The 144,179-nt window shown below is 40.6% G+C and overlaps 1 protein-coding gene and 2 non-coding genes across 3 annotated transcripts; all 3 read right to left on the bottom strand.

Moving 5' to 3' along the window:
* Positions 1-133,659: 133,659 nt before the first annotated feature.
* On the bottom strand, positions 133,660-136,073 carry LOC107832403 (large ribosomal subunit protein uL22z). Its single transcript, XM_016660242.2, has 7 exons — positions 135,939-136,073; positions 135,796-135,832; positions 135,447-135,487; positions 134,330-134,560; positions 134,142-134,244; positions 133,987-134,054; positions 133,660-133,902 (listed from the first exon to the last, which is right to left on the bottom strand). The coding sequence occupies exons 1-7, from the start codon at positions 135,939-135,941 to the stop codon at positions 133,861-133,863; spliced, it is 525 nt and encodes a 174-aa protein (XP_016515728.1). The 5' UTR covers positions 135,942-136,073; the 3' UTR covers positions 133,660-133,860.
* LOC142170069 (small nucleolar RNA snoR135) lies at positions 134,666-134,812 on the bottom strand. The gene has a single exon (XR_012699680.1). It is a non-coding gene; the product is annotated as a small nucleolar RNA snoR135 (small nucleolar RNA).
* Positions 135,106-135,237, bottom strand: LOC142170061 (small nucleolar RNA snoR74). Its single transcript, XR_012699674.1, has one exon. It is a non-coding gene; the product is annotated as a small nucleolar RNA snoR74 (small nucleolar RNA).
* Positions 136,074-144,179: the final 8,106 nt, after the last annotated feature.

Here is a 144,179-nt window from a genome sequence, read left to right as displayed (position 1 = left end):
GATCGAGGGTCAGGATCGAGGCCCAGGATCGAGGACCACGATCGAAGGCCAAGATCGAAGCAGGACCGAGGGCTGCCTGGGCAGAATTATAAAGCAGGAGACTTCGTCCTATTCACCATTTTTGACAAATTGGAGCTTGAGGAGAGGCGATTTTTGATAGATTTTCAAGAAAAACTTGAGGTAAGTCCCTTGTGATCAATTCTACTCCATAATATTGAATTATCATCGAATAATCCGACTAGATTACATGTTTTTGAGGTGTAAATCGGAGATTTGAACTTAGAAATTTAGAAATAAGATTTGATGATTTGGAGGTCGAGTTGAGGTCGGATTTTGGTAAAATTAGTATGGGTAGACTCATGGTGGAATGGGCTTTTGGATATTGTATCTTTTGTTGGGTTCCGAGACGTGGGTCCCACGGACGATTTTTTAGTTAAATTTTGGATTTTTGTGGAAAAATTGTATTTTCATATGGAATTAATTCCAATAAATTTTATTGACTGAATTGAATTATTTATGGATAGATTCGAGGCGTTTGTAGGCCAATTCGCGAGGCAAAGGCTTATTGGAATAAAGAATTGCTCGGATTAAGGTAAGTAACAGTTATAAATCTGGTCCTGAGGGAATTAAACCCTGGGTTTTGTATCATGTGATTATTTTGGAGGTGACGCACATGCTAGGTGACAGGCGTGTGGGTGTGTACCGAGGGAATTTTGACTTGGTCCGTCCCGCAAAACTGTAAAGTTGAATAACTTTTTGTTAGCTATATGCTCTCTATGTGTTGAAGGAATTTGACTTTAAATCATGTTAGAAAACATGCTTAGGCTATGTGATAGTATTTTTGGGACCCACAGAGGTTACGTACTTGTTGAATTATTTGCTAATTGTTGTCTTGTACTCGGTCATAATTTTACTTGCATATCATACCTCAGTCTTTCTTGATTTTGTTGATACACTATGTTATCTTTGTTTGGATTGATCTTTGTGATTTCCGAGAGCCGAGAGACTAGAGAGGTTGAGGACTGGGTAAGGCCGAGGGACTGTCGGTGAGGTAAGGATACTATAGCACGTGAGTTGTCCGTGCAGGATATTATAGCACGTGAGTTTTCCATGCATCACGTGAGTTGTCCGTGCGGATTATGGCGCTTGGGCTATAGGAGCCCCTCCGAAGTCTGTACACCGCCAGTGAGCGCGGGTACCCATTGAGAGTGAGTGTTGAGGGCTGGGAGCCCAGTGAGTGATTGTTGTCGTGAGAGGCTGTACTTGCTTTTCATTTGTTGTTGCACTTAGTTGCTATCTGTCATTGTTGTGATGTATAAAACTGATTTGATTTAAACTACTGGAATTGATAGCATGTCTACTCTCTGCTGGAATTACTAAAAATGAACTATAACTGTGTAGCTCGTCATTATCTTCAGTTCCTTATTTATTATTGTTACTTGCTGAGTTGGTTGTACTTATACTACACCCTGCACTTCGTGTGCAGATTCAGGTGTTCCCGGACATAGCGGGTGTTGATTCTTTCACGCAACTGATTATTCTAGAGATTCTGAGGTAGCTGTCGTGTTTCGCAGACCTTGCCTCTCCTTCCCTATCTCCTCATTTACTGTATTTGATCTCAGACTATTATAGATCGTATTTTCCAGACTTGTATTCATATTAGATGCTCATGTACTCAGTGACACCGGATTTTGGGAGTGTTCGTATTGGTATTTGCGAGATTTTTGCATTATATTTAAATATTATATTTTTTGACTTAAAAGAAATTATGGTTTATTGAGATTGTCGGCTTGCCTAGTTTCGAGATAGGCGCCATCACGATAGGTTAGAATTTTGGGTCGTGACAATATCTTATGTAAATATTCTGATATTAGTTATATAGAGACATATTCTCCTGTGTTGGATGAAATGGTTTTCAGGTTTTAATCAGGCAATACATGAAAAACTTGATATGCGTAAAATAAAAATTCATGAAGGATTTATATTATTCTGAAGCACATAAAGGTTCCCAAAAAGTTTGTTAAATAAAGCTTCATCAATTCTTGTATGACATATATGATTTATTTTGTGTCTTAGTGAAATGGGTGTACTTATGTTTCTTGCTAGATTGAGTATAACGTTATACCAGCAAGGTTTAATTTTACTGCAATATGGATACACTAGAAGCAATAAGTATTATATTTCAAGAGAATCATTGATATAGATTTGTTTATTCTAACAAATATTGTCAAAGATTTGTTGGGTGCAAATACATGGCATTACCTAAAGTTCGTTTTTCATACCAACATACAAACAACTTATAAATTAAGTGACTCAACACAAATGAGACGTGTGACTTTTCTTTGACGAGTGTATTCCAATAATATTAAAGACAATCCGTCTTGCATAGCTCAATTGAAGGAAAGATATATTAAAGGAGATAAAATAAAGCATATTTTACCAAAATTCTTTATCAGACACAATCTTCAATAGAATGGTGAAATAGATTTTCAAAAAATTTGTTCAAGTGATAATTTGGCTGATTTGTTTACTAAGGTATTACCAACCTCAATGTTTGAGAAGTTGAATTAAATGATTGAGATGCATCATCTCCGAGAAACAGTGATGTTTTTTCCTTAGCTAAGATTTTTCTCACTGGATTTTCCTGACAAGGGTTTTAATGAGGCAACAAGCGATGTGTATTACTACATATATGTACTTCTTTTCCTTCACTATGATTTTGTTTCCCACAGGGTTTTTTTTCTATTAAGATTTTAATGAAGCACATTATCTTTAGACATCCAAGGAGGAGTACTATGAAATATTATATTATGATAGATGACTGTAAATCCTAAAGGAGTAATACCCACTACTCTTCTTCATTATCTCCATAACTCCCAGACCTCCATAACCTTCCCCATGATCTTCCCACATGATCCCAATAGTTAATACCATGTTTAAAGTAACTTTATTGTAAGCTTCTATGAAACCCTATAAATAAAGGTATTGGGGATCATATAACATACACACGGGAAACATGTGATGAAATAAGAAGGTTCTCTCTTTCCATCTACATCCCTTGTCTATTTTTTTATTTTATATTGTGACTTTAAGCTTAGGTTCTTAACATAGCTTTCTAAAAGGTTCTTTATCTCTCTCTCTATATATTAATAAATAAATATTGTGAAGAAGTTTTGAAAGGATTTTTTTAAATTTGAACAAAGTCAACCATTTATTAGTCAAGGGTAATTTTGGGAGAAAGAAATTAATACCTTCTTGATTTCTTAAAAAATTACTTACTTTGGAATAAATCAAAAAGACTAGATGATTTGACTTTCTTTCCCATTTATTTGGCATTGTTGTTTTTTACGAAGTAACAATTCTTTCTTTGTTTGGATGTCTTTAAACATTTAAAAATGTTTTACCTATAGAGTGTGAGATTTATATATTCTTATGTCTTTTATAAATATGTAATTTTATTCAAAAAGAAAATTAAGAAAATTAACATTAAAAATCAAATATGTTTGTTTTTATATTTCTATGTGCTTTGGTTTTCGGTTCGTGATTTTATATGTTATTCGAGCGAGTTCGTATGTTGTTTATGTATTTGTGTAAATGTTTGGTGTGGAGCCCTGTGGGCTCGGGTGAGTTTCGAACTCGTTTCGGAGTGTTTCAAGTTGTTCAGTGATTTCTGATTTTTGGGCTGGTGATGTAGGTCTTGCAAATGCGAGGAACATATCGCAAATGTGAAGGAGGGCCAAGGGGTAGCTGGGCAAGTAGCTGACCGCATTTGCGATCCATCAGTCGCTTTTGCGAAGAATCAGAGTTCGCATTTGCAAACATTTTGTCGCTTTTGGAACATTTTTAGTGTTGTTCAGGGGTCGCATTTTCGTACCCCAGGTCGCAAATGCGACATCTCCAGCTTATTTATAGCTGGTTATTTTGGGACTTAGCCTTATTTATCACTTTTTTGAGCCATAGACTCGGTGGGAGGCGATTTTAGGATGATATTTTCATACAAAGTAATTGGGTAAGTGATTTGGACTCAATCTTGATTGTATAACATTATTATTTATGAGATTTAACATCTAAATTATGCTATTTGAGGAGAATTTTTGGGGATATTTGACTATGTTTTGAAAAAAGTAAAATTTGTGATTTGAGAGTCGAATTGGACTCGGATTGGAAAACCATATACAAATTTGGACTCGTGGGGATATCAGTAGTTGAGAATTACCCTTTGGCTCAGTTTTGACCGGGCAGGCCCGGAGTTGACTTTTATTAACTTTTGAAGAATTGTGTAAATATACTAACTATATTAATAGAAATTGGTTTCTCTTGCATTGTTTGATATTATTAAGTTATTTTTTGTTAGATTTGGGCCAAACGAAGGTGAATTTTAAAGGAAAAGCCATTTTTGAGTGTTGGTTTGAGCAATTTGAGGTAAGTATCTTGCCTAACTTTGTGTGGATGAATTAATTCTTAGGATTTGGCTTATTCGCTTAATTGTGATGTGTGTGAAATAATGTGTACACGAGGTGACGAGTGTGCACACGGTCGTATGTGTGATTTTAACCGGATATGACCCGAGGATACCCTTATTGCCTTGTTTTGATTGTGAGATCTCTACACTACATGGATGATTACTTGTGTTCATGTTCCATGTTTGAGATCATGTTTTAGGATTCTATTTCATTAATTGGCGAAGTTGGGCGTTTGTGAAATTGTTGCTATTTGGGTAAGCTGAATTCATGTTATATGTTGAAAACCCATCCATTTGTCCTTATTGATTGTCCTTGTGCACTGCGTTGGCAGATTTGTGAGTTTATGTCTTGATGACAATTGTTGGTATGTTGTGTTATAATTTTAGCACACGTGGACTTGCTGAGCGGATTGTTGGGGCACTTGCACGAGGTTTTTGTCGTGATATTATTATTGCTGTGTGTGTATATATATATATATATATATATATATATATATATATATATATATATATATATATATATATATATATATATATATATATATATATATATATATATATATATATATATATATATATATATATAGTTGGGAATGTGGCGAGACAAGATGGGATGATTATTAAAATGCGTGTGGCGAGACAAGGCGGGCATTTACTTTATTGTTGCGCACGCACTAAGATAAGGGTGGCATTTTTGGAATGATATGTGATGGCCTGGGGCATTTTGTTGATGATGTTTGTGTGGTGTTACAAAGGGGTATTCTTGTTTGTGCCATGACTTCTTTATGTGTGTCGTGCATTTCTACATGTTTTATTGTATTGTCCCCAAAATGCTAATCTATGCTTCTATCAATACTCGATGATTTGGTTGCCAAGATGGATTCACTTACGTGAAATTGTTGACATAAATTACTATACTTGATTCTTGAAAAGTTCACTTTATCGTGTTATTTTGCAATTGATACGGAATCAGATTACCTTTTGGAACCAGGTTTTTGCCGTGCGGTGTGATTTATATTGTGGCACGAGGTCTTTGCCGTGAGGATGTGATTTATATTGTGGCATGAGCCTTTTTCGTGTGGTGTGATTTATATTGTGGCACGAGGTCTTTTTCGTACGGTGTAATTTATATTGTGGCGCGAGGTCTTTGCCATGCGGTATGGTTTATATTATGGTACAAGGTCTTTGTCGAGCGGATGTGATCTATATTGTTGTACGAGTTCTTTGTCATGCAAGGATGATCGGTAATGTGGGCACAAGGTGCCATGAAAATATGATTCTACTTGATGACTTGTTGTTGAAGTTGAGCCTTTATCTGTATTAAATTGTTGCTTTATGTTCTGATGAGATTTGCAGTTATTGCTTCCTGTTATTTTCCTAATGCTAGTCTTGATATTGTTTGCAAAAGCTATTTGACTAGTGAGTATCTTGACTTGAATCTCGTCACTACTCCACCGAGGTTAGCCTTAATACTTACTGGGTACCGACTGTGGTGTACTCATATTATGCTTATGCACATTTTTTGTGCAGATCCAGGTACCTCAGAGTGTGCCGATCGTGAGTAAGTTAATTCTAAGTTGTTGTGGAGACTTCAAGGTATACCTGTTGTACCGCTCACAGGACTCAAAGTCAACTTCTATTGTTTTCCTTTCTACTATTTATTGTACTTCAAATAGTTCTGTATTTTGAAACTCATTATGTACCATTGGTAGAGCTTATAACTCGGTATTACCGAGTTTTGGGATTGTGATTGTTGTATTATCATATTGGCTAAGTTTTGGGCCTTTTTCTCAGTTTCATTTGATATTGAGTTATTTTATTATGTCCGGAGTTGTTATGTGATAGGCTTACCTAGTCTTAGAGAATAGGTTCCATCATGATCCTTAATGTGGAATTTTTGGGTTGTTACAAGTTGGTGTCAGAGCTCCAGGTTCATGGGTTCTACGAGTCATAAGCAAGTTTAGTAGAGTCTTGCGGATCGATACAGAGTCGTCTGTATTATCTTCGAGAGGCTACAAAACTATTAGGAAATCTCACTTCTTTTATTCCTATCTTGCGGATTTATTAATCTTAGAGTTTATGCCTTTGTCTTTCCATTCCCTCATAGATTGTGAGAATACGAGTTGTATTTACTGATGATGCTATCCACATAGACGGTGTTTCTAGGGGCCGGAATAGAGGTAGAGGCCGAGGAGGAGCACGTGCTACAACTACAGCACCCGCCAGAGCAACAGCTGAGGAACCACCAGTAGCTCCGGATGGGGAGAAGGCACTCGAGGCACCTATTGCTACTTCTGGACTTCAGGAGACTTTAGCACACTTCTTGAGCATGTTTGGTACATTGGATCATGAAGGATTGATCCTAGTTGCACCAGCTACTTCACAGGTTGGGGAAGGAGCTAAGACCCCCGCCGCCCGTACTCCAGAGCAGTGGGCTCATGTTGATCAGACTTTCGGCGTTATGCTGGTGTAACCCGTGATCGCGGTTCAATCGAAGGTTTGTCCAGTGGCGTCAGAGGAGGAGAAGAAGAGGTTAGAGAGGTTCAAGAAGTATTTCCATCCTACTTTCAGTGGCACAGCTTCTGAGGATGCATAGGGTTTTCTAGAGTAGTGTCACTATATTCTGCACACCATGGGCATAGTGGAGTTGAGCGGGGTCGCTCTTACTACTTTCCAACTGATGTGGTTGGCCTATAAATGGTGGCAGGCTTATGAGGAGAGTAGGCCAGCTGATGTAGCGCCACTTACTTGGGTTCAATTCACTAACCTATTTTGGAGGGTGTTCGTTCCTCAGACCTCAGGGATGCATTGCACGCCGAGTTCGAGCAGTTGAGCCAGGGGACTATGACTATGTCCGAGTATGCTATAAGGTTTGCAGAGTTATCTCATCATGCATCTGCTTTGGTTTCTACTATAAGAGAGAGAGAGTCCGTAGATTTGTTGAGGGACTCAGTTACGGTCCCAGATTTAGGATGGTGCGGGAGTTGGAGACTAATACTTTATTTTCGCAAGTTATAGAGATTGCTAAAAGGTTGGATCGTATCCGTGGTCAGGAGATGGAGGGTAGGGATGCTAAGAAGCCTCGTGGAGTTAGAGGATCTATTGATCCATATTTTGGGGTGGGGCGCATTATGGTAGATGTTTTGTTGATCAGCCAGTTCAGTCTGCACTTCTGGCTTCACGTGGTGCTCTAGTTACCCATGGGTCCCAGAGCACTTGTTCCGGATAGTTTCAACAACCACGTCAGTACAAAGGTTGCTTTGAATGTGGGGATATCATGCACATGGTGAGAGTTGTCTGTAAGGCCCGTAAAAGTTTGCCAAGGAATTTAAGATTTCGTTGTGCTGAAGTAGGCTTACATGTTTGAGGATTGTAGAAATTCTTCGCAGCGAGCTTGCACGTCACGGTACAGACCTTTTGGGTTGAAGAATGCACTGAGTAGTTGATGGAAATTTTTTGCTAAAGAAGGCGATTATGTGGTCAGTTTCGCGACCACAGAACTATTTCGCGGGATGCATAATCATCGCGGAGTTAAGCAGTGAATTTGTTGAATTTTGAAGGTTGTTCTACGGTCACTTCTACGATCGAATATCCATTTCACGGTCCGCATTTTCAATCGAAGATTTGGCATGAAGAATTTTGTTGGGCGATTTTGCGGTCCACTCTGCGGCCGCATAAGTGGGCTACGGACCGCAGACCTATCGCAGACAGGTCTAGACCAGCCCAGTTCTTGGCATCATTTTTGCGGCCCATTTTGCGGGCCACATATCTGTTGTGCGGTCCATTCTGCGACCGCAAACCTGAGTTCGGAGGGTCCATTTTCCTATTTTTATAACCCGACCCTATTTTAATAAATAGCCTTTGAGGCTTATTTTGGAACGATTGTCTGATAATTTTAGAGAGAGGTAAGAGCATTTTAGAGAGAGAAGGGGGAAACCTAGCATTCTAATTATCCAATATTTCACCAACCTTCAAGAATCAATGAAGTCAATCACTAGACCACCATCTATCTGGGTATACCACCCATACAAGTTATTTTAGGGTCTAAGTATATTGTGGGATTGGAATTAGGCCATGCATGTGTCAATAGGTTGTAGTATGTGGGATTAATAAACTAGTTTGGGTAGTTTATTATTGAAATCGGTTGAGGGAGGAAGGGATTACCATTTTAGAGCTTTATAGTCTATCTTGCATACTAGGTGTTTGACAAAATTCCTAAGAGAGTTACACCATGAGAATCCTTCTAATTAGTATCCAATTTTCGCTATCTTCCTATAGATTGTTATTGCTAGAAGTGTTGGGACATTGTAGTAGCTTAAGTAAAGCTCAAACAAGGTAAGTTGGCTAAACTACTCTCTTAGTATTGAATTCCATGATGTTCCCATAAGTTTCGAGTATGGTTAGCCCAAGTTCCTTATTCTCATGTTCCGAGTTGTTCACAATAAATTCAATTGTCCCGAGTAAGCAAAGTGTGGAGAACTATGTATCCAAAATGTGTTATGAATGTTCCTATCACATTATGTTATCCTTCGTAAATGTGTTCAAGAATGATATGTATATTAAAATGTTATGGCTTGAGTCTTATTTCGAATGAAAGTCCAGTATGCTTAACTTGGAAAGAATAATCCATGCGTCTAAAACTCCAATTGCTTATATGTGTACCTAAAGTCTTGATTTGAAATTCCTTATGGTTGATAATCTATAAAGATGCTTGAAAGTGAAAGAAGTGGGTTGGAGATATAAAGTGTGGCCAACATGCCAAGAATGAAACTTACACTTGTGGTCAATGGTGCCGAGGAAATGAAATGATGTGAGAAAGGTTATGAAATAGGCCTTGATTCAGTTGTTCCAAACTGACTTCGAAAATAGATTTGCCTAAAAGCTTATGTACTCAAGTCATGCCTAAATGTGGCTGTGTTAACTAATGCTATGCTTTGTAAGTATTTCCAATGTGTTTTGAGCTTTTATGTCTTCATGAGTTGAAATTGTGTATTGCCCTTTTCGGGAAAAAGTATCTCAAGAAAAAATGATGTGTTACACGTTTATGATTTTAACTTGTGCTTCAATTGCCAATCAATTTACTCCCTTTCTTAGAAATAAATCCATTGTGTTTAAAGTTTGCATTATTAATAAACCTAACGTAGTGATTTCCAGAATATTCTATTTATTGATATTTACGATGATGATCCATGAAAGTAAAGAAATGAAAATGTAGGATGAGATTAAAGTATTGATGTGATTGTGATTATTCCCCTTAATTGGGATGAGATTGATATTAGCTATGGATTGGAAAGGAAACCCACACGGCATATGTGGGAAGGCGGCCTGGCCGATCGGGTGGAGATCGGACGCCATGTTACGCACATGGTGGTACTATTCTTGGTAACACCTTTTCTTTGCATCACATGTCAAACCACATTGTTCTTGGGGAGATGGCCTAGCCGATCGGGCGTGATCAGACTCCATGCTAAACCCACGGTCGTATATCAGTGCTAATGATCTCCCAACATAAAATATATATTATTTTCGTATTTTGAAAATTGTTATGTTTTAAATTGGCATTTGGATATTGTGGATTATGACTTGTTGTTTCTATGGTTTTCCCATTCTTATATTGGCATTCTATTTAGAAAGAGGACATTTAGCTTTACATACTAGTACTATTCCATATGTACTAACATCCCTTTTGTCGGGGGCGTTGCATCTTCAATGGATGCAGGTGGTTCGTCAGCGGGTAGTTTTAATCCTCGTTAGCAGTTACTCTCTATTCAGCAGATTTTGGTGAGCCCTACTCTGTTCCGTGCTTCATGTCATTTGACGTTGTACTTTATGTTTTGAGGTATAGCCGGGGCTTTGTCGCCGGCACTTCCATTCTTCTATTTTATTGTACTTAGTGGCTCCGTAGATAGGTTGTGGGTGGTGTTTGATGTTGAGAATTAAAGTAGTAAGTGTTGATATTTGGGCAAAGATGTTTTTCATCATATCTATAAACTAGTAATATTTTGGAAATCATAAATGAATATCCTTTAGTAATGGAAAATAATGTGGAACACTTGACTCTTCTCATGCCTATCACTTGTACTGGTTCTTATATTGTTAATGGGCAAGGTTGGGTAGAAGGCATCTAGTAGGCTTGCTTAACCAGGGTATCTCGGTTGAGCGCCGGTCCAGCTCCACGAGGTCGGGGCGTGACATTATCCCAGACTCCGGGCGGGTGTTCCTCAACAGAGTACTCAAGCTATGGGTTATGCTCCAGTTGCTACTCCACCTGCACAACCAGCTAGAGGTGGGGGACAGGCGGGTAGAGGGCGTCCGAGAGGATGAGGCCAGGCCCATTGTTATGCTTTCCCTGGTAGGACTGAGGTTGTTGTACTAGATAGTGTCATTACAGGTACTGTTTCGATTTGTCACAGAGATGCATCAATTTTATTTGATGTGAATCCTATTTTGTGGTATGAGTCATACTATCTTGCTTCATATATGGTTATGTTTTGTGATTCTTGTACTATGTTTATGTGTCTACACCTGTTAAGGGTTCTATTGTGGTGGACCCTGTTATTCGTCCTCGTAGGGTCGCTATTAGGGGATTATGAGACTAGGGATGACCTTTTGTTATGTAATAGGGTGGATTTTCGGATGTGAGTTCGAGATGGTTTGGCCACGACTTGCGATTGAGGTGCCCTACAAGCATGGGAAGTTTGTTGCACGTTGTGGTTTTGTTCTACATGATTGAGTTAGTGAAAGGTTTTTGGTTGATGGGATGTTTATCCTACTTGAGATTCCGAGTTGAGGATGCAATCCTCATGTTTTTAGGCATATCGGTATGTTTGGACCGGGCTACGTGCTGTGGTGGGGTTATGTTAGGATGAGATTCTTTGAGATTATTATGTGTATTTTGCTTCTCCTTGTGGAATGGATTCATGGTATGGTATTGATGGGGGTTGTACCTGTTGTATTTGTTAGATAATTCACTCATGCGTTTCTCTTTCCATCTTCAATTATACTTGAGTTGTGTTTGATGGGTACGAACTGCGTTGTATGTGACTACATGGCGTTGGGTGAGTAGTATGGATTTCCATATGTTTCTTACATCATTTGCAGTGTTGTCATGGTTTGGAACAAGGTTCTAGTCGATATGAGGTTATTTACCGGTGCAAGGTTTGGTAATGGGCGGCTATTGAGGTCGGAGGGCTTGCTATGCGCATATGATTGATATGTTATGTGGTGTGATTATACCTTGTTAAGGTATTTATGATTTGTTACAGCCATTTGAGGTTGATACAGTGTGTATATGTGAGAGTCGCGTCTTGGGAGAAAGCTTGGATGCTGAAATTTAGTTCTAAGATTTATCGATAAGAGTAGGAGGAGTGATCCTCAGTTGAGATGGTGTTAACGGGCTTATGTGGATTTAGGTGGCATGTAATCACCCATGTCTATGTTTATGGTAAGTGTTTACAGTGATTTGATGGCTCTGTAACGACTCTTGGCAGTTCAAGGACGAACGTTAGTTTAAGAGAGGGAGAATGTAATGACCTGACCGGTTGTTTTGTGTATTTGAGATTTGTTTCCCATTTTGAGGTTGTCTGTGTGTGTATTTGTGCTCATGTGACTTTTGGGGATGGTTGGTTTGGTTCCGGAAATGTTTTGGATTGATTTGCATCACTTGGTTCTTAGTTTGGAAGCTTAAGTTGGAAGTGTTGACCGAGGTTTGACTTTTATGAAAATGATCTCGGAAATATGTTTTGATGGCTTCAATAGGTTTGTATAGTTATTTTGGACTTCGACGTGTGCTCAGAATTGTATTCGGAGGTTCCTAGGTAGATTTGTCTAGTTATGCCGAAAGTTGGCAATTTGAAGGTTTAGAAATTTTCCAATGTAACGACTCGAATGGTCGTTTTGAGCGTACTGTTCAGCTGTTTGAGACCTTGAGTAGCTTCAATTCATGTATTATGACTTGCGCGTGTAGTCGGTTTTGTTTTTCGGGAAGTCCGGAGTTGATTTTGGAAGAATAATTCTCAATTCGGTAGCCTTAAGTTGAAAGAGATGAACAAGGTATAACTTTTGAGTAAATGACCTCGGAATCGGGATTTGAAGGTTCCCACAGGTTCGTAAGGTGATTTTTTTGAACTTGAGCGTATGTTCGGGTTTAATATTGGATGGTCCAGGAGCGTTTCAGTGCTTAATATCGGAAGTTTGCATTTTGAAGGATTTGAAATTTGCTAAGTTTGACTTAGAGTGGGCTTTGGTGTTATCGGACTCTGGATGTTGTTTCAGGACTTTGGATAGGTTCATTTAGTTGGTTGGAACTTGTGCATGGAGTTTCGTCATGTTTCGGGTTGTCTAAGTGTGATTCAAACGCGTTAGCAAAGTTTGAAGGTTTAAAAGTTAAAAGGAGGATTGTGATTGTTTATTCATGGTTTTGATGTTATTCGCAGCATTTTGATCCTTTGTATAAGTTTTGATAGTATTAGGACTGTTTGGTATGATTGGATAGGGGTACCGAGAGCATCGTAATGGTTTCGGGCCATTTCCCTTTGTTTTGGGATTGCTGGTTTCTGGTATCAGTGGTGATCTTCGCGATGGCAGAGTGTTGTTTAGGAGCTGGGAAGAATTTTTCATCGCAATAGCGACTAGGAGCTCGCAATTACAGTGCTTGGTCTTGTTCTTCATCGCGTTTGTATGGTAAGGGTCAAAAATGCGAATTGTTATCGAGGTGGCCTGGTTTGGAGGGTTACTCTTCGTGATCGCGGGGAGCTATTCGCGATCGCAGAAAGTATTTATGTGAAGCTAAAAGGTTTGGCCTTCGTGTTCGCAGAGCTGCACTCGCATTCGCGTAGGCTGTTTAGCCAGAGGGGCGTGATCGTGTGTGGTATCTCGCGTTCGCGTAGAAGGTTTACTTGGGCGAGGCTGGTTGGACTTCGCGATCGCGAGGGATATTTCGCGATCGCGAAGAGGAAGGACATGGGCAGTGTATAAGAATTGAAATTGGGTCTTAGCTCATTTTATCTCATTTCTTCCATTGGTGCCAATTTTGGGGCGATTTTGAAGAGCCATTTTCGTCATCTATCATGAGGTAAGTGAATCCTACTCATAGTGAATTAAATACATGGTTTATATATGGATTTTAACATGAATATTGGTAGAAATTGTGAGATTTTAGAAGAAAACCTAGAAATGATATTTTTGGATTTTGACCATGAAATTGAATAAATTATATATTTGAGTTCTTGGTGCTATGGGTAATATTTCTGTTCGAGAATTTTTGGAATCCAGGCGCGTAAGCCCGGGGGTTGGCTTTGTTGACATTTCGGGAAGAGTTGGGAATTTTTTCTAGTTGTTAAATTTCGAGTCTTGGAGTATATTTTGACTAGTTTGCATGTTTTTTGACTAGTTTCGGATCGGTTGGCATTGACTTGAGGTGTTAGAGAGGCGTTGGAGCCGAATATCGAATATCGAATATCGGAGCGAGGTAAGTCTCCTATCTAACCTTGTGAGGGGGGGAAATTTACGTCGTAGGCGTTATTTTTGTTATGTGCTGCATGTTGTGGGAGATATGCACGTATGAGATGACGAGTGTCCATGCGTATGCTAGAATTCCTGATTAGGTTCAGGTAGACTTAGACTTACGCCACGATTTAATTGTGTTATTTGAGTTATTCTTGCTGTTTACATGCCTTAATTATCATATAGCCTAAGACTAGGCTTGTATAGTATATCGAACCTTGTTATTTTAAATAGGACGAGCTACTTGATTAGTAGTGAAAATTTATACTTTCCTTTACGGATTTCTCCCGTGTTGTACGAATATGACCGAAAGTCTCTTGAATTTCATAACTCACACACATATTTGTGAGTGGGACCAGTGACCCGTCAATGTTTACACTATTCCTATGGGATCGGGCTGAACGCTTCAGAAGTATCATTATGGGATCAGGTCATTCACCTTGGCAGTATTATGAGATGCATCTAGATCGGGCCATATGACCTTGGTAGTGTACACTTTTATTATGGGATCGATCTGTATGCCACGATAAGAAATTATTCCATTACTTTGAGACGTGACATTTTATTTGGTGTTGACCTTCATGTATTCCATTTGAGGAAGTATCCGGTTTGAGAACTTCGTGTTTACCTTTCAGTTGGGGATCGTATTATGTACCTATATCTGCTTTCATTGTTTTACTTGTCATGCTTTATACTTGTCTACTTTTATTGTACTTGATTTATTGGTCCACTAGTAAGTGTCGATGTCGACCCCTCGTCACTACTTCTTTGGGGTTAGGCTAGATACTTATTGGGTACGCATTGATTGATTTACGTACTCATACTACACTTTTGCACTAATTGTGCAGATACTGAGACAAGTACTTTTGGTGGTCTTCTGGGCGCGTAGGCATAGATGCTAAGGAGACTTTGTTGTGAGTTGCTCTCTACTTTACGATCTACAACACACGAAATCCCCGTTCCTATCCATTTATTATATTCTATCTATTTTCTATTTTAGAGAGTTCTAGTAGTATTGTATATTCTAGTAGATGCTCATGCACATATGCGATGTCGGGCATTCAATATCAGCTGGGAACCGATGAGTTGTGGAGATGCTACGGATATGGTGCATGATGTTTTTTTTCTGCGTATACGGGCGTACTATTATCGTCACCGTGTGGAGGAGTGTTCAGTCATTTTAGTCCAGTATTGGTGTTTCCCTTAGGTTCAGGGCTATACACGGTGTATTGTGATGTTTCTCGCATTGTTATCGCGTAGTGCTTGTGTAAATGGTAGGGTGCTTACTTATGTGCCATGGTAGTGAATGATTTTGGAGAGGATTATTCGGTTCTTGATTGGGATATTCGACATTTTATTCCAGCGGAGGAGAGGCAAGTGGACTATGGATGTTCATGTTTCGGTTGATGGATCATCAAGATTTGATATTTTCGAACTTGATGGAATTCTTGTTTGTGTTGTGGTGTCGTTGACCTTATTTTAGTGCATTAAGGCTCGTCAGTATGAGGGTCTTCATTTGTCTACCTTTGGGGCACGGTGTTGCGGAGTGGTACCTAAGAAGCGGTTATCTGAGATGATTGTTTATTATGACATTAGGGTCATATTGATGCTTTCAGTGTTAATGGCTCGAGGAAGATGATCTTTAAGGATGCATAGATTTTATGGCAGTCTATTTGTTTGGGTGCTATGATAATGGATCGTGATGTGGGGCAGCATTATTGGTGGTAGAGGATGAAAAAATGACATTATTAGATATGCCTTGCACTGGTTGCATTGTTAGCAGGTCAAGTACGAGCAACTGAGACTGAGTAATTCGCTTCGGAAGATGGATAAATTAGAGTGGGAGTGGTAGCGTATCATATGGATTTTGTGATAGGATAGCCACAGGCTTTAAGAAAGCTTAGAGCGATTTGGGTCATGGTGGAAAAATGACTAAATCTGTGTATTTCGTTTGAGGTGGTGGTTGCTGTACTTAGGAAGCTTGAATGTGACTAAAAGAGTTTGCTTGGAATGTAGAGGGATGCGAATGCTTGACTATCATTTTGGGATGCTATATGGCTTTGAATTTTAAATGTATTGTTGGACCTTCAATTGATGTTAGTGGAATGAACGGATTCTTACGGATGGTGGATGAGTGTGAACCCAGAAGAATTGACTAATTTCATGGTGGATGTACCTATGGCAATGTCATTGTGGGATGTCGTATGAGGTTACACATATGGGGCTATCTTCTGTGAGACGGTTAGGGGTTTCATGATTTCTGATGAAATTCCTATGAAGAATTCTACTTTATATCCAATAGGAGGTATGTACTACAATGTGAGTCTGGATTGCCTGAGGAAAGTGGCGCGACCGTCATGCAGTTGAGTGTGCATTGGGGCTAATAATTCGGGATGTGCTATGATATGTACAACAAGCGCATGTGAGAAATTTGACTGAGTAACGTGTGAGATCATGGTAGCTTGGAGGAGAAGTCATTATGGGTCCTTGGATTTTGCGATTATTTCTTAAATCCAAGTGGGGGAGCCTATCATCGATGATTGGGTCACGTGGTTATGTGCCTTTGCAGTCTTTTGTTAGAGGTACGTTAGTGGATTAGTTATGACCGAGGAAGAGAAAATTAGGGGTAATTCGAGCAAGGAATTTGATGGGTGTGTGCTACATTCCACCTTATTGGTGAGTGAAGGTTGTAGAGTGAATCAGATTAGCTATTTACTTGAGAATGTGCTTTCCACGGGGAAGGATTCGTTCTGATGCTTCCTTAGAGTATCCGTGAGCTAGTGGAGCACTAGTTGGGAAAAGGATTCATTCGGATGCTTCCTTGGAGTAATCGTATGCTAGTGGAGCACTACTTGTCTGGTTAATAAGCGGGACTGTTTTAGAGTGGGTGGCTCTCAGTAATGGTTCTAGTGTGTTCAGGAATTTAAAGTGTGGTACCTAAGGATTTTCGGGTTCATCGCATAGCTAAGGATTGAGTATTGCAACGGGTTGTAAAAGAGACATGGAGTATTTCTATGAATGTCACCAGGTCTGCGGTTCGGTGTTAGAAAGATGGAAGATACAGCTTCGGATTCGCATAAGATCTTTTAGAATGGGTATATCAGTGGAAGATACTATTAAGTGCATGAGGAGAGTATAAGGTGGCTTATGGGTATTGACGCAATGTGGTCTTGCGATTTGGGGTCACTCAGGAGGAGTATCGATTGAGGTCCATTATGTGCTGGATAAGAGAGGTATTAATTTTGAGGATAAGTCAAGATAAAACTGAGGAGTTGCATTAGTTTTAGTAGTGGTTTGGAGCGGCATGGTAAAGGAAATGATCAATTCCTTTGGTGCGATAAGGCTATACAGGTGTTCCGTGGCTATGCTTATGGGTTTAGCAATCTACATGACTCGGTTGGTTGAGAAGACTCAGTTTTGATGGCTCGATTAAGTGCAGATGGGTCCTTAAAGGAGTTATGACAGTTTTGACCATAACTTGAGGTTTGTGTCTTCTACGGTTATGGAAAGTTGGTTGCATAACCTGAAATGAGTTAACTTGAGGTAAGTATCTTGCCTAACTTTGTGTGGATGAATTAATTCTTAGGATTTGGCTTATTCGCTTAATTGTGATGTGTGTGAAATAATGTGTACACGAGGTGACGAGTGTGCACACGGTCGTATGTGTGATTTTAACCGGATATGACCCGAGGATACCCTTATTGCCTTGTTTTGATTGTGAGATCTCTACACTACATGGATGATTACTTGTGTTCATGTTCCATGTTTGAGATCATGTTTTAGGATTCTATTTCTTTAATTGGCGAAGTTGGGCGTTTGTGAAATTGTTGCTATTTGGGTAAGCTGAATTCATGTTATATGTTGAAAACCCATCCATTTTTCCTTATTGATTGTCCTTGTGCACTGCGTTGGCAGATTTGTGAGTTTATGTCTTGATGACAATTGTTGGTATGTTGTGTTATAATTTTGGCACACGTGGACTTGCTGAGTGGATTGTTGGGGCACTTGCACGAGGTTTTTGTCGTGATATTGTTATTGCTGATATTGCGCATGCGGCGATACAAGGCAGGCTAGATATATATATATATATATATATATATATATATATATATATATATATATATATATATATATATATATATATATATATATCGTGTTTGGGAATGTGGCGAGACAAGATGGGATGATTATTAAAATGCGTGTGGCAAGACAAGGCGGGCATTTACTTTATTGTTGCGCACGCACTGAGATAAGGGTGGCATTTTTGGAATGATATGTGATGGCCTGGGGCATTTTGTTGATTATGTTTGTGTGGTGTTGCAAAGGGGTATTCTTGTTTGTGCCATGACTTCTTTATGTGTGTCGTGCATTTCTACATGTTTTATTGTATTGTCCCCAACATGCTAATCTATGCTTCTATCAATACTCGATGATTTGGTTGCCAAGATGGATTCACTTACGTGAAATTGTTGACATAAATTACTATACTTGATTCTTGAAAAGTTCACTTTATCGTGTTATTTTGCAATTGATACGGAATCAGATTACCTTTTGGAACCAGGTTTTTGCCGTGCGGTGTGATTTATATTGTGGCACAAGGTCTTTGCCGTGAGGATGTGATTTATATTGTGGCATGAGCCTTTTTCGTGTGGTGTGATTTATATTGTGGCATGAGGCCTTTTTCGTACGGTGTAATTTATATTGTGGCGCGAGGTCTTTGCCATGCGGTGTGGTTTATATTATGGTACGAGGTCTTTGTCGAGCGGATGTGATCTATATTGTTGTACGAGTTCTTTGTCATGCAAGGATGATCGGTAATGTGGGCACAAGGTGCCATGAAAATATGATTCTACTTGATGACTTGTTGTTGAAGTTGAGCCTTTATCTGTATTAAATTGTTACTTCATGTTCTGATGAGATTTGCAGTTATTGCTTCCTGTTATTTTCCTAATGCTAGTCTTGATATTGTTTGCAAAAGCTATTTGACTAGTGAGTATCTTGACTTGAACCTCATCGCTACTCCACCGAGGTTAGCCTTAATACTTACTGGGTACCGACTGTGGTGTACTCATATTATGCTTATACACATTTTTTGTGCAGATCCAGGTACCTCAGAGTGTGCCGATCGTGAGTAAGTTGATTCTAAGTTGTTGTGGAGACTTCAAGGTATACCTGTTGTACCGCTCACAGGACTCAAAGTCACCTTCTATTGTTTTCCTTTCTACTATTTATTGTACTTCAAATAGTTCTGTATTTTGAAACTCATTATGTACCATTGGTAGAGCTTATGACTCGGTATTACCGAGTTTTGGGATTGTGATTGTTGTATTATCATATTGGCTAAGTTTTGGGCCTATTTCTCAGTTTCATTTGATATTGAGTTATTTTATTATGTCCGGAGTTGTTATGTGATAGGCTTACCTAGTCTTAGAGAATAGGTTCCTTCATGATCCTTAAGGTGGAATTTTTGGGTTGTTACAAGTTGGTGTCAGAGCTCCAGGTTCATGGGTTTTACGAGTCATAAGCAAGTTTAGTAGAGTCTTGCGGATCGGTACAGAGTCGTCTGTATTATCTTCGAGAGGCTACAAAACTATTAGGAAATTTCACTTCTTTTATTCCTATCTTGCGGATTTATTAATCTTAGAGTTTATGCCTTTGTCTTTCCATTCCCTCATAGTTGGTGAGAATACGAGTTGTATTTACTGATGATGCTATCCACATAGACAGTGTTTCTAGGGGCCGGAGTAGAGGTAGAGGCCGAGGAGGAGCACGTGCTACAACTAGAGCACCCGCCAGAGCAACAGCTGAGGAACCACCAGTAGCTCCGGATGGGGAGAAGGCACTCGAGGCACCTATTGCTACTCCTGGACTTCAGGAGACTTTAGCACACTTCTTGAGCATGTTTGGTACATTGGATCATGAAGGATTGATCCTAGTTGCACCAGCTACTTCACAGGTTGGGAAGGAGCTAATACCCCCGCCGCCCGTACTCCAGAGCAGTGGGCTCATGTTGATCAGACTTTCGGCGTTATGCTAGTGCAACCCGTGATCGCGGTTCAATCGAAGGTTTGTCCATTGGCGTCGGAGGAGGAGAAGAAGAGGTTAGAGAGGTTCAAGAAGTATTTCCATCCTACTTTCAGTGGCGCAGCTTCTGAGGATGCATAGGGTTTTCTAGACTAGTGTCACTATATTCTGCACACCATGGGCATAGTGGAGTTGAGCGGGGTCGCTCTTACTACTTTCCAACTGATGTGGTTGGCCTATAAATGGTGGCACAGCTGATGTAGCGCCACTTACTTGGGTTCAATTCACTAACCTATTTTGGAGGGTGTTCGTTCCTCAGACCTCAGGGATGCATTGCACGCCGAGTTCGAGCAGTTGAGCCAGGGGACTATGACTATGTCCGAGTATGCTATAAGGTTTGCAGAGTTATCTCATCATGCATCTGCTTTGGTTTCTACTATAAGAGAGAGAGAGTCCGTAGATTTGTTGAGGGACTCAGTTACGGTCCCAGATTTACGATGGTGCGGGAGTTGGAGACTAATACTTTATTTTCGCAAGTTGTAGAGATTGCTAAAAGGTTGGATCGTATCCATGGTCAGGAGAGGGAGGGTAGGGATGCTAAGAAGCCTCGTGGAGTTAGAGGATCTATTGATCCATATTTTGGGGTGGGGCGCGTTATGGTAGAGGTTTTGTTGATCAGCTAGTTCAGTCTGCACTTCAGGCTTCATGTGGTGCTGTAGTTACCCATGGGTCCCAGAGCACTCGTTCCGGATAGTTTCAACAACCACGTCAGTACAAAGGTTGCTTTGAATGTGGGGATATCATTCACATGGTGAGAGTTGTCTGTAAGGCCCCGTAAAAGTTTGCCAAGGAATTTAAGATTTCGTTGTGCTGAAGTAGGCTTACATGTTTGAGGATTGTAGAAATTCTTCGCAGCGAGCTTGCACATCGCGGTATAGACCTTTTGGGTTGAAGAATGCACTGAGTAGTTGATGGAAATTTTTTGCTAAAGAAGGCGATTATGTGGTCAGTTTCGCGACCACAAAACTATTTCGCGGGACGCATAATTATCGCGGAGTTAAGCAGTGAATTTGTTGAATTTTGAAGGTTGTTCTACGGTCACTTCTACGATCGAATATCCATTTCACGGTCCGCATTTTCAATCGAAGATTTGGCATGAAGAATTTTGTTGGGCGATTTTGCGGTCCACTCTGCGGCCGCATAAGTGGGCTGCGGACCGCAGACCTATCGCATACAGGTCTAGACCAGCCCAGTTCTTGGCATCATTTTTGCGGCCCATTTTGCGGGCCACATATCTGTTGTGCGGTCCATTATGTGACCGCAAACCTGAGTTCGGAGGGTCCATTTTCCTATTTTTATAACCCGACCCTATTTTAATAAATAGCCTTTGAGGCTTATTTTGGAACGATTGTCTGATAATTTTAGAGAGAGGTAAGAGCATTTTAGAGAGAGAAGGGGGAAACCTAGCATTCTAATCATCCAATATTTTACCAACCTTCAAGAATCAATGAAGTCAATCACTAGACCACCATCTATCTGGGTATACCACCCATACAAGTTATTTTAGGGTCTAAGTATATTGTGGGATTGGAATTAGGCCACGCATGTGTCAATAGGTTGTAGTATGTGGGATTAATAAACTAGTTTGGGTAGTTTATTATTGAAATCGTTTGAGGGAGGAAGGGATTACCATTTTAGAGCTTTATAGTCTATCTTGCATACTAGGTGTTTGACAAAATTCCTAAGAGAGTTACACCATGAGAATCCTTCTAATTAGTATCTGATTTTCGCTATCTTCCTATAGATTGTTATTGCTAGAAGTGTTGGGACGTTGTAGTAACTTAAGGAAAGCTCAAACAAGGTAAGTTGGCTAAACTACTCTCTTAGTATTGAAATCCATGATGTTCCCATAAGTTTCGAGTATGGTTAGCCCAAGTTCCTTATTCTCATGTTCCGAGTTGTTCCCAATAAATTCAATTGTCCCGAGTAAGCAAAGTGTGGAGAACTATGTATTCAAAATGTGTTATGAATGTTCCTATCACATTATGTTATCCTTCGTGAATGTGTTCAAGAATGATATGTATATTAAAATGTTATGGCTTGAGTCTTATTTCGAATGAAAGTCCAGTATGCTTAACTTGGAAAGAATAATCCATGCGTCTAAAACTCCAATTGCTTATATGTGTACCTAAAGTCTTGATTTGAAATTCCTTGTGGTTGATAATCTATAAGGATGCTTGAAAGTAAAGTGGGTTGGAGATATAAAGTGTGGCCAACATGCCAAGAATGAAACTTACACTTGTGGTCAATGGTGCCGAGGAAATTAAATGATGTGAGAAAGGTTATGAAATAGGCCTTGATTCAGTTGTTCCAAACTGACTTCGAAAATAGATTTGCCTAAAAGCTTATGTACCCAAGTCATGCCCAAATGTGGCTGTGTTAACTAATGCTATGCTTTGTAAGTATTTCCAATGTGTTTTGAGCTTTTATGTCTTCATGAGTTGAAATTGTGTATTGCCCTTTTCGGGGAAAAGTATCTCAAGAAAAAATGATGTGTTACACGTTTATGATTTTAACTTGTGCTTCAATTGCCAATCAATTTACTCCCTTTCTTAGAAATAAATCCATTGTGTTTAAAGTTTGCATTATTAATAAACCTAACATAGTGATTTCCAGAATATTCTATTTATTGATATTTACGATGATGATCCATGAAAGTAAAGAAATGAAAATGTAGGATGAGATTAAAGTATTGATGTGATTGTGATTATTCCCCTTAATTGGGATGAGATTGATATTAGCTATGGATTGGAAAGGAAACCCACACGGCATATGTGGGAAGGCGGCCTAGCCGATCGGGTGGAGATCGGACGCCATGTTGCGCACATGGTGGTACTATTCTTGGTAACACCTTTTCTTTGCATCACCTGTCAAATCACATTGTTCTTTGGGAGATGGCCTAGCCGATCGGGCGTGATCAGACTCCATGCTAAACCCACGGTCGTATATCAGTGCTAATGATCTCCCAACATAAAATATATATTATTTTCGTATTTTGAAAATTGTTATGTTTTAAATTGGCATTTGGATATTGTGGATTATGACTTGTTGTTTCTATGGTTTTCCCATTCTTATATTGGCATTCTATTTAGAAAGAGGACATTTAGCTTTACATACTAGTACTATTCCATATGTACTAACATCCCTTTTGTCGGGGGCGTTGCATCTTCAATGGATGCAGGTGGTTCGTCAGCGGGTAGTTTTAATCCTCGTTAGCAGTTACTCTCTATTCAGCAGATTTTGGTGAGCCCTACTCTGTTCCGTGCTTCATGTCATTTGACGTTGTACTTTATGTTTTGAGGTATAGCCGGGGCTTTGTCGCCGGCACTTCCATTCTTCTATTTTATTGTACTTAGTGGCTCCGTAGATAGGTTGTGGGTGGTGTTTGATGTTGAGAATTAAAGTAGTAAGTGTTGATATTTGGGCAAAGATGTTTTTCATCATATCTATAAACTAGTAATATTTTGGAAATCATAAATGAATATCCTTTAGTAATGGAAAATAATGTGGAACACTTGACTCTTCTCATGCCTATCACTTGTACTGGTTCTTATATTGTTAATGGGCAAGGTTGGGTAGAAGGCATCTAGTAGGCTTGCTTAACCAGGGTATCTCGGTTGAGCGCCGGTCCAGCTCCACGAGGTCGGGGCGTGACATTATCCCAGACTCCGGGCGGGTATTCCTCAACAGAGTACTCAAGCTATGGGTTATGCTCCATTTGCTACTCAACCTGCACAACCAGCTAGAGGTGGGGGACAGGCGGGTAGAGGGCGTCCGAGAGGATGAGGCCAGGCCCATTGTTATGCTTTCCCTGGTAGGACTGAGGTTGCTGTACTAGATAGTGTCATTACAGGTACTGTTTCGATTTTTCACAGAGATGCATCAATTTTATTTGATGTGAATCCTATTTTGTGGTATGAGTCATACTATCTTGCTTCATATATGGTTATGTTTTGTGATTCTTGTACTATGTTTATGTGTCTACACCTGTTAAGGGTTCTATTGTGGTGGACCCTGTTATTCGTCCTCGTAGGGTCGCTATTAGGGGATTATGAGACTAGGGATGACCTTTTGTTATGTAATAGGGTGGATTTTCGGATGTGAGTTCGAGATGGTTTGGCCACGACTTGCGATTGAGGTGCCCTACAAGCATGGGAAGTCTGTTTCACGTTGTGGTTTTATTCTACATGATTGAGTTAGTGAAAGATTTTTGGTTGATGCGATGTTTATCCTACTTGAGAGTCCGAGTTGAGGATGCAATCCTCATGTTTTTAGGCATATCGGTATGTTTGGACCGGGCTACGTGCTGTGGTGGGGTTATGTTAGGATGAGATTCTTTGAGATTATTATGTGTATTTTGCTTCTCCTTGTGGAATGGATTCATGGTATGGTATTGATGGGGGTTGTACCTGTTGTATTTGTTGGATAATTCACTCATGCGTTTCTCTTTCCATCTTCAATTATACTTGAGTTGTGTTTGATGGGTACGAACTGCGTTGTATGTGACTACATGGCATTGGGTGAGTAGTATGGATTTCCATATGTTTCTTACATCATTTGCAGTGTTGTCATGGTTTGGAACAAGGTTCTAGTCGATATGAGGTTATTTACCGGTGCAAGGTTTGGTAATGGGCGGCTATTGAGGTCGGAGGGCTTGCTATGCGCATATGATTGATATGTTATGTGGTGTGATTATAACTTGTTAAGGTATTTATGATTTGTTACAGGCATTTGAGGTTGATACAGTGTGTATATGTGAGAGTCGGGTCTTGGGAGAAAGCTTGGATGCTGAAATTTAGTTCTATGATTTATCGATAAGAATAGGAGGAGTGATCCTCGGTTGAGATGGTGTTGACAGGCTTAAGTGGATTTAGGTGGCATGTAATCACCCATGTCTATGTTTATGGTAAGTGTTTACAGTGATTTGATGGCTCTGTAACGACTCTTGGCAGTTCAAGGACAAACGTTAGTTTAAGAGAGGGAGAATGTAATGACCTGACCGGTTGTTTTGTGTATTTGAGATTTGTTTCCCATTTTGAGGTTGTCTGTGTGTGTATTTGTGCTCATGTGACTTTTGGGGATGGTTGGTTTGGTTCCGGAAATGTTTTGGATTGATTTGCATCACTTGGTTCTTAGTTTGGAAGTTTAAGTTGGAAGTGTTGACCGAGGTTTGACTTTTATGAAAATGATCTCGGAAATATGTTTTGATGGCTTCAATAGGTTTGTATAGTGATTTTGGACTTCGACGTGTGCTCAGAATTGTATTCGGAGGTTCCTAGGTTGATTTGTCTAGTTATGCCGAAAGTTGGCAATTTGAAGGTTTAGAAATTTTCCAATGTAACGACTCGAATGGTCGTTTTGAGCATACTGTTCAGCTGTTTGAGACCTTGAGTAGCTTTAATTCATGTATTATGACTTGCGCGTGTAGTCGGTTTTGTTTTTCGGGAAGTTCGGAGTTGATTTGGAAGAATAATTCTCAATTCGGTAGCCTTAAGTTGAAAGAGATAAACAAGGTATAACTTTTGAGTAAATGACATCGGAATCGGGATTTGAAGGTTCCCACAGGTTCGTAAGGTGATTTTTTTGAACTTGGGCGTATGTTCGGGTTTAATATTGGATGGTCCAGGAGCATTTCAGTGCTTAATATCGGAAGTTTGCATTTTGAAGGATTTGAAATTTGCTAAGTTTGACTTAGAGTGGGCTTGGGTGTTATCGGACTCTGGATGTTGTTTCAGGACTTTGGATAGGTTCATTTAGTTGGTTGGAACTTGTGCATGGAGTTTCGTCATGTTTCGGGTTGTCTAAGTGTGATTCAAACGCATTAGCAAAGTTTGAAGGTTTAAAAGTTAAAAGGAGGATTGTGATTGTTTATTCATGGTTTTGATGTTATTCGCAGCATTTTGATCCTTTGTATAAGTTTTGATAGTATTAGGACTGTTTGGTATGATTGGATAGGGGTACCGAGAGCATCGGAATGGTTTCGGGCCATTTCCCTTTGTTTTGGGATTGCTGGTTTCTGGTATCAGTGGTGATCTTCGCGATGGCAGAGTGTTGTTTAGGAGCTGGGAAGAATTTTTTATCGCAATAGCGACTAGGAGCTCATAATTACAGTGCTTGGTCTTGTTGTTCATCGCGTTCGTATGGTAAGGGTCAAAAATGCGAATTGTTAGCGAGGTGGCCTGGTTTGGAGGGTTACTCTTCGTGATCGCGGGGAGCTATTCGCGATCGCAGAAAGTATTTATGTGAAGCTAAAAGGTTTGGCCTTCGCATTCGCAGAGCTGCACTCGCCATAACTTGAGGTTTGTGTCTTCTACGGTTATGGAAAGTTGGTTGCATAACCTGAAATAAGTTAAGTGAAAGGTTTCTAGCCGATGAAGTGTTATTCCTACTTGTGGCTCTGAATTATGATGAGATTCTTGCACTCTCGCGTAATAACATCATACGTGCAGTAAGTAGTGTAGAATTAGAATTGAAGGATTAAGGTTGCAATTCCGTTTTGACAGGGATGTCACGAGATCGAAGGAGCATGGAGGATCTCAGATGTTTAGAGTATGTTAGCGATATTGTAGTGTCGCTTGAGAATAGTGTTCTATGGAAGAGGCATTGTGTATTTATTTATGGATTCTTGACTTACATTATAAAAATATTAATTGTTGGTATCTATGGATGTGCATAATAAACTACCTGGTATGGAAGGTTGTGTGAGTATCTCCCATAGGATGATTGTGTAAGCGTGACATGTCAGTACTTTTAAGTGGTAGAGATTATAATCAGGTATGAAGATTCTGGTACAGTTGCTGATTGGAGAGTTTATGTATGAGAGACGCTTTATTCCTTTGGTTGCGGACTGTGGAAGTTTGTTCCAAATTTGACTGTTGATCATATTTGTCATGGATAGGGTCATTGTGGATCTTTGGAAGGTTATTGACCGATTTTGGGATGATCAGAATTGGCTTTGAGGTCCGTTGGTAGACCAAATGTGAAAGCATATTCTACACCAGATAAGATATGCTTATTCTGCATAGCATTATTTATGGATGAGTCTTCGGGTGTGGTGGATGTTATTCCTGTCGTCGTCTATTTTGCATGTTACTCTTTTATGCCATGTGGCTTGTGGGGCGACTTGATTTTTGACACGTGTTTGGTGATCATGTGTAGTCTTGTGGTGTTATGTGAGCAGGATGGCTCTCGAGATGTTGATTTGTTTATGGCACCCTAGTCGTGCTTCGGCCTTTGTAGTCCATGGTGCTATCTATCTCCCCAAAGTTATGTTTATGCACTTGGCGTGCTTATGGTTGATATACATGTCTCTAGTGAGTAAGAGCATCTTGGCTTGATGGGTGTTGCAATACAGACAATTATGTGTGAATCGGGTAGCACGCCGCCATGGGTATGATGGTTGGATCGGGTTGCATGCCGCAATGGTATCATGTGTGGATCGGGTTGCACGCCGCAACGGTGAGATGTTGTGTACTGTTTGTTAAACTTATTTTTTCTGTTTGTTTCTCATCTCTGAGATAGGTTCATAGCATTTGTTTGGTTGTTTTATTCGTTACATCGGCTTGATAGTTCTATACAGGGGTTCACTTTTCCTTATTGGTCATATTTGAGTTGTGTCTTGTTGGCACAATAATGATGTCATATGAGATTTTTGACAGTGTTTGATGTGGCTTATTGCCCGAGCAGCTTGTACTGGGTGAGACGTGGTTGTTGCACATGAAATCAATGCCATCAGACTTGCTTAATGTATGACTAGAGGGGGAATGTCACAAATCAGTTCAGAATGCGGTAATGGTTCTTGTTAAATGGAGGAAATCCATGATTTATTGATTTGATGGGTGGTTATGAGATTTTGTATGTTTCTTTCATTGTTATAGTATTGCGAGGTTTGACACAGGATTGTTATGTTTCATGAGGTGCATTGCCGATGCTGGGTTCAAACATTTACTTACAGAGTGGTTGGAAGATATTACTATGGGCATTTAAATTATATGGTGGGTAGTGTGGTTACGACTTGAATGTATATGTATGTTTTGGTACAGCTTGTGGAAATTGATACAGTGTATGTATTCAAGAAATTTGATTTTATAGAAATTTCGGATGTTGGTTAGCTTCTAAGGCTTGTGGGCTAAGGCAGCGAGAAGGATCTTCCGCCTGGGTTAAGCTAATGTGCTCATTTGGATAGTGATGGCATGGGTAGGTGGACGAGGTGTTATACAATGATTTTTGGAAACTTGGAATGGTTCTTGGCACATTTGAGGACGAACGTATGTTTAAGTGGGGGAGAATGTAATTACCCGACTATTCGTTTTGAGCTCTAGCAGGCCGTTCGACGGTTTGAGACCTTGAGTAGCTTCACTTCATGTATTATAACTTGAGACCTTGGAGTAGCTCTAGATGGTCCGGGAGTATTTCGGCGCTTATTGTCAGAAGTTTTCATTTTAAAGGTTTTTAAATTTACTACGTTTGACATAGAGTGGGCTTTGGTGTTATTAGACTTCGGGCAGTGTTCCGGGACCTTGGATAGGTTCATTTAGTTGGTTAGAACTTGTGCTTGGAGTTTGGTCGTGTTCCGGAATGTCTAAGTGTGATTCAGACTCGTTCAGCAAAGTTTGAAGGTTTAGAAGTTAAAAGGAGGATTTTGATCGTCGTTTTGTGATTTTGACATTATTCGTGGATTTTCGAGCCTTTGGATATGCTTGGATAAGGTATTCGGACTGGTTGGTATGATTGGACGGCGTCTCGGGGACCTCGGGTGTGTTTCGGGATGGTTTTGGTCCATTTCCCTTTGTTTGGGGATTGCTGGTTTCTAGTGTCAGGGGTGTTCTTCGCGATAGCGAAGAAAGGCTCGCGATCGCGGACTGTTGTTTGGGAGATGGGAAGAATTGCTCTTCGTGATCACGACTGTAGGCTTGCAATCGTGGTGCTTGGTCTTGTTGTTCATCACGTTCGTGTGGTAAGGGTTGCGAACGCAAAGTGGTAGCGAGGTAGCCTGGTTTGGAGGGTTGCTATTCACGATCGCGGGGAGCTATTCGCAATTGCGAAAGGTATTTGTCTGAGGCTAGAAGATTTATCCTTTGCGTTCGCGGAGCTGGGCTCGCATTCCGGTAGGCTGTAGAGGCAGAGGTCCGCAATCGTGGGTGGTGTCTAGCGTTCGCGTAGAAGGCTTTCCTGGGCGAGGTTGGTTGGCCTTCGCAATCACCAGGGATCTTCTGCGATCGCAAAGTGGAAGGACATGGGCAGTGTATAAGAATTGAAATCAGATCTTGACTCATTATATCTCATTTCTTCCATTAGAGCCGATACTAGGGCTATTTGGAAAAGACATTTTTGTCATCTATCATGAGGTAAGTGATTCCTACTCATTGTGAGTTAAATATATGGATTATATTTGGATTTTAACATGAAAATTAGTAGAAATAATGAGATTTTGGAGGAAAACCTAAAATGGTATTTTTGGATTTTGACCACGAAACTAGACATTCGAATTGGGAATAATTTTATATTTGGGATTGTGACCACGAAATTGGTTTGCACATTGTTTGACTGGTTTCCGATCAAAGCGCTATAGCTGATTATTAGATTTCAGATCAAGGTATGTCCCTTGTCTTACCTTGTGAGGGGAAATTTACACCGTAGGTATTATATTTCCTATGTTCTACATGTTTTGGGAGCTACGCACGTATGAAGTGACGAGCGTCCGTGCATATGCTAGAATTCCTTATTAGGTTCAGGCAGACATAGACTCACGCCATGCTTTAATTATATTATTTGAGTTATTCTTGCTTGTGTACATGCCTTAATTATCATATTTAGCCTTAGACTTGACTTGTGTAGAGTATCGAACCTTGCTATCTTAAATACTGGATGAGCTACTTGATTGGGAGTTGAAATTTATACTTCCCTTTATGGATTCCTCCCGTGTTGTATGAGTTTGACCGAAAGTCTCTTGAATATCATAACTCACACATATATTCGTGAGTGGGGCAGTGACCCGTCAAAATTTTAACAATTCCTGTAGGATCGGGCTGAACGCCTCAGCAATATTATTTTGGGATCGGGTCGTTCTCCTCGGTAGTATTATGAGATGCATCTGGATCAGGTCATACAACCTCGGCAGTGTACACTATTATTATGGGATCAGGTCGTACGTCGTGACAAGAAAATCGTGCCATTACTCTTATGGGATCGGGCCGCTCGCCTCCGCAAAATCGTGCGAAATAATTGATATGGAGTCAACGTACTTATGAGTCTTCATGACTTGAGACGTGATATTTTATTTGGTGTTGACCGTCATGTATTCAATTTGAGGAAGAATCTGGTATTTGAGGACTTCGTGTTTACCTTTCAGCTGTGGATCGTATTAAGCACCTATATCTGCCTTCACTATTTTACTTGCCATGATTCATACCTATCTACTTTTACTGTACTTGATTTATTGGACCACTAGTAAGTGTCGAGGTCGACTCCTCATCACTACTTCTTCGGGGTTAGAAAAGATACTTACTGGGTAATCGTTGATTTACGTACTCATACTACACTTCTGCACTGATGTACAGGTACAGAGACATGTGCTTTTGGTGGTCATCTAGGTGCATAGGCGCGGTTGCTAAGGAGACTTTGTGGGGAGCATGACTAGTACTCAACTGAGATATCCCAGTCAAGCAAGCCTACTTGATGCCTTCTACCCAACCATACCCTTTAATAATGTGATGACGAATTCCATGAGTTAGACAAACCAAGGAATAACATATACAACACTAATTTCATTACTTGTAAAAACTTCATTTACGATTTCTAAAATACTACAAGTTCATGGTTTAAAACATGAAACATGTCCAACAACTACAAAACATTTTGTTTGTTATCCCAATCAAAATACAACCCACAACATGTCTATAGAGCCTCTAGGAGAACATGAGTACAATATGGAAATGGCGCTGACAATCAGCGGCTATACCTCAAAAGTAATGTATATGAAGACAATACAGCATATGGGTCCCGATATAGAATAGGGCACACCAAAATCCGCTGTGAAGAGGCTATGATGCTATCAACGATCAATGCTATATGCTAAGGAACCACCTACATCCATTAAAGATGCAGCGCACCGGGCAAAAGGGACATTAGTACATATGGAATAGTACTAGTATATAAAGCTAAATACCCTCTCAAAGAATAGAATACCGACATAAAGGAAAGAAACGTAGTAGGAGTAAGTAAATGAATAATATTTAAATGTAGAGTTAAAATCAAAGCAAACCTTTCAAATAAGCAAAAGTAATTTTAAGATCGGAGATCCTTGGTACCGGCACACCACCATGCCTATGGCATGGAGTCTGATCCCTACCCAATCGGCTCAGCCGTCATACCCCGATCCATGAGGGTTGGCATAACAATACAATACCACCATATGCGCAGCATAGCATCTGATCCTCGCCCGATCGGCTATGCCGTCTCACTACAATTCCGTGTGGATCAACATGGTCTTTGATGGCTATCATCTCATTCCAATCAAGGGGAATAATCATATCATAATATAATGGAGACTCGCCCCTCAATCAACTCCTACATCGACACGTGTAATTTCGGGCTCGGGCATTTGTGAACCAGCCTTCCTCAGTGACCTAACGATACTCCAAAAAACATTTGCCATATAAAAGAATTACATACATTTCATAGCCTTTCATAATTTCTTTAATTTCAATGGAACTCTTTGCCTCGCATGTAAATAACCATTTCTTGGCAGAATGGCCGCATTTTCATATTTCATACTCTCGTTCTTTCACTTTCAAGGATCAACATAAGTCATCAACATAAAGAACAATTGTAAATCATGACTTTAAATACATGAGTAATAAGGGTCTTAAACATATTAGGTTTTCTTTCCAAAAGAGGGCATAAAGATTTGTAATTGAAACATGAATTCAAGTCACAGGCATTAGATACAATAACCATATTTCAAATATTTTCCCAAAAGAGAGTAACATGATAGGAGAATTGAAACTTGAGTTCGTAAGCCTTTGGACAAGCTAACCATAGAAGTAGACTGTAATGACAGAAATAAGAACTTGATCAAACCATAATCGAAATTTATGAGAAATTCATGGAATCCGATCCTACGGAAAGTGTTTAGCCAACATACCTCGATTAAGCTTTTCCTTAGCATTACTACAAAGTTCCTCCTACTCTTAGCAGCTTCTATGGTAACATCACCAAATTTAACATTGATTAGGGAGGTGCTCATAGGTTTAGCTCATTTATGCATTTCTTCAAACATCAATATACGTAATCAATTACAAATTTCAATGATGGAAATCCTTCTTCCCACAACCAACCCCAACCCAATAATTCACCCACATTAGTTCAACAACTTCTAAACCACCATCACTAGAACATGCATACCCAAATGCTTACTCCTAACCCAAGAATCATGTCTCGCATTCCTCACATTCAACCCCAAATTTGAAATTGAGCTTTGGGGGAAAGACCTTACCTCTTTTGTAGGAGACCTTCCAAGCTTTCCTTATTGAATTTCCAAGGCTTTGAACAAGAAAATGAAGTATGGAGATGTTAGTGCTTCTCCTTCTCTCTTTAGCTCCCTTCCCCTCCCTCTAAAATATCATATTTTTGCTTTAAAACGACCCCTGATGTCTTTTTAGTAGAATTGGGATGGGTAAAATTTCTCAAATTTTCAACCTTCGTGTCGGGTCTGCAGTCATAGATAGGACGACAGGTATGCGGTCTACGAAATAGTCTCCAAAATATGGGCTGACCTGTTCAAGTCTGCGGCCGATTTTGTGGCCCGTAGATCGATTTTGTGGCCGTATATTGGACCGTAGAATCTCCTTCCCAAAATCTTGTCATGCCCCAACCTCGGGGAGCACGACCGGTGCTCAACCGAGATAACCCGGGTAATCAATCCTGCTAGATTGCCTTCTACCCGACTTACTCATAAATAAAGAGAAGAAAATTTTCATTAATTAACACCAAGAGGATTCATGAACAACACTAATTCCATTACCATTAGTTGTTTCATTTTAAAGTCTCAAAATACATACACTTTCATAATTGAAGTGAAATAAGTGATTCCAATACACCAAGACTAGTTTGATTTTTCCTAACGCCCATATATATACAACCCACACTGTGTCTACAGAGCCTCTAATAGATACAAAAGAATTCTATGATAATGACGGCAATAAGGCCTCGGCTATACCTCAAACACAATACACGGGGAACAAAAGATAGAAGACCCTGAGATGAAGTGGAGCTCACCAAATCTGATGGGAAGAGGGTGTGTTGCTATCACTGATGAATACCACCTGCTACGGATGCACCTGCATCCATTAAAGATGCAGCGCCCCCGGCAAAATGGGCGTTAGTACATATGGAATAGCACTGGTATATATGACTAAACACCCTCTCATTAGATCAGGTAACAATACAAGAAGAACAGTCATAAGATCAATGGAAGCCTCAACCAATACTAAAACATCAAGTTAGGAGTAAGATAAGTTTTCAAGTAAATTTCCATTATTTTAGGTTGGGAGATCTTAGAACCGATATACCACCGTGATTTTAGCACGGAGTCTGATCACGGCACGATCGTCTAGGCCATCTCATCCGAAGACATCACCCACATTCACAATCACTGTTACAGTTTCAATCATTATCTCAATTACAATTTCATGCACAATCACCACCATGTGTGCGGCATGGAATCCGATCACGACCCGACCGGCTAGGCCGTCTCACCACAATGTCATGTGGATCGACGTTACCTTTTTCTAGCAATCATCTCATCCCAATAAAGGGTAATAATTATAATCCACTCCTACACCGGCATATGTAGTTTCGGGGTTAGGCTATTTCAACCTACCCTTCCTCGGTGACTAACGATACTCCCAAAGTGTTCATTATTAAAGTGGTTTACAACTCATTTCAACATCCTTTACACATTTCTTAGTTTCATTGACACTAGTGTCCCCAAACATAATATCATACTTGGCATGTTTGTCGTGTTTCACATTTCATGCTCACCTCTTTCACTTTCAACATCATCACGGATTATCGACAACAAAACATTATTATTCAAGACTTTAAGTACACGTGTGAGCAAGTAAGAGTCTTAAGCACATTCAGATTTCATACACAATTCAGCATAATAGCTTTCATTTTAATCATGACTTGAAGTTATAATATTTAGATATGCAACCCACACTTTGAACACATTCTCAAATGGTAACACACAATGCAACAAAGAACATTTGAAATACATATTGAACACATATATCTTTTGACACAAGGTTTATTCGGAATAATCAATTTATAATGAGTAACTCGGGACATAAAAGGACATTGTGGGGTTCAATTCTAAAAGAGGAGTTTAGTCAACATACCTCGCCTTGAGCTTCCTTTATATTACTACAATATTCTAGAAAGCTTATCTACTTTGATCTATTTAGAGATATAGCAAAATTGAATACAAATTAGGAAGGAGTTCATAGTTCCAGCTCATTTGAGAATTTTATTAAACACTATATGTGTATTAAGGTTTCAAGGTCCTCCTATGGTAGACTCCTTCATCCCAACCTAATATCTACCCCTTTTTAGCTCAACAACCTTCCTACAACATTGTTGGTACATTCATGCATAGATAACACCCCCACACCTAAGAATTACACTCCCCATTATTCATCTTCTACCCCAACTCGAAATTGAAGACTAGTGTATGGAACCTTACCTCTTGGATGAAGACCTTGTGACTTTTTCTTGTGAATTCTTCAACACTTGAGCAAGGATTGGTAAACAATTAGTTTAAGAACCCCCTTTCACTCTAGAGCACTTCCACACTCTCAAAATATCATATTTTTACCTTACAAATGGCCTTCAACGACTATATATCCAAATAGGATCGGGTCACAAAATTAGAAAAAATGAAGCCCCCATGCAATTCTGCAGTCGCATATGCGACCGCATAACACTTCTGTGGTCCGCAAAATGGATCGCATAATGGTCCTCCAGAATTGGGCATTTTTGACTCACTCTGCAACAGGTTTGTGGTCCGCAGACCAATTCGGCGGTCGCATAAAGGACCGCAGAACCTCCTTTCAAAATTTCTTATGCTGACTCTGTAATGAATGTGCGGCCTGCAAAACGATTATGTAGCCGCATAATGGTCCTAAAATTAGCTCAAGTTTCTGCTTTATTCTGTGGTAGATCTGCGGTCCGCAGATCAGTTCTCCGATTGCAGAATGGACCGTAGAAATGCCCTGCTCTGCCAAATTTTTTCTTCATCTCCCCAATGCTCTGTTCAACCCAAAAAGTCCATAGCGCAGAGAGCTTGCTCGCCGCGAAGAATCTCTACAATCATCAATATATAAGTTCACCTAGGCACCATGAAACCCCCGATTTAGGTAAAATTTCACGGGGCCTTACAATTCTCCCATGTTGATACGTGATGGATATGCAGTCCACGAAACTTTTATGCGGTCACATATTGTACCCCGAAGTGGCCTTCAAAGTTGAGCTTCTTCTGTTCAAATCCACGGTGGTTCTGAAGTCAGCAAAAATGTTCTGCGATCGCATAATTGACCGCATAAATTCCATATTCTGCAAAAATTTCCACCAACTCTACAATGCATTGCACAACCCAAAAAGTTTGTATCATCTACAATCTTTCAAAACACACTAGCATACCTTAGCACCATAAACCTCAAATCCTTGGCATGATTTTATGGGACCTTACATCCTTCCCCACTTAGGATCATTCATCTTCGAATGAGAGACAACGTCCTCCATAGACACCCAATGTGACTAAACTCTTCATTCACACAGCAAAAGTTGCAAATTTGACTACCTCTCCAAATTTCCAAAAATGTCGATAGAGTCTCCCCTATATTTGAGCCTATCCACCTATCAGAGAGCCTCAGAAACCAGTCCTAACAGCATATTGATAACACAACTATGTATCATAGCATGAAAACAACACCTACCATAACATCATAGGCATTATATTACCAAAAGAGGCTTTTAGCATAAATGGTACAAGTTGAACATAATTCATAGAAAGTAAGCTCCTAACATTCGTTTAAAACACAACAATATGGTTATACAAACAAGTGAGGGTATTTCTTCTTCACCTCTTCCTCGGCCTCCCAGGTGGCCTCTTCAACTTGCTGGTTTCGGTATAGCACTTCAACAAAGGCAATCTCTTTATTCTTCAACTTTCAAACTTGTCGATAAAGAATGTAAATCGGAATCTCCTCATAAGTCAATTCTTCATTGACTTCAATAGTCTCTACCAGAACAATGAGTGACGGGTCTCCAACTACCTTCTTTAATATGGAAACATGAAACACCGAGTGCACTAAGGACAACTCTTGAGGTAACTCGAGCCTATAATCCACTTGACCAACCCTCCGTAATATTCTCTATGGTCTGATATACCTCAGAATCGCCCCAGACTCAGGACAGGTGCACCTCCACATACTACTCAGGCCCCACATATTCCACAGGGCCCTCAGGCTTCTCAGGTCATGGTTACCGCACCTGTTTCCACTCCACCTGCACAGCCAGCTAGAGGTGGAGGTCGGGTTGGTAGAGGTCACCCCAGAGTGGGGAGGCCATGCCAGATATTATGCTTTTCCTACTAGGATGGAGGCGGTTGCATCCGACTTAAATATCACAGGCATTGTTCCGGTTTGTCATAGAGATGCATAATTCTTATTTGATCCAGGCTCCACTTATTCCTATGTATCATTTTTTTATTTTCTCCATATTTGGGTGTCTCCCATAATTGCTTGAGTTGTACTGTCTATGTGTCCATGCTAGTGGGGGATTCCATTGTTATTGACCATGTGTATCGATCATGTTTAGTTGTTCTGGGTGGTTTTGAAACCAGAGCCGACCTACTATTGCTCAGTATGGTAGATTTCGATGTTATATTAGTTATGGACTGGTTGTCGCCCTATCATGCTATTCTTTATTGGCTCGCGAAGACGGTGATATTGACCAAATTTGCCGCAGTTGGAGTGGAAGGGTACTTTTCATTATGTTCCTAGTAGGGTGGTGTCTTTCCTTATGGCACAGAGGATGGTTGGGAAGTGATGTGATGTGTATCTAGCTTATGTGAGGGATGTGAGTATTGATACTCCTACCGTTGAGTCAGTTCCGGTAGTGAGAGACTATCCAGATGTTTTTTCAGAGGATCTTCCGGGCATGCCGCCCAACAGGGATATCGATTTTGGTATTGATTTGTTATCGGAAACTCAGCCCATTTCTATTCCACCATATCGTATGGCCTCAATAGAGTTGAAGGAATTAAAGGAACAGTTGCAAGAGTTTCTTGATAAGGGCTTCATTCGGCCTAATGTGCCATCTTGGGGTGCTCCGATCATGTTTGAAAAGAAGAAGGATGGTTCTATGCGCATGTGTATTTATTATCGACAGTTGAACAAGGTTACAGTGAAGAACAGGTATAGGGTGCCACACACTGATGACCTATTTGATCAGCTATAGGGTGCCAGAATGATCTCAAAGATTGATTTGCGGTCAGGCTATCATCAGTTGAAGATTCGGGATTCGGATATTTTGAAGACTGCCTTCAGGACTCGGTATGGTCATTACGAGTTCCTTATGATATCATTTGGGCTGGCCAACGCCCTAGCGGTATTCATGCACTTGATGAACAGTGTATTCTAGCCCTATCTTAACTCATTCATCATTGTGTTTATTGACGACATATTGACTTACTTCCGGAGCAGGGAGGATCATGAGAAGCACCTAAGGATCGTTCTCCAGACCTTGAGAGAAAAGAAGTTGTATGTAAAATTTTCAAAGTGTGAATTATAGCTTGATTCTGTGGCATTTTTGGGGCATGTACTGTCGAGTGAGGGGATAAATATAGATTTGAAGAATATTGAAGCAGTGCAGAGTTTGCCCAAACCGTCTTCAGCTACTAAGATACAGAGTTTTCTTGGTTTGGTAGGGTATTACCGTCAATTCGTAGAGTGTTTCTCAACTATTGTTACACCTATGACCAGATTGACCTAGAAGGGTGCTCCGTTTAGATGGACCAAAGAGTGTGAGGAGAGATTTCAAAAGCTCAAGACTGCTTTGACTACAGCCCCAATGTTAGTATTGCCTACTGGTTCGGGGTCCTATACGGTATATTATGATGTGTCGCGCATTAGTCTCGGTGCGGTGTTGATGCAGGACGGTAGGGTGATTGCTTACGCGTCTAGACAGTTGAAGGTACATGAGAAGAACTATCATATCCACAACCTTGAGCTAGCAGCTATTGTTCATGCATTGAATATTTGGTGGCACTATTTGTACGGTGTCCCTTGTGAGGTCTATACCGACCACCGGAGTCTACAACATCTGTTCAAACAGAAAGATCTTAACTTGCATCAGCGGAGGTGGTTAGAGAGTCTTAAGGACTATGATATCACCATTATGTATCATCCCGGGAAGGCCAATGTGGTGGTCGATGCCTTGAGTCATAAAGCGGAGAGCTTGGGCAGTTTAGCATATCTACGGCAACAGAGAGGTCATTAGCATTGGATGTTCAGGCCTTGGCCAACCAGTATATTAGATTGGATGTTTCGGAGCCGAGTTGAGTTTTGGCTTATGTGGTTTCTCAGTCTTCTCTTTATGATCGTATCAGACAGTGTCAGTATGATGACCCCCATATGCTTTTCCTCAAGGACATGGTTCAGCACGGCGATGCCAAGGATTGGGGATGACACTATTGGGGATGACAGTTTGTTACGGATGTAGGGCAGGCTATATGTGCCCAATGTATATGGTTTGCGTGAGTTGATCCTTCAAGAGACTCACAGTTCATGGTACTTCATTCATCCGGGTGCCGCCAAGATGTACCAGGACTTGAGGCAGCACTATTTGTTGAGGAGAATGAAGAAAGACATAGTGGAGTATGCAGCTTGGTGTCTAAATTGTCAGCAAGTGAAGTATGAGCATTAGCGGCCAGGTGGATTACTTCAGAGGCTAGGTATTCCAGAATGGAAATGGGAGCGGGTTACTATGGATTTTGTTGTAGGGCTCCCATAAACTCAGAGGAAGTTCGATACAGTATGGGTGATTGTGGATAGGTTGACCAAGTCGGCCCATTTAATTCCAGTAGTGACTACTTATTATTCAGAGCAGCTGGCTCAGGTTAATATTTGTGAGATTGTCCGATATTATGGCGTGCCGGTATCCATCATCTCTGACCGCGGTACATAGTTTACATCATAATTCTGGAGGGTTGTATAGTGTGAGTTAGGAATGCAGGTTGAGTTTAGTACAGCATTTAACCCTCAGATGGACAGACAATCCCAGCACACTGTTTAGATATTGGAGGATATGATACGTGCGTGTGTAATGGAGTTTGGGGGTTCTTGGGATCAGTTCTTGCCTCTTGCAGAGTTTGCCTACTACAATAACTACCGGTCGAGCATTCAAATGGCTATGTATGAGGCTTTGTATGGGAGGCAGTGTCGGTCTCCTGTGGGTTAGTTTGAGCCGGTTGAGTCTAGGCTATTGGGTACAGACATGGTTGAGGATGCTTTGGAAAAGGTTAATTTGATTAAAGATCGACTTCGTACAGCCCAATCTAGTATGAAGAGTTATGTGGATCGGAAGGTTCGCGATGTTGCATTCATGGTTGGGGAGCGGGTCTTGCTCTGGGTTTCGAACATAAAGAGTGTTATGAGGTTCAGGAAGAAGGGCAAGTTGAGCCCTAGGTATATCTGACCTTTTGAAATTCTCGAGAGGATTGGAGAGGTGGCCTACAAGCTTGCACTTCTACCTAGTCTAGTTGCAGTTCATCCAGTATTCCATGTTTCTATGCTCCGGAAGTATCACGGCGATCCGTCTCTTGTCTTAGACTTCAGCTCAGTCCAGTTGGACAAGAATTTGTCTTATGTTGAGGAGCCGGTGGCCATTTTGGAAAGGCAGGTGCAAAAGTTGAGATCGAAGAACATTGCTTCATTGAAGATCCAGTGGAGGGGTCAGTCAGTCGAGGAGGCAACTTGGGAGACCGAGCATGATATGCATAGCCGTTATCCTCGTATTTTCACCACTTCAGGTATGTCTCTATACCCGTTTGAAGGCGAACATTTTCTTTAAGATGGGGAGGATGTAATGACCCGGTCGGTCATTTTGAGTATTTCATCCCCGATCCCCTATTTACTACCTCCTCTATGTTATATTGTGGTTATATAACTTGTTGGGGTGTTTGGTTTTGGTTTCGGGCGTGTTTCAAAGTGAAATAGGACACATAGTCACTAAGTTGGAGTCTTAAGTTGATGGTGTTGACCGTAGTTTGACTCTGTATGGTAATTTTGGGACTTAGGAGTGTGTCCGGATGTCGATTTGGAGGTTCGTAGGTCGTTTCGGTGTGAATTGGTGAAAGTTAGAAAATTGAAGGTTTGGAAGATTGGAAAGTTTGACCATTAGTTGACTTTATTGATATCGGGGTTGGATTTCGATTCTGGAAGTTCAAATAGGTCTATCATTTCATGCATGACTTATGTGCAAAATTTGAGGTCAATCAGAGTTGTTTGGTATGAATCGGCATTAGTTTTGAAATTCGGAAGTTCATAAGTTCATTAGGCTTGAATCGATGCGCGATTCATGGTTCTAATGTTGTTTGATGTGATTTGATTCTTTGAGCTTATTCATATAATGTTTTAGGACTAGTTGGTATGTTTTGTTGAGGTCCCGGGGGCCTGGGTTGTGATTCGGACCATGTTCGGTGCATTTCAGAACATGAAGACTGTTGATTTTTGCTGGTGCTGGTTTCCTTGTAAGCGTTCGAGAGAGAGGTCTCGCATTCGCGAAGAGTATTATGGGCAAGGGAGGATTTGTTCTTCGCGTTCGCAAAGAGAGCAACGCATCGGCAAAGGTCTAGGGAAATTGTGCATCGCGGTCACGATGGGTAACTCGCGTTCGCGTAGAAGGTAGAGGCAGGCTTGGGCTCAAGGCCCTAAGCCTTCGCGTTCGTGATCAGGGGGATGCGTTCGCGTAGGCAAAGTTCTGCAAAGCATCGCGTTAGTGAGGGAGACTCTGCGTTCGCATAAGATGATTTCTGGGCAGCTGAGTTTTATGCTTCACGAACGCGAGGCACATTCCGCGTTCGCGAAGGAGGACGTCTTGGAAGAATATGAAATATCAAAAATGAGGGTTAGATTTATTTTTCATAATTTGACTTTGGGAGCTTGTATTGAGGCAATTCTTGGAGGGATGTTCAAGGAAGTGATTGGGGCAACTGATTCTAACACGGATTTGGTTAAGTTACATGAATATATCATTATTTCCATCATTTAATTAGTGTGTTGGGTTAAAATATTGGAGAAAATTGTAGAAATGTCATAAACTTTAATTTGAGGATTTGAAGGTCGATTTGTGATCATATTTGAGTAATTTTGGTATGGTTGGACTCATGGTCTAATGGGTGTTCAGATATTGTAATTTTGGTTGAGTTTCGAGACGCGAGTCTGGGTTGACTTTTTGAGTTGACTTTTTATTTCTTTGCAAAAATCATAACTTTATGATTTGAAATAGTTTCTTATAGCTTATATTTATGGTATGAAGTTGTTTTGGCTAGATTTGAGTCGTTCTGAGTTGGATAATCGAGAAAAAGGCCTACTAGTAGATTGAGTAACGTGTTTTGAGGTAAGTGTCTTGTCTAACATTGTATGGGGGAATTTCCCCTTAGGATTGGTGTTGTTCTGTGATAATTGTGATGCGTGGAAGCCATGTACGCGAGGTGACGAGTGTGTACAGGGTCTAAATATAAAATTTACCGATTTTAGCTATGTAGATTCTTTTCATGCCTTAATTGAGTTGTCTTAAAATGTTATCTTCATCACCTTTAGTCTACTTTCACATGCTCTACTTGTCTTATCTCTTACTTGTTAATTGCTCTACATGTTTAGTTGAAGCTCTTGTTTCCTTTATTCAATATTCATCATTTAACTGTTGAATTCTTTACTTGAAATTGTTATTCTTGAAATATCTTGTTGTTGAAAGTGGCATTGAGTTATAAAGTCTGTGATTCATATTGAGGCAAAGTGTTAAGTTGTGAAATACTATTCTTGTTGAGTTATTCACTTCCGGCCGTCTTTGTTGATACTCTTGTGCACATTGTGGTTGAGCCACGGGCTACTTGTTATGAAAATATTATTGTTGTTGGTTTCTTGGCAAGTTGTGATATTGGGCACTAGAGGTGCGATTTGTGATACCTTGTGATATTGATACGCATGCGGTGGTATAAGGTTTTGGGGTTGAAACGCATGTCCTGAGATAAGGCGGGCTTGATATGTGTGGCTAGTATGGGAACTACTAGAAGTCACGTGGTATGATAAGGTGGGCTAAAACGCGGGATGTTATTTCAGGAAAATGATTTTCAAAACTAAATGCAAGGCTCCCACGGTGATATAAGAAAATATTTTGAATTATTCTTGTGATTTGAGACTACGAGGTGGTGCCTCGGTAGTGACTCTGCTGGTATTTCTTTATTGCTGCACTTGTCTTTGGTTGTTTTGTTTCCTTAGCATATCCTTTCTTGTTTTCTCTGTGTTGCATTATTTGCTTTAGTTCCGTGTAGCTAACCTTGATATGTTATTTGTTGTTTCAATTTCATTGCTTTCATTACTACATTGCCATACACTTGTACAGTTTTTCTTATTTATTGCAGTAGGGCCTTGACCTGACCTCGTCACTACTCTATCGAGGTTATGCTTGGACCTTATTGGGTACCGTTGTGGTGTATTCATGCTACGCTTATGCACATCATTTTGTGCAGAACCACGTACCTTCTACCAGCCCAGGTACTAGCGAGAGCTCTGCCTCGGAGACTTCAAGATATAATTGTCGGCTTCTGCAGACCTCAGAGTCCCCCTCTACCTAGACTATTCTATTTTCCTTATCCTTTTTATAGACATTGATGTATAGGATTATTCATTACTACTATTTAGAGCTTTTGATTTGTACTTGCCGGGTTTTGGGATATTGTATATACTGAGTTGCAGAGTTTCTTTATGTTTAATTGTTGAGTATTTGATAGTTATTTGTCATTCCTATTATATTCTGCATGCTTTGTTAGGCTTACCTAGTCTTAGAGACTAGGTACCATCACGACATCCTACGGACGAAAATTGTGATCGTGACAAGTTGGTATCAGAGCTCTAGGTTCATAGGTGTTATGAGTAACAAGCAAATTTATTATAGTCTCACAGATCAGTACGGAGACGTCTGTACTTATCTTCGGGAGGCTATGGAACTGCTAGGAAAAGTTTCACTTCTTTGATTCCTTATCGTGCGAATTTGTTGACTTCCGAATTTTAAATCTTTGTCCTTCTATTCTCTCGTATATGGTTAGGACACACACAGTTGGATATTATGATCAGACATTCGCGCCCCCTACCAGAGCCTCGAGAGGCCGGGGCCGGGGAGAGGCTGAGGATGGGCATATGATGCAGCCAGAGAACCTACCCGAGCTTTTACAGAGGAGCTACCAGTAGCTCTAGTTGGAGAGCAGGCACATGAGATGCCTGTTACTACCCCTGCACTTCAGGAGACTCTCGCCCAGATTTTGAGCATGTTTGGCACTCTAGCTCAGGCGGGGTTGATTCCACTTGCTCCCGCCACATCTCAGGCTCGGGGGGAGAATAGACTCCTGCAGCCCATATCCTAGAGCAGCGAGTCCATGTTGACCAGGTCCCAGAGGTCATACCAGTGCAGCCAGCTTTCCCAGTGCAGCTCGAGGTTAGGTCTGTAGCTTCTGAGGGGGAGCAGCTCAAGCTCGAGAGGTACAAAAAGTACCATCCTCCTACTTTCAGCAGTTTGTCTTCAGAGGATGCCCCAGATTTTCTAGAGGAGCACCACCAAATCCTCCATACTATGGGTATTGTGGGGTTCCTTTCACTACATTCCAACTTAAGGGATCGGCTTATCAGTGGTGGCAAGCGTATGAGTTGGGTAGCCTGCCGAGGCAGCTTCACTCACCTGGGCTCAGTTCTTAGAGATGTTCAAGAGGGAGTTTTTTCCCCACAGCCTTTGTGATGCTTGGCACTCAGAGATTGATTTGTTGCGCCAGGGTACTATGTCATATCAGAGTATGCTGTCAGGTTCAGTGAGTTGTCCTAACATGCACCAGCTTTAGTCTCCACAGTCAGAGAGCGGGTTCGTCAATTTATCGAGGGACTCAACCAAAGTATTAGATTCAGCATGGCTCGAGAGTTGGAGATTGACATCCCATATGAGCAGGTAGTGGAGATCGCTAGGAGATTGGGGGTATGTGGGCCCGGTAGAGAGAGCATATGGAGGACAAGAGGCCTCGAGATTCTAGAATATATAGTGGTACCCGTGCCACAATTGTAGCCCGTCATGGTAGAGGCTATGTGAGTCGTCTTGTTTGTTCAGCACTTCCAGCTTCCAATGGTATTATGGCTACTCCTAGTCCTCGGGTTGCCCATTATGAACCGCCACTGTCTAGTGCACCTCCTACACGGGGTGCTTTCAGCGGTCAGTCCAGCCAATCGGGCCCGAGCCAGTTCCAGCAGCCACATCCTCTGAGAGCTTGTTTTGAGTGTGGTGTTACTCGTTATATGGTGAGGGACTTCCCCAGACTCAGGAGGGGTGCACCTCCACAGACTACTCAGGCCCCACATATTCCACAGGGCCCTCAGGCTTCTTAGGTCATGGTTACCGCACCTGTTTCCATGCCACCTGCACAACCAGCTAGAGGTGGAGGTCGGGTAGGTAGAGGTCACCCTAGAGTGGGGAGGCCAGGCCATATGTTATGCTTTTCCTACTAGGATGAAGGTGGTTGCATCCGACTCAGATATCACAGGCAGTGTTCCGATTTGTCATAGAGATGCATCATTTTTATTTGATCTAGGATCCACTTATTCCTATGTATCATCTTATTTTGCTCCACGTTTAGGTGTCTCCCATAATTCCTTGAGTTGTCCTGTCTCTGTGTCCATACTAGTGGGGGATTCCATTGTTGTTGACTGTGTGTATCGGTCGTGTTTAGTTGTTCTAGGTAGTTTTGAGACCAGAGCTGACCTACTATTGCTCAATATGGTAGATTTTGATGTTATCTTGGGTATGGACTGGTTGTCGCCCTATCATGCTACTCTGGATTGTCATGTGAAGATGGTGATGTTAGCCAGGTTTGCCGCGGTTGGAGTGGAAGGATACTTTGGATTATGTTCCTAGTAGGGTGGTGTCCTTCCTTAAGGCACATGGGATGGTTGGGATGGGATGTGATGTATATCTAGCTTATGTGAGGGATGTGAGTGTTGATACTCCTACTGTTGAGTCAGTTTCGGTAGTGAGACACTATCTAGATGTATTTTCGGCAGATCTTCCGGGCATGCCGCCCGATAGGGATATCGATTTTGGTATTGATTTGTTACCGAGCACTCAGCCCATTTCTATTCCATCATATCGTATGGCCTCAGCAGTGTTGAAGGAGTTAAAGGAGCAGTTGCAAGAGTTTCTTGATAAGGGCTTTATTCGGCCCAATGTGTCACCTTGGGGTGCTCCGGTCATGTTTGAAAAGAAGAAGAATGGTTCTATGCGCATTTGTATTGATTATCGACAGTTGAACAAGGTTACAGTGAAGAACATGTATCTATTGCCATGCATTGATAACCTATTTGATCAGCTAGAGGGTGCCAGAGTGATCTCAAAGATTGATTTGCGGTCAAGCTATCATCAGTTGAATATCCGGGAGCTGGATATTTCGAAGACTGCCTTCAGGACTCGGTATGGTCATTACGAGTTCCTTATGATATCATTTGGGCTGGCCAACGCCCTAGCGGTATTCATGCACTTGATGAACAGTGTATTCCAGCCCTATCTTAACTCATTCATCATTGTGTTTATTGACGACATATTGACTTACTTTCGGAGCAGGGAGGATCATGAGAAGCACCTAAGGATCGTTCTCCAGACCTTGAGAGAAAAGTAGTTGTATGCAAAATTTTCAAAGTGTGAATTATGGCTTGATTCGGTGGCATATTTGGGGCATGTACTGTCGAGTGAGGGGATCAAGATAGATCCAAAGAAGATTGAAGAAGTGCAGAGTTGGCCCAAGTCATCTTCAGCTACTAAGATACAAAGTTTTCTTGGTTTGGTAGGGTATTACCGTCGATTCGTAGAGGGTTTTCCATTTATTGTTGCACTTATGACAAGATTGACCAAAAATAGTGCTCCGTTCAGGTGGACAAAGAGTGTGAAGAGAGCTTTCAAAAGCTCAAGACTACTTTGACTACAGCCCTAGTGTTGGTGTTGCATATGGGCTTGGGGCCTTACACTATGTATTGTGATGCGTCGCATATTGGCATCGGCGCGGTGTTGATGCAGGATGGTAGGGTGATTGTCTACGCGTCTAGACAGCTGAAGGTACATAAGAAGAACTATCATGTCCACGACCTTGAGTTAGCAGCTATTGTTCATGCATTGAATATTTGGTGGCACTATTTGTATGGTGTCCCTTGTGAGGTCTATACCGACCACCGGAGTCTACAGCATCTGTTCAAACAGAAAGATCTTAACTTGCATCAGCGGAGGTGGTTAGAGAGTCTTAAGGACTATGATATCACTATTATATATCATCCCGGGAAGGCCAATGTGGTGGCCGGGGCCTTGAGTTGTAAGGTGGAGAGCTTGGGCAGTTTAGCATATCTACGGGCAACTGAGAGGTCATTAGCATTGGATGTTCAGTCCTTGGCCAACCAGTATATTAGTTTGGATGTTTCGGAGCCGAGTCGAGTTTTGTCTTGTGTGGTTTCTCAGTCTTCTCTTTATGATCGTATCAGATAGTGTCAGTATGATGACCCTCATCTGCTTTTCCTCATGGGCACGGTTCAGCATAGCGATGCCAAGGAGGTCACTATTGGGGATGAAAGTGTGTTACGGATGCAGAACATGCTATGTGTGCCCAATGTAGATGGTTTGCATGAGTTGATCCTTTAGGAGGCTCACAGTTCATGGTACTCCATTCATCTGAGTGCCGCCAAGATGTACCAGGACTTGAGGCAGCACTATTGGTGGAGGAGAATGAAGAAAGACATAGTGGAGTATGTAGCTTGGTGTCTAAATTGTCAGCAGGTGAAGTATGAGCATTAGCGGCCAAGTGGATTACTTCAGAGGCTAGAGATTCCAGAATGGAAATGGGAGCGGGTTACTATGGATTTTGTTGTTGGGCTCCCACAAACTCAGAGGAAGTTCAATGTAGTATGGGTGATTGTGGATAGGTTGACCAAGTCAGCCCATTTAATTCCAGTGGTGACTACTTATTCTTCAGAGCAGCTGGCTCAGGTTTATATTTGTGAGATTGTCCGACTTTATGGCGTGCCGGTATCCATCATCTCTTACCGGGGTACATAGTATACATAGTAATTCTGGAGGGTTGTATAGTGTGAGTTAGGCACGCGGGTTGAGTTTAGTATAGCATTTCACCATCATATTGACAGACAGTCCGAGCGCTCTATTTAGATATTGAAGGATATGATACGTGCGTGTGTGATGGAGTTTGGGGGTTCTTGGGATCAGTTCTTGCCTCTTGCAGAGTTTTCCTACAACAATAACTATCGATCGAGCATTCAAATGGCTACGTATGAGGCTTTGTATGGGAGGTGGTGTCGGTCTCCGATGGGTTGGTTTGAGCTGGTTGAGTTTAGGCTATTGGGTATAGACTTGGTTGAGAATGCTTTGGATAAGGTTAAATTGATTCAAGATCGATTTCGTACAGCCCAATCTAGTATGAAGGGTTATGCAGATCGAAAGGTTCGTGATGTTGCATTCATGGTTGGGGAGCGGGTCTTGCTCCGGGTTTCGAACATAAAGGGTGTTATGAGGTTCAAGAAGAAGGGCAAGTTGAGCCCTAGGTATATCAGACCTTTTGAGATTCTCGAGAGGATTGGAGAGGTGGCTTACAAGCTTGCACTTCCACCTAGTCTAGTTGCAGTTCATCCAGTATTCTATGTTTGCACTTCCACAAGGATTTGTCTTATGTTGAGGAGCCGGTGGCCATTTTGGATAGGCAGGTGCGAAAGTTGAGATCGAAGAACATTGCTTCAGTGAAGAATTAGTGGAGGGTCAGTCTGTCGAGGAGGAAACTTGGGAGACCGATCATTATATGCGTAGCCGTTATCCTCGTCTTTTCACCACTTCAGGTATGTCTCTATTCTCGTTCGAAGATGAATATTTGTTTTAAGATGGGGAGGATGTAACGACTCGGCCGGTCGTTTTGAGTATTTCAGCCCCGATCCCCCATTTATTGCCTCCTCTATGTTATATTGCGGTTATGTAACTTGTTGGGGTGTTTGGTTTTGGTTTCGGGCGAGTTTCAAAGTGAAATGGGACACATAGTCCCTAAGTTGGAGTCTTAATTTGATATGGATGATTGTAGTTTGACTTTTGTGTAGACGACTCCAAAATGGAGTTTTGTTGGTTCCAATAGCTCTGTATGGTAATTTTGGAACTTAGGAGTGTGTCCGGATGTCGATTTGGAGGTTCGTAGGTCGTTTCGGCGTGAATTGGTGAAAGTTAGAAAATTGAAGGTTTGGAAGATTAGAATGTTTGACCAGGAGTTGACTTTATTGATATCGGGGCTGGATTTCGATTTTGGAAGTTGGAATAGGTATGTCATGTCATTTATGACTTATGTGCAAAATTTGAAGTCAATCGGAGTTGTTTTGGTATGAACGGGCATTAGTTTTGAAATTCGAAAGTTCATAAGTTCATTAGGCTTGAATTGATGCGCGATTCATGGTTCTAATGTTGTTTGATGTGATTTGATGCTTTGAGCGAATTCATATGATATTTTAGGACTAGTTGGTATGTTTTGTCGAGGTCGAGTGGGGCCTGGGTTGTGATTCGGACCATGTTCGGTGCATTTCGAAACTTGAAGAACTGCTGATATTTGTTGGTGTTGGTTTCCTTGTACGCATTCGCGAGAGAGGTCTCGCATTCGCGAAGAGTATTTTGGGCAAGTGAGGATTTGTTCTTCGCGTTCGCAAAGGTCTAAGGATCGCGATCGCGATGGGTAACTCGCGTTCGCGTAGAAGGTAGAGGCAGGCTTGGACACAAGGCCCTAAACCTTCGCGTTCGCGATCAGGGGGACGTGTTCGCGTAGGCAAAGTTCTGCGAAGCATCGCGTTAGCGAGAGATACTTTGTGTTCGCATAAGAGGATTTCTGGGCAGCTGAGTTTTATGCTTCACGAACGCGAGGCACTTTCCGCGTTCGCGAAGGAGGACGTCTGGGCAGAATATGACATATCAAAAACGAGGATTAGAGTTATTTTTCATAATTTGACTTTGGGAGCATGTATTGAGGCAATTCTTGGAGGGATTTTCAAGAAAGTGATTGGGGTAAGTGATTCTTACTCGGATTTGGTTAAGTTATAGAATATATCATTATTTCCATCATTTAATTAGTGTGTTGGGTTGAAATATTGGGGAAAATTGTAGAAATGTTATAAGCTATAATTTGAGGATTTGAAGGTCGAGTTGTGATCGGATTTGAGTAATTTTGGTATGGTTGGACTCGTGGTCGAATGAGTGTTCAGATATTGTAATTTTTGTCGGGTTCCGAGACGCGAGCCTGGGTTGATGTTTTGAGTTGACTTTTTATTTCTTTGCAAACATCGTAACTTTATGACTAAAATAGTTTCCTATAGCTTATATTTATGGTATGAATTTTTTTTTGGCTAGATTCGAGCCGTTCGGAGTTGGATAATCGAGGAAAAGGCCTACTAGTGGATTGAGTAGCGTGTTTTATGGTAAGTGTCTTGTCTAACTTTCTGGGGGTGGGGGGGGGAGAATTTCCCCTTAGGATTGGTGTTGTTCTGTGATATTTGTGACGTGTGGAAGCTGTGTACGCGAGGTGACGAGTGTGTACACGGGCTAAATATGGAAATTTACCGATTTTAGCTATGTAGATTCTTTTCATGCCTTAATTGAGTTGTCTTAAAATGTTATCTTCATCATCTTTAGTCTATTTTCAGATGCTCTACATGTCTTATCTCTTACTTGTTAATTGCTCTACATGTTTAGTTGAAGCTCTTGTTTCCTTTATTCAATATTCATTATTTAACTGTTGAATTCTTTACTTGAAATTGCTATTCTTAAAATATCTTGTTGTTGAAAGTGGCATTGAGTTATAAAGGCCGTGATTCATATTGAGGCAAAGTGTTAAGTTGTGAAATACTATTCTTGTTGAGTTATTCACTTCCGGCTGTCTTTGTTGATACTCTTGTGCACATTGTTGTTGAGCCATGGGCTACTTGTTGTGAAAATATTATTGTTATTGGTTTCTTAGCAAGTTGTGATATTGGGCACTAGAGGTGCGATTTGCGATACGTTGTGATATTGATATACATGCGGTGGTATAAAGTTTTGGGATTGAAACGCATGTTGTGAGATAATGTGGTCTTGATATGCGTGGCTAGTATGGGAACTACTAGAAGTGACGTGGTATGATAAGGTGGGCTAAAATGCGGGATGTTATTTCAGGAAAATGATTTTCAAAAGTAAATGCAAGGCTCCCGCGGTGATATAAGGAAATATTGTGAATTATTCTTGTGATTTGAGACTGAGAGGTGGTGCCTCGGTAGTGACTCTTGCTGGTATTTCTTTATTGCTGCACTTGTCTTTGGTTGTTTTGTTTCCTTAGCATATCCTTTCTTGTTTTCTCCGTGTTGCATTATTTGCTTTAGTTCCGTGTAGCTAACCTTGATATGTTATTTGTTGTTTCAATTTCATTGCTTTCATTACTACACTGCCATACACTTGTACAGTTTTTCTTATTTATTCCAGTAGGGCCTTGACCTGACCTCGTCACTACTCTATCGAGGTTATGCTTGGCCCTTATTGGGTACCGTTGTGGTGTACTCATGCTACGCTTCTGCATATCCTTTTGTGCAGATCCTGGTACCTTCTACTAGCCCAGGTACTAGCGAGAGCTCAGCTTCGGAGACTTCAAGGCATAATTGTCGGCGTCTGCAGACCTTAGAGTCCCCCTATACCTAGACTATTCTATTTTCCTTATCCTTATATAGACATTGATATATAGGATTATTCATTACTACTATTTAGAGCTTTTGATTTGTATTTGCCAGGTTTTGGGATATTGTATATACTGAGTTGCAGAGTTTCTTTGTGTTAAATTGTTAAGTATTTCTGGAAACTGGCTCCTCCTCATATCCGAAGTTCTCTTCTAGCTGAATTGTGATGTAGCCAGAGCACTTTCCCGAGAAGAAACTGAGGAGCCACCAATAGCTCTTGTTGCTACCTATGGACTCCAGGAGACCTTAGCATATTTTCTGAGTATGTTCGGCACTTTATCTTAGGGGGATTGTTCCCGGTTGTGCCAGCTACATCTCGGGATAGGGGAGGAGCTCAGACTCCCACGACCCGTATTCCAGAGCAACGAGTCCATGTTGATTAGGTTCCAGGAGTTATGCCTACACAGCCCGTTATTCTGGTTCAAGCTGAGGTCAAGCTAGAGGTATTAGAGGAAGAGCAGAGGAGACTTGAGAGGTTCAAGAAGTATGATCCTCCTACTTGCAGTAGAGTAGTTACTGAGGATGCACTAGGTTTTCTAGACAAGTGCCACTGTATTCTCCGCAACATGGATATTGTGGAGGTTTGCAGAGTCACCTTTTCTATATTTCAGCTATCAAGGGCAGCATATAGGTGGCGGCAGGCTTATGAGGAGGGTAGTCTAGTTGATGCAACACCACTCACTTGGGCTCAGTTTTTAGATATATTTTTTAGGAAATTTGTTCCCCAGACCCTCCGGGATGCATGACGCATAGAGTTTGAGTAGTTGCGTCAGGGGAGTATAATGGTGTTGGAGTATGCCATAATGTTCAGTGAGTTGTTCCATCATGCATATGCTTTGATTTTTACAATTAGAGAGCAAGTCCGCAGATTATCGAGGGGCTCAGTTATGGTCTTAGATTCAACATGGCTCGGGAGTTAGAGACAGATAGTCTGTTTTAGCAAGTTGTGGAGATTGCTCAGAGGATGGAGCGTATGCGTGGTCAAGAGACGGAGGATAGGGAGGCCAAGAGGCCCTGAGATTCTGGAGGATTTAGTGGCGCCCACGCTGCAGTTTCAGTTCGTCTTGGCAGAGGTTATGTGAGTGTACCAATTCATTCTGCACTTCCAGCTACTCGTAGTGCTCCAGCTATTCCGAGGTTTCAGATCGCCCATTATGCACAAACACTTTCCAATGCACCTCCTACTAGTCTACCTTCAGCGTCTATTTAGTCGACCGAGTAAGACTCAGTTTCAGCAGCCACGCCAACAGAGAGGCTGTTTCGAGAGTGGTGATCCAGGCATATAGTGAGAGACTATCCCAGACTTAGGAGGGGTGGACCTCCGTAGGCTACACAGGCTCCACGGATTCCACAGGGTCCATAGGGTTCACATGTTGTAGTTGCTGCTCCAGTGGCCGCTCCACCTGCACTTCTAGCTAGGGGTGGAGGTCAGGTGGGTAGAGGTCATCCGAGAGGGGGAGGCCAGACCCGTTGCTATGCTTTTTCGGGAAGGACTGATGATGTTGCATCTGATGCTGTCATCACAGGTATTGTTCCGGTATGTCATAATAGTTTTATTTAATCTAGGTTCCACTTATTCGTATGTGTCATCTTACTTTGCACCATATTTGGATATATCTTATTATTCTTTGAGTGCCCTGTATATGTGTTGACGCCTATGGAAGATTCTATTATTGTAGATCGTGCTTATCGGATATGTTTGGTCACTATCTGTGGTTATGAGACCAGAGTTGACCTTCTGCTACCCAGTATGGTGGAGTTTGACATGATCTTGGGCATGGATTGGTTGTTTCCCTATCACACTATTTTGGACTGTCACGCCAAGACCGTGACATTGGCTATGCCAGGGTTGTCGTGGTTGGAGTGGAGGGGTACATTGGATTATATTCCTAGCAGGGTGGTGTCCTTGATAAAGGCACAACGAATGGATAAGAAAGGGTATGAGGCATATCTAAACTTTGTGAGGGATGTCAGTGCCGATACTCCTACCGTCGAGTTAGTTTCGGTAATGAGAGATTGCCCAGATGTGTTCCCAGCAAATCTACTGGGCATGCTGCGTGATAGGGATATCAATTTTGGTATTGACCTGGTGTTGGGAACTTAGCCCATTTCTATTCCACCATACCGTATGGCATAAGTGGAGTTAAAGGAATTAAAGGAACAACTTCAGGAGTTGCTTGATAAGGGTTTCATCAGACCGAGTATCTCACATTGGGGTTTTCTAGTTCTATTTGTAAAGAAGAAAGACGGCTCTATGAGGATGTGTATTGATTACAGGCAGCTGAACAAGGTTACAGTCAAGAAAAGGTATCCACTACCGCGTATTGATGATCTGTTTGACCAGCTTCAGGGTGATCAGGAATTCTCAAAGATTGATTTGAGATCGGGGTACCATCAGGTGAAGATTTGGGATTCAAATATTCTGAAGACTGCTTTCAGGACTTGATATGGTCACTATGAGCTTTTGATGATGTCATTCAGGGTGATCAATGCCCCAGCAGCATTTCTGCACATGATAAACTTCGTGTTCCAGGCATATCTTGATTCTTTCATCATCGTGATCATTGACGACATATTGGTGTACTCTCGCAGCCGTGAGGATCATGATCAACATTTGAGGACCGTGCTCCAGACCTTAAGGGAGAAGAAGCTATATGCTAAATTCTCTGGGTGTGAGTTTTGGCTTGATTTGATGGATTTTTTGGGCTATGTGGTGTCTAGGGAGGGGATTAAGGTGGATCGGATAAGGGTGGAGGCAGTTTAGAGTTGGCCCAGACCATCGTCTTCTACTAAGATCCGGAGTTTCCTAGGCTTGGCTAGGTATTATCGTCATTTGACCAGATTGACTTAGAAGGGTGTCCCATTCAGGTGGTCCAGAGTGTGAGGAGAGCATTCAGAAGCTCAAGACTGCCTTGACCACAACTCCAGTTCAGGTTTTGCCTTCAGCATCAGGTTCTTATATAGTTTATTATGATGCTTCACAAATTGGCGTTAGATGTGTCTTGATGCATAAAGGTAGAGTGATTGCTTATGCTTCACGTCAGTTGAAGCCCCATGAGAAAAACTACATAGTACATGATTTAGAGTTGGCTGCCATTGTTCACGCATTAAATTTGGAGGTACTATCTCTACGGCGTGTCTTGTGAAGTATTCACAGATCGTTGGAGTCTACAATACTTGTTTAAGCAAAAGGATTTGAACTTGAGGCAGCGGAGGTGGTTAGATTTATTAAATGATTATGATATCACCATTCTATATCATCCCAGGAAGGCCAATGTGGTGGTCGATTCCTTGAGTAGGAAGGCTGAGAGCATGGGGAGTCTTGCTTATACTCTTGTTGGAGAGAGACCGTTAGCATTGGATGTTCAGGCTTATGCCAATCGGTTCGTGAGGTTGGATGTTTCAAAGTCTAGCCGGGTTCTCGCTTGTGTTGTGGCACAGGCATCGTTGCTGGAGCATATAGAGGCTCGCCAGTTTAATGATCCTCACTTGTTGATTGGAGATGATGGTGTTATGCAGCTTCAAAGCAGGATTTGTGTTCTGAACACTGATGGGTTGAGATAGTTGATCCTCGAGGAGGCTCACAGTTTTCGCTATTCCATTCACCCAGGTGACACGAAAATGTACTGTGGCTTGAAACAACACTATCAGTGGCAGAAGATGAAGAAAGATATCGTTGGTCATGTCTCTTGGTGTTTGAATTATCAATAGGTGAAGTATGATCATCAGAAATCGGGTGGGAGAGATTGGAGATACCAGAGTGGAAGTGGAGCGCATCACTATTGATTTTATGGTAGGCTTACCATGAAATAGACTGAGTCCCGGACCCAAGTCGATATCCTTGTCGGGTGGAATACCCGGCAAATCTGTAAGAAACACCTCTGAGAACTCACTCACCACCGATACAGAATCCTTAGAAGGCACCTCGGCACTAGAATCATGGATATAGGCCAAATACGCCAAACACCCCTTCTCAACCATATGTCTAGCCTTCACATATAAAACCACCCTGCTAGTGGAGTGATCAAGAGTACTTCTCCACTCCAATCGAGGCAATATCAGCATGGCTAACATCACAGTGTTGGCATGGCAATTCAAGATAGCGTGATACGGGGAAAACCAATCCATACAAAGGATAACCTCAAAATCCATCATATCCAATAACAGAAGATCAACTACGGTATTGTAGCCCCCAATAGTGACCAAACAAGAGCGATAGACACGGTCCACCAAAATAGAATCCCCAACGGGTGTAGACACATAGACATGAGTATCCAAAGAATCACGAGACATGACCAAATATGAAGCAAAATAGGCTGACACATACGGATAAGTAGAACCCGGATCAAATAGAACTGATGCATCTATATGATAGACCGGAACAATACTTGTGATAACCGCATCAGATGACTCCGCCTCAGGTCTAGTTGGAAATACATAGCAACGGGGTTGAGCCACACCAATCTGGCCTCCACCTCTTGGATGGCCTCTCCCCGATTGGCCTCTACCTCTAGATGTCTTCCCTCCACCTCGGGCTATTTGATCCCCGATTCTAGCTAGCTGAGCGGGCGGTGGAGTAATCGGTGCCTAAATCATGGCATGAGTACCCTGTTGTGGCATACTGCTCTGAAGTCTGGGATAGTACCTCCTGATATGACCCATACTTCCACACTCAAAGCACTCTCTCGGCTGGCATGACTGTTGAATTTGAGACTACCCTGACGGCCCAAATAACCACTATGATAGCTCTGAATCGATGGTGCACCGATGGGAGCTGAAGGTGCACTGAATGTTAACTGTTCTGGATGAGACCCATAAGAAGCATGACTTCCCGAAGCACCATGTGATACATGAAGCGCTGACTGAACTGACCTGATAGGGTGGCCTCTACCAAATGAGGCACCACTGAAACCACCAAAATGATGAGGCCTCTTCTCAAAGGCCACCTCTACATTCTGGCCACGAATCCTCTCGATCCACCTAGGAATCTCCAAAACCTGAGTAAAAATAAATCATCCTCGGTCTCTCTGCCATTTGTAACCTAATATTATATGTAAGGCCATCTATAAACCTACGCACTCTCTCCCTCTAGGTAGTGATCAAGATAGTTGCATGGTGTGATAAATCCACGAATCTGGTCTCATATTGAGTAACGGTCATGCTACCCTTGTAAAAGTGCTCAAACTGACTGTGGAAGTCCTCTCTTTGAGTGGAGGGAATGAACTTCTCTAAGAATAATTGTGAGAACTGAGTCCAAGTGAGAGGAGGTGAACCTGCTGGTCGGCCCTGAACATACACCTTCCACCACCTCTTGACAGAGCCATGCATCTAAAACACTGTGAAGTCAACTCAGTTGGACTCCACTATACCCATGTTGTGCAATATCTCATGGAATCAGTCTAAGAATTCCTAGGGATCCTCAAAAGGTGTACCAACAAAGTGAAGAGGAAATAACTAGGTGAACTTGTCGAACATCTTCAGCCCCTCAGCTAACATTGTAGGTCTCTCCCGGCTATGTAGCAGCAATAGACTGAGCCTCCCCAACTGGTAGAAATGCTGGGGTCTAATACCCATGAGCCATCTGCTCTGGAGTGTGAGTGGCAGGAGTCTAGGCTCCTCCCTCGGCCTGAGAAACGACAGGTGCTACAGGAAATACACCAGCCTGGGCCACACTCTCCAAAAGACCAACCAGGAAGACTAGGGCGTCGTGAAGCACTAGGGTGGTGATGAAACCCTTTAGGACTTGAGTTGGTCCTACTGGCACGGTCAAAATAGGGATCTCCTCATCTTGCTCGATCTGAGGCTCGACAACAGGTGTTGCTGCGCCTGCTCTAGGCTGAGCTCTAACTCTGCCTCTGGCTCTACCTTGGGCCCGACTCCTATCCATTGTAGTGGCTGGAACCTGGAGCTCATGCTCCTGATCAGCTATGGATACCGTACATTTCCTCCCTATATGCGATATTTTAAGAAAAGAATGATTCAAACTCAGCGATAGAATAAAGTCGCACGATAGAGAAAGAAAGAAAGTGAAATTTCATAAAGCCTTATATCCTCTAGAAGATAAGTACAGAGATCTCTGTACCGATCCTCAAGACTCTACTAAGGTTGCTTATGACTTGTGAGACTTAGAAAATCCAGTGCTCTGATACCAACTTGTCACGACCCAAAATCCCAACCATGGGGCCGTGATGGCACCTAAAATTCGTTTGCTAGGCAAGCCAACATTTTCTAAATGATTAATCACTTTAAAAATTTTAAAATCAGATTATTGAGGAGATAAAGCTGTAAAACATGAAATACATAATAAAATCCATACACGCCATCTAGTCTAATCCCAGAAACTAGTGTCACAAGTGCATGAGCGGCTAACGGTACTACAAACAGTGTCTAAAATAATAATACAATTGTCCGAAATGAAATAAATTGTATAGTAGATAAGAAGGGGACTTCAGGGTCTGCAAATGCTGTGAAGCTCTACCTCAAGTCTCCTGATGAAATATGTCCGGGAAAATCTCTACTAAGCGCCGCTGGAACCACCACCAGAATCTGCATAAGAAGCGCAAAATTGTAGTATGAGTACAACCGACCCCATGTACTATGTAAGTGCCGAGTCTAACCTCGACGAAGTAGTGGTGAGGCTATGACAAGGCACTCACTATAAACCTGTACGAGCATAAGTAGAAAACTATAACGGAATAGAGTAACAACAATTAACATGGAAACTGGAATAAGAAATACACAACAGAGGGCCCCAGAATATCACCTATGCTCAGTTTCACCACACAACATGGAAACGGAACCAACAACCAAGAACTATCATAATATAGCTAATATGTTGTAGCGTGCATCTCGATCCCATATAACATCAATACCATTGCAGCGTGCAATTGATTCCATATATAATCTCAGTACCGTTGCGACGTGCAACCTGATCCTAATATCATATCAATATCACTGCGGTGTGCAACCTGATCCCATATATACATATTATAAAACTACATCTAGCTACGGTATATCTTACAACGTAACGCAAAAGGGAAATACACGAATAAAGCCTCAAGTTAATTCATAATACATAGTGAAGTGAAGTAAGAACAAGTAAGACTAACGAACAAGTGAAGACATAAGACAAGTACAAACGTCTATCAAATAACATGTAAAGACATAGAGCAAGTAAAGGCTGATAACAAATGACGGTGTGTATACATAGAAGCATATAACAAATAGAGGCACGTAACAAACGAAGGCATATATTGAACAAGAAAAGGCATGTAGCAAATAAAGCATGTAACAAGTGATAACATAGGAAGAATAAAGCATGGTAAAATTAAAGATGTAAAACAAAGTAATACGCCCTTGCATGCTTAGACCCATGAAAACGTATATACATTCGTCACCTCACATATATGTCATCCACACACATAGATCACGTAGAAAATAGACCAATCAAGCCCTAATTCTCTCAAGTCAAGGTTACCACGATACTTACCGCTTTTCGAAATCAAAAAAATAATCAACCACGAGTTTTTCTTTAGAATAATCCTCCAAACTAACTGAATCTATCCAAATATCATTCAAACAATACAAAACGAGTTTTACAAACTACCAGCGAATGAAAAAGGTTCAATCTTTAAGTAAATTGAAAAAGTCAATAAAAGACAACCCCGGGCCCACATGATCAAAATTCAAGATGTTGACCAAATTTCATTTACCCATTCACCCCGAGCCCAGATACGTCATTTGTTTCCAAATCCGACCTCAATTCGAGGTCTATATTTTAATTTTATAAAATTCCTAAATTCTACCCAAAACCCCCCAATTTCTACCTTGAAATTTCTAGATTTGATGATAAAATTCATGAAAGAGTAATTGAAATTGATTGAAAACAAGTAAAAGTTTCTTACCAATGAATTTGGGAAGAAAATCTCCTTCAAATATTGCCTATATGGAGTTTAGGGTTGAAAAATAGTGCAAAATGAGCTAAGTCCCGATTTTTTCAACTTTTACCCAGCTGAAGATGTTGCAATTGCAAATTCTTGTTCGCAATTGCGACCATCACAAAAGCGAACCACTGATCGCAAATGTGATCAGGGTCCTAACCAAATAGTGGTCGCAAAAAATGACATAACCTTCGCATTTGCGGACATGCCCTATCGCAAATGTGTGTCCACCTTTGCATTTGTGAAGACTACCTAGCCCAGGCCCCCGATCGTATTTGCGACAAATCCATTGCAAAAGCGATGCCCAGAAGTTTGCAATTTTATCATCTACTTAGCATTTGCGAAGATCATAGTCCCTCTCCTGTCATCGCATCTGCGAGGCCGACTTTGCAAAAGCGGGACCCGTAATTGTGAACAGGTCATCATAATTGCGAGACTTGTAGACCTGATGCACCAGATCCCTAATAGCAGACTTTCCTAAAATGCATCTGAAACACATCTAAGCACCTTAGACTTCAATCCGAACATTCACATAAGTGTATCAGTATCAAACAAACTCGCTCGCTCACTCAAATCCTGAAAACAACCTCAAATATCAAGAATCAGTTATCAAAATTCTAGATTTTCAACTTGAAACTCAACTTTTGCCAATTTTCACATATTGTGTCGAAACTTCCTAGGGTCACTTGTGATACAAACATGTGTACAAGTCCAAAAAAACATATGAACCTACCAAAATTGTCCAAATACCGATACGAGATCATTTACCAAGAACGTTGACCGTGGTCAACTTAAGTTATTTTTAAAGCTAAAAATCATATATTTTTAAAACAAATTCACATATAAACTTTCCAAAAAATGACATAGACCATGCACGTATGTCATAAATTATCAAATAAAGCAACAAGAGGTCTCAGTACATAGAAAAGGGAGCTATTATTCAAAACGGCTTATCGGGTTGTCACAGCATATGACCTCTTTACGTGCGTTATGCATTTTTATATGGTTTGATGCATTGCATTTAACATGATAATATATGACTCTTTTGTTATTTGATGATTTGGTTGTGAGCGGGTTTGGTGCAAGTTATATTATTTGAATATGTCTAATTGGTAGAGTTTGTTTATTACCCTATCTCAGTTGTGCACCTTTACTGTTGATAATCTTTATTCTGTAGTTGTCTTTCTGGAATATTTTTTCTTATTATACATGTTATTGAGCTGCACAGGTTCTTTAAAGTAAGTATCTTTTGACTTAAAAATCTCGTCACTACTTCTCTGAGATTAGTCAAGATACTTATTGATTACATGAGGTAGGTTGTACTCAAACTATACTTCTGCACCTTGCATGCAAATTCTTGGAGTTGAGCTGTTGCGGATGATGAAGGTAGGCATTGATGTTGTAGCTGCATCCCAGCTTCGAGCTACCATTTGTTCATGGTAGAATAGCATCTCGTCTTTGTTTATGTAACCTTCAAAGATATGTTGTATATACTTCTTTTACCAGCTTTGTAAATCTATTTTTTCGAGACTCGTGACTTGTACTACCAACCTTTTGGGTAGTTGTATTGAATTCTATTATAAATTTATTAATATACTGATGATTTCTCATTATACTAGTAATTTATACTCTTTGACTAACCTAGCGGGTTGGATTAAGTGCTATTACGAATTGGTGGGGGGTTTTGGGTCATGACATCTATAGCTAGAGGATTGTTGCTCATACCTATTAGCTATCTATTTAATCCTTGATAGTGAAGGCTCAAAGATAATGCATGAGGAGAGAAGCGAATGTAGCTTCACCTATCAATATTTCGATCAATGAAATAATTTTGGACGAATTGCACGGGATAATCGTAACATCGGTTGACCACTTAGTTATATTTTCAAGTGTAAACTACTATAATAGTCAGAAGATGAATCTCAATATAAGAAATATGATATTTCTTATTATCGAAAGGTTTCATAGTGACAAGATTAATCTTTTAAATTTCAAGTAATCAAGAGATTTGAATGCAATTTTGTGAAATTCATGATAAAATATCTCTTTAAACAGTGATATATTGATATAAATGTCATCTTGCTTCATACTCTCCCCGGTCTCTTTAAGTGATTTTAAGGGTATGGCACTCTTCACTTAATAACATTAATAAAGTGAGCTTGTTATAAAATATTAAATTATGGTAGATGTCTATAACTCCTAAAGGAGTAATACCCACTACTCTTCTCCATTACTCCATAAATTCCACTATATCACTACTTATGGTTATAACTCCCACACCTCCATAACCATCCCCATGATCTGCCCCGTGATCCCAATGATTAATACCATGTTCAAAATAACCTTATTGTAAGCCTCTCTATATCTCTTGTCTATTTTCTTGTTTTATATTGTCACTTTAAGTGTAATGCTCTGGCCGATTATTTTACTTTCTAAATCCATGTTCCCCTATTAAGACTCCCAGTATGCGAGTTTACTATTTTATGACTTGCGAGGATGGTTGGTTTGGTTTTGGAAGGGTTCGGATAGAATTCGAAACACTTGATTCCTTAACAGTGACCTAAGGTGTCCAAGTTTGACTTTAGTCAATATTTTGAATAAACCACCTCGGAATCGGAATTTGATTATTCCAATAGGTTTGCTTGTTTATTATAGATTTCGGCGCGTGTTCGGATTGATTTTTGGGTGATCCGGGAGTGTTTCAGCGCTTAATGTTGAAAGTTGGCACCATAAAGGTTTTAGAGTTTCTTAAATTTGGTTTGAAGTAGACTTTGGTGCTATCAATGTCCGTTTGTGATTATGAGCTTGAGAATAGGTTTGTATGGTGATTTATGACTTGTGCACAAAATTTAGCGTCATTCCGAGTTGTCTAAGTATGATTCATCGTGCTCGGAGCTAGTTGAAGAAGTTTGAAGCTCATAAGCTGATTAATTTGGTTTTAGGGTGTGATTCTTGGTTTTGATGTTGTTTTATGTGTTTCGGGGCTTTGAGCAGGTCCATATTATGTTTGTGAACTTGTTGGTGCATTTGGACGGGGTCCCTGGTGACTCAGGTGTATTTCGGACCACCCGGAGTTAAGTAAAAAATTGCAAAAATTCTGCTGCTGGTTTCCTTCTTCGCATACACGGAGGAAGCCTTGAATTCGCAATGAAGGAATTGGGCAGGGAGACATTTGTTCTACGCATTCGCGAAAATGGGGTCGCGATCGCGATGCTCTAGGGCGACTAGCCTTCACGTTCGTGGTCATTGGGTCGCGTTCGGATAGTGGAAGGCCAGCTGGGGAGGGGCCAAGCTAATAGCTTTCGCGTTTGCAAAGTGGAGCTCGCATTCGCGAAGGGTAGGGATGGTTAGCCTTCGCGATCGTGAGGTTCCTATCGCGTTCGCGAAGAATGTTTTCTGGGCCTTGTCAATCTTGCCTTCATGATCGCGAAGATGGGATGTCTGGGCAGTAACTTGTTTTAAAAACGGGACTTAGGCCATTTTCTTCATTTCTCACATCTCTTGGCCAATTTTAGAGCTCTTGGAGAGGGATTTATCATCTAGCATCCTGAGGTAAGTAATTTCTACATAATGTGAGTTTAATACATAGTTGGGTAGATTTTAAAATAGAGAAATTGTGAAATTTTGGGACTTTGTTAGAAAACCTAGGGTTTTAGTAAAAAAGGATTTGACCACGAAATTGATGTTAGAATTGAGTAAAACTTATATATTTGAGTTCATAAGGTCTTGAGTAACATTTATCTACAAAAATTTTCGGAATCCAGGTACGTGGGCCCGGAGGTGACGTTTAGGAATTTTCTAAATTGGCTTGGGAAATTACTCTAATAGTTAAATTATGAACTTTTGAGCATATATTGACTAGTTTGTATGACCTTTGGCTAGTTTCGGATTGCTCAGAATCGATTTGAGGTAATTAGTCGGTGGAAGAGCCGAGTAGTGAACTTGAAAGCAAGGTAAGTCTCTTGCCAAACATTATAATAGGGAATAAAGCCCGTAGGTGTTTAAATCATTATTTGTTAATAATTATGGGTGCTACATACGCGCGAAGTGATGAGAGTCCGTACGTAGCTAAAATCATGTTTATGTCCGGGCAGACTTAGGACTTTATCATACAATACTTGTATTATTTGAACTCAACTTGCTAGTTTAATTACTTGAATTTATAATTGAAATTCGATTAGGGATTATGTTAGACCGAGCTTTGTTACTTTGAGTTTTGGCGGAGTATTCGATTGTTGATAGAAAATCGGTCTCCTTTATGTTCCTATCATGGTGTTTTAAATTTATGTCCCGTAGTCCGAAGAGTTTCCCTATTCATGTGGATCGGGTCGAATACCTCAGAAATATATATATATATATATATATATATATATATATATATATATATATATATATATATATATATATATAATGAGAGAAATCTTGAAGTCGTACGACCTCGGTAGTGTATGTACATGATTATTATGGATCGGGCCGTACGAACTCGGCATAACTCGTGTGTAATATCGCTAGAAGTCCGATTATACTTGATATTTCCTTCATGACTTGAGAATTGATAATTACTAGATGGATCTTATTTGTTGATATTGACATGTGATAATTGGAGATTTTAAATTGATATTTTGTTAAAGAATCACATTAATTGTCGCTTATTCCATTGTTACTGTTGTATTTCATGCCTATTTATTATTCCTGCACTTTATTTATTGACCACTAGTAATTGTCGATATCGACCCCTCGTCACTACTTCTTCGAGGTTAGACTAGATACTTACCGGGTACACGTTGATTTACGCACGCACACTACATTTATGCATAAATTGTGCAGGTATTGAGGTAGGTACATCTGGTATCCGCTCGGGGGCGCATCCACATTATCCGGAGACCTAGTGGTGAGCTGCTTCCCATGCTCCGTTCTGCAGCGCCCGGAGTCTCCTCCTTGTTGTATTTACTATTTATGTCTATTTTATCTAACACAATAGTTATAGGAGTTTTGTATATTCTACTAGATTACTCGTGCACTTGTGACACCGGGTTTTGGGAATTACTAGTAGATGTTTATGGTTTTTCCTAACATTATTATTATTTAATTTTATGTCTTATTTATACGTTGTACCATCATGATCTTTTATACTTAGTTTCTTTATTAAATAAAATTCATGATTTTAAAAGTAATAAAATGAATAATTAAATTGATAGTTCAGGTTGGCTTACCAAGCGGCGACATTGGGCACTATTACGGCCTATAGTCCAGGCCTAGTAGAGTCTTGCGGATTGGTGTGGAGACATCTGTACTTATATTCGAGAGGCTATAGGGTGTTAGGAAAACTTCTCTTTATTCATCTCCTATCGTGCAGTCGATGTTATGCTAAGTATCTTCTCTTATTCTCTCACAAATGGTGAGAACGCATGCTACGGTTGTACCCGGCGGTAGACGAGCTGCTCCCCCAGTTGTTAGAGGCCAAGGCAGAGGTCGAGGGAGGACCACAACTCCTGCTAAAGGACGAGGGCGTCCTAGAGTTGTTGTTGTAGTACCACCAATAGATGCAGTTGGGACCCTATTATTGAGGAGCAGGAAGAGGCGCGTGCAGTTAAGCTGACCCCGGCGGATTTGATAACTACACAGGGATTTCAGGAGTTCATGGGCCGTATGCTACGTTCATGGATTCTATAACTCAGGCTGGTTTATTTCCCAGCGGACCCAACCACATCACAGGAGGGAGGGGGAGCACAGACCCTTACCACTCAGGCTCCAGGGAATGCTGCTGCCATTTATCAGACCCTAGGTTCACTACCTGCGGGCGGGGCTCAGCCAGTTATATCGGCTCTACCAGAGCCTAAACCAGCCGCGACCATTGAGCAGCAAAAGCAGCTGGACGGATGGACTAGGCTACATCCTTCTGTATTTGGCGGTGAGTGGCATGAGGACCCACAAACTTCATTGATCATTACAGGGACAAGATGCATAATATGGGATTATTGGATTCTAATAGGGTGGACTTCCCCACATTTCAATTGGAGGGTAGGGCGTGTAGATTATGGAAGTCTTATCTCTGTAGCAGGCCAGCAGGTTTACCTCCCTTGACTTGGGGCCAGTTCACACGCCTCTCTTTGGAGAGGTATATTCCACTCTCTTAGAGAGAAGAGTTACGGGGTCAGTTCGAGCGGCTCCAGCAAGGTCATATGTCTGTGATCGATTATGAGGCGAGATTCTCTGGTTTGTCTTGCCATACACTTATGATACTCTCCACAGATACAAAGAGAGCACGGAGGTTTATTGCGGGCTTGCATTATGGTATCCAGGTTACTATTGCCCGAAAGGTTGAGATGGGATTTCTTACTAGGAGGTTGTGAAAAGAGCTCGAAGGATCGAGGGTATTCGCAGCCAGGGCCGATTGTATATGACGGGGGAGAAGTTGCCTCAGAATTTTGGCAGATTCAATGGCGCCCCGTCTGGGGGCAGAGGCCAGTTATGAGAGGCTAATCTAGCAGGCCCACGTATTCAGCACCACCGGCTGCTCGGGGTGCTCCGGTGCAGCCCTACTTCAGTGTCATTCTAGAGAGTACCTACCATCCACTAGCTATTTAGGGTTCCTCCAGTGGGTATTCCGGTCACCAAGGTCTGACTCAGGGTCAGCAGTATTCCAAACCGAGAGGTTGCTACGAGTGTTGGGAGCTTGGTCACATGAGGAAGTTTTGCTCCAGGCTTCGGGGCAAGGAAGTACAGCACTATTTGCTGCACCACCTGTCCGACCGGCCAGAGGTAGAGGGCAGGTGGGTAGGGGTCGCCCTAGAGGTGGAGGCTAACCAAGTGGAACTCCGGCTAGGTTCTATGCCTTTCTAGCCAGACCAGATACAGTAGCCTTAGACGACGTGATCACATATATTATTTATGTCTGCAGTAGGGATGCTTCGGTACTGTTTAATCCAGGATCTACATATTCATATGTGTCGTCTCTATTTGCTCCTTATTTGGATGTCTCTCGTGAGTCCTTGGATGTTCCTGTGTATGTGTCCACTACAGTGGGTGATTTTGTTGTTCTAGATCAGGTTTACCAGGCCTGTGTAGTGACATTCTTTGGTTATGAGACCAGAGCGGATCTTCTGTTGCTTGAAATGACCGACTTTGAGGTGATCCTAGACTGGTTGTCTCCATACCATGCCGTACTTTATTGCCATGCCAAGACTGTTACCTTAGCAATTCCAGAGTTGCCTATATTGGAGTGGAGGGGGTTCATCTATTAGTACATTCAGTCGGGTTATCTCTTTCTTGAAGGCTCGACACATGCTCGAGAAGGGTTATTTGGCCTATCTAGCTTATGTTCGAGATACTGTTGTGGAGACTCTCACGATTGATTTAGTGCCCGTGGTGCTGGAGTTCTTCGACAGATTTTTGTCTGATCTACTAGGCATGCCACCAGATCTTGATATCGATTTCAGTATTGATTTTGCCCAGGTACCCAACCTATCTCTATTCCATCATACCGCATGGCTTCGAAAGAGTTGAAGGAACAACTTGAGGAGTTTCTCGAGAAGGGGTTCATCAAGTCGAGTATGTCTCATTGGGTGCATCAGTATGGTTTGTGAAGAAGAAGGATGGGGGTATGCAAATGTGCATTGATTACCACCAGTTAAACAAAGTCACTATCAAGAATAACTACCTGTTGTCACGCATTGATGATTTGTTTGATCAGTTACAGGGTGTTAGGGTGTTCTATAAGATCCACTTGACGTCTATCATCAGTTGAAGATTAATGTTTCAGATGTTCCGAAGACAACTATCCGGACTAGATTTGGGCACTATGAGTTTCTAGTGATGTCCTTCGGCTTGATTAAACACCCCAGCGGCATTTATGGATTTGATGAATCGGGTGTTCATGCCATATCTTGAATCATCTATCAGTCTTTATTGATGACATATTGATCTACTCACGTAGTATGGAGGAGCACGAGCAACATTTGAGGGTTGTGCTTCAGACCTTGCGAGAACAGAAACAATATGCTAAGTTCTCCAAGTGTGAGTTCTGGTTAGATTATGTGGCATTCTTGGGTCATATTGTATCAGATGAGGGTATTAAGGTAGATCCCAGGATGATCGAGGCAGTTCAGAGTTGGCCTCGTCCTACCACAGTGACCGAGATTTGGAGTTTCTTGGGGTTAGCAGGTTATTATCATCAGTTTGTGGAGGGTTTCTCATCTATTGTAGCTCCTTTAATTAGATCGACCCAGAAAGGTGCTCCATTTAGATGGTCCAATGATTGCGAGGCGAGCTTTCATAAGCTCAAGACCGCATTGACTACAACATCGGTATTAGTATTGCCCTCCAGTTCAGGGATGTATACTTTATATTGTGACGCTTCACGCGTTAGCTTGGGTTGTGTATTGATGCAGGAGGGGCGAGTTATTGGATAAGCTTCACGTCAGCTAAATCCCATGAGAAGAAATATTATGTACATGATTTGGAGTTGGCCGCAATAGTTCGTGCTCTCAAGATATTGAGGCATTATCTTTATGGAGTGTCGTGTGAGGTCTACACTGATCACAGCAGTTTGCAGCATTTGTTTAAGTAGAGGTACCTTAATCTAAGGCAGTGCAAATGGCTTGAGTTACTGAAGGTTTATGATATTACTATACTCTTTGGGCAAGGTGAATGTGGTTGCGGATGCCTTGATCAAGAAGGCTGAGAGTATGGGTAGTTTGGCATAGACATTCAGTCCTTAACTAACAGACTTGTGAGGTTGGATATTTCAGAGCACATTCGAGTCTTGCATGTGTTGTGGCTCAGTCTTCTTTATTTGAGTGGATTAAGGCTCATCAATGCGATGATCCGCATTTGCTAGTTCTTAGAGAGACGGTGCTACGGGGTGGTTCCAATGAGGTTACTATCAGTGATGATGGTGTTCTACGGCTTCAGGGTTACCTATGCCTTCCTAATATTGATCGCTTGAGGGAGATGATTTTAGAGAAGGCACACAGTTCGTGGTATTCCATTCATCCAGGTGCTACGAAAATGTATTGTGACCTGAGGCAACATTACTGGTGGTGGCGGATGAAGAAGGACATAGTAGAGTATGTGGTGAGATGTCTAAATTTCTAGCAGGTTAAGTATGAGCACTAGAGTCCAGGTGGCTTACTTCAGCAGATGGTTATACCGGAGTGGAAATGGGAGCGCATCAATATGGACTTCGTAGTTGGGTTGCCGCGGACGTTGAGGAAATTTGATGTCGTTTGGGTCATTGTCGATAGACTGAGCAAGTCAGCTCACTTTATTCGAGTAGTGACTACGTACTCTTCAGAGAGGTTGGCCCAAATTTATATTCAAGAGATTGTCTAGTTGCATGGTGTGACTATTCCATCATTTCAGATAGAAGCCCTCAGTTCACTTCACATTTTCGGAGAGCAGTATAGAGCGAGTTGGGTCCCCGGATAGAGCTCAGTACGGCCTTTCATCCGTAGACCGACAGGCAATCGGAGCGGACCATTCAGATTCCAGAGGATATGCTCAGAGCATGTGTGATTAACTTAGGAGGGAAGTAGGATCATTTCTTACAATTGGACGAGTTTACTTATAACAACAGTTATCAGTCCAACTTTGAGATAGCTCCATTTGAGGCCATATATGGCCGGCGATGTCCAATAAGGCTAGGTTATATGGTACTGATTTGGTAAAGGATGCCTTGGATAAGGTAAAGTTAATACAGAAGCAACTTTGCACAGCTCAGTACAGACAGTAGAGTTACGCGGATCAGAAAGCGCGTGATTGGGCGAGAAGGTGCTCTTGAAAGTCTGGTCGATGAAGGGTATCATGAGGTACGGAAAGAAGGGCAAGATGAGTCTGAGGTTCATTGGTCCATTTGAGGTGTTGGAGCGAGTTGGAGAGGTTTCTTACATGTTTTCTTTTCCTCCCAGGCTATCGGGAGTTCATCTGGTTTCCACATGTCTATGATCCGGAAGTACCATGCCGACATGTCTTCAAATTGCATAGTGATGTGCAATGCTTTGTTGTGGCTCAATTCTTCAAGTGGAAACGAATCTTTGTGAAAAGTAATTTTATGACTCTCATGGAAACAAAATATCAATCTACCATATCAACAGTTATACAAGAAACCATCCCCAAATACAAATGATGCAATGTCCTCAATGCAACTAAACAAAATAGAGTAAAACGGTGGAAAGTGCTCCCTGAATACTGCATCAAGTGCTCTCCTCTCCGTCAGACACAGTTGGAGCCTCCTCCTCTTCCTCAGACCACTGGACTGGAGCATCATCATCATCTTTTGGCTAGGTCAATGGAACTGACTCTTGAGGCTTTAGAACATTCCACAGCCCCTTCACGCCCTTCCACATGCGGGTGAAGAATTTATCTCTCTTCTTCTCCCTCTTCTTCATCCTAGTGTGTGCAGCTGCCAGCTTTAAATGAGAAGTACTCAAAGTACCGTGCGCCGTGGCCAAATCTGTGTATGCTTTCTCTAACTTCTTAAGGTGATCCCCTGCTTCTTCTGATCATCAAAATACTTTTGAAATTCTTTCTTTGAGATGCATACAGAGGGTCCCTCAAATGTCTCCGCATGTCCCTGTGGAAGGCCAGCTACTAGGTCGCGAATCAATCGCATTTCTTCAGAGAGCATAGCAAATGGTCCTCCTGCAGAAGATAATGGTTGGATACCTTGGTCGACCTGAGAAGAAGATTCCAACTTTCTCTTTTTGCTTTTCATGGCGTTGCCCTCTCCTCTTTTCTTCAATGGAGCAATAGGCTTTCCCGGATCTATCCAGTTGTCTTTCGGATCCTCCTCAACCCCTGCAAGCTGGAATAGCTCAGTGATGAGAGATGGGAACATCAATGATTGACCATCCTGCCTCAGATAATCCCTCAGATCATTGATGAAAATCGCACCAACATTGAGCCGGATATCATTAAGAATGGAAGCAATCATTTGAGCTGTCAATATTGGTACATTCCATATATTCTCCGCGGGAGAGATGCGACTGCATATGATAGCTAGCCATATCTTTGCTTCGGCAGTGAATTCTTTGGATGTGATCATTCTCTTTTCAGCTGCCCATGGAACATCCTCACCAGTGCACAATTTGGAGACCAACCACTTGCCTGAGGCATAATCCTTCTCACAGAATAATGCCATGTCATGGTCCTGTAGGTGATAGATTCGATTCACAGCTTCAGCTCCGAAGTTCACCATTTTGCCACAAATCCTCATGATTGGATTTCTTAACATGACGGCAGGAAGATTCGCATAAAATTCCTTCACCCATTGCTCATTTTCTTTGCAAGGCTGAGGGGCAAAACATGTCCATTCCATGGCCACAAGCCTCTAATCGAACTCGGGAAGATATTCAGGGACCTTTTCCATCAATATACCACTTTCTAGGAGCAACTTCTTCGAAATCAACTCTGCATAGTACCGTTCTTGGCATTCCAATGACAAGAATCGGTGTTAGTCATAGTTCTCCTCAATTTCCAAAGGGTTGTCATGCGCGGACTCAGCAAAACTAGCGCTCATTTTTAGCTTATAGTACCTACAAACAAAGGATTGGAGTGAAAACGCGATATGGGTATGAAATATATTGTAAAATGAGTCAAATACGCCAAAGAGATGATTAGACAGTCAAAACCCAGCCTTAGAAAAAAATTAGAATTTTCAGTTCAGCAGAAGTCTGCTCTCTGACGTCACAATTGCGACATTCTCCTCGCAATTGCGAAGGTAGAAGGAATCTTCGAAAGTTGCAATTGCGAATCAATCATCGCAAATGCAAAAATTGCCAAGTCTGATGGTTTTTGCAATTATGGTAGCCTCTTCACAAATGCAAAATATTGTAAATGCGAATAGGCAATCGCAATTGCAATGCCATCGCCCCCACGAGCCCTTCAAACCCAGAACAGTTCAACCCCAAAATTTCGAAAAAAATCACACTATTAAAGAGTCCAATTAGTTTTTAGGCATACAAACATGCAATAAAGTTCAGACACAACCACGAGTTGAAGAATTTTCAATGATTCGGCCAAGAATTTCATTCGGGCCTTTCATCAAACACAAATTAAGCACACAAAGTCACTCCTATTTTAAGAAAGTTATGGGTACTCAGACTTCCCCATTTTTCAAGCAAAGAACGAGGCTCACACTATCAACCAAATCTCACCTAGAAATCAGAACACATTTGAGCTATCAAATAATTTCGTGCAGAAGAGAGAACCCATTTGAACCCTAACTGTTGAGAGATAAAGGAGAGAAGAAGAAGAAGAAGAAGAAGAAGAAGAAGAAGAAGAAGAATAAGATGCTACAAATCATGATGAGCACGAAGAGTAAGCTTCCACACCTTGATACTTGCAATTAGGAGTGAAAAATGGTGGAACTTGAGAGTTGGGAGAGTGAGGAAGATAGTGGTCGTTCAATTTTAGAGCCTCAAAAAATATTTGGTATTTTTGTTAAGTGTTCAGAAAAACCGCTTATAAAGGCCTCAAAGGTCGCAATTGCAACAGAGAGCTCGCAATTGCGAATGGTAAAAAGTCAGCAGGGTTCGCAATTGCAAGTCTAACTTCGATTTGGCGATGATCTCCCAGTTCGCATAAATGTGACAACTGAGGCCTGGACAGTTATTTCTTCATTACTTAATCTTCTTGCTTGTTGTCCCAGACACTTCCAAACTTCCTGAAACTTGGTAGATTGATCATGAATAATAAAATAAACTATTTTAAAGAGAAATTTTGAAAAACAAAATAAAAATTTTAAAAATGACTAAAAACTTGAAAACGATGGGTTGCCACCCACCAAGCGCCATAACGTCGTGGCACGACGCGAGTCAGCTATACCACTTTTCTCTCCACTTGGAGGATATGAATTGGGCACCCAACTTGGAATCAAGTTTGTGACCACGAGGGACGGGGGGTGGTAAGTTGATGAAAAATCAAAACTTTGATTTCTTCATCTTGACTTTGTTCTTTGCACTCCCACATGGATTCAATTCTCATATCACCATACAAGTCAAAAGTTTAAAAGTGCTTGGAATGAGATATCAAACTCCCAACTTCCAACTTTTTCCAGATTTTGACATCCTCTTTTTCCCCCGGATTATAGTCAATTTCAACCATCTTTTTAACTACACCGGTTGACTCTAATTCTATTTTTTTTGGCATCACCAACAAGCATGGAGTCGATTGGAGGATGTTCAATTCTCGATTCCTCAAAATATAGATCATATTCTCTCTCAAAGTTGGACTCTTATTGACCTCTTTCCACACTCTCAAATTGGTAGGCATAATGAGCCTCAACCAATGATTTCATTTGGTCTTTCAAAGTGCGTAAGTCTCATCATTTCGATTTAGTGCTTGTTTTAAGTCTTCGAGTGCCAAGTTTTTCTTCTCCTCGTTTTCAAGAATGGCCTCCAAAATGAGCATTAACCTCTCATTTTGAGCATTTGAGAGTTCTTCTTGAATTGGATCAAGTGCCAAAGAAGGATTTTTGGCTCTAACCTCTAAGGAAGATTCTGGGCTATCATTCAATTCGAAGGCTTTTGGGACCTCTAAAGCTTCAAGCATTTCTCCCATTTGTGAGTTAAACCTTTGAAGCGCCAAATCATTTTGGAGACTATTTTTCAAAAGCTCCTCCGAGGCATTTTGCTCTTTGTTTCCTCCTTCAAGTAGGCATTCCATCATGAGCTTGAACTCTCTATTTTGACCATGATCAATTTCTTCCACTTCCATATGCCTATAGTTATCATCAAAAAAAGTAGAATCATCAAAGTGGGGGTTCGGGGAAGGGACGGACAAATAATCACAATTAGCCCAATGACCATTTGACCGCCACGCCTATCACATATGCTCCACTCATGGGTTTGGGATTGTATGCATAATCCGCCCCCGGGAGAATTTAAATAATTTTTCCATGAGTGTGGTCCTCTACAATAAGGACAAGGGTCATCAAAAGTATGAACAACTATCATCCGACCAATTTTCATTACATGATGCCATTTTTCGAAAACAATGAAAACAAACAAGAAAACAAATAAGAAAATACACAAAGATAAGAAAATAATTATACAAATATTCACAAGTTTAGACCAAAGCACGTACGCTTATTTCTCAAACAACCTAAATGTGCCAAATTGTTCCCCGGCAACGGTGCTAATTTTGATGACGTCGAATTCTACTACTAAAACATAAATGGACACGGTCGCATGCTATATAATATACCCAACTATGAGTCGAGGTCGAATCCCACAGAGAACAATATGTAGGCGATTACGCAATGTAAGAGAATTATCGCATATTATGCTAAGCCAAACACTTAAAAGGGTGATTGTGAAAATATTATAACTAAATGCGAAAATGTAAATTGACCTAGAAAGTAAGTAAAATGATCAATGGCTACAAGCATGGTTACAAGGAAATTTACACTCAAGAAATGATTCATTGTATTTCATGATTTTACGAATATGAGAGAGTTTATGTTAATTAGCCTCGGGTAATAATTCTTTATTAGCTTCTTCCGAAGACTAACAAGATTTTCTAATTGAATTATCCCTAAAATAATTAAGGGGTTAAGCACACCCGATTATGGCTACAAGTAGTTCGATCATATCCCTTTGTAGGAGATGGGGACATGCCTCAACTCAAAAAGGATGTAGCTGAGCTCATGTTGGAAATGCATAAGATGCAAAGACTGGAGTTTGACCTGACTACCCTTCTCCCGGTGGAGGGGGAGCATGGCACTGGCACGTCCCAAGTACCAAGCCTTGATTTGGAGTTCACAAACCTCATCTCAGCAAAGGAGGAACATAGTACTAACATCTCACAAGTTCTGGGACCCGATGCACACACCGATGATCAGTCAGACGAGTAATCTGTAGAGTCTCATGAGGAGGCGGATGAGGAGCAGGTCTTTAAGGAGGGTGATAATCAGAGGTACAATAGAGGCAAACAGGTTGTTGTTTCTACAGAGGAACAAGGTGAGGAGGAGGCGGATGTGCGACAGCTATCACACATTCCCTTGCAGATATTGTTGCCATTCTTTTGTTGTGTGGAATTAGAGTAGGGAAACGGGCATGAGAGAGAATGAGATGAGGGTTTAATATTTGAGGGGGTTTGTGATGCAATTCCCATCACAAAACATCTTCCGTAGTCGCAAAAGTATTTTGTGATTGTTTAGTACCTAGGTGGTGTGTAATAGATGTGCGACTCACTCTACGGTCGCAGAACTATTTTGCGGACCGCAAAAGTTGACTTTTTTACGCATTTTAAAAGGCCAGTTTTCATGATGGTCTGTTGATGTATGCGACCAGTTTTCTGACAGCGAACCCATTATGCGGTCGCATAACAATAGTTGAATCTCAGTTCACTTTCCTTCATTTTCCCTCTGCTTTTGCATCCCATTTCTTAGCATTTTGAGTAACCTGTACTCTAAAACACGCACGTCAAACTATTCAACAATTACAAATAAACCTACAAAGGTAAAAATCTAACCAAAAATGTTACCAACACATGGGTTGCCTCCCAAGAAGCGCTTGATTTAACGTCGCGACGGGATGGTGTTTCCCCATTTTGGCTAATCAGTGGTAGAGGTTGGTACATGACCATCTTTTAGCTTGAATTGTTCTACTAATTGCCGTTCTCCAATGGTTCTAAGATAACGCTTCACCCTTTGGCCATTTACTTTGAAGGTACGAGTCCCATCTTCGAATTCTAATTCAATAGCGCCATAGCAAGACACACTAACAATTTTGAATGGGCCAGACCATTTGGATTTGAGTTTGCCCAGAAATAACTTCAACCTTGAGTTAAAGAGTAAGACCAAGTCATCTGATTTGAATTCCCTCTTCAAGATCTTCTTGTCTTGAACAAACTTCATTCTTTCTTTATACATGGCTGCATTCTCATAGGCATGGAAACGGAACTCTTCCATCTCATTGAGTTGTGTCATCCTTATATTAGCAGCTTCAGCCCAGTCAAGATTTAATTTTTTCAATGCCCACATGGATTTGTGTTCAAGCTCCACTAGCAAGTGAAAATCCTTACCAAAAACCAACCGAGAAGGTGAGGTGCCAGTGGGTGTCTTAAATGCATTTTGATAAGCCCACAATGCATCATCTAGTTTTCTTGACCAGTCGGTCCTGTTTGCATTAATAGTTTTTGCTAGAATGTTTTTAATCTCTCGGTTGGATACTGCAACTTGACCGCTTGATTGAGGATGATAAGGGGTGGCCACCTTGTGCTTAACTTCATATTTATCGAGCAACCCTGCACAAGCTTTGTTGCAAAAGTGAGAACCACTATCACTAAGGATGGCCCTTGGGGTTCCAAATCGGGTAAATATGTTCTTCTTCAAGAAGGCGGTTACACTTCTTGCCCCATTGTTTGGCAAGGAAACTTCTTTGACCCATTTTGAGACATAATCCACTGCTATCAAGATATATGTCATGTCGTAAGAGCTTATGTTACACCCTATATTTTTGTACGTAAAAATGCGTCGTAAGCAAACTAATGTAGGACCAAAAATGAGATAATATTTAAAAGTATATAAAGTAAGTTAATCATGTTACCTCTGAGGTTACAAATATTGAAGATCATGAACAACAAGTACAAAGAGGGTTGGACAGTTCAGAAGCTAAAGCAATTGAAGAAAATAATGTTTCGTCGAAAGTCGACAAGTTGGGAATGTTATAACATATACCTTTGGGGTGAGACTAGGGTGCTTAACATGATAAGGAGATTATGTTATGATTTATATTAGTCGTATGACATCCGTGTGTTATGTTTTGAAGTCAAGAGAGTTGTGGAACAAAAGTCATCACAAGTTACATTCATAAGTTTTACTGAAACTTTGGGTCAAATGTAACTGCGATTTTCTCCCAATATACTTAGAGTTATGGGGTGTTCCACCCATCAAATTAAAGATCTATGAGTTTATTTTCCAACGCATTAAACCGTTTGTCAATACGACATTGGAGTAGAAAGATATGGGCATTTGTGCGATACTGCGCAAGCTGCTAGGTGACAAGTAGGTGTGTCACCTACTTGCTTAAATGAAAGCCCAAAAATGGGCCATTTCGGGTCGTCCAAAGAGGCCTTTTAAGGGCCTATTTTCTTCATATATTAGACTTAAAATAGAGCATAATAATCAGACATAAGCTCTGCAAAGAATCCTCCCAAAAATTTCCCACAAACCCTAATTGATTTTCTCTCCCTTTCAAGTTCTAATTGGAGGTAAAACCTAGAGTTTGAAGAACCAAGATAAGAGCTGAGTTATCCAACAAATAAGGTGAGTTTAATGCTCTCTTTCATCCAATTTTTCTTCTGTAAATTCATGGTAAGTCGTTCTATACTTGTAAGAACTCACGGGACGGTGATCGGAAGCCGTGAGTTCGAGTTATTCACTTGTAGCGGACTGTTTTGTGGACTGTTTTGTGTTGCTGTTGGGCTGCGTGTTTTACTACTATTTTGTGGAGTTTTGGAGGAGGAAGGGGGTTTATAAACACCATATAAATGTAGGGTGGTTGGCTGGTCGTTCGTCATAACATTTTCGGGTCGTTTGACACTACTACGGTGGTCGTTTTGTGTACGAAGAGATTGGGGTGTGTTGGGCTGTTTTGTAGTATTTGATGGTGTATATAGGGCTGGAAAATGATGTATATATGTTGTTATTGTTCTGTTCTTGTATTGTTGGTGTTATCTTGAATTTGGAGGAAGTAAGGATTATAGGGGAGATGCTGCCCGTTTTAATACAAAATAAGTTTGTCGTTCGTTGTGCGATAGTTGTACCTTTCGTAACTTAACGATAGTATTATTATCGTTCTTGTAGATTAAGGTGCAAAGAGGTGAGTTCAACTTGGTGATTGGAAAGATTGTGATAAGGTATGTTAAGGCTAAGCCTTCCTTCATTTTGGCATGATCTCGTAGCTACATGTGTTAGTAATGAGACAAAAAGAGAAGTTCATATTCATGAATTTATTCACACTATTCTAGTCTCATAAGTTACAATATTATTCCTTATCGAGACTCTATATTCAATTTTAGTATTGTCTTCTTCCAGTCAAGAGAGCAGCAAGCCTATATATACAGTATTACAGTATTTTCATTACCATCGAGCTATAATCGATGGGCAGGCCCCTATTGGGCAACCTCTGATCAGATGGAAAGTTATATACCGAGCTTACTGTGGCTGAGCGCCTATGAGCGAGCCCAGCATGGTCGAGATACATAGCCTAGTATGGCCGAGCGCCTATGAGCGAGCCTACTATGGCAGAGCAGTTATATATACCGAGCCTTATAAGGCCGTACAATTATTTTACTTACTATATTGAAGGAGTTGAGTCAGTATCAGCAGGTAAGTATATCTCCAGATCATCTTTGACTCCCAGTTACTTCCAGTTATTATATTATCAGTTCAGTTTCGATTTTCAGTTATGTTATTGCCTTACATACTCGGTACATTATTTCGTACTGACGTCCCTTTTCCGGGGACGCTGCATTTCATGCATGTAGGTTCAGATAGACAGACGAGTAGATCTCCTCAGTAGGTGTTTCCCGAGTTCAGCCTGATCGGTAAGCTCCACGCCTTTCGGAGTTGCCAGGTCTAGAGTGTTGTGTACATCTTATGTATATCTGTATATATGTTATGGGTAGGTCGGGGCCCTGTTCCGATCATAGTACATCTATCAGTAGAGGCTTGTAGACATATCCTGTTGGTTAGTGCAGTATGTTGGGTTTGTAGGCCTGGTATGTATAATTTGGTGGTTTGTCAGCTGTAGTAGCTATGACGGCCTTTTCAGCCTAGCTTTATATTGATGTTTAGTTAGCGCTAGTTTCCATTCAGTTTTACATTTTGCTTCGCAAATTGTCTTGCAAGGTGGCCCCATGGCCAAAGTATGACATTATGTGTTCAGAGTCCCTTAGTCGCAATTTGGTACGCCAGGTTAGGTGAGGCACCGGGTGCTTGTCTCGCTCCTAGGTTCGGGGCGTGACAAACTTGGTATCAGAGCAGTTCTGTCCTAGGAAGTCTACAAGCCGTGTCTAGTAGGGTCTTGTTTATAGATGTGTTGTGCACCACATTATATAAGCAGGGAACTACAGGGCATTTAGGAGTTGGTTACCCTTCTTTGAAATCTAAATCGTGCTATAGAACTGAGTTATAGGAAATTTGAATTAAACTTATGTGTTGGTGTTTGCATGCACAGATGACGGTGACTAGGAAGACTACGGCTAGCCAGAGGAGAGATACAGCAGTAGGTGAGGGGACCAGCAGGGTACCCCCAGTAGATGGGGCCCAGTCTGAGGCTCAAGGTGAGACCCCTACTCAGCCATTACCGGCTCCTCCACCAACTACGGAGATTCCTAGGGAAACCGCACATCCAGTTCCCCCTCCACTTCCATCAGATCGGGACTTAAGGAGTGCGGTGCATTTGTTGACACAGTTGGTAGCTACCCAGCAATAGGCTAGGGCATCAGCTAGTGCAGGAGCTTCTGAGGGGTCTGGGAGTTCAAGGGTCTGAGAGTTTATTACTTTGAGTCCCCCAGAGTTCACGGGGACAGATCAGAGGGAGGACCCACAGGATTTCATAGATCAGCTTCACAGGATCTTTCGTGTTATGCATGCCACGGAGAAAGAGGCAGTTGAGCTAGCAGCTTTTCGACTCCGAGATATAGCCATCCTTTGGTACGAGGGATGGGAGAGGTCCAGGGGACGTGATGCACCTCCAGCTATTTGGGAGAATTTTTCAGATGCCTTCCTTGACCAGTACTTACCACGGGAGATCCGACAGGCTCGAGTCGATCAGTTTCCAGCCCTCAAGCAGGGTAATATGAGTGTTCGAGAGTATAGTCTCCGTTTTGACTCATTGGCCAGATATGCACCATCCATAGTTACTACTATGCGGGACAGGATTCACAGGTTTATAGCAGGGTTAGCCCCAGAGTTAACCGAGGCATGTGCCACCGCTGCACTGCAGGATAGTATGGATATCTCCCGGATTCAGGCATTCGCCCAGAATATAGAAAGGGGTAGGCGTCGGCAGCAGGGTACAGAGAGGGCTGAGCAAGGGCAACGTAAGAGGATGAGATTTCCCAGGTCTCAGGAGCAATATCAGGGTAGTTATAGGACCCAGTACTTCGGACGGCCACCTAGGCCTCTGCTACCTCAGTTACAGGGTTACAGGTATGACCGTTATACTAAGTCAGGACCAGGTGAGAGCTCACGGGCGTCGGGTTTGCAGCGACAGCGAGGATCTGCGCAGACATGGTCATTTCCTCCACGGTGTGACATCTGTGGTAGAGGACACTTGGGCCAATGCCGAGCAAGTTCTGATGCTTGTTATACATGTGGGCGTCCAGGGCATATGATGCGAGATTGCCCAAATAGATATTCGGGGGGAATGGCACAACCAGCGAGTTCAGCAACAGGATCATCTATGTCAGTGCATCCTTCAGGGCGCGAGTCTCAGTCTTCGGCTGGTAGAGGTCGGGGCAGAGGTAGAGGTTCCAGTTCAAGTGGTAATCAGAACCGTATCTACGCTTTAGCGGGTCGACGGGACCAGGAGTCTTCACCAGACGTTGTGGCAGGTATATTAACCATTTTCCCTCACGATGCTTATGCTTTAATAGACCCAGGATCTACTTTATCATATATTACCCCATTTGTCGCGAGGAATTTTGGTATAGTGCCTGAAATACTAAGTGATCCTTTTGCGGTATCTACACCAGTCGGAGAATCGATTATTGCTAGACGGGTTTACCAAGGTTGTACGGTGACAATTTGTAGTCGTCAGACCTCAGCTGACCTAGTTGAGCTAGAGATGATGGATTTTGATGCTATCATGGGCATGGACTGGTTGGCAGCTTGCTATGCCACAGTTGATTGCCGAGCAAAGGCAGCCAGATTTCATTTTTCGGGTGAGCCAGTCCTTGAATGGGTAGGTAATACACCAACACCTAGAGGTAGGTTTATTTCCTATCTGAAGGCGAGGAAAATGATCGCAAAAGGGTGCATTTATCATATTGTGCGAGTTAGAGATGCAGATGCTGAGATACCTACACTTCAGTCTATTCCCGTAGTCAAAGAGTATGCAGATGTGTTTCCAGATGAGCTTCCAGGTATTTCTCCAGAGCGAGAGATTGATTTTAGCATCGATTTGCTTCCAGGAACTCAACCAATATCCGTCCCTCCGTATAGAATGGCACCTGGCGAATTGAAGGAGTTGAAGGAGCAGTTAAAAGATTTGCTGGAGAAAGGTTACATCAGGCCCAGTACCTCACCTTGGGGTGCACCAGTACTATTTGTGCAGAAAAAAGACGGCTCGCTGAGGATGTGTATCGATTATATGCAGCTGAACAAGGTAACTATTAAGAATAAGTATCCACTTCCAAGGATCGATGACTTGTTTGATCAGTTGCAGGGGGCTAGATGCTTTTCAAAGATAGATTTGAGATCGGGGTACCACCAGGTCAGAGTTCGGGAAAAAGATATTCCGAAGACAGCCTTCAGGACCCGATATGGCCACTTCGAGTTCCTTGTCATGTCCTTCGGGTTGACTAATGCACCCGCTGTATTTATGGACTTGATGAATAGCCTATTCCTGCCATTTTTAGATCTGTTCGTGATAGTATTTATTGATGATATTCTGGTTTATTCCCGCTCAGAGGATGAGCATGCGGACCACCTACGAGCGCTACTCCAAACCCTCCGTGATCGTAAGTTGTATGCTAAGTTTTCTAAATGTGAGTTCTGGTTGAAGTCTGTAGCATTCTTGGGGCATATTGTATCAGATGAAGGGATAAAGGTGGACACTCAGAAGATTGAGGCCGTGAAATATTGGCCTAGACCTACCACTCCGACAGAGGTTCGTAGCTTTCTAGGCTTAGCAGGATACTATCGGAGGTTCGTAGAGGGTTTTTCTTCCCTTTCAGCACCATTGACGAAGTTGACACAGAAAGAAACTAAGTTTCAATGGACAAAGGCTTGTGAGCGGAGTTTCCAAGAGCTTAAGAACAGGTTGACCTCAGCTCCAGTTCTAACACTTCCAGAGGGTCTAGAGGGTTATGCCGTGTATTGTGATGCATCAGGTGTCGGGTTAGGATGTGTCCTGATGCAACATGGGAAGGTAATTGCGTATGCTTCAAGGCAGTTGAGGAAGCACGAGAGGAATTATCCGACCCACGACCTCGAGTTAGCTGCGGTTGTCCATGCACTTAAGATATGGCGGCATTATTTATATGGTGTTCATGTTGATGTATTTACTGATCATAAAAGCCTACAATATATCTTCAAGCAGAAAGAGTTGAATTTGCGACAGAGGCGATGGCTTGAGTTATTGAAAGATTACGATGTTAACATTCTCTACCATCCAGGGAAAGCTAATGTTGTAGCAGATGCCTTAAGTCGCCGATCTATGGGTAGCTTAGCACATGTAGAGCCCAAGAAAAGACAATTAGCTAGAGAGATTCATCAATTGTCTTCGTTGGGGGTTCGGTTAGTAGATTCTGAGGATGGTGGAGTTGTACTCCAAAACACTACAAAATCATCCCTCATAGCGGAAGTCAAGGAAAGGCAGTACGAGGACCCAGAGTTGGTCGAGCTGAGAGAGCGAGTTCCGCAGCAGAAGAAGCCACTGTTAGAGCTAAAGGGAGATGGGGTTCTCAGATATAGGGGTCGTTTGTGTGTTCCAGATGTAGCAGGGCTACGAGACAGGATTATGTCAGAGGCACATTATTCATGGTATTCCATCCATCCTGGGTTGACGAAGATGTATCATGACATTAAGGATGTGTACTGGTGGAATGATATGAAGAAGAACATTGCTGAGTTTGTCGCCCAATGTACTAGTTGCCAGCAAGTGAAGATAGAGCACCAGAAGCCTGGAGGGCTAATGCAGACTATAGAGATCCCGACATGGAAATGGGAGGCGATAAACATGGACTTTATCACGGGTTTACCTCGTTCTAATCGTAAGTTCGATTCCATATGGGTGATAGTCGATAGGCTCACGAAATCAGCTCACTTCCTACCGGTCAGATCTACATATACAGCAGAAGATTATGCAAAGTTATATATTAAGGAGATAGTGCGGCTACACGGAGTACCAGTTTCTATTATATCTGACCGTGGGGCTCAGTTTACAGCACATTTTTGGAGGTCATTTCAGAGAGGTCTAGGGACTCAGGTGAATCTCAGCACAGCTTTTCATCCACAGACTGATGGACAAGCCGAGCGCACAATTCAGACGCTCGAGGATATGTTACGAGTATGTGTGTTGGATTTTAAAAGAAGTTGGGATGAACATCTACCTCTTGTCGAGTTTGCATATAATAACAGTTACCACTCCAGTATTCAGATGGCTCCGTACGAGGCTTTGTATGGGCATAAGTGCAGATCTCCTATAGGGTGGTTTGATGTTGGGGAATCTGGGTTATATGGGCCAGACCTGGTTCAACAGGCCATAGAGAAAGTAAAGCTTATCCGGGGGGGACTGTTGACAGCTCAGAGTCATCAGAAGTCATATTCTGACGTGCGGCGACGAGACTTAGAGTTCAGGATTAATGACTGGGTATTCTTAAAGGTATCACCTATGAAGGGCGTGATGAGGTTTGGCAAGAAAGGCAAGCTTAGCCCACGGTATATTGGGCCTTATAGGATCATTCGGAGAGTGGGCCAAGTAGCTTATGAGTTAGAGTTGCCCTCAGAATTGGAGTTTGTCCATCCGGTTTTTTACGTAACTATGCTACGGAAGTGCATTGGCGATCCTACCCGAGTGGTGCCCACGGATGATGTACAGATTACAGAGGACTTGTCATACAAGAAAATTCCAGTTTCCATCCTAGACCGACAAATCCGCAATCTACAAAATAAGGAGGTAGCTTCCGTAAAGGTTTTATGGAGGAGCAAGAATGTAGAAGAGATGACGTGGGAATCGGAGGAAGAAATGAAGTCTAAATACCCCCACCTATTTCAAACTGAAGATATGGTTCGAGATGGGACGCTACAACATAGCTCTATGTAGGCTAGCAGGTCATCAGGTAAGCTTTTATTTTTCACTTTCAATATTTATGATTTACGGTCGGTGAGGCAAATTGCTGCTATTTATAAAGATTGGCCATATGTGGCATGCATAGTATGTTTCTGGCTACGTGCAGGTTGGTTTTAACCTAGTGTACGAAGGATACTTTGGCAAAATTTTCCAAAGTCTCTAAGAGTAAACATTCGAGGACGAATGTTCCCAAGGGGGGAGTGATGTTACACCCTATATTTTCGTACGTAAAAATGCGTCGTAAGCAAACTAATGTAGGACCAAAAATGAGATAATATTTAAAAGTATATAAAGTAAGTTAATCATGTTACCTCTGAGGTTACAAATATTGAAGATCATGAACAACAAGTACAAAGAGGGTTGGACAGTTCAGAAGCTAAAGCAATTGAAGAAAATAATGTTTCGTCGAAAGTCGACAAGTTGGGAATGTTATAACATATACCTTTGGGGTGAGACTAGGGTGCTTAACATGATAAGGAGATTATGTTATGATTTATATTAGTCGTATGACATCCGTGTGTTATGTTTTGAAGTCAAGAGAGTTGTGGAACAAAAGTCATCACAAGTTACATTCATAAGTTTTACTGAAACTTTGGGTCAAATGTAACTGCGATTTTCTCCCAATATACTTAGAGTTATGGGGTGTTCCACCCATCAAATTAAAGATCTATGAGTCTATTTTCCAACTCATTAAATCGTTTGTCAATACAACATTGGAGTAGAAAGATATGGGCATTTGTGCGATACTGCGCAAGCTGCTAGGTGACAAGTAGGTGTGTCACCTACTTGCTTAAATGAAAGCCCAAAAATGGGCCATTTCGGGTCGTCCAAAGAGGCCTTTTAAGCGCCTATTTTCTTCATATATTAGACTTAAAATAGAGCATAATAACCAGACATAAGCTCTGCAAATAATCCTCCCAAAAATTTCCCACAAACCCTAATTGATTTTCTCTCCCTTTCAAGTTCTAATTGGAGGTAAAACCTAGAGTTTGAAGAACCAAGATAAGAGCTGAGTTATCCAACAAATAAGGTGAGTTTAATGCTCTCTTTCATCCAATTTTTCTTCTGTAAATTCATGGTAAGTCGTTCTATACTTGTAAGAACTCACGGGACGGTGATTGGAAGCCGTGAGTTCGAGTTATTCACTTGTAGCGGACTGTTTTGTGGACTGTTTTGTGTTGCTGTTGGGCTGCGTGTTTTACTACTATTTTGTGGAGTTTTGGAGGAGGAAGGGGGTTTATAAACACCATATAAATGTAGGGTGGTTGGCTGGTCGTTCGTCATAACATTTTCGGGTCGTTTGACACTATTACGGTGGTCGTTTTGTGTACGAAGAGATTGGGGTGTGTTGGGCTGTTTTGTAGTATTTGATGGTGTATATAGGGCTGGAAAATGATGTATATATGTTGTTATTGTTCTGTTCTTGTATTGTTGGTGTTATCTTGAATTTGGAGGAAGTAAGGATTATAGGGGAGATGCTGCCCGTTTTAATACAAAATAAGTTTGTCATTCGTTGTGCGATAGTTGTACCTTTCGTAACTTAACGATAGTATTATTATCGTTCTTGTAGATTAAGGTGCAAAGAGGTGAGTTCAACTTGGTGATTGGAAAGATTGTGATAAGGTATGTTAAGGCTAAGCCTTCCTTCATTTTGGCATGATCTCGTAGCTACATGTGTTAGTAATGAGACAAAAGAGAAGTTCATATTCATGAATTTATTCACACTATTCTAGTCTCATAAGTTACAATATTATTCCTTATCGAGACTCTATATTCAATTTTAGTATTGTCTTCTTCCAGTCAAGAGAGCAGCAAGCCTATATATACAGTATTACAGTATTTTCATTACCATCGAGCTATAATCGATGGGCAGGCCCCTATTGGGCAACCTCTGATCAGATGGAAAGTTATATACCGAGCCTACTGTGGCTGAGCGCCTATGAGCGAGCCCAGCATGGTCGAGATACATAGCCTAGTATGGCCGAGCGCCTATGAGCGAGCCTACTATGGCAGAGCAGTTATATATACCGAGCCTTATAAGGCCGTACAATTATTTTACTTACTATATTGAAGGAGTTGAGTCAGTAGTAGCAGGTAAGTATATCTCCAGATCATCTTTGACTCCCAGTTACTTCCAGTTATTATATTATCAGTTCTGTTTCGATTTTCAGTTATGTTATTGCCTTACATACTCGGTACATTATTTTGTACTGACATCCCTTTTCCGGGGACGCTGCATTTCATGCATGCAGGTTCAGATAGACAGACGAGTAGATCTCCTCAGTAGGTGTTTCCCGAGTTTAGCCTGATCGGTAAGCTCCACGCCTTTCGGAGTTGCCAGGTCTAGAGTGTTGTGTACATCTTATGTATATCTGTATATATGTTATGGGTAGGTCGGGGCCCTGTTCCGATCATAGTACATCTATCAGTAGAGGCTTGTAGACATATCCTGTTGGTTAGTGCAGTATGTTGGGTTTGTAGGCCTGGTATGTATAATTTGGTGGTTTGTCAGCTGTAGTAGCTATGACGGCCTTTTCAGCCTAGCTTTATATTGATGTTTAGTTAGCGCTAGTTTCCATTCAGTTTTACATTTTGCTTCGCAAATTGTCTTGCAAGGTGGCCCCATGGCCAAAGTATGACATTATGTGTTCAGAGTCCCTTAGTCGCAATTTGGTACGCCAGGTTAGGTGAGGCACCGGGTGCTTGTCTCGCTCCTAGGTTCGGGGCATGACAAACTTGGTATCAGAGCAGTTCTATCCTAGGAAGTCTACAAGCCGTGTCTAGTAGGGTCTTGTTTATAGATGTGTTGTGCACCACATTATATAAGCAGGGAACTACAGGGCATTTAGGAGTTGGTTACCCTTCTTTGAAATCTAAATCGTGCTATATAACTGAGTTATAGGAAATTTGAATTAAACTTATGTGTTGGTGTTTGCATGCACAGATGACGGTGACTAGGAAGACTACGGCTAGCCAGAGGAGAGATACAGCAGTAGGTGAGGGGACCAGCAGGGTACCCCCAGTAGATGGGGCCCAGTCTGAGGCTCAAGGTGAGACCCCTACTCAGCCATTACCGGCTCCTCCACCAACTACGGAGATTCCTAGGGAAACCGCACATCCAGTTCCCCCTCCACTTCCATCAGATCGGGACTTAAGGAGTGCGGTGCATTTGTTGACACAGTTGGTAGCTACCCAGCAACAGGCTAGGGCATCAGCTAGTGCAGGAGCTTCTGAGGGGTCTGGGAGTTCAAGGGTCCGAGAGTTTATTACTTTGAGTCCCCCAGAGTTCACGGGGACAGATCAGAGGGAGGACCCACAGGATTTCATAGATCAGCTTCACAGGATCTTTCGTGTTATGCATGCCACGGAGAAAGAGGCAGTTGAGCTAGCAGCTTTTCGACTCCGAGATATAGCCATCCTTTGGTACGAGGGATGGGAGAGGTCCAGGGGACGTGATGCACCTCCAGCTATTTGGGAGAATTTTTCAGATGCCTTCCTTGACCAGTACTTACCACGGGAGATCCGACAGGCTCGAGTCGATCAGTTTCCAGCCCTCAAGCAGGGTAATATGAGTGTTCGAGAGTATAGTCTCCGTTTTGACTCATTGGCCAGATATGCACCATCCATAGTTGCTACTATGCGGGACAGGATTCACAGGTTTATAGCAGGGTTAGCCCCAGAGTTACCGAGGCATGTGCCACCGCTGCATTGCAGGATAGTATGGATATCTCCCGGATTCAGGCATTCGCCCAGAATATAGAAAGGGGTAGGCGTCGGCAGCAGGGTACAGAGAGGACTGAGCAAGGGCAACGTAAGAGGATGAGATTTCCCAGGTCTCAGGAGCAATATCAGGGTAGTTATAGGACCCAGTACTTCGGATGGCCGCCTAGGCCTCTGCTACCTCAGTTACAGGGTTACAGGTATGACCGTTATACTAAGTCAGGACCAGGTGAGAGCTCACGGGCGTCGGGTTTACAGCGACAGCGAGGATCTATGCAGACATGGTCATTTCCTCCACGGTGTGACATCTGTGGTAGAGGACACTTGGGCCAATGCCGAGCAAGTTCTGATGCTTGTTATACATGTGGGCGTCCAGGGCATATGATGCGAGATTGCCCAAATAGATATTCGGGGGGAATGGCACAACCAGCGAGTATAGCAACAGGATCATCTATGTCAGTGCATCCTTCAGGGCGCGAGTCTCAGTCTTCGGCTGGTAGAGGTCGGGGCAGAGGTAGAGGTTCCAGTTCAAGTGGTAATCAGAACCGTATCTATGCTTTAGCGGGTCGACGGGACCAGGAGTCTTCACCAGACGTTGTGGCAGGTATATTAACCATTTTCCCTCACGATGCTTATGCTTTAATAGACCCAGGATCTACTTTATCGTATATTACCCAATTTGTCGCGAGGAATTTTGGTATAGTGCCTGAAATACTAAGTGATCCTTTTGCGGTATCTACACCAGTCGGAGAATCGATTATTGCTAGACGGGTTTACCAAGGTTGTACGGTGACAATTTGTAGTCGTCAGACCTCAGCTGACCTAGTTGAGCTAGAGATGATGGATTTTGATGCTATCATGGGCATGGACTGGTTGGCAGCTTGCTATGCCACTGTTGATTGCAGAGCAAAGGCAGCCAGATTTCATTTTTCGGGTGAGCCAGTCCTTGAATGGGTAGGTAATACACCAACACCCAGAGGTAGGTTTATTTCCTATCTGAAGGCGAGGAAAATGATCGCAAAAGGGTGCATTTATCATATTGTGCGAGTTAGAGATGCAGATGCTGAGATACCTACACTTCAGTCTATTCCCGTAGTCAAAGAGTATGCAGATGTGCTTCCAGATGAGCTTCCAGGTATTCCTCCAGAGCGAGAGATTGATTTTAGCATCGATTTGCTTCCAGGAACTCAACCAATATCCGTCACTCCGTATAGAATGGCACCTGGCGAATTGAAGGAGTTGAAGGAGCAGTTAAAAGATTTGCTGGAGAAAGGTTACATCAGGCTCAGTACCTCACCTTGGGGTGCACCAGTACTATTTGTGCGGAAAAAAGACGGCTCGCTGAGGATGTGTATCGATTATAGGCAGCTGAACAAGGTAACTATTAAGAATAAGTATCCACTTCCAAGGATCGATGACTTGTTTGATCAGTTGCAGGGGGCTAGATGCTTTTCAAAGATAGATTTGAGGTCGGGGTACCACCAGGTCAGAGTTCGGGAAAAAGATATTCCGAAGACAGCCTTCAGGACCCGATATGGCCACTTCGAGTTCCTTGTCATGTCCTTCGGGTTGACTAATGCACCCGCTGTATTTATGGACTTGATGAATAGCCTACTCCTGCCATTTTTAGATCTGTTCGTGATAGTATTTATTGATGATATTCTGGTTTATTTCCGCTCAGAGGATGAGCATGCGGACCACCTACGAGCGCTACTCCAAACCCTCCGTGATCGTAAGTTGTATGCTAAGTTTTCTAAATGTGAGTTCTGGTTGAAGTCTGTAGCATTCTTGGGGCATATTGTATCAGATGAAGGTATAAAGGCGGACACTCAGAAGATTGAGGCCGTGAAATATTGGCCTAGACCTACCACTCCGACAGAGGTTCGTAGCTTTCTAGGCTTAGCAGGATACTATCGGAGGTTCGTAGAGGGTTTTTCTTCCCTTTCAGCACCATTGATGAAGTTGACACAGAAAGAAACTAAGTTTCAATGGACAGAGGCTTGTGAGCGGAGTTTCCAAGAGCTTATGAACAGGTTGACCTCAGCTCCAGTTCTAACACTTCCAGAGGTTCTAGAGGGTTATGCCGTGTATTGTGATGCATCAGGTGTCGGGTTAGGATGTGTCCTGATGCAACATGGGAAGGTAATTGCGTATGCTTCAAGGCAGTTGAGGAAGCACGAGAGGAATTATCCGACCCACGACCTCGAGTTAGCTGCGGTTGTCCATGCACTTAAGATATGGCGGCATTATTTATATGGTGTTCATGTTGATGTATTTACTGATCATAAAAGCCTACAATATATCTTCAAGCAGAAAGAGTTGAATTTGCGACAGAGGCGATGGCTTGAGTTATTGAAAGATTACGATGTTAACATTCTCTACCATCCAGGGAAAGCTAATGTTGTAGCAGATGCCTTAAGTCGTCGATCTATGGGTAGCTTAGCACATGTAGAGCCCAAGAAAAGACAATTAGCTAGAGAGATTCATCAATTGTCTTCGTTGGGGGTTCGGTTAGTAGATTCTGAGGATGGTGGAGTTGTACTCCAAAACACTACAAAATCATCCCTCATAGCGGAAGTCAAGGAAAGGCAGTACGAGGACCCAGAGTTGGTCGAGCTGAGAGAGCGAGTTCCGCAGCAGAAGAAGCCACTGTTAGAGCTAAAGGGAGATGGGGTTCTCAGATATAGGGGTCATTTGTGTGTTCCAGATGTAGCAGGGCTACGAGACAGGATTATGTCAGAGGCACATTATTCATGGTATTCCATCCATCCTGGGTCGACGAAGATGTATCATGACATTAAGGATGTGTACTGGTGGAATGATATGAAGAAGAACATTGCTGAGTTTGTCACCCAATGTACTAGTTGCCAGCAAGTGAAGATAGAGCACCAGAAGCCTGGAGGGCTAATGCAGACTATAGAGATCCCAACATGGAAATGGGAGGCGATAAACATGGACTTTATCACGGGTTTACCTCGTTCTAATCGTAAGTTCGATTCCATATGGGTGATAGTCGATAGGCTCACGAAATCAGCTCACTTCCTACCGGTCAGATCTACATATACAGCAGAAGATTATGCAAAGTTATATATTAAGGAGATAGTGCGGCTACACGGAGTACCAGTTTCTATTATATCTGACCGTGGGGCTCAGTTTACAGCACATTTTTGGAGGTCATTTCAGAGAGGTCTAGGGACTCAGGTGAATCTCAGCACAGCTTTTCATCCACAGACTGATGGACAAGCCGAGCGCACAATTCAGACGCTCGAGGATATGTTACGAGTATGTGTGTTGGATTTTAAAAGAAGTTGGGATGAACATCTACCTCTTGTCGAGTTTGCATATAATAACAGTTACCACTCCAGTATTCAGATGGCTCCGTACAAGGCTTTGTATGGGCGTAAGTGCAGATCTCCTATAGGGTGGTTTGATGTTGGGGAATCTGGGTTATATGGGCCAGACCTGGTTCAACAGGCCATAGAGAAAGTAAAGCTTATCCGGGGGGGACTGTTGACAGCTCAGAGTCATCAGAAGTCATATTCTGACGTGCGGCGACGAGAATTAGAGTTCAGGATTAATGACTGGGTATTCTTAAAGGTATCACCTATGAAGGGCGTGATGAGGTTTGGCAAGAAAGGCAAGCTTAGCCCACGGTATATTGGGCCTTATAGGATCATTCGGAGAGTGGGCCAAGTAGCTTATGAGTTAGAGTTGCCCTCAGAATTGGAGTTTGTCCATCCGGTTTTTTACGTATCTATGCTACGGAAGTGCATTGGCGATCCTACCCGAGTGGTGCCCACGGATGATGTACAGATTACAGAGGACTTGTCATACGAGAAAATTCCAGTTGCCATCCTAGACCGACAAATCCGCAATCTACGAAATAAGGAGGTAGCTTCCGTAAAGGTTTTATGGAGGAGCAAGAATGTAGAAGAGATGACGTGGGAATCGGAGGAAGAAATGAAGTCTAAATACCCCCACCTATTTCAAACTGAAGATATGGTTCGAGATGGGACGCTACAACATAGCTCTATGTAGGCTAGCAGGTCATCAGGTAAGCTTTTATTTTTCACTTTCAATATTTATGATTTACGGTCGGTGAGGCAAATTGCTGCTATTTATAAAGATTGGCCATATGTGGCATGCATAGTATGTTTCTGGCTACGTGCAGGTTGGTTTTAACCTAGTGTACGAAGGATACTTTGGCAAAATTTTCCAAAGTCTCTAAGAGTAAACATTCGAGGACGAATGTTCCCAAGGGGGGAGTGATGTTACACCCTATATTTTCGTACGTAAAATGCGTCGTAAGCAAACTAATGTAGGACCAAAAATGAGATAATATTTAAAAGTATATAAAGTAAGTTAATCATGTTACCTCTGAGGTTACAAATATTGAAGATCATGAACAACAAGTACAAAGAGGGTTGGACAGTTCAGAAGCTAAAGCAATTAAAGAAAATAATGTTTCGTCGAAAGTCGACAAGTTGGGAATGTTATAACATATACCTTTGGGGTGAGACTAGGGTGCTTAACATGATAAGGAGATTATGTTATGATTTATATTAGTCGTATGACATCCGTGTGTTATGTTTTGAAGTCAAGAGAGTTGTGGAACAAAAGTCATCACAAGTTACATTCATAAGTTTTACTGAAACTTTGGGTCAAATGTAACTGCGATTTTCTCCCAATATACTTAGAGTTATGGGGTGTTCCACCCATCAAATTAAAGATCTATGAGTCAATACGACATTGGAGTAGAAAGATATGGGCATTTGTGCGATACTGCGCAAGCTGCTAGGTGACAAGTAGGTGTGTCACCTACTTGCTTAAATGAAAGCCCAAAAATGGGCCATTTCGGGTCGTCCAAAGAGGCCTTTTAAGGGCCTATTTTCTTCATATATTAGACTTAAAATAGAGCATAATAACCAGACATAAGCTCTGCAAAGAATCCTCCCAAAAATTTCCCACAAACCCTAATTGATTTTCTCTCCCTTTCAAGTTCTAATTGGAGGTAAAACCTAGAGTTTGAAGAACCAAGATAAGAGCTGAGTTATCCAACAAATAAGGTGAGTTTAATGCTCTCTTTCATCCAATTTTTCTTCTGTAAATTCATGGTAAATCGTTCTATACTTGTAAGAACTCACGGGACGGTGATCGGAAGCCGTGAGTTCGAGTTATTCACTTGTAGCGGACTGTTTTGTGGACTGTTTTGTGTTGCTGTTGGGCTGCGTGTTTTACTACTATTTTGTGGAGTTTTGGAGGAGGAAGGGGGTTTATAAACACCATATAAATGTAGGGTGGTTGGCTGGTCGTTCGTCATAACATTTTCGGGTCGTTTGACACTACTACGGTGGTCGTTTTGTGTACGAAGAGATTGGGGTGTGTTGGGCTATTTTGTAGTATTTGATGGTGTATATAGGGCTGGAAAATGATGTATATATGTTTTTATTGTTCTGTTCTTGTATTGTTGGTGTTATCTTGAATTTGGAGGAAGTAAGGATTATAGGGGAGATGCTGCCCGTTTTAATACAAAATAAGTTTGTCGTTCGTTGTGCGATAGTTGTACCTTTCGTAACTTAACGATAGTATTATTATCGTTCTTGTAGATTAAGGTGCAAAGAGGTGAGTTCAACTTGGTGATTGGAAAGATTGTGATAAGGTATGTTAAGGCTAAGCCTTCCTTCATTTTGGCATGATCTCGTAGCTACATGTGTTAGTAATGAGACAAAAAGAGAAGTTCATATTCATGAATTTATTCACACTATTCTAGTCTCATAAGTTACAATATTATTCCTTATCGAGACTCTATATTCAATTTTAGTATTGTCTTCTTCCAGTCAAGAGAGCAGCAAGCCTATATATACAGTATTACAGTATTTTCATTACCATCGAGCTATAATCGATGGGCAGGCCCCTATTGGGCAACCTCTGATCAGATGGAAAGTTATATACCGAGCCTACTGTGGCCGAGCGCCTATGAGCGAGCCCAGCATGGTCGAGATACATAGCCTAGTATGGCCGAGCGCCTATGAGCGAGCCTACTATGGCAGAGCAGTTATATATACCGAGCCTTATAAGGCCGTACAATTATTTTACTTACTATATTGAAGGAGTTGAGTCAGTATCAGCAGGTAAGTATATCTCCAGATCATCTTTGACTCCCAGTTACTTCCAGTTATTATATTATCAGTTCAGTTTCGATTTTCAGTTATGTTATTGCCTTACATACTCGGTACATTATTTTGTACTGACATCCCTTTTCCGGGGACGCTGCATTTCATGCATGCAGGTTCAGATAGACAGACGAGTAGATCTCCTCAGTAGGTGTTTCCCGAGTTTAGCCTGATCGGTAAGCTCCACGCCTTTCGGAGTTGCCAGGTCTAGAGTGTTGTGTACATCTTATGTATATCTGCATATATGTTATGGGTAGGTCGGGGCCCTGTTCCGATCATAGTACATCTATCAGTAGAGGCTTGTAGACATATCCTGTTGGTTAGTGCAGTATGTTGGGTTTGTAGGCCTGGTATGTATAATTTGGTGGTTTGTCAGCTGTAGTAGCTATGACGGCCTTTTCAGCCTAGCTTTATATTGATGTTTAGTTAGCGCTAGTTTCCATTCAGTTTTACATTTTGCTTCGCAAATTGTCTTGCAAGGTGGCCCCATGGCCAAAGTATGACATTATGTGTTCAGAGTCCCTTAGTCGCAATTTGGTACGCCAGGTTAGGTGAGGCACCGGGTGCTTGTCTCGCTCCTAGGTTCGGGGCGTGACAGCTTACAAAGGGACCCATAAAATCTACCCGCCACACATCAAAGATCTCTACCTCCATCACAAAATTCATAGGCATCTCATGCCTTCTAGAAATTGACCCTTGCCTTTGACATTGATCACATGCCTTGACCATTAGGTTTGCATTTTGGTAGATCGATATCCAATAATAGCCACATTCAAGCACTTTTGCCGTTGTACGGTTTCCACTGTGGTAACCCCCAACTGGAGAGTCATGACTTGCTTTGAGAATTTGAGTCACCTCATCTTTCGGAACACAACGCCGAATAATGTTGTTGGTGCAAATCTGAAATAAAAAGGCTTCCTCCCAATAGTATTGCCTACAATCCCGCAAGAACTTTTTCATTTGATATACTTCCAATTCATTAGGGATAAGGTCACTAACTAAGAAGTTAGCGATGTTCGCATACCAAGGAGTTGAGGTGTTAGATATTTCCATAAGGTGTTCATTTGGGAAGGCATCATTAATTTTAAGATCTTCTTTTGGTCTCCCTTCCTCTTCAAGCCTAGATAAGTAATACGCAACTTGATTTTCTGTTCCTTTCCGATATTTGACTTCAAAGTCTAACTCTTACAACAAAAGAACCGACCAAATCAATCTCTCTTTAGCATCCTTCTTCGCCATAAGGTAGTGGAGATTAGCATGATCGGTGTAAACGATCACCTTGGATCCCATCAAATAGGCCCGAAATTTTACAAAAGCATAGACAATGGCAAGCAGTTCTTGCTTAGTTACGGTGTAATTCACTTGTGCTCTATTGAGTGTATTGCTTGCATAGTAGACGTGATGAAGAATCTTGTTATGATGTTGACCACGCCACTAGTGTCGCACATGAGTTCAAATGGAAGAGACCAATTGGGTGTGACAATAATAGGTGTCGTGGTGAGACTTGCTTTCAATTCCTCAAAAGCCTTGAGGCACTTCTCATCAAACATAAATTTAGCGTCCTTTTCAAGGAGCTTGCACATGGGGCTTGAAATCTTTGAAAAGTCTTTGATAAATCACCGATGGAAATCGGCATGCCCCAAAAAGCTCTGAACACCTTTGACCGAAGTGGGAGGAGGAAGCTTGGAATTTACTTCAATCTTTGCTCGTTCAACCTCAATGCCTTGCTTGGAGATTTTGTGACCAAGAACAATACTCTCGTCCACCATGAAGTGATATTTTTCCCAATTGAGCACAAGGTTTGTCTCCTCACATCTTTTGAGAACTTGCCTAAGATTATCAAGGCAATGCTCAAAGGAATCACCAATTACAGAGAGTCATCCATAAATACTTCAAAGAAACCCTCTACCATGTCCGAAAAAATTGACATCATGCACCGTTGCAATGTAGTCGAGGCATTGCATGGCCTAAATGGCATTCAGCTAAAGGCAAAGGTCCCATAGGGACATGTTAATGTCATCTTCTTTTGGTCCTCCAAGGCTATATTGATTTGGTTGTAGCCGGAGTAAGCATCCAAGAAGCAATAGACCGACCTCCCTGCTAGCCGATCAAGCATTTGATCAATAAAAGGCATAGGGAAATGGTCTTTGCAAGTAGCACTATTGAGCTTCCGGTAGTCCATGCAAACTCTCCACCCGGTCACCGTCCTCGTTGGAATGAGTTCATTTTTGTCATTTTGAATCACGGTCATGCCTCCCTTCTTCGGCACATATTGCACCGGACTCACCTAAGGACTATCGGCAATAGGGTAGACAACCCCGACATGCCACCATTTTATAATTTCTTTCTTTACCACTTCTTGCATGGAGGGATTTAGCCTCTTTTAGTGCTCCACGCTAGGTTTGCTATCTTTATCTAGTTGTATTTTGTGCTCACAAATACCGGCGGGAATCCCTTGGATATTCTCTATTATCCAACCAATTGCTCGTCTATGCTACCTCAAGGTCTCCAATAAGTGTTCAACTTGCACATCATTTAACAAAGAGGAAACAATTACGGGTAGAGTTTCATTAGAGCCAAGAAATTTATACCTTAAGTGCAGCGGAAGTGGCTTGAGCTCAAGTTGTGGTAGCTCGACAATTGAAGGCTTAGCGGAAGTAGTTGCTCTATTCTCTAAGTCAAGAGAAAGCTTCTTTGGTGCATAAGTATAGGAACCAAGCCATTCCAATGCATTCACAGTTTCCACATATCCCTCTATGTCCTCACCATCAAAATTCATCAGAATCACCGCCAATGCCTCACCAAGGCATTCCTCTTCCATCTTTACCTTAACAGCATCCTCTACCACATCAACAATATCAATGACCGAGATACTCCCGTATGCATTTGGCAATTTCATACCCTTACTTGCTTGAAAGGTAACTTCTTCGTCATTAACCCGGAATTTAATCTCATTTCTTTTTGAGTCCATGAGTTATCTCCCGATAGCAAGGAATGGTCTCCCAAGATGCGAGGGATCTCTTTATCAACAGCACAATCAAGAATAACTAAGTTTGCGGGGAGGAGAAACTTCCCCAATTTCACAAGCACATCATCCACTATCCCCACCGGTCGCTTGCCATTTTCAATCTCATAATTGTTGGCCTAGCCATTCCCAATCCCGCTTGCTTGTAGATACCAAGAGGCATTAAGTTGATGCTAGCCCCATTATCACAAAGAGCTCGTGCAAAATCACGCAATTTAATAGTGCATGGAATGGTGAAAGCCCCTAGATCCTTTTTCTTTTGGACGGTGGTTATTGCAATGATGTAGCTAACCCGGTGGGTGACACTCACCACTTCATTCTTGGAGGTTTTCTTTTTAGTGATCAATTCCTTCAAGTACTTAGAAAAATCGGGCATCTCTTGATTTTGCAATACTCATTCAAGCATGTTTTCCAACTTGGAATCACTTGAAAAACTCTCCTTCCAATGTGGAGAGTTAGAATATTTCCACTTTGAAGGTAGTGTCAACTCTAGGAGGGACAATGGCGTTTATAGCCTCAATGTACTCGTCTATATCGGCAAACACATTTTCTTCTTCTGGTTCACCCATGCTTACCTAGAGACACCAAGCAAAGTGTGATGGAATAGAAGAAGGTGTAAACTAAAGCCCACACTAATTAGTAATTTCAAAACCGTATTCCCCGGCAATGGTGCCAATTTTGATGACGTCCAAATCCACTACTAAAAAGTAAAATAGACACGGTTGCATGCAATATAATATACCCAACTATGAGTCGGGGTTGAATCCCACAGAGAACAATATGTAGGCGATTAGGCAATGTAAGAGCATTATTATGCTAAGCCAAACACTTAAAAGGGTAATTGTGAAAATATTATAACTAAATGCGGAAATGTAAATTAACCTAGAAAGAAAGTAAAATGATAAATGGCTACAAGCATGGTTACAAGAAAAATTAAACTCAAGTAACGATCCAATGTATTTCATGATTTTACAAATATGAGCGAGTTTATGTTAATAAGCCCCGGGTAATAATTCTTTATTAGCTTCTTTCGAAGACTAAGAAAACTTCCAAATTGAATTGTCCCTAAAACAATTAAGAGGTTAAGCAAATGGCTACAAGTAGTTCAATCATATCCCTAGGTAGAATCTATGAAGCGAGGATTAACGCCTCAAGTTCTTGTTAATTAATACTTTCCAACCCCAAATTACCATTTTCGAGATTAATTCAAAGATAATGGGCAAATCCTAGGGTTAGCTAATCCCTTTGAAAATATTAAAAAATAAGAATAATTAAAGAAACAGTAATTCACTTCAATATAAATAAAAATCATTCAATACATAAGTATAACAAGATATTTAGTCCACACTTTAAATATGAATATTCTCATAAACAAGATTCAAGTGTTGGAAAAAATACTACACACTTAGATATTAAATACAAAGCAAGAAAATGAAGAAATGAACATTAATGGGTAAGCAATTCTCAACCAAAAGCTTCAAATCTTCAAGCCCCAAGTGTGTGTTCAAGAACCCTAGCTCCCAAACTTGTGTTGTCTAGTCAAGAGACTGAAAAATAAGCCAAAGATCTGCCAAAGATGAGCTAGGTCGTGTATTAAAGGGTTTGGGGCCAAAATATGTAAAATTACAGAAGTGCCCAGGGATGCTCGCATTTTTGAACCTTGACTTTTCTATTGATTATCGTATTTGCGATGAAGGACTTCGCATTTGCGAAAGTTGACTGTCTGGTTTGACTTCGCATTGCGGCCTTCATTTCACATCTGCAAACATTGTTTTACATAGTTTACTTTGCAATTGCGATTCACATGTTCACATTTGCTAACGTTGACAGGCATGGCTGACTTCGCAATTGCAAGCTCCTGCTCGCATTTGCGACACCTGAGGCCAATTTTTAGATTTCTGCTTTTGAGCCCCTTTTTGACTTATTTTTTCTTGGTTTCTTCCTTATTACTTCTAAATCACATAAACCTGTAACATAGAAGTAAACGACATTAAACACACTATTTTATTAATCAAACAAAGCAAAAATCTAAGATTAAAGTCGAGATAAGTTGGTAAAATACTAACTTATTAGGGATCTAAGGCACGTTGTGAAGTTTTTTCGAGGTCATTAAGTAGTATGTCTTAGCAGGGTACTCGTTCCATGGTTCCGACACTGATGGCCCTACCACCCACATAGCCATCTAGAGCCAAGGGTCAGGTAGCCCGAGGTGGAGGTTAGTTAGTTAGAGGTGGAGACCAGTTAGTGAGAGGTCTTCCCAGAGATGGAGGACAAGTTGGCGGGGCTCAGTCTCGTTGTTATGTATTTCCAGCTAGACCTGAGGCACAGTCGTTTGATGCATTAATTACATATATTATCTCAGTCTCTCATAGAGATGCTTTCATCTTGTTTGATTCGAGTTTTACATATTCTTATGTGTCTTCATATTTTGCTGCACATTTGAGTATATCTCGTCATTCTCTTGGTGTCCATGCTTCTATGTCTGCATCATTCATTATAGTTGATCGGGTGTAAAAGTTTTGTGTTGTTATTATTAATAATTTTGATACTACAGTTAATCTTTTGTTGTTGGATATGGTGGATTTTGAGGTCATTCTTGGTATGGATTAGTTGTCCCCGTATCATGCTATCTTGGATTGTCATGTCAAGGCTATGACTTTATCCATGCTTGGGTTGCCTAGACTAGAGTGAAGATAGACCTGTGGTCACTCTACTAGCAGGGTGGTTGCATATTCGAAGGCTCAGCATATGGTTGAGAAGGGGTGTTTGCCGTATTTGGCTCATGTCTGTGGTTCTAGTATGGAGTTTCCTTCTATGGATTCGGTACCGATTGTGATTGAGTTCCCAGAGGTGTTTCCTATAGATTTGGCAAGTATGCCACCTGACAGGGATATCGACTTTTGCATTGATTTTGTTTCGAGCACTTAACCTATTTCTATTCCACCGTGCGGCTAGCTGAGTTGAAGGAATTGAAGGATCAGTTGCAAGATGCTTGGAAAGAGATTCATCAAGCCGAGTGTTTCACCTTGGGATGCGCCGGTGTTATTTTTTAAGAAAAAGGACGGATCGATAAAGATGTGCATAGATTATCAGTAGTTGAACAAGGTCACTATCAAGAACAAGTATTTGTTGCCTACGATTGATGATTTATTTGACAAGCTTCAGGGTGCCAAGGTGTTTTTCAAGATCGATTTGAGATTTTTTTACCATCAGGTGAAGATTAGGGCATCGAATATCCCTAAGATAGATTTTGGACTCGATATGGTCATTACGAGTTCTTAGTGATGTCGTTTGGCTTGACCAATGCTCCAGTAGCCTTCATGGGTTTAAAGAACCAAGTGTTCAAGCCTTCTTTGAATTCCTTCATGATTTTCTTCATTAGTGATATTATGGTTTACTTTCGCAGTAGAGAGGAGCATGAGCAGTATCTGCGGATTGTATTCAGATTTGGAAGGATCACCACTATATGCCAAGTTATTGAAGTGTGAGTTCTAGTTAGACTCAATTGCCTTTTGGGGCCATGTTGTGTCTTCTGAGGGTATCAAGGTTGATCCTAAGAAGATTGATGTACTTCAGAACTGTCCTAGACCTACTTTCAGTATAGAGATTCGGAGCTTCTTCGGTTTGGCGGGTTACTATCACCGATTTGTGGAGAGATTTTCATCTATCTCAGCCCCATTGACCAAGTTGACTCAGAAAGGCACTCTTTTCAGATGGTCCGATGAGTGTAAGGAGAGATTTTAGAAGCTCAAGACTGCCTTGACTACAGCCCTAGTGTTGGTGTTACCCGTAGGTGCAGGATCTTGCACTATGTATTATGGTACATCGCGTATTGCACTTGGCGCGATATTAATGCAGGATGGTAGGTTGATTGTCTACGCGTCTCGTCAGCTGAAGGGCCATGAGAAAAATTGCCTTGGGCATGAATTTGAGTTAGCAGTCATTGTTCACGCGCTCAAGATTTGGAGGCACTATCTATATAGCATTCCATGTGAGGTCTATACCGACCATCCGCGTCTCCAGCATCTATTTAAGTAGAAAGACCTTAATTTGAGGCAGCAGAGATGGTTAGAGTTATTGAAAGACTATGATATCACCATATTATATCATCCAGGGAAGGCCAATATAGTGGCTGATGTCTTGAGTAGGAAAGCGGAGAGCATGGGCAGTTTGGTATTTTTACCGACAGTGGAGAGGTCATTAGCCATGGATGTTCAGGCTTTGGCCAATCAGTTCATCAGGTTGGATATTTTGGAGCCTAGCAGGGTTCATGCTTATGTTGTTGCACAATCATATTTTTTAGAGCGGATCAAGGCTTGCCAGTTTGATGATCCTCACTTATTGGTGTTGAAAGGCACGGTGCAACGAGGTGGTGCCAAGAAGGTTGTGATTGGGTATGATGTTGTTATGCGGCTTCAGGGCCGGATCTGTGTTCCGAATGTTGATTGGTTGAGAGAGTTGATCCTTGAGGAGGCTCATAATTTATGGTATTCCATGCACCCATGTGTCGAGAAGATGTATCATGACTTAAAACAGCACTATTGGTGGCGAAGGATGAAGAAAGATATTGTTTGACATGTCTCTTGGTGATTGAATTGTCAGCATGTGAAGTATGAACATCAGAAACAGGGTGGGTTAACTCAGAAGTTGGTGATATTGGAGTGGAAACGGGAGAGCATCACTATGGACTTTGTGGTAGTCTTACCAAGGACCTTGAGGAAGTATTATGCTATCTGGGTCATTATGGACCGGTTGACTAAGTCTGCACACTTCATTCTAGTGATGAAACCTTATTCTTCTAAGCGATTGGCTCAAATTTACATCCAAAAAATTATTCGCCTGCACGGTGTGCCCATTTCTATTATTTTGAATTGGGGCAAGCAGTTTACTTCACACATTTAGAGAGTCGCGCAGTGTGATCTGGGCACGCGAGTTGAGTTGAGCATCGTGTTTCACTCTCAGAAGGATGGGCTAGTCCAAGTGGACTATTCAGATTTTGGAGGATATGTTGCGGGCATGCTCTATGGATATCGGGGGTCAGTGGGACCAGTTTCTACCTCTAACTGAGTTTGCCTACAACAACAGCTAGCAGTTGAGCATACAGATGGCTCCATATGAGGCCTTATATGGGAGGCGATATCATTCTACGATTGGTTGGTTTGATCCCGGTGAGGCTAGATTGTTGGGTACAGATTTGGTTCGTGATCCTTTGGAGAAGGTGAAAGTGATTCAGGAGCATCTCCGTGTAGCTCAGTCCAGGCAAAAGAGTTATGCAGACACGAAGGTTCGAGATGTCGCTTACATGGAAGGTGTGAAATTTCTTCTCCAAGTATCGCCTATGAAGAGCGTGCTGCGATTTAGGAAGACAGGCAAGTTGAGCCCGAGGTTTATTGGCCTATTTGCAATCTTGGAGAGAGTTGGGAAGATTGCTTATAGGCTTGTATTGCCTCCTAGCCGAGCAGGGGTACATTTGGTATTTCATGTTTCCATGCTTCGGAAGCTCCATGAAGATATTTCACATGTTTTAGACTTCAGCATGTTGCATCTTAATGAGAATTTGACCTATGAAAAAGAGTCGGTGGCTATTCTGGACCGGTAGGTTCAAAAGTTGAGATTTAAGAGTTTTTCTTCTGTGAAAGTGCATGAGAGTCCAGCCGATTCAGGAGGCTACTTGGGATTCCGAGTCCGATATGAGAAGTAGATACCCACACCTTTTTGTCAGTTTAGGTACATTTCTATGTCCGTTCGAGGATGAACGTTTCTTTTATAGATGGAGAATGTAACGACCCGATAGATCATTTTGAGTACTAGCTCCCTTTTCTATATTTTGAGACTTTTCATAACTCAATTTGATGATATATGACTTGCGTGCGTAGTCTGTGTCAATTTCCAACAAGGTTATGTGTGAAATTTTAAGGAAAATATGATTTTTGTCTATAAAAATGGCTAGAGTTGACCACGATCAATGTTTAATAATATCGGATCGGTATTTTGACGATTCTGGTTCGTATGATTATTTTGGACTTGTACGCATGTTTGGTTGTGAAAATTTTGAAAATCTTGAGTTTTGAACTTGAAAATCTTGACTTTTGATGATCAATTCTTGAATTTAGACGTTATTTTAATGATTTATTCGTGCAAGCAAGTTTGTATGATGTTATTACCTTTGTATGGATGTTCAGATTAGATCTCTAGGGGCTCGGGTGAGTTTCAGATGTGTTTCGGATAGTTCTAGTAAAGGTGATGAACAACTTGTGTTGCTGAACTGTAGGTCTCGCATTTGCGAGAACCTGTTTGTAAATGTGAGCCACGCATTTTCGATGTCAAGCTCGTATTTGTGATGTTGGGGAAGGGATGGAAGACTTTGCATTTGCGAAGTCACTGTCTCTTTTGCGAGTCAGGGGAATCGCATTTGTGATGGGTGTGTCGCAATTGCGACATTGAGCAATTGGAAGGTAGCTTCGCAAATACAAAGCTTTGTCCGCATTTATGAGGAATGGGACCTTCACAAATGCAAAGATTGGGTCGTGATTGCAACATCGAAGGCTCTCAGACAATGTTCGCTTTTGTGAACATCGCAATTGCAAACAAGAGTTAGCAATTGCGATATCTGCTGATGAGTAAAATGTAGGGATTTCGGACTTAGCTCATTTTACACCATTTTTAAAGCCTAGACTCCATAAAGGTAATTATTGGAGAGCAATTTATTCCCAAATTCATAGGTTAGTAATCTTGACTTATTTTTTGTTCAATTTTCATTACTTTTTCATGAATTTTATCATCAAATCCAAGAATTACAAAGTGGAAATTGGGAGTTTTGGGTAAAATTTAATAATATTATAAAATTAAGATTTAGACATCAAATTAAGGTCGAATTTCGAAACAAATCACATACTCAGGCTCAGGGGCGAATGGACAATCGGAATTTGGTCTTAATTTTGGATTTCAACCATGTGGGCTCGGGATGACTTTTTTGTTGACTTTTTAAATTATATTAAATATTGAACCTTTTTTATTCAAGGGTAATTTTTAAATCTTGTTTTGACTTGTTTGAACAATAATTGACTAGATAAAGTTGGTTTGAAGGCTTGTTCTAATAGAAAAGCCGTGTTGAATTATTGATTGTGTTCCAGAAAGAGGTAACTGTCTTGGTTAACCTTGATTTGAGGGAAATAATGTAGAATCAGGTCTATTTAATATGTGATCTATGTGTTTGGGGCGGCGTATAAGGTGACAGGTGTATATGTGTTGGCCATAGGATAGGCATGCGTGTAGAATTAGCCTTATTTGTGCCATGTTATTTTTATATTATGTCTTACATGCTTTAGATAGATTATATAATTCTTTAATTTTCCGTATTCATGTTATTTGCTATGTTGAGATTATTGAGATAATGGGTGTTGAGATCGTTGTATTGTTGACTGATTGTTGGTGCTAATTTTTGGGAGATTCTCATATGACAAGTTGTATTCAAATACTATTGTTGATGTCAAATTTGCTTCCCACCTTGCTTGATAATGTGTTGTATGTGATTGCTTGGTGAGGAAGAGTGAAATGCACGAAGGGTATTGTTGTACTTGTGAGGAAGAGTGATTGTGCATGAAGGGTGTTTCCGTGACTTATTTATATATTGATATTATTGTACGAAGTGTATTTTCGTGCTTGAGTAAATGTGAGGATATGCACGAAGGGAATTTCTGTGCTTGTTTTTATATTATAATGTAAGGATGAGAGGAAAAACATGAAGGATCGATGTCATGTAACTTATTGATTTCATTGTTCTTTACTTTGATATTTGAAACGTGGACTTAGCTTTGTGGCATCGTTATGTACTTTCAAAAGGTTGTTCAAAGTTATTGATTAACTACGAGTTGAGGCTTACTTAGTGATACTTTACTTTATCTTTCCGTTTATTGACCCATTACTTGTGTACTTATTATCCCTTTCACTTGTCACTATTTTGTTGTTATATTTGATACTCTATCTGTTATTTTGTTACTTCTTGAAATAAAACTGCACATGTTCGTTGTAGGTGCCTTGTCTTAACCTCGTCACTACCTCGTCGAGGTTAGGCTCGACACTTACTGAGAACACTGGGTCGGTTGTACTTATACTACACTTCTGTACTTCTTGTGAAGATCCGGATATTGGTACCAGTGGCGTCCTGAGAGGTGCTTAGCGGATACCAGACAGGTAATTCGAGGTAGAGCTGCATTTAGTTCTCAGGCCTTAAAGTCACCATCCTATTTATGTTGTACTATTTTCATTTTTTCAGACAATATTGTATTTCTTTCAAAACACTATATATACTAAACTTTAGAAGCTCATGTACTTGTGACTCCACATTTTGGGATGATTTGCGTTAGATGTTGATTTTAGACTTATTATATATATCTCTGAGTTATTTTTATGCTATGTTATTATCCTGTTGTTGGTCATTTGTTGCAGTTCTTTCGTATTCATCTGTTATGTGTTGGCTTGCCTAGCAAGCGGTGCTAGGTGCCATCACAATCCCGATTGGTTGGAATTTTGAGTTGTGACAGTAACACATTAAATGAAGCTACTCGAAGTTTTAAATTTTCGGATAGAATTCTAACACTCAAAACGACAGGTTAGGTCGATACAATTGATAAGAAAAGCTAGTCACAAGAACGAATTCATATTGATGCGAATAACATCTATAAAAAGTCATGTAGTTTAGGAAAGATACTAAAAATTTATCTAATACTATTCATTATACCAAAAAGAAAATATGACACCACTTCATCAGAAAAAAACAGTAAAATATAGGTATATAACAATTGAAAAATAAATAAATAGTACTGTAGATTGCACCTCTTAAAATAAGAGCCACCTAATCCAGCACTTGGCTTCTCAAGTGGTGAATTGCCTCTCGTTCTGTTCTCATACTAAAGTCTATTTTTTTGGTATTATATTCACAGAAACAAGAGTCACCTTCATCTTCTGGGATCAATTTATTGCCCTCCTACAGTAAAGACACTTTTCAGGCTTAAACATAGTTCCAAATATTTTTTTTATCATAATGGCGACGGAAACAGAAAGAATATTTAATGGAAAAATATAAGATAAACACTTAAATTTGATACCAACTGTGATACTTAACCTTATCTAGTGGCCAAGTAGAGACACCTCAACTTGCGACACGACCCAAAATCTCACCAATATCGTGATGGCACCTAACCCAATCCGCTAGGTAAGCCAAATTGTATAAGTTACTACTACAATAAAAAAATCATCAATATTATAAATACGGCTGCAAAAGAATTTAATATAACTATCCCAAGGAATGATAGTACAAGTCACGAGCCACTATGATTTAGATTTACAAAACTGATATAAGAAATAAATACAATAAATGTTTTAGAGTTTCATAAACAGAAAAGAAATCCTAAGCTATCGTGAACAAAAGGTAGCATGAATCTAGTACACTGGTACGTCTCCAATGTAAGGCTCTATCATCATAGCTACTCAGCTCAAAAATATGCACGCAAGGTGCAGAAGTATAGTATGAGTATAACTGATCTCATGTACTCAATAAGTATCTATACTAATCTCAAAGAAGTAGTGACGAGATTTTTAAGTCGAAAAATACTCACTAGTCAAATAACCTCTGTGTGTGCGGGTAAAATCGGGGATAATGTTATCTCTAAACCCCGGTAAAGAAACAAGGGGGAAGCACGATCTCATATGACCTAAAGTAAAATCGAGGGGTTCCACATCTCTGAACCCGGGGAGGGCGAATGGTGCAATTGGGATCGAATACGACTGAACATCGGGTTCGAGTAGAGTGAAGGTTCGAGACTAAGGAAAAATATGGTTAAGTGCAATAAGCAGGGAGCCGTAATATCCACCCTCAACCGGATATTACGGCGCAAATCCCATCCGATATCAACTACAAATCAACATTTACTAGAAAGAGAATAGTTTTGCCTTATTTAGACTTCTACTAGGATTGAAACTCCCCTACTATATAAAGGGGAGAACTGTTTTATTTTAGAACCACTGTTGGCAGGCATATCAAAGCAATAAAAATTTATATTTGTTCTCTAGCTACTATTTATAGTGTTCTTCAGCTACTTATTTGTTTAGTTGCAACCGAGCCCGTCTCGAGGGCTCGACCGAGGTCAATTTTCAGTGTTCACCCAGAAGCCAGGCTTAATTGTACATCACGCTTAGTTTGATCATTTTGTTTTTCTTTACTTTAATCATTTCCTGTTCATAGATCATTCGTGTTAAATTAAGTCACGTATCCTTTAAACCGCGTACAAATTTAATTGTTACTCATTTTAAGGGCTAAACAGTTTGTCACCCACCATGGAGTAAAGGATAATAGTGGTGATTTAATACAAATCTCCATAACACACTCTATTTTACACTTGTTCTTTAAAGTTTGATTTCAGGTTAATCTAAAAATGTCAAGTTCTTAGTTTGCTCACTTTAACATTGACAGCGAGTCAGAACACCATGGTGAAAACAATAACGTGGTGCCGAGCAATGACGTACCCCATGTTAATCCCAATGGTGTCCCAATCGCTGACCCAGATGACGCTAACTCGCAAGTTGCGATCAACATCTACCTGCCCACTGACCCCTAAAATAGCATTCGCGGGGCACCCCGGCCTTCGGCTCGAGAAGCACCCGAAGGCGAAGGTGATGGAGTCAGCTCGTGATTGATATTCAAAAATTTACAAGATCAGCAGGCAGCAATAGCACAGCTACAGACCCAAAGTCACGCCCAGAATAGGATCGAGCCCGAGTGGGTTATGGAGAACGCTCAAAGAGACGAGCAGATTGTCGTGGAACCGAATGAGTTCAGGCCCAGGGAAACTTCCGAGGTGATGAAAATGATCGAAGCACTAACAACAAGGGTGGAATCTGGTGAGAAAAAGATAGAGGCAAATGACAAGAAGGTGGAAACTTATAATTCGAGGGTCGATCAGATCCCAGGAGTGCCTCCAATACTGAAGGGGCCGGATTCTTAAAATTTTATTCAGAAGCCTTTCCCCCTGAGTGCGGAACCGAAGCCAATTACGAAGAGATTCTAAATGCCTGATATTCCCAAATATAACGGGACCACAGATCTGAAAGAGCATGTAACCTCCTATACATATGCAATAAAGGGCAATGACCTAGAGGACGATGAAATCGAGTCGGTGTTATTGAAGAAATTTGGGGAAACCTTGTCCAAAGGAGCACTGATATGGTACCATAACTTGCCTTCGAATTCCATTGATTCATTTTCTATGCTTGTAGATGCCTTTGTTAAGGCCTATGTTGGCGCCATCAAGGCTGAGACGTGGAAATCAGACCTCTTTAAAGTCAAGCAGAGAGACAACGAGATGCTTAGGGAGTTCGTGTCAATGTTCCAGATTTAGTGAAGACCTACCCCCAATCGCATATGATTGGGCCGTTCTGGCGTTCACTCAAGGGCTCAACCCCCGAAGTTCCATTGCTTCTCAACAATTGAAGCAAAAGTTGGTAGAGTACGCGGCGGTTACTTGGGCCAATGTCCATAACAGGTACCGGTCGAAGATTAGAGTCGAGGACGACCAGCTGGGGGGCCCCTTAGGGTCTGTTTACCCCAACATAGCAAACGACGGGTCTAAAAGAATTATGGACCAGGAACTAAGGCCGGTCAGAGATCAGTATCAGCTGTACAACTAGAACGGACGGGGAAACGGGCCTAGTCACCACCCAACCAGGAACGACATGAGAAGTGACCAAGGACCTAGCAACTGGGGTCTGATGATTAAAAACGATTATGAAAAATCACTTGGGGGCAAGGAAGCCCTAAGATTATCAGAATACAACTTCAACATAGACGCTGCAAGTATAGTGTCGGCTATTGGCCGCATCAAGGAGACCAAATGGCCTAGGCTACTTCAGTCTGATCCCGCACAAAGGGATCACAGCTTGGTATGTAAATACCATGGTACTCATGGTCACAGGACCAAAGATTGTCGACGGCTAAGGGAGGAAGTGGCTCGACTATTCAACAACGGACTCCTTCGGGAATTCCTAAGTGAGCGAGCCAAATATCATTTCAAAAATAGGGACGTCAACAAATAAATTGAGCAAGAGGAGCCTCAACACGTGATCAACATGATCATTGGGGGAGTGGATGTCCCACAAGGGACAATGATAAAATGCACCAAAGTTTTTATCACAAGAAAAAAATGCACCCGGGATTACATCCCTCTCGTTCAGCAACGACGACGGTGCGAGGCACCACTTCTTCTCAGATTTTGGCAGACTTCATGGCCGACTTTATGCCGGCCTTGATCCCCAATTTTGAAAAGAAATTACTGCTCACCTCGGGGACTAGCTCGGGGGTCTGGACCCTATTCACGGATGGTGCTTCCAGAGCAAAGCGGTCCAGTCTGGGGATCGTATTAAAATAACCTACAGGTAACGCAATAAGGCAGTCTATTAGAACTGTGAAATTGACTACCAACGAAGCCAAATATGAGGATATGGTTACAAGTCTAGACCTAGCTAAGATCCTGGGGCCGAGGTGATCGAGGCCAAATGTGACTCCCTCCTCGTCGTTAACCAAGTCAACGGGACATTTGAAGTGAAGGAGGAATGGATGCGGAGATACTAGGATACGTTGCAAGTGACCTTGCACCAATTCAAATAATGGACTCTACAGCACGTACATCGAGATCAAAATAACGAGGATGACGCGTTGGCTAATCTAGGATCGTCAGTCGACTCTGACGAATTCAACTCCAGAACAGTGATGGAATTGATGAACTCGGTGATAGAAGAAGGTCACGCTGAAGTGAACTCAACAAGCTTGACTTGGGACTGGAGAAATAAATACATAGACTACCTTCAGAAAGGGAAATTGCCATCGGATCCCAAGGATTCGAGGGCCATACGTACTAAAGCTGCCAGGTTTGGCTTGGTCGGTGGAAAATTATACCGAAGATCATTTTTCGGGCCGCTAGCTAGGTGCTTGTGTCCGGGGGAGACCGACTACATAATGAGGGAAGCACACGAGAGTACTTGTGGAAACCATTCAGGAGCGGAATCCTTAGTTCGAAAATTAATTAAGGTCGGTTATTACTGGAACGAGATGGAAAAGGATGTGAAAGACTTCGTTCGAAAGTGTAACGAAAGCCAAAGGCACGCCCCGATGATTTATCAATCGGGTGAAATGCTTCACCCCGTCCTATCCCCCTGGCCATTTATGAAATGGGGAATGGATATCGTCGGTTCCTTGCCATGGGCACCCGGCAAAACCAAATACATATTGCTCATGATCGATTATTTCTCCAAGTGGATCAAAGCACAGGCATCCGAGAAGGTTCGGGAAAAAGAGGTCAATGACTTCATCTGGGATTATATAATATGCCGTTTCGAAATACCAGCCGAGATCACTTATGACAACAGGAGACAGTTCATCGGCAGCAAGGTTAGTAAGTTTCTCGAAAACCACAAAATTAAAAAGATCTTGTCGACACCCTACCACCCTAGTGGGAACGGTCAAGCGGAATCAACAAACAAAACTATACTCCAAAACTTGAAGAAGAGATTGACCGCTTCAAAGGGAAAGTGAAAAGAAATTTTGCCCAATGTCTTATGGGCATACCGAACGACTTCGAAGTCAAGCACCGGTGCAACACGTTCTCTTTAGTCTACGACGCAAAAGCTCTAATACCGGTCGAAGTAGGAGAATCGAGCCTAAGATTCCAGTACGCTAGCGATACATCGAATGACGAGGCCATGGCCACGAGCTTAGACTTAGCGGACGAAAGGCGAGAAGCCACCCTAGTTCGGTTAGCGGCCCAAAAGCAACAAATGGGGAGATACTACAACTGAAGGGCTAACCTTCGACACTTCCAAGTTAGGGACTTGGTATTAAGGAAAGTTACACTACATACAAAGAACCCGAAAAACAGGAAACTAGGCCCGAACTGGGAAAGTTTGTACAAAGTCACTGGTATAACCGATAAAGGCTCATATACGCTCGAGTCTGGGAACGGTGTACATCTACCCAATAACTGGAATGTGGCACACTTAAAGTGGTGCTACTGCTAAGGTACGAACACAATTTCCTTTGTATCTTATTATGCTTTGAACTAACCCGTGCAGGTATTCGGTCGAGGACAAATCTGAGGATTAGGTCTAAAAGCATGTGTTGCACTCTTTTTCCCTTGGTCCGGTTTTTCCCGAAAGTGGATTTTACGGTATGTTTTTTAACGAGGCAACAGTAAAATGTGCTACCCTAGTTTTTAAGACCAGCCTAAGGTCGGGATTGCATATCACCCATATTGGATCAATACTAAGGGGACCATCACACCCTAAGTCAAGATCCTGAGTCCGAAAACTTAGAAGGAATTTTTTTATTTGATATTAAAATCCAAGGCTTGAATATTAGAATTATTTGTGAGTGTCAAATGGTCAAACGAACCATGCCCGTGTAGCTCATTATTTCCATGGCAAAAAGCTTTTTGTACCTTCGATTATGTACTCTACATTCAAAATAATAAAAGTCATTTGCCTTTTATATTTCATCAAGTTCACATTTGCACCAGCGACATTATCGTTAAGTTACTTGGAATAAATAATGGGTTCAAAACCCTAAACCCCACGGGCCTCCCCTAATCGGGGACTACTATCCAACAATAAGATCAAACAACTCGGGCTACCAAATCCCGGAGCCACCGAGCCTAATAAGTAGGGCCCAAACATGAAAGGCTATGGCCAACTTAAAACAACTCGAAGATGTCTGAGTCCGTACATAGAAAGTAAGGTCCTTACATATGGTTAAAACTTATGAAACAATACTTTAGACCCGGCCATAAAAAGAGCCACCCTAGGCAAAGAATAATCGTGTCTGGTTAAAACATTCAAGTATTTTAAAGACTTTATTTTTTATCAGATATTATGAAGTCAAAGCAACTCGGAGTTGTTACTTAAACTTGGCCTCATTCGGGCTCTAGGGGAACGAATACACTAAGTTGTGTCAAATTCTATGTTAAGGCATTAATGGCATATTTTAAACAAAAAATTTAGGCAAACGCTGAAAAGTAAAGGACACAATATAGCCGAAGGGAAAAAATTTATATATATCAAAAGTATTTACAGAGGCACTATGAGGCAGCCCCAAAATTAGAAAAAATGTATAAAGGAAAACAAATCAGCTAAGGCATTTTCTGCCTAGTCTTCGTCGGAACCCTACTCGCTGCTCAAACCTTCGAGCTCGTATATATCTTTAGCCTCGGCCTTGAGCCTCTTTGATCTTGGCCGTTAGATCGAATCCCTGGGCATGAATCTCCTCAAGGGTCTCTCTCAGAGATAGCCACTTCACATACTCGGCCTTCGTTATAATACGGGCCTTGGCCACCTCCACATCATTCTTATATTTGGCCAGCATTTCATAGACCTTGGAAGACTCATTCGAAGCCACCTCCAGCTTGGACTTCAGTGCGGTGTACACCCTGCCAAGGGCATCCCATTCCGAGATGGCCCAATCTAGTTGTGTTCGGAGCTCATGATTCAGCCGACACCACTTATTGGCTTTATCCTTCATCACCCTGAGCTGGTCCTTGACCGATGCCAAATCCTCTTTGGTAGCCTCCTTTTCTGAGGCCAGGACATCCATCTTGCTCCTCAACACCTCGGTCGAGGCTTTGACCTCGTTCATTTTAGCCTAGAGCTGGTCGATCAGGTCTATCTTCTCTTGGACCTACGAGGTTGTGGCATTAGCAGTTGCGTGTAGCCTCTCGTTATTAATCTCAATTATCCTTACCTTTTCAACCAGAATGGCATGCTCCCATTTCACCAACGAGTCCTCCTTTTGAACTTTTTCCAGCTCGGTTTGGAGGATGGGGAGGTCCTTGAAGGCCTCATCTCATTGATCACTAAGAGATTTGTACATGTCATTCTACCGGACCTGCTCCTTGAGCTCAAACTTGAGATGGCTCACCTCCATCTTAGACCGTTGGAAGCTCTCATGATAAAGCACCGAGGCCTAAGAAACTAAAATGATGAAATCATAAAAATATGCTAAGGTTGAATGAACCCTTTAAGGGATACAAGGAAAAAAACCGTACGTTGTTCAGTGCTTATTGTGCCTCGTTGATAAGGCTCGGTGCGTCCACTTCGTTTATCTTCGTTTGGTCTTCTTCTGTCACCAAGAAACGATGGTAACTAGCTACGCCAACTGGTCCGGACAGCACCCTGATATTTGCCGGGATCGTAAACATGACCGTTCTCTTACGGTCGGGATCCACACTCGGGGCAGGGAACTGCTTCACTAGTTTTGGGCTCGAGCTTGTCCTACCTGACTCCGGCAGCACGTCCTTTTTCGAGATCTCTAGGTGGCCGAACTCGGAGTAGCCCTCTAGTGCACCGATTTCCATGCCTTCGAAGAACAAGTTGAAGGCCTCATCTACGGCATGTGATGTCTCGATTGTCCTTTCCTTAATGTCTTGAGCCTCGTCAAATAGAGACTCCGTGTGGTACGGTGACTCCGGGACTTCGATGACATCGATGTCTTCCCTCAGAGTCAGAGTAGTTTCTCGAGAGGCCATAGCCACAGACTTCACCTCGAGCTCCCGAGATGAGGAGGGTTCATCCCTGCGGTGGCTTCCCTTCAGGGCCACCTGTTCTTCTACAGCGATGGCCGGCTCGCAAGCGACGAACTCCAAGTCGTCATCTTCAGGGTAATCCCTGAGCCGGTAAAGGGAGTCAGGGTCCAGTACCCTGGCCCGAGTACTCTTGTTTCTCTTTTGGACTGTGATCACGACCCTCTTCTTCTTGGCCTCGGCGTCCCCATCCGGGGAGCTAGAAGACTCCCTCTTTCTTCTCTTCTTCTCTTCCTTCTTCATAGCGGCTTTGGTGGTAGGTTGTCCCGAAGCAGAAGGAGACCGGGCCTCATCCTCATAAACTGCCCGAAGCTCAGTGGTCTTGGGCAAACCTGTAGAAGGGAGAAAGGTACTCAGTCAAAATAATAGTAGAACAAAAGGGAAATTCAATCGAGAGAATAAGGACACTCACCCAGGGAACGGGCCTCCCACTTGCCTTTTGAGAGTTTGTGCCACTCGCGTTCAGAGTACATCAGATCCTTGTAAATCCCCTCAACCCACTCCTTGAAATGGGGGACTGCATTAGGAACTCGGGTGGCCGTTGCACATCGGGAAAACCGAGCAATGAGAAAGAAGAATAAAAACAAAGAGCTATTTTAACTACTGAAGGGGAAACGAACTTATATTTTGAGTTCCACTTCTCGGGGAACCACAAGAAATAAGAGGGAATGAGATCCTCGGTATTCACCCAAATGAATCTCCCTTGCCAGCCCTGGTCCCTATCTTCATCAATGCTCGAGAAGAGGGATTTGTTTGCCCATCGAGCAAGCTTGATCAACCCCCATCAGAATATTTTGGGGGTCGTAGATGCATAGTAAGTGGTTAATAGTAAATCGAGGCTCCTCCGTGTTATTGACAAAGTGACGGAGGAGAATCATGATCCTCCGAAAAGATGGATGGATCTGCTCGAGGCAGACCTCGTACCTTTTACAAAAGTCGAGGACCACCGGGTCCACCAGGCCCAGCGTAAAGGGGTACATGTAAACAATTAAGTACCCCTCCACGTGAGTCAAACTTTTCTCGTCAGGATCGGGGATGACTATTTCCTTGCCTCCCCACTTGCAGTCCTCCCGGACCGTCTGGAGCGTGTCTTCGGTGATAGAGTAGATATACCTCCACACCTCTTCACCATGATCCCCTTGTTTGGAGGCCTTGTCGACCTTAAAATCATTTTCTATGGAGCAGCCACCGGGAATAAAGTCTTTAAGGGGAGGTTCCGGGGTCGCTGCTAGTAAGGTCGCTTCGATGTCAGCTGCCGGGGTGGTAGTTGAAGGAGAGGTAATCTGAGGCATAGATTTTGAGGTTTTCACCATCTAATTCTAGGAATATAAATGTATGAAAGCGGATATGAAGGTTTGAAGATGAGTATGAAGGTTTGAAGGTCAAACTTGAAGATTCAAGGACAAAATATGAAGATTTAAATATGGGAAGATGAAGATATGAAGATGTGAAAAACAATGTATGAAGATTTGAAGGAATTATGAAAACTTAAAAAGTTCAGGGGTAACTTAAGAAAGTTTGAAATCGAAAAGTAAAAAAGTGAAAAAAGAACCAAAGCATTTATAGGAGGGAGGTAATTATTGCATGACGTTTCGCATTCGAGGATGGTAAACCGGTGGCTGACACATGTACGAAGTCAGAATGACGTGATTGATGGAACGTTTCACTGACTCGTCGACCCTATTGTAACATATGGAAGAAGGAACCGAGGTAAATTAATCACTTCTCATCCTTTCAATAAATCTTCTCTCCAAAAAGTGCGGGGACTATCTGTGTATGGGTAAAATTGGGGATAAAGTTATCCCCGATTCCATAGTGAAGAAACGAGGGGAAGCTTGATCTGGTATGACCTCGAGTAAAATCGAGGGTTTCCATATCCTTGAACCCTGGGAGGATGAATGGTGCACCAGGGACTGGATATGGCTAAACATCGGGTCCGAGCAAAGTGAAGGTTCGAGACTAAGGGAAAAAATGGTTAAGCACGATAAGCGGGGAGTCATAATATCCGCGCTTAACCGGATATCACGGTGCGAATCTCGCCCGATATCAACTGCAAATCAACATTTACTGGGAAGATAAGATTTTTGCCTTATTTAAACTTGTACTAGGATTGAAACTCCCCTACTATATAAAGGGGAGAACGTTTTCATTTTAGAACCATTGTTGGCATGCACATCAAAATAATAAAAGTTCATTTTTGTTCTCTAGCTATTGTTCATAGTGTTGTTCAGCTACTTATATTTTTAGTTGCAACCGAGCCCGTCTTGAGGACTCGACCGAGGTCAATTTTCAGTGTTCACCCAGAAGCCATGCTTAATTGTACATCACTCTTGGTTTGATCATTTTGTTTCTCTTTACTTTAATCCTTTCATGTTCATAGATCATTCATGTTAAATTAAGTCATGTATCCTTTAAACCGCATAAAAATTTAATTGTTACTCATTTTAAGGGTAAAATAATGACTATAATGTCATCAGAGTAAATGATAACAATATACAAGTAAAGGCTCGGCTTCAACAACAAGTCATCAAATAGAATCGCACACACTTGGCACCTCGTGCCCACATTATCCATCACGCTCACACGACAAAGACCTTGTGCCACAACATAAGTCACACCCACACGGCAAGGATTTCGTGCCACAATATAAATCACACTTGCACGGCAAAGACCTCGTGCCACATTATAATTTGATTCCGTGTCAATTGCCAAATAACACGTTCAAGAGGACTTTTCAAGAATCAAATATAGTAATGCTTGATAACAACTTTCCCTTTTTACTTCAATTCCTTGCGCTGCCAACAATTCAACAGAATATGAGATAATAACTCCACATAGGTAAATTCATCTTGGCAATTAAATCATCAAGTAATAACCGAGGCATAGATTAGTATGTTAGAAACAACACAATAAACCATGTAAAAATGCATAGTGCACATAAAGAATCTATAAGCACGAACAACAATGCACCTATTGTACCACCACACAAATATAATCAATAAAAATGCTCCCACGCTATCACATAACATCCCCACAATTCCACCCTTAAAATAAATTAATTGCCCGGCTTGTCTCGCCGTATGTGCAATATCAACAATGATAATAGCACAGCAGAAATCTCGTGCCAACACCCAACAATCTGCCCAACATGTCCACATGTACCATAATCACAACAATGCAAAATAATAATTTATCATCAAGAGGCATATCCTCATAACTCATCAATAAAGTGCACAATGATATGATAACAATAAAAAAGCGGATAAGACATGACTACGGCTAAATCAATTGTAGCAACTAAGTTCAAGTAGTCATACAAAGGATCACATATGTATCACAAAGCATACACGACCCAATCAAAGTAAAACACAAGAACAAGTATAGATGTGTGATCATAACATACGTTTATCTATCTCTAAGGCAAGTATAGCATAAGTCTCAAGATTTGTTCATCATGTTCAAAATACGATACCAATAGTCTCAACACTTCTCTAGCATGGTATATTGTGGTTGTATAGTCAATCAATGTAATAATACATAGAATCAAGTAGAACACACATACCAATTAAGGCATAGAGTAAGCTAGACTCTACCCCGAGCATGAATACCCATGGCACATGTATATACGCCTGTCACCTCATATATAAATCACCCCGCATATAACAAAAAATATCAATTAGTAGGAAAAATTTTCTCAACCAAATCTTGGCAAGACATTTAGCTCAAACAAGTCAAAGCAATACTCTAAAAATGTCTTCCCGCGCGAATCGACATCTAAACAACTCAATAATGTCGTAGGAATCAAACCCAAACTATAAAGGTCGAATCTTTAATCAAATACTCAAAGTCAACTAAAATTTTAATCCAAGCCCGCACCCCAAAACCCGATAAAATTCACAAATTCTGATAACCCATTAGAATACGAGTCCAACCATATAAGTTTCATCCAAATCCGACTCTAAATCAATATTCAAAACTCAAATATTTACTTTAGAAAGGCTTAACCAAAAACCCCTAATTCTCTTTTAAATTCATCGATCAAATGCCAAAATCAATGATAGAATCATGAATAATAATCAAATCCGAGTCAAGAATACTTTCCCAATCCAAGTGATATAAATCATCTAAAAATCGCATCAATCTGAGCTCTCAATCTCAAAATATGATAAAATGAGCTCAAAGTTCGAAAATGACAACTTATATGCACTGCCCAGTGGTAACCTACGCGATCACAGTTGTACCTTCGCGATTGCAATGCATAAAAATACGCTGCCTCATAACTTACTTCGCAGACGTGGCCCGATGCGTGTGAACGCAATGGCCAACCATCCCCCAAGCTCCGCGAACACGGACGCACAACACGAACGCATAGAACAAAGCTCCAGCTCCCAAATTCACTATGGGAACGGTACCCAGGACCCGCGAATACGAGGACTTTAGACCCAGATCAATCACGAATACGGAAGAACTTTCGTGAATGCGATCAACAATGCCATCCAGCCTCCCTTACTCTTAGCAAACGCGATACATCTATCACAAACGCGATGCCTGCCTGATACCAGCAAACATCAGCAATCCAAACATGAGGAAAATGGTCCTAAATCAATTTGAAACACACTCGAGACGCCCCTCCCCCCTCTCCAGACCCCGTTCAATCATGCCAACAAATCCAAATACCTATTACAAACTTATCTAAGGGCTCAAAACACCACGAATAATATCAAAACAAAGAAAAATTTGACGAGCGCAAAACACAAACAAAATTGAGGCTCGCTAGTCAAAGATAGTATAGTATGATTATCGTCTCCACATGGACTGGATTTAAATAATGCTCAAGTAATTTCTAGTTTAACTGCTATTCAGGATGATCAAAACTTGATTTGAATGATTACGAACTACGATTAACTACAAAGTAAAGCAATTGACAATTGACTGCAACAAACTAGAGATTAGCAAAGTCAGTTTCTTATCAATGTGAGAAATGAGGGTTTTGACATGATAGGTGCAAGGTTGTTATTATGGATTATGATACTGTTATATTTCACTCTTGAGGTTCTATCGATTCTCACAAATTCACTAGGTGATTAGCTTATGCTTCTGATTCAGAATCCTCTCTTGATTAAATCTAAATCTTTCAAATAAACTAATGTGAAGTACGGTGAAACTTGCAAGAATCAATTGGTAGGAATGATCTAAGAGAAACTTCTCGTGAATATTTCTCAATATTAATTTAAATGGTAACTCAAAAAGCTCTCTCGATTACTTCAAAGAATCACCAAAATAAACTAAGGCATACGCTGCAATGATATTCGATAAAATGTTACTCTTTCGATTAAATACTATAAAGAAAAAAATCACAACTCTATTAAAGCTCCTCCAACAAATTCAAGCAATTAAACAGTAATCAAATCCATAAACAACAACCAAATCATCTCAAACCCTAAGGTAAACTACTCCATAAATATGGAGAAAGTCATCACAAATAAGTTTAAGAAGATAGAAAATATTAATCCACCGTTACAATCCAAACTCGCGTATTGAATTGATGGCAGGATGATGAAATCTTGTGTCTTGTAGCCTCCAACGCTCTCAAAAATTCCCTAGGTCCAAAATTCCTCTAAAAATTGTGTTTTTGGTGTATTTATACCATATAGGAATGGGCCCAAATGAAACTATCCTTTCCAAGTCGAAGTGGGAAAATTGGACCGTGAAAATACACTAATGCGTCGCGCTATGCCTCGCGCCCCGCGTTGCACTAGTGTAAATTTTCAGAAAGCTGATTTTTGTTAGACAGGCCATTTTACATGGCCGTGCCATGCCTCATGGAGCCCCATGCGGCGTGGCTATGTTATTTTCTCATAGTAAATTGTTTCATCCACCTTTTGACATCCAGACTTGGTCCTCGACCCTCGAACGTGATCCCGGCTTAATTGTTTGGGCTTCTACTTAGATTTCAAAGTTCCAACTTGTTCGATTTCGCTCCACATTATATTAATAGCTCGAAATCACTTCCCGCAAGGCATAAAATATATAATGAGTGTAATTCACTATCATTTACGCTCAAACACAAGTAAAATGCAGTAATTAGGGTGCAAACTATGACTAGAATATGGGATTCTAGCCTACCATCAACACCCCACACTTAAATCATTGCTAGTCCTCTAGAAATCAAACTACACTTCACATAGAGACGACCTTTTTATCAGACAACTTCCCTAACCCATCATGCGAAGAATATTTAAAGCAGATTAAGCACCCTATCATAACATCCTAGCCTCAAGACTCGACTCAAAAGCACCACGCATTTTTCACAACCTGCTCACTTACTCTAACACAGAAAGACTTTACCTTACCTTCGCAAATAATGTGCCCTCACACAAACAATAGAGAGTAGTTCCACATATAATAAAGTTCAAAAATAATTAGGAACTCAAGATAGAAAGAATTAACTCACTATCAGAATTAAGATTCATGTGCCACAAAATACGTACCATAGGCTTGCCCATAGTGTAATACTCTACTAATTCGAGCTCATTCAGTTAAAGATCAAGTATGACTTAATTTGGTTCTAATGTAGGCTGTGGGACGGATAGGATACATTTGGATATAGTGAATACACCTCCCTAAGCACTTTAATACATACAATTTAACAATTTAAACCCCATACTTGTATTGAACCAAACCCCAACCTTCACACATAATAGAATCAAGCTTTCAATATCTTTAAGCACAAAAGAGATGAGAACTACCACTAGCAAGAAATCAATTTTTTTTCTTTTCTAAGTTGTGATTTTTTTTTCTTTTCAAGAAAACTCATTTTTTTCTTTCAATTTCCTACAAGTGGCTCTCACAATTTTTCAAACAATGCACCTTTTTCCTTTTTCAATAGTTCCACTCAAAAATCTGACCATACCTCAACTTAGCTTTTACAAGCTCATAACAATTTCAAGTGCTTGAGAAAGGTAAAAGGTTCAAGCAGATAGACAATTCAAACAGAGGGGCCAGGCTTGTAGTGTGGTTGCCAAAAGAATAGGATTACAGGCTCAACGAGGCTAACTAAGATACTTCACAATTAGGTGGATAAAACATATAATTGGCTCAACAAAGAAATACCTATATCACTTCCTAGACTGAACAAGACTGTTATTTCGCTTTGCAAACACACGGGACAAGTTCTAGACATCAACTAAAATGCACAGAATATCAACAAAATCTCACACACACGTTGGCACATAATTTACTTAGGATCGGATCTATCCCGACTCTCTAATTAAAGCAGTTAGGCAAAGTCAAAATCAAACAGTTTAAGGTACTTATACATGAGTCAAGAACTGAGCTTAGGCATCACAACTAAGGCACTCACTACTCTCAAGGCACAACAACGTCAAGAAAAGTCATCTTCATTTAATATCATAGCACAAGACTTCCATATTCCTAACCAAAAACAAAACTAACTACACTCGGTTCAAGCAAAACCCTTGGAAAAGAACTGCGGCACAAAGAAAAACTAAGGGGGAATTGTTACACGACCTAAGAAAAAAATATTCTTTTTTCTTTGACTTTGATCCCTCAAGAAGACAGTCGAGGAAATACATCGTCGGGAAAAGTCAAATTTGTTTTTCTTCAGCTACTACTAACAAACAAAAAAAATACCATCATACATATATATATTTTCATCTCTCACCCCATACTTTAAATTGTGGCATGTCCCCATGACACACAAGTAAAAAGTAAGAGGTCAGTAAATCTCCCCTGAATTTTTTTCTTTTTTGAGAACTTATGAACTTCACTCCTAATTCTGAATTCATTCCTCGTTTTCGTTCCTTTAGATTATTTATGGAGCTCGTCAGGCCAAAGTCATCTGAAGATATCTACAAGACCCGCTCTTTTTTTCTTTCTTGGCCTCTTACTGAGCGGTGAATTGTTCTTGTATGATCATCCTCGACTTATTCCTGCATTCTTTTACAGGATCAATCCATGTATTTTCCTGTAAATCTCCAAAAATAAAATCCATATGATTAAGGTTATAATAAGAAAACAAATAAGAAAGGTCATGAGAATATTCCTATGGTATGTCGAAGACCAATTGTTTCTCATTCTCTTGTAATATATGTTGTAAATGTGAAAAGGTAGATGGGGGTTTGAAATCTTCTTTTATTGCATCAAAATCAACCAAAGCCTCATTTTTAATCATCTAAATTGAATTGGAGTCTTCTTGCATAGTGAAAAGTTCTCTCTATAAATCCTCTTCCTCTTGGGTAGGCTCATTCTCACAGGGTATTTCCTCCATATATTCACCATCACAATACAATGAGCTTTCTAAAAGTATACTTACTATTTGACTCACTTGCGTTGTTAGATTCTTAATGGCTTCATCATTTTGTATAAATCTCTCTTCAACAATATTCATGAAATTATACATAAGCTCTTCTAAACTACCATTTTCCTCTTGATGTGGTTGTCTCACTTCGCTTTCGTTCTAGTCATAATCAGAGTATTCATCCCAAGCAGAGTTAAGATTAAGCCCATATGAAATCTCATACATGTACGGACTAGAAACAGAGTGAGACTCTTCAAAAGATGAACCATAAGAGGAATACTTACCTGCTTGACAATCAACCAATAGATGATTTTCACTACATTTAAAACAAATAGCAGACTTGTGATAATGTTCAGCTACTAACTCTGCAACTGTTTTCTTAGGCAGGTTGTACTCCATCTTCAACAACAATTAGAGTTCATTATCAAGAATAATTCTTCAAGTTTTCTTCCAAGCACTTGTCAGGTACTACAAAAGAAATCTTGAAGAGAAGCTAACTAATAAAAAATAATAATATGAAACAAAAAAATTTATTTCCCGAATTAGCACCAAAATTTATTTTAAACACTATTAATTACCAATCTCCGGCAACGGCGCCAAAATTTGACGAGCGTAAAACACAAACAAAATTGATGCTCGCTAGCCAAAGATAGTATAGTATAATTATCATCTCCACATGGATTGAATATAAACAATGCTCTAGTAATTCCTGGTTTAACTGCTATTCAGGATGATCAGAACTTGATTGGAATGATTACGAACTACGATTAACTATTAAGTAAAGCAATTGACAATTGACTGCAACAAACTAGATATTAGTAAAGTCGATTTCTTATCATTGTGAGAAATGAGGGTTTTGACATGATAGGTGCAAGGTTGTTATTTTGGATATGATACTGTTATATTTCACTCTTGAGGTTCTATCGATTCTCACAAATTCAATAGGTGATTAGCTTATGCTTCCGATTCAGACTCCTCTCTCGATTAAATCTAAATCTTTCAAATAAACTAATGTGAAGTACATTGAAACTTGCAAGAATCTATTAGTAGGAATGATCTAAGAGAGACTTCTCGCGAATATTTCTCAATCTTAATTTAAACGGTAACTCAAAAAGCTCTCTCGATTACTTCAAAGAATCATCAAAATAAACTAAGGCATACGCTGCAATGATATTCGATAAAATGTTACTCTTTCGATTAAACACTATAAAGAAAAAAATCACAACTCTATTAAAGCTCCTCCAACAAATTAAAGCAATTAAACAGTAATCAAATCCATAAACAACAACCAAATCACCAAATCATCTCAAACCCTAAGGTAAACTACTCCATAGATATGGAGAAAGTCATCAGAAATAAGTTTAAGAACATAGAAAATATTAATCTAACGTTACAATCCAAACTCGCGTATTGAATTGATGGAAGGATGATGAAATCTTGTGTCTTGAAGCCTCCAATGCTCTCCAATAGTTCCCTAGGTTCAAAACTCCTCTAAAAATTATGTTTTTGGTGTATTTATACCATATAGGAATGGGCCCCGATGAAACTATCCTTTCCAAGTCGAAGCAGGAAAATTGGACCGTGAAAATACATTAATGCGTCATGCTATGCCTCGCGCCCCGCGTTGCGCTAGTGTAAATTTTCAGAAAGCTGATTTTTGTCAGATATGCCATTTTGCACTGCCGCACCGTGCCTCGAGGCGCCCCATGCGGCACGGCTGTGTCTTTTTCTCAGAGTAATTGTTTCATCCATTTTTTGACATCCGGACTTGGTCCTCAACCCCCAAATGTGATCCCGACTTAATTTCTTGGGCTTCTACTGAGACTTCAAAGCTCCAACTTGTTCGATTTAGCTCCACATAATATTAATAACTCGAAATCACTTCTTGCAGGGCATAAAATACATAATGAGTGCAATTCACTATCATTTAAGCTCAAACACAAGTAAAATGAAGTAATTAGGGTGCAAATTATGACTAAAATACGGGATTCTATCCTACCATCAATCATCGACCAAGATCAATCTCTTAAGTTCATCAACTTTCAACTTCAACCCAAACATCTGATTTAAGCCTAACCAATCCAGAATCCAACATAACTTTTTGCACAAGTTCCAAATGACAAAACGAATTTATTCCAACTTTCGAAATAAAAATCCGACCCCGATAGCATCAATATCAACTCCCGGTTAAACTTATGAACTTTCTAAACCTTCAAATTACCAACATCCGCTAAAAAGAGCCAAATCAACCTAGGAACCTCCAAATCCAAATTTGGGCATATGCCTAACTCCAAAATCACCATATGAACCTATTGAAACAATAAAAACATGAATCCGAGGTTGTTTTCTCACAAGTCAAACCTTGGTCAACTCTTTCAACTTAAACCTACTAAATTTAGAATTACTCTTCCAAATTAATCACAAACTTCCCAAAAATAAAAACCAACCATGCACGCAAGTCGTAATACACAAAAATGATGCTAATCTTCAAACCGCCAAACGGAATGCCAAAGCACAAAATGATCGGGTCATTACATTATCCCCCCATTTAAATATACGTTCATCCTCGAACATGCCAAAAGTCGTTCCAAAGCCATCAAGTCACTGTATAAACTCACCATACACTTACCCAAGGGCGGTCCTATGCCACCACAATCCATAAAATCCCATTAGCACAATCTCGTCAGAAGATTCTTTCTTCAACCTTGATCCATCAACCTTAGAACCAAATTCCAAAATTCGAAATTCCTGATACGATCTGATTCTCGCGTATACACATACATCAATCTCAACAAGTTGCAGCAAATCATAAATATAATCCCACGATATAACCACATGATGTAACTCATCGCTCATATGCCCATAGCAATACCTTCGGACCATAGTAGTTTCCCGTAACCAAATCTGGTACTGGTGACAGACCTCATATCAAATAAAACCTTGTTCTAAATCTTTGCAACACTGCTAATGATGCAAGAAACATGTAGAAACTCATAACCACTTACCCAATTAATAAGTCGTGGAGTTCTCTCGCCCAACAAGAACCATTGTTAAATTCTAAGCTGATTAATGATATTTTGATCCTACTGTACCCTATCCAACTCTGATTGCACTAATTCCAGGTCTGATGATCTCATCTCATCCGATACAAGTTATTCGACCGTCAAGCCAAGCCAAAATCCACCTAGTCACACACGACAAAATTCGTGCCTTCAACAAGCAACAACTCGAATATAACCAAAGATAGAAGGAGAGCCAAATGAGAGAACCACCCAACAATTTCAACAAATACCACCACAAAGCACAACGCTATGAACTCATCTCACAAGGGAGAAGCAAAACACATGAAGCAAGCACAAAAATCATATCCTAACATAATACTGTTGCAGTGCGTGACCCGATCCAAACATACTGATCCACATGAAATAATTATCGATCCATAATGCTCACAATCAACAAACATGTGTATCAACAGCAAACACGTGAAATGCATGACCACTACCATAGAGAAATAGATAGCATGATATACCACCGATAAGAAAAGGTTAAAAAGAAACTCAACGTCCTAAGAGCCATCTCGCTCAAAATCTTGTCACCGGGCCTAAACTGGTCCGCATCATACGTGTGAATAGCCAAGCAGTCTCACAACCCGTCGTAGCATAAGAGAGCAACATACGAAACAAACCAGTGCACGAATAACATATGTTCCTCCCGATAACATACCCACTGTAAATGTTGCACCATAGTAAGCAAGCCTGATCCGATATAGAATACGCATTCTTATTAGGCCGACAAATAGCCCCCAGACCAGATTTCGATCATCCCAAAATAGGCAAATAACCTTTCAAAAGTACATAGTAACCTATCCATAACACATATCATCAGATGTCTAACTCTTAACATATCCCCACAATCTACAACTAAGGAATAGTCTGCCTTTGAGAACATCCAGTCTCTAAACCTCAAGAGTACAGGAATCTTCATATTGGATCCCAACTCCACCACGCAGATGATTGACATATCACTCGTACCCAATAATATCATAGAAATTACTCACATAAATCTTCTACTCCATGTAGCAAAAAACTGAACATCAGCAGTCAACATTTAGGCAATTATCTTAATACTAGTCAAGCATCCGTAAGTCCAGATCACCATGTGTCTCCTAACACGCACACCCCTCAGGCGATACAAGGTAGTACTATCATCCTCTAAACATCTGAAATCTCCATGTCGTCTAGAACTCATGACCTTCTTTTCAAAAATGAACTGTAACCTTGCCCATGAAATCTCAATCCTACATGGCGTACCACCTTTATCATGCTATCATATAAAAACGCGAGAATCTAATTCTCAACTCTAAATTACAAGTAGGATAGACATCCCATCAACCAAAAACCTTCGACTTACTCAATCTCGTAGAGCAAAATCATAACACGTAACGAACTCCCCATGCATGTAGGGTACATCAACCGCAAGGCATGACCAAATAATCGCAAACTCGTCGGAACCCATTTGCATCTAGTCAAGTCATTAGAACTAAACCCCTCTAAATTAACCAAATCACATAGACTTCTAAAAGCAAGAGTACCTCAACATGAGAATGCCTGCACTGAAGAACCCTTTAATGAATTTGAAGTTGTTTCTTGCATTTCTCTAATACTACCATGAAGAGTCAATAATGATATAGAAGCACCACAAGTCTAGACACCATCCAACAGAGATCTCAAGTCTTAACTATACACAAATCCGGGAATCCTTAAATACCAGATAAGAATCTTGAACGCATTACCTTCTCGAAAGTCACTCACCTCACACCAATATCTGATGCGCAGCCAATACGCATCGAACAACCTCTACTCCATCAGCACATGAATATCAAAAAGAAACAACCGACCCTTTCCTTGCACACTACATCTACAACGAGTAACAAACCTGAATTATCCCAATACCTCTACATACCCATAAGGCGTCGTACATCATATATCCAACCAATCCCTTGCTTGAAATCTTCCTTGATGAAATCTTTCTCAAATCATAACTAATCCACAAGCACATCGTAGTCCAAGAACCAATATAATGCATGAACATGCAATCCGATCGTCGATAGAAGACTCCCCTACTTGGCTTGAAGCCAAAGAACACATCATTTGTAACCCACATTACCCTTCCTTTATGACTACCCCGATCTCGCACTGCTAATTAGCTGAATTCTTCATAAACTTATGCAACACTAGTCTTAAAACACTCCAATGACTCTGCAAAGTGCATACTCATCCTTGTGACAGTTGTTGAACTTCTTCAAGTCATCCGAAATGGTAGTATATGCATTCCGCTGAATAGAAGCCTCATACGAATCACACAACCTCAAATCCTAAAACTAATTAATCCTCCCGAGTTCTTACTCATCAACTAGATACAAGAATCCACCGCAACCCACAAATAAATAATGAAAGGTCTACCACCATATCCACTTCCAAGACTAGACGACATAATGCAATGATAATCAAGAATCCCTAACCCTTCGTAGACTATCCACGTCATCACAAGTCGTCGGTGCATAGCAGATACCAAGTGTACAACATCACATACGAGTGAATAGAAGAAAATCGAAGATACAGGCTTCAAGTTGAAACAAGGTCGCACGATAAGGAGAGAAAGATGGAAAGTTTCCTAGATGTCATGTATCCTCTCGAGATAGATATGAAAGTCATCACACCGATCAGCAAGATTCTACTAGACACTTGCTCATGACTCGTAGAACCTACGAACCTAGAGCTCTGATAATAACTTGTCACGATCTAAAATTCCACCAATGTCATGATGGCACCTAACCCAACCCGCTAGGTAAACCAAACAGTATAAGTTACTACTACAATGAGAAATCATCAATATTATAAATAAGACTGCAAAAGAATTTAATAAAACTATTCCAAGGATTGGTAGTACAAGTCATGAACAACTATGATTTAGATTTACAAAACTGATGTGAGAAATAAATACAATATCTGTTTGAGAGATACATAAACAGAAAAGAAATCCTAAGATATCGTGAACAAAAGCTAGCATGAATCCGATATGCTGGTACATCTCCAATGTAAGGCTTCGTCTTCACACTACTCAGTTCCAAAATTCGCACGCAAGGTGCAGAAGTGTAGTATGAGTACAATCGATCACATGTACTCAGTAAGTATCTTGACTAACCTCAGAGAAGTGGTGATGAGGTTTTTAAGTTAAAAGATACTCACTAGTCAAATAATCTGTGTAGTATATCAAAAACTAGCAACAGAAAGTATAGTTGAAAAATAATGAATATAATCTCATCAGAGTAAATGATAACAATTTAATACAAGTAAAGGCTCGGCTTCACAAAAATTCATCAAGTAGCGATACACACATGGCACCTCGTGCCCATATTATCCATCACCCTCGCACGGCACAGACCTCGTGCCACAATATAAGTCACACCCGCACGGCAAGGACTCTGTGTCACAATTTAAATCACACTTGTATGACAAAGACCTCGCGACACATTATAATCCAATTCTGTGTCAATTGACAAATAACACATTCAAAAGGACTTTTCAAGAATCAAATATAGTAATGCATGATAACAACTTTCCCTTTTTACTTTAATTTGTTACGCTACCAACAACTCAACAGATTATGAGATAATAAGTCCACGTAGGTAAATCCATCTTGGAAATTAAATCATCAAGTAGTAACAAAGGCATAGATTAGCATGTTAGAAACAACGCACCAAATCATGTAAAAATATATGGCGCACAAAAAGAAGTAATAAGCACGAACAACAATGCTTCTCTTGTACCACCACACAAATATATTCAATAAAAACGCCCCCCAGGCTATCACAAATTATCACCATAATGCCACCCTTATTTCATCGCATGTGCTGAAATAAAGTAATTGCTCGTCTTATCTCGCCACACGCGTATTAACAACTCATCCCACCTTGTCTCGCCACATGTGCAAACCCGATATAGCCTGCCTTATCTCGCCACATGTGCAATATCAACAATGGCAATAGCATGGCAAAAACCTTATTCCAATACCCAACAATCCATCTAATATGTCCACATGTGCTATTATCACAACAATGCCAAATAATACTTTATTATCAAGAGGCATATCCGCATAACTCATCAATAAAGTGCACAATGACATGATAACAATAAAAAAATGGATAAGGCATAACTACGGCTAAATCAATTATAGCAACTAAGTTCAAGTAATTATACAAAGGATCACATATGTATCACAGAGTATACACGACCCAATCAAAGTAAAACACAAGAACAAGTACGGATGTGTGTTCATAACATACGTTTATCTATTTCCGAGGCAACTATAGCAAAAGTCTTAAGATTTGATCATCATGTTCAGAATATGATACCGATAGTCTCAACACTTCTCTAGCATGGTTTATTGTGCTCGTATAGTTGATTAATGGAATAATACATAGAATCAAGTAGAACACACATACCAAATAAGGCATAGAGTAAGCTAGACTCTATCCCGAGCATGAATACCTATGGCACATGTATATACATTTGTCACCTCTTGCGACCAAACACACTCACGCAAGTATACGCGGTCGTCAAGTAATAAAGTGACTAAAAGTCGGATGTCGAACCCACGAGGACTTATGATTAGCTATTAACTAAATTAGACTATCCTAATTATCTAAACAAGAATTAAATCTAAAAATATTTTATTCCAACTAATTAAATAAGAAAAATATAAATAATAAACTTTGAACAGAGGAAGAGCAGATTTTAATGATATCAATGTAATGAAAACGATCTAGGGTTATGGTCTATCTAACAATCCTATTGTATTCTTCAATTGAATTGACCGACTAATCTATCTAGCTTATTGGTTGACAGGGTTAATATTGCTCATAAGAATCTATCGAGTTCTTACTCGCCTATTCAAGCTAACCTAACGCCTATATGTCTATGGAGTTAGAATCAACAAGAACGCATTTATAATTCCTGTAAATCAACCAAGCAAGGCAATTAGGTATATGTCTATCCTAACCACGAATCCGTTCCCCGATGCCCGAGTTCAAGAACTTGCCCTACTCAATCCTATATGCAATATAGAATTCCCACTTTCGAGGTCAATTCTAGATTCGTAGATAATATTCAATTGGTGATCAAGCAATTAAATAATTAAGCGCAAGATTGAATAAATAAACTAATATGATAAATCAAGAAGTCAAAATCAATATCCGAATAACAATAGTCATGAAAGAACCATAACCCTAGAACGTGAAGTTTAGCTCCACATAGACATGGTAGCCAAACAACAAATCATATAAAGAAACATAAAAATTACTAAGTTTGGTGGGAGAAAGATGAAACTTGATGAATTCCGGCCTCCACAGCTTTGTCGTGGCTTTTTCCCTATTCCCAATATGTTAGACAACCTAAAAGAGGCGTTTTTAGCTTATATATTGCGTACAAAAGTCGTGGGCCAAAGCTCTCCCATTCCTAGTCCAATTCGGCTTCAGGGATTGATGCTAAGGTGGATGCGACGCATCCACCTTGTCCTCCATTTCAATTTTTGCCTGCGAAGGCGGATGCGACGCATCCACCTTGTCCTCTATTTCTCAGCTTCGCATGCGATGGTGGATGCGACGCATCCAGCTTCACTTCTACTTCCCAGTTTCGCACGCGATGGCGGACGCGATGGCACAACTTCACTGCTAAGGTTGCATGCAGGATGATGTTTTCCTAGGTTGGATGCGACGCATCCAACCCTTCTTCCTCTAGCTAAACCACCTTTTCTTCATATTTTGCACTCCGAACACCTTAAATCGTCACACATAACTTAATTAGTCATCAAACCAATAATTACACCATGTTGGGTGTTTTAAAGATTAAATAACATCAAAAAGTGGTTAAAGCATGGGTAAAGTAACATTAACACATATCGAAATATGCCAAACATCAATCACCCCCGCATGTAGCAAACAATATTAATTAGCAAGAAAAATTCCCACAACCAAAGTTAGACAAGACACTTACCTCAAACAAGCCAAACCAATACTCTAAAAATACCTTCCCACGCTAATCGACCTTTGAATGGCTCGAATCTAGCCAAAAACAACTCAATAACATCAAATAATGCCATAGGAATCAAACCCAAACGATAAATGTCGAATCGTTAATCAAATACTCAAAGTCAACCAAAAAGTCAGGCTGAGCCAGCACCCCGAAATCCGACAAAACACATAATTTCAGTCAACACCATTCAAATACAAGTCCAACCATATAAGTTTCATCCAAATCCAACTCTGAATCGATGTTCAAAATCGAATTATTCACTTTAGAAAAGTTTAACCAACCCCCCCCCCCCAATTCTCTTTTAGATTCATCAATCAAATGCGAAAATCAATGATATAATTATGAATAATAATCAAATCCGAGTCAAGAATACTTACCCCAATCCAAGTGATGAAAATTGCCTCAAATATCGCCTCTATCCGAGCTCCCAATCTCAAAATATGATACTCAAAGTCTTAAAATGACAACTTATATGCACTGCCCAGCGGTACCCTACTCGATCACGGTTGTACCCTCGTGATCGCGATGCATAAAAATGTGCTGCCTCAGAACCAATTTCGCGAACACGTTTCTGACGCGTGCGAATGCGGTGGCTAACTGGCCCCCAAGTTCCGCCAACGTGGACGCACACCGCGAACGCGCAAAATAAAGCTCCACCTCCCAAATTCACTATGCGAACCTGACCCAGGACCTGCGGATGCGAGGACTTCACACCCAGATCAATCGTGAACGCGGTAGAACCTTCGCGAACGTGATCAACAATGCCATCCAGCTTCCCTTACTCTTCGCGAACGTGATATATCTGCTGCGAATATGATGTTTGCTTGACACCAGCAGCAAAAACCAACAATCCAAACATGAGGGAAATGGTTTGAAATTAATCTGAAACACACCCGAGTCCTCCGGGACCCCATCGAATCATGCCAACAAGTACAAATACCTAATACAAACTTATCTGGGGGCTCAAAACACCACGAACAACATCAAAACCAAGAATCATCGACCAAGATCAATCTTTTAAGTTCATCAACTTTCAACTTCAACCCAATGTCCTATTCAAGCCTAACCAATCCCCAATCCAGCCAAACTTTGCGCACAAGTTTCAAATGACAAAACAAATTGATTTCAACTTCCGAAATAACAATCCGACCCCAATAGAATCAAAGTCAACTCTCAGTCAAACTTATGAACTTTTTAAACCTTTAAATTGCCAACTTCCGTTAAATAGAGCCAAATCAACCTAGGGACCTCCAAATCCAAATTCGAACATACATCGAAGTCCAAAATCACTATATGAACCTATTGAAACATCAAAATATGAATCTGAGGTCGTTTCCTCACAAGTCAAACCTTAGTCAACTCTTCCAACTTAAACCTATTATATTGAGAATTACTCTTCCAACTCAATCCCGAATTTCTCGAAAATCAAAACAAACATCGTAATACATAAGAAATGAAGCTACTCGAAGGTTCAAACCACGGAACAAAATGTCAAAGCTCAAAACGACCGGTCGGGTCATTACAACTTGACTTAGGTGTGTCTCGTGAACCAAATATTTTGATTTTCACACAACTTTCGGCGTATGAAAGCCCTTAAAATTATATTTTTGTCTTTTTTTCATGGGGAGCGTACTTTTTTTTCATCTCTAATCAAGCCATAGCCATTACTAGGAGTGTTTATGGTTCGAGTTAGCTCGGTTTTTCCTTAAAAAGAAATCAAACTAATTAAGTCCGTTTTTCAAATATCAAACCCAAACCATATCAATTAAGTCAGATTTTACCGAGATTTTTGACTTTTGTCAAAACAATTCTTAAATATGAGATATACACTACCAAATACATATTTTAACGACTATATTCTAACATAACACTTGTCAAACTAATAATCTTTGAGTAAATATGTTATTTACCAAAATATTTTTAAATAGTGATATTAAATTTAATGACTCAATTAAAGACAAGTTATTTTAAACATGAAATCGAATCTTAGACATAAGACTACCAAAATCAAACTAGAATATAAGGCAAAGAACTAGATTACCATAAAGGTAAAGAACTAGATTATGAACAAAGAGTCAAACGATTAACATAAACCATTAAGTTTCTAAACTTTTAGAATATATATATATATATATATATAAGTTTTAACTAGGTACTTTATAGTCGACTTGGTTTGAGTTTTTCAGTTATTTTTGTTTAAGACCAGAATCTAATCAAATTTGCTTGATTTTAAAATTCAAAATCAAAATCAAATTAAGAAATTTTTTATTTTTCATTGGTTTGATTTGATTTTCAGTTTAGTTCGATCTTTTGATTTTTCGTGAATACCACTGACTACCCCACCCATCCGCCACATCACGACCAAGCTACAACTTCATCACCACTCTCACGCCGCAACCCTAATAAGGGTAATACGAAATACATCATTCAATCAGCCCGCTAATTTTTACTCTATCACTAAATCATTAAAATAAAAAATACAGTGGCGAACAAGAAAAGGGAGATTGAAACCATATCCAATAATTGAAAATGACAAATTCAATCTAGATAGAACATTCTAAATAAAATTAACCCAGAATCACCGCACCTCCGCCAACATCTTCAGCTACCATGGAAAATCAATTTTCAAAATAAGTAAAGATTAATTCAGTTCATATTTTGAATTTCGGGGGAAAACATTATTTCAATTTCAATTTATAATTTTATAGATGGTCGTTAAGCTTTGTATTCATTACCAAAAGTCACTTTTCTTTTCTTTTTCTGTTACGTCAAAAAAATAACTCCTATGATGTCCGATTTCATTTGGAGCTTCGAAAGTAAACTCGTTCCAATTGAATTTCAAAAGAGGAGAAGAAACAGAATATGGGCAGGAGGGATTTGGGTTCAAATTAACGGTGAAGAAGAATGGAAATGGAGGTGGTACTTGGGTGAAATTTATGAAGAGAAAATAGTGGAAGCTGAGTGGGCAGGAGCCAGAAAGGAGTTCGTCGGAGGAAGATTGAATAAGAGGGAGATTGCTGGTTGACATTTTGTTTTGGAAGAAGAGGGGGGTGTAAAGGAGGGGGTTTCTCTATTCTAAAGAAAAAATACAAATATTTTACAAAAAAATTACTTTTTTAAAAAAAAAATACACATTATTTGCCCATTTGACACATCACTCACGATATGAACGAAACAAGCATGTCAGAAAATTACACTGTTTAGCTTGGTAATATATATATATATATATATAGATAATGATACTTGTTAAATTTATTTCTTTATATTTTGACTCTCCCTTAAGAAATATTTTGACTCTCGACGCAAGGAAGCCAAACAGAACAGACCATGGCAGCGTGGCCATGACCCGACGCACGACGTGGCCATGGCACAACGCAAGGCATGGCATGACAAGGCATGGCCAGACGCAGGGCATGACAAGCCATGGCCCGACACAGGGCGTGGCCATGACATCGGGCGTGGCAAGGCCTAAATCGTATTTTCTTTGAGAAAGATAAATCCCGGATGATATTTATCATACTAAATAAATCTTTATCCAATTCATCATGAGGATACTGTGTTAATAATATTACTATACTAGAACAGCTAGATCCAAGCTCATTGTTGCAAGATGCAAGTCATCAAATATATAACTAAATAGAAGAGCAGACCTTTTCCCAACTAGATTGTTGTTTGATATGTTAATCATACCAAAGGGCCAAACTGATACTTGTGCTGAAAAAGAATTACAAAAAGGGATAAAACACTTCGAGATCTTATAAAATAACTGCTTAAAACTCGAATGACCAAGGCAAACTATTTCTATGCCTTCCTAGATTTGCTTGCTGCCAACTGTGTTTCAGCCTGCAATATGAACAAACAAGTGTTTAGTCTGATTACAATGACTTTTAAACAATAAAGGTATATTGACGGGCAATTATATAATACCTCCTTTTTCACGGACTCTTCCTTTTCAGACAATATTAGCTCGATATGGCAGGGAGAAGACATGTAAGCTGACATAATTAGAATACAAAATCTTTAGTGTGCATAAAGGAGCATAAGAACCTCTGGAAATTTACGCAGATAGAGATCAAACATACGGTTAATCCTTCCATGAGCACGATATGTACGGCGTCTTTGCTTTTGTGCCTGATTAACCTGAATATGAGAAACATAGAGTGAATCTACATCCAATCCTTTCACCTGCAATATATAAAAGAAATGTTAGCCAGCTCATATTTCGAGAGAAGTTGAAGAAAATAATCAATAGCACGACAAGGTGGTATACCTCAGCATTGCTCTCTGCGTTCTTAAGCAAATCCAGAATAAATCCAGCAGACTTGACTGGCCAACGTCCTTGACCATTTGAGTGCCTATTCTTGGCCTGAGCAGTTCGGCCAACACCTCGACAGAAGCGTGTGAATGGTATGGCCTGCTTGTGGGCCAAGACATCCTCCAAGTACCTTTTGGCCTTATTCAGCGGAAGCTTCCTGATAGCATGGGCTGTTTCCCTTGTGTTCTGATTAATTCATCAATTAGTTTGTAAATGACGAAATGCTAATCAACTCAAAACATGTACCGCTGTACAGAAGCAAATGACATTGTAGGATGTCCAAATGTTTAGAGGTGTGGGTTAGATGATTGTTGAAATTTTCAACCAACAAAGATGAAAAACAACTGCCCATCTTGCCCATATTATCAATATGGCAGAGAACTCTTTCGTTCAAAGTGCATTATGTAGCACAAAGCCGATACACACAATCTCTGCACTAGATTTTTGTACAATTATGAAACCACAACGCACACAACAGAAACAATGCTCCGTCCTCCCAACAAGGGAAAAATAAGCATTTTAATCTCATTAAGAAGACAATTATATATGACACCTAAATTCCAACATAATATTTGAGTCAGTTAATAGAATATTGCACCTCATGTTATTAACATAGCAGACACAAAAATAATCTCCAGGCTTGAAATCTGAACTTCATAAACAGTCCAAAAGCCACCATCAGCCCACATGAGTCATTATTATCATTGTTTGAAATATTTTATAAAGCTTAAACATGTATCATTCTTTATTGAACCATCTATCATAAGAAATTCAAGAGGTTCACCCAATATCAATGCAAATTTGTTTCCCTGGAGTTTACGAGCGACCCATTCACAAAAAGGCAATAGGGCCACTGCTTTTATCATCAGGTTGTCACTCTCACCAGATCTGTTGAGTAATTAACCTTGAGACCCACATACTAAACTCCCCAGAAGAACATATTCAAAGTGTAACATGAATAAAACAATTTAAGAAACCAACAACTAACGCTCAATCCTAATCTACCACTCGGCACCATTTAAATCCAATTTATGTCAACAATTAAAGTGGTCGAAAAAAGAAGAAATAGTACCTTGAAATGAACTCTGAGATCAGCACCCCGGGCTTTACAGGCTGCAAAACAGGAAATGTATGTATGGTGAATACAGGTTTTGCACTACTAACAACTTAGAATCTAAAAGCAAACGCTAAATTGCTATCAACAAAATACCCGACTAATAAATTGAAATAAACACTAGATATAAATGCTGTTTCATAAAAACAAATAAAACGAACAATAGATGCTTTAACCCTCCTTTGGAACATAGTAATTATAAATTGGCAAAGATGGGTTCTTTGTCATCAAATAATAGATAGATAAAACACTTAAATCTCCCCAAAAAAAACAAATACTAAGCAAAAAATCAATGTGGGACCCTTACATTTGGTGGGATTATCAGGCTCTTGGGAGTACTTCACCTGCAACAGCATCATAGAATATCAAAAGTTCAAGCACAAATAAAGAGTCATAAAATCAAGCAATTGATGCAATAATCAAGAATAGAACGGGGGAGTAAGGGTTTACCATGGTGGCGGCTGCTGCTGCTTCGGCTGAGAATAGGTTAGCTAGTTTTGGATTTTGTATTTGAGCAGCTGGGTGAATTAGGGTGGCGCTAGGTTTTATATGGTTTTAGAGTGAAGAAGTCGGGGTTATTCGGGTATTGGGCTTTTACACCTTTGCCCATATGCTCTTGAGTATCTTTTCTCTACTGTCCTCCTCATAAATTCATAATTTTAAAAACCATCTTTACACAAATAGTCAATCGGATTGATTGATTATTTTTTCTAGCTGAATGAATTAGGGGGGCGCTAGTTGGTATATATATACTATATTAAAAGCACGAAGGTCATATCGAAATATTGTTCGTCTTTTTTATCCTTCGTAAATATATTTTAAGTTGGATAAAACTGTAATTATATATAAACACTAATAATATATATCTTTTTTGAAAAAAATAAAAAAATTCCGTTAATATCGTAAGAATGTACAAATCATATAGGAGTCTTCTTCACATTCGGTGGTCTCCTACAAATAGTGTCCTACTCAAATTCTTTTTGGTTTATGAATCCGACTTTTTGTATATTTGAAAATGCTTCTATAAAAGGAGTTACAATTCCAAAATCTTCATGAACTTTATCGTAGTTCGAAGTTGCAGGTGCTACTAGATTCATTCAATCTCCAGCTTTGTGTGTTTCCAGGTTTTCTTTTTAAGCCAAATTTTTTTTCTTTCCGTAACATCGTGTATATAGAAGAAGCAGAACAAAGAATTTGAGTTAGCATTGATACGTGTATTATGCTATTCACCCGGATTTTTGCAATAATATTTTGAGAGAACTAAGAATAGAGTCATTGATATTTGGTACTTTTTATTTGGTTGATTTATACAAATCTTTATGTTGTCATCTATATAAGTTGATGCTCTTCAAAAACTATAGATGATCGGTTGGTGGATTAAATTATCTGTGATTGTGCTTATTTCTTTTACAAATTATATTGATTGGTTATTTTATATCCCTCTGTCTTTCATCAGTTAAGAGGATTCTCTTCTGTTTTTTATTATTTCTAAATGTCCATGATCACTTGGGATCCTACCCGTAAAGAGTAGAATTATTTAGAATTTGTTTTCTACTATTTCAACGTTTTGACTATGAAACCCACTGTGCATAAGTAATTGTGTACATAGTAGAAACCCAATGCCACTGGAAGTTCTCTTGATAAATTCGTCTAAATAAAATATTTGAATTGGAAAAGAAAAAAAATTTAATCCATATAAGTGAAAGAAACAAAGGAGAAACCTATTCTATTTAACATATTGAGTATCTTTGTTTTGTCTTTATTCAGCAACTGACTCAATGTTAACATTATTTTGTCATATAAATAAATGTTGCATTTATTATAACGTCCATTGCTTTTTTATATAATTTGTTTCTTTTGTATATAATTTTTAGTTTATTGAAAAGGAAAAAAATCTAATCCATATAAGTGAAAGAAACAAAGGAGAAACCTATTCTATTTAGCATAGTGAGTATCTTTATTTTGTCTTTATTCAGCAACAGACTCAACGTTAACATTATTTTGTCATATAAATAAATATTGCATTTATTATAACGCCTATTGCTATTTTATATAATTTATTTTTTTTGTATATAATTTTTAATTTGTTGACGTATGTACGCTATAACTAATAATTTTAAAAGTGTAACAGGTGATTGGGAGGACATAAAAGACTTTTACCATGATTGCTAGTGTTTGTTTCTCTGTCCTTCATAAGAATGGGCCCGTTGGATATTTTGATGCGGAGATTTGGATATTGGGGTCAAAGTTATGAAAATAAAAATTTAAACTCATGAATTTGACGAATGTTGAACCTATATGGCTAACTTAATAAAAAAGGAAACACGATCATCATTCCATATATTCAACTTAAACATAGTTCTAGTTTTATAATTTCATCGCCTCCGTAGCTTTTGAAGATTTAAGGGCCATAATTTTTGTTTTTTAGAGCTATTTAATTTCAAATTCGGCCTTTTTGTTTTTTTGGTCATGTTTCAAGTTCATTCTATAAGACATAAACATTATCAAGTAATTAAAATAAGACAATCCTTTTTCCTTTCTCGCGTACAAAATACAAATTATTTTATTATTTTCATCAATAAAAATTAATAACTATATGAATTGTGTTCGACGGAATAGAAAGAATAAGTTACTACCACTAAAGTAAAATCCAACAGCTATATTTTGAACCAAAATTTGTAGGTGCTTTTAAAATTTTAAATATTAGAAAATAATTAAATGATAACTTTGTTTAATATAGAATCTATTTTTAGAGGTGAAAAAGCCTATCTATAGTTTGGATTGGACTTCTGTAATTTATAATAATAATAATTGTATATCGCTGATGTTAGGCTAAAAATCTATGTTTTTGCATGTAATTGCCTTGCATTATACCTTAATCTTGTTAATTTTGGTGTAAATATTTGTGACTCGAGCTTAACAATGGTGTTTATATGTGTAGGAGTCAATTTGAAGTGATTTGGCAAGCTTGCATGCAAAGTGAAGTAAAAACAGAAGCATTTGGAGGGAGTATGAGTTTGGTGCCCAGGTTGGTGCCTGGCACCAACCAAAACGCCAAAGGTAGAATAGTGAAAAATTTCGGTGTCCTGGTTGGCGCCAGATGCCAAGCGAGACGGCTAAGGGCGGATTTCATCCTAATTCAGCTAGGACTTAGTAGTTTCGACCCTACACGTCCCCAACATGTATAAAAGGGGTTCTAAACCTATTTCTTAGGGTTAGACATTATTGGGGAGGAAAAAGGCGACGGGAACACTTAGAAGCATCGAACCGCAAGAGTTTTTCTCTTCCATTCTTCCTTAATCTGTATTTTAATGCTTTCAATTATTATCATGATTGTTAGTATGGTTATGAGTAGCTAAACCTTCCCATCTAGAGTTTGATGGAACCTCTTGAAGGATGACTTTTCCACTGCGTTTAATATGAATTTGTCATTTACTTTTCTCTACTTGTTCAACTATATGATTATTGTGGTTGATTGAAGGGCCCTCAATTGACTGTACCTATTTAGTGTGTATTTCTTGGAAAAGGGTACACATTTAGGTAGTTATTGACCAACATCACTTCTAACGTATATGAGGAATCAATACGGAGGGTTTAAAGGTGGGATTAAGAATAATGAAACCTTGGTGCGATCTTAGTGAGCAGTAAACTAGTGTCAGCTAGCGTAGTTTGGAAGAATACGTCTAGTAAATTATTGTATTTGCTCAGAAGAGAACTACGACACCCAAAGTGCTCACGATCGGTAGAGAATATCTAGGCAAATTTATATGAGACGTGGCGGGGAGGATTCCGACGAGATGGGAAATCATAACCCTAAACTTTTCCAATCTTGTCTATAATATTTGCCTTGTTTAATTACCTTGCCTTTAGTTAGTAAACACTCAAACAATTATTTAATATTTCTGAAGGTCGATTATTTGAATTCATGCGAATCTAGTGGTTGTAATTAGTAGGTTAATTCCATGTGAGATTCGACTCCGGACTTGTAAATATTTGCAACGACCGCAAGACCTCTTAGGAGGCATAGTTGGGCGTGATCAAATTTTGGCATCGTTGTTGGGAAATTAACGGTGTTATTAATTACGGCTAGAAGAATCACTAGAATTCGTTGTTTAGTCAGCTTTCTCGACTTGAAATTCATTATATTGAAATTCTAACGTTTGTAGTCTTGTGTGTTACGGGTGCATGCCTAGAAACTCCTCAAGAACTGGTGAATTCTGATCACGCCCAACTCTAGTCCTAAAAAGGATAAACGGTCGCTGCAAGTATAATCCGGTCTAAAAGTCTGGAGTCGAATCCCACAGAGAACTAAGGTTTTGCAGTAACTGTTAAGTATCACTAAGAATACAAGCTCGAACAACTCCTAATTTATAAATATCAAGATTATGTTTTCTTACTAATTAACTAGCAAATTAAAATAGTAAATTAACAACTAAAGATATTAAGGTTTTGGGGACAAGATTAAGGAGGCCTAGAGTTATGATTTCCCCAATTGTCGGAATCCTTCTCGCTATATCTCCTATAATATCGCCTAAGTATCCTCTACTGATCATGAGTATTCGACTTATCGTAATTCTCTCTCAAGCAACTACAACAATGTACTAGTCATATTCTCTTGAATTACGCTAGCTCGCACTGTTTCACCGCTCACTATGATCACGTCAAAGCTTCGTTATCTCTAATTCCACTTTTAAATCCGCCATATTAATCTCTCATATACGTTAGGAGTGACGTTGTTCAACAACCACCTAAATATGTACTCTTTTTAAAGCAATACATAATAAATAGGCATCATTAATTGAGAGCTCTTCAATAAGCGCATAGTTGAACAAATAGAAAAAATCAAAGACTCAATTATATCAAAACGTATCAAGAATTCATCCTACAGAAGGTTTCATCAAAACCCTAGATAACAAATTAGCTATTCATAATAGTATGCAAAACTATAATACGAGAATTCATAACCAATAATGAAAATAGGAAGAAAAAAGTGAAAACCTCGTAGAAGAATTCTTCGCCTTGCTCCTTGTGTGTTCTGGCCTCCTTAGGTCGGTTCCCTCTCTAATGATGTCTCTCCCTCTCTAATGATCCCTCTCTAATGATGTCTTTCCCTCAAAAAACTAACTTTAAGGGGTATTTATAGGGTAGGGGCCGAATTCTACATGTCCAAAACTAATGAGGAATTAAAATTTGCTCGGATGGCATCGTCGGCGCGAGGCACTGTCTATGGCGCCATTGTTTCGGCGCAAGGCACTGTCTGGGGCGCTAATGACAGTGCCCTGGACAATGCCTTGCACTGTCTATGGCGCTGTTGTTTCTGCACAAGGCACTGTCTGGGGCGCTAATGATAGTGCCCTGGACAATGCCTTGCACTGTCTATGGCCCTGTTGTTTTATTGCCTTGCACTTCTTCTTTTATTGCTCTATTTTGTAGCTCTGAGGTGCCATTCCGTGCAACTTTTCTCCAATTCATGCCCAAGCATTCCTACACGTGAAATAAGCTCTATTAAGCGCAACTGTCGCATAAATTAGCATCCAAACAACAAGCAAGTAGGGTAAATAATGTCAAAATATATGGAATTATAGCACGACATCAACACCCCACACTTAAATTTTGCTCGCCCTCGAGTCAACCAACCAAACACTTCCGCTTTAAGGACACAACAAGCCACACATTCACAGCACACTACACCTATGACCATGGTTGATAGTAACAATTAAGCTCTAGCATATGCTGTCAACACTTCCCATACTCATGACCAATTTCAAAACATCCAACCCAGGAGTAACATGATTATAACAATCCTAGCCTCGAAAACTAACTCAATGTCACAATGCACCCGAGGTTTGAATACTTAATCTAACAGAGAGGTCTAATAATGTTACCTATCCTTTGTAAAACCATGTGCCCTCACAATAAAATAAAGAGTAAGCAGTCCACACATACAAATCACATGATCGGATATATTTTAAGGACTCATACATATGAAGAAAAATCACTCACTCTCTCAAAGAAGTCACATGCACGCAAAAGGTACCATATGCTTGCCCCTTATGTAAACCTCTAGTATTGTAGGCCCGCACGGTCCGAAATCAACTAGGACTTTATTATGATTGTAATGTGGGCGAAGGGACGGGCAGGATATATTTAGGATATAGTGGCTAACCCTCCTAAGCACTTTAACACATCACGTATTCAATTTTAGGCGCAAAATTCCTTCAATCATCACAAGATAGCTCACCCCAGAATATTTTTCCTTCTTCTGTACGCGTTGCTTCAGATCACATCCACTAGTAAAAATAAGAAACCTTTATTTATTCATTTATTATTTCTTTCTTTTTTTTACTTTTACCTTGCCGCTAGTGGATTTTTATTTAAAGCACAAGTGCACATTTCTTCCTTCTATTGGTTCCACTCAAAAGCTACTCTAAGTTTCCTCATTACTTATTTCTAGCGCTCTCTTTACAATGCAAGTGCTTTAAGAGATATAAGGATCAAAATGATTCAATTAAGAACAAAAGAGGATAGGCTTGTAATGCGGGTGCCAAAAGAAAGGCTTATAGGCTCAAAAGGGTATCTAGGGATGATTTTATTTATGATAAGCAACAAAACTCAAAAAGATCAAAGAAATACTAACATCATTTTTCAAACCGAGTAACACCTAGGATTTCGCTTCAATTCACATTCCGGGCAAGTTCTAGACTCAAATGTAATAACATGGACTATACAAAGAACTCACTTCACACATGGAACATGACTCTCTAAGGACGGTCCCATTCGAACTCTCAATCAAATAAGTATTCACACAGCCAAGAGACATATTAACCATGAAGCACAAAGTGAACACAAGTCAAGCAACCGAAACATAGGAGTTATACCACATGCTATTCATTAAAACAAAGGCATCATCATATATGTAAAGATAAAGGAAGGTGAAACACATGCTAGAACCTAAGTATGCAACCATCAAACAAGTCAAAAGGTGCGAATCACATTATTTCTTCTCCTTTCTTTCCTACATACTACTCAAAAAGTAAAAAAATAAAATAAAAAATTAAATCTATTACCCGGTTCAAGTTACATCCCATGAAAAAGAACCAAGGCACGAAGAAAAACCACGGGGGATTATTACTACCTAAGAAAAATAAAAGATATGTTTTTGAATTTTCTATTTTCTCATTTTTTTTGTATTTTTTGTTTAGACTTAAATCCCTCAAGAAAACTGTCTAGGTGATTCATCGTTGGAAAAAATCCAAATTTATTTTTCTAAAAATAAAATTTATCAATTAAACTAACATAACTAAAATAGCACAGAAAGTCACCCAAACAATCTCCTCACCCCACACTTAAAATTATACATTGTCCCCAATGTACAACATAAATAATAAGAGGGTAAAAAAAACTCTCTGGTAGGCCAAAGGCCGAAGCACTAGCAGCTCATGGGGTACTCAGTTTTCTCTCGGATTTTTTCCTTTGTGCGGGCACCCCACACTTAGTTCTAACTATCTACTTGCTATTGCATCATTCCAATAGCTATGCTTCCTATGCTCCTATAAACTTAAAAATGACACTACCAAAAATAATACAATAATAAAATAATTAAAAAAAACTAAAAATGAAAGAAAGCAGTAAAGTTGGGTTGCCTCCCAACAAGTGCCTGATTTAACGCCGCGGCACGACGTGAACCACTTTCTGCCTCCACCGCGAGCTTATGAATTGAACCACCAAGTTTTGATTCAAGCTTTCGGTTATGCTCCAAGGGGGGTGAAACAAATCGAATTGGCCCCAGGAAATAAAGCAGTATTTTGCACTTCTTGGCCTTTACATGAGGTGTATAATCCTAAGTTTGAGGCAAGAAAAGTTCCAGAATGTAGGCACCTTGTTCTTCATTCCTTGACTCCTCAATCGGCTCAGATGACTCTATCTCCATATCATCATCCAATTTTAATGTAGAAAAATGTTTGGAGTGAGGACCAATGCGCTCATACACATGAACTGCAGGACTTTCAACATCCTCAACATCAATGATACTAGAATCAACAAAATTTATATCCTCAATGTCCTTGGCTGACTCTATTCTCATTTCTTCAACATCGACATCCTCAAATTGTAATTGGCTAGGTTGTTGATATTCTACTCTGACCTCCTCAATTAGCACCTCAAATTCACACTCTTCTTGGCTACTATCTCCAAAATTGGCTTCTGAGCATTAAAAGTTTCAACCACTTGACTCACTTGAGCCTCCAAGTTGCGAATAGTTGCCTCTTGTCTTTCTATCTGCAGTTGTTTCTCATTATTTTGTTCCAGAAGGCACTTTAACATATCCTTGATCTCCTTCAGGTCCACATCCCCTGGTTCTTTGTTCCTATTAACTTCATAAGAAAAAGTAGAACTATCATAGTAAGGGGTTGGGGGAGAATAATAAATATAAGCACAACCATAAAAGTGACCATTTTGACCACCACACACATCACACACATTCCACAAATAAGATTGAGTTGGTGCACATAACTCGCTCTCGGGAACGTTTTGAAAATTTTTCCACGGGTGGTTTCCTTCACAATATGTATACGAATCAAAAGTAAAATTACCAACACCTAAACTTCCATAATTCCAAGATGTCATGTTTCTCAAATCAACAAGTAAAACAAAATAAAATTAAAAAATAAATAAAATAAAACAAAATAAAAT

This window comes from Nicotiana tabacum, chromosome 15 (assembly GCF_000715075.1).
Source record: "Nicotiana tabacum cultivar K326 chromosome 15, ASM71507v2, whole genome shotgun sequence".
Taxonomy (NCBI): Eukaryota; Viridiplantae; Streptophyta; class Magnoliopsida; order Solanales; family Solanaceae; genus Nicotiana; species Nicotiana tabacum.
Note: the sequence above shows the minus strand (reverse complement) of the source record. Positions and strands in the feature narration are given on the sequence as shown.

Coding starts and splice junctions, on each gene's coding strand:
- LOC107832403 (XM_016660242.2), bottom strand. Junction 134,245..134,329: donor ACGCAGAGAGCAATGCTGAG/GTATACCACCTT, acceptor TATATATTGCAG/GTGAAAGGATTGGATGTAGA. Junction 134,055..134,141: donor TGCTCATGGAAGGATTAACC/GTATGTTTGATC, acceptor TAATTATGTCAG/CTTACATGTCTTCTCCCTGC.